This window comes from Serinus canaria, chromosome 2 (genome assembly GCF_022539315.1).
Source record: "Serinus canaria isolate serCan28SL12 chromosome 2, serCan2020, whole genome shotgun sequence".
Classification (NCBI taxonomy): Eukaryota; Metazoa; Chordata; class Aves; order Passeriformes; family Fringillidae; genus Serinus; species Serinus canaria.
In genome coordinates, this window is record NC_066315.1 from 65,551,639 (window position 1) to 65,695,817 (window position 144,179).

At 39.5% G+C, this 144,179-nt stretch overlaps 3 long non-coding RNA genes across 11 annotated transcripts; 2 read left to right on the top strand and 1 right to left on the bottom strand.

The window, feature by feature from the left end:
- Positions 1-25,021: 25,021 nt before the first annotated feature.
- LOC108962082 (uncharacterized) lies at positions 25,022-27,748 on the bottom strand. The gene is made up of 3 exons (XR_001990584.3): positions 27,577-27,748; positions 26,627-26,702; positions 25,022-25,666 (listed from the first exon to the last, which is right to left on the bottom strand). It is a non-coding gene; the product is annotated as an uncharacterized LOC108962082 (long non-coding RNA).
- A 7,605-nt stretch (positions 27,749-35,353) lies between these two features.
- On the top strand, positions 35,354-114,368 carry LOC108963191 (uncharacterized). 9 transcript variants are annotated; one of them, XR_007776913.1, is made up of 11 exons: positions 35,354-35,502; positions 49,281-49,348; positions 54,973-55,138; positions 61,549-61,686; positions 90,439-90,630; positions 97,873-97,927; positions 98,810-99,702; positions 103,516-104,178; positions 107,286-107,472; positions 107,825-107,858; positions 110,713-114,368. It is a non-coding gene; the product is annotated as an uncharacterized LOC108963191 (long non-coding RNA). The 9 variants fall into 9 exon arrangements; XR_007776911.1 differs by lacking the exon at positions 107,286-107,472 and having other exon boundaries at positions 103,516-104,285; XR_007776912.1 differs by lacking the exons at positions 107,286-107,472; positions 107,825-107,858; positions 110,713-114,368 and adding exons at positions 68,653-68,832; positions 69,791-70,004 and having other exon boundaries at positions 103,516-105,177.
- Positions 55,148-59,603, top strand: LOC127059274 (uncharacterized). The gene is made up of 2 exons (XR_007776916.1): positions 55,148-58,601; positions 59,300-59,603. It is a non-coding gene; the product is annotated as an uncharacterized LOC127059274 (long non-coding RNA).
- Positions 114,369-144,179: the final 29,811 nt, after the last annotated feature.

Sequence of the window (144,179 nt, forward strand, 5' to 3'; positions counted from 1 at the left end):
TTTCACCACACTCATTCTGCATCCAGAAACCCAAAATGAGCATTTGCTCAGAGCCAGTAAAAGTTAACTCTTCCTGTCCGTTCCATGGGTAAGTGAATATGAAAGCATTTCACTGTCTAGTTATTTTGAGATCTATTCAGTCACTCTAACACATTCTGATTCTCAGTTGCAACCATTTAAAATCCTCAGTGGTTTTGAACACATTAAAGTGGGGGGTTTTTGTGAACATTTCCTGCTCTAGACCACCAGCCTCTGGATCCACCTGGACCCAGTCACATTTGCAGGGCTTTGCAGTAGATTTGGGGTGCAGCCTGCACGGTGAAATGGCATGGCTGGCCTGCCTGGGTTTGCTTGGAAGGACATTGTTCAGGGCCTGATTGCTGGATTATCCCAGTGTCTGTGGGGGATGTTTGCCATTCCACATCACGGTCTGACATCTTGTTATAATCTACCTTACTTCTGCATGCTTTGTGAAGACTTGGCAGTTTTCTTCTCACTTAAACAGTGTGTGTGTATCAAACCTCTGGCTGTGGATGACAGTGCCTGGGATTAAGAACATTCACACCCCTCATTTTCCTTTTGTGAAGCTCAGTTTTCACGGTTGCTTTCCAAAAAGACAATTTGCATATTTCATCCATTGTTAGTAAACAGATTATAAGGCACTCATTTTGTGTGCTAAATCACAGCAAACTGTGCTTTGTGAATCTGATTCTCATCTCCCCTTCATTCTAACCTGGCTTAACTCCATTGATTTCAGTGGAATTACTGCTGATTTATGTTGTGAAAGTGAGGGGAGAATCCAACAAGCAAATTTCCCTTTTGCACATGAGCGTGCCAAAAGAAGTCCTAATTTACCATTGTGGATCTCTTCCAATACGGTGCTGGCTTAATTTCTTTTGAATTACTTGGCTGGAAGGTTACTGCAGTGAATCAAGCCCAGGATTCATATAATTATCTTTGTGTGCTTCTTTTCCCTCTTTTTTTTTTCCTCTATGTATATTACCTCGCATGAAGACTGAATTTACTATCTGCTTTGCAGGTGACTTGCATATGGCTCTATAAGGAAATGCGTTTTCTAAAATCACAAGATCAGTTCAACAGATAATGGCTACTAAAACTGGGAATTCCAACACAACAAATCTTTGTTTCTGCTTGTGTCATACTATCTAAATAACCTGTAATTTCTCCCCAGCTTTTTACAGTAGTATCTCAGTGTGTACTATAATTACAGAACAATTTTGCTGTAACATGGCTTTGGTAGTGATGTGAAAATGCTGCTCTGCCTGTCCTTTTATCTTGAGAAGGATATACATAACACAAAATAGCTAAATGTGTGATAACTACTTACTCACACGTAGCTTTATCTAGCAATAACTACATAAAACAGTTTTCAGCAGTCTTTTCTGGGTTTTGTATGTTTACATACTTATAAATACAGTCTGGAAATAATATGCCCATGATACATTTAAGAATAAAATACAATACAGATGAGTCCATCTTTTAAATTTTAAGTGAAATATACATACAAACTGATAAATACCATACTAGAATCAATATAAAAACTGGCAAGAGTAAGTAAAAGATTCATATATTATGAATCTTTGGCAGAAAGGAGAATTTTCTGTTTGTATGAACAAATTATACAATTTTGAATCATGCTGTTTGCACTTACTCAAGGCAACTTACAAACAGAGTATTTATGAGGAAAATCTATTCCATGATCCAGGTTTCTTTAGTAGTGAGTTTTGTACACTTGACAAATCAACAGGGTTTACACTCCTAAATTACTGAAGTGCTTGGAAACATTTCTTCCCCACCTCTGTTTGCTGTACACCCTACATACAAAGCATAAGGTTAAAATCAGCTTGATGGCTGTGTTTCTGCAGCTGAATGGAAATGGAAAGCAGACACAATCTCTTGTAAAAGCCTCCCTCAAATTCTTCTCTTCTAAGAGAATCCATGGAGAGGGAGAGGGAGAGGGAGAGGGAGAGGGAGAGGGAGAGGGAGAGGGAGAGATGACTGGCTGAGAAGCAGTAATGATGGGTGTTTTCACTTCACCATGGTTGCAATCACCTGCGCGTGAGGTTAAATTTTGCTTGGTACTGCTCTACTGCTGTCCTGGAGCAGCTCTTGAGGCAGTTACCTGCATCCATGATTTAGGCTTTCACAAACAGTATCTCCTTAGGTCCCTCCTAAGCACAGAAAGACTAAGAGCATATTGACATTCACACAAGAAAAGAGATTACTTGCATCTTTCACAAATAAACCATCAGTTCCACAGAATGCCAATATTAACATTATTAAAATGAAAAATAATTAAACTAGAGTGATTTGAAAATAGCTCTAACTATTTTGCCCAAACACTGCCTAGTGAGTAACTAATGACAATTATTTCCATTTCTTAGTCAAGCTCCACACAACAGAGCTATTGAAAAATAATTTTCCCACAGCCCACTGTAAGAACAAATACTCTAAGTCCCCCACAAACAGGAGATGGCAATGTGAATATCTTTAATTTAAGTTCTGAATCTATAATGTCATACGCTATGTATAGAGAATTAAAGTATATTTGGAATGTTAGATGCTTTTAAGCTTTTCTTAATTTAGCATGTCAGCATGTCAACAGTATTTTAATACTGCATTGCATTTTCAAAGTAGTAATGTGGTTTGTTGAGTTACACCCAACTTTGTACATTAATATTTTCTCTCATGCATTCATAAACACATCTGAATTGTAACATGCAAATGGTGTTTGTGCAGAAATGGGGATGGAGAGATGGATGAATGGATGATCTCTGCTTCCCTCAGTGGTTTGTATAAATAGTGGATTTGTAAAAGGATTGGAGGAACACAACTAAAGAGTCAATTGTTCCTAAAGAAAATAAACACTTTCTGGTAGACTTACAGTATGAGTCGCCGTATCAGTTACCTGTATGTGTCTGTTGTTAACTGTATGTGTCCAGTGTCTGAAAAAAATAAGAGTAATAAAAACAAAATAAGAGAAGTAATATCTTAGTAACAATTGGAAAATTCTAGTCTGTCTTTTGCTTCATTCCTGGAAGGTGCAGGGCAATATTCACTTTCCCTCTGTTTCATGACAGCACCTGCCACATTATAGGATGGGACCATCAGTGCATACCGAGGACAAGTAAGAAGGAGGCCAAGAGAAATGAAATTGGTCTAATGCCAGGGTTGCAATGATTGAAAGGAATGAGTTACAGTGCAAACACAGAAACAAATTCTGGGAGCTGCCATGGGACAACATGGAAAGCTGGAGGGTCAACTTTTTTACTCCCTCTTTACTATCAGAACTAATGGTACAGATACAGAGCAAGCTGCTTGTTTAACATGGCCGCTTTCTGCTAGATGTATTTACTAGCAGGAATATCAAATAACATTGTCCCCTAAATTGTTCAATCTACCCCTTGTGCTCCCTCTGTTCCAAGACCAGTCCTAATCAATCAGGCCATTAAAATGCAGGAATCTTTTCTCACAGCATCCAAGGCTTTACGGAGCATTTCACAAAGGAGAGCAAAGCATGTAACAGTGACTATGAAACAAACGACACACAGAGCAGTAAACGGGCAGTGGCACAGCAGGATATTCATGCCACCAACCTCAGCCACCTGCTAAGTTAGCTTGTGAGGAGTCTCAGGCTCTTTGTGTAGTCAGTGAGGAGGGAGAGCTCTTCTGTGAGGAAATTCAGAGAAGCGAAGAGTATTTTCATCTGCTGCATTGCCTGTGATAGATAATTTGATGTGGGTATTATGAATCCTTACTATAATGTATTAATAGGAAAACAACTGCTGCAATGAGTGGAACAGGCATCAAAACCCCACATACAATTACTTCCTTTCTAAATTGTGGGAGAAATACATTCAAGCTCAGAGTTGTCCTAGCTAGAGGAAAAGCCTCTGGGAAAAGCCTCCTTACCAATGCTATCATGGATTCAAAAATTATGGGCAAGCACAAGGAACCCTCAAAATGTTTGTGAACAGTATTTCTACGTAGAGGAGAAGATATGTCTAAAGGAAGTAATGGTGTTATAACCAGAGCTTTGTGATAGCTCAAAGAGCCTGGATTCCATACTACAAAGCTAAAATATCTTTGCAGTTTGGGTCATTGGTTTATGTTAAATTGAAACAGAAGGAGCCAAGTCTATGTTGGAGCAAAAAGAGAGATGTTCTGATGTGCCTGTTAGTCCTGTCTGGCAGCAACATTCCAGTATGATGCAAGGGAAAGGAAGGAATAAGGTCCTTGGATTTGAGAAGTAAGAAAGGGAAGACTGTAAGAGTACAGGTGCTGCTCATAAAATGTGGCTGAGGGAATTTTCTCCAGCACTCACACTTGGAATCAGCTAAGCGAAGATATCTAAAATGAGTGGATAAACTGCAGATAGTGTTTCAAGGAAGGAGAGTTTAGTTTGAGAATACAGTAAAAATTATCTAAAGAACAGATTCAGTTCTCATTGTTGATAACTAATATGGTAATAATCTAGTGTGAATCTATGTGAGTGCCTATTTCTGCCAACCCTGCTTCCTATCCAGGCCACGATACTGGCCAGTGCTTTAACGGCACAATCTGGCCCAAGATGGGCATTGATTCAAAACAGCCAACTCAGAAATGAAATACATGGAAAGGGAAAAAGCAAAACAAAACTCCATGTGAAAGGAAAAAGATCCAAACAACTGATGGTCTTTCTGATCCCTGAATGGATGCCAGTTGTCCTGAGGCAGTGAAACGGCCAACAGATAATTCCAAACTTTGAAAGGCATCCATATCACCACTCGGTCAGGCAAGGGAAAAAGAAGCAGCATATTAAAAAAATAGAGGAGGGTTAAAAAAAATACCCCAGTTCTCTGTCAACAGCCTTTATAAAAATGTCTCTTAAAAAAAATGGATCTCAGGATGGATTTCCATTCAGTCTGCCAAAGCCACATTTACCCATCAGGTCTGTTCCCTGCTCAAGCCAAGTTTACCATCTCACAGCAATCCTCATGACTCAGGAAGCCAACAGGGATGACTAATGAAACTGCACTTCCATGAACTATGGCAACAAGCGTGTGGGGCACACTCCACAGAGGAACAAGTGGAAAATTCGTACGTGGCCACTTTGTGTTTGCTTGCTTGGGGGGGAAACAGGCCCAATCATCCACATGCACAGAGGGAGCAAGCAAGCTTTCCAGATCCACTGGCTCCTTCATGACGAGAGCAGGACACGAGCCAGACATGTCACTCTCACTTTCTGCCTCTTTTATCTCTCGCCACAACTAGGGACTGCAGAGAGGAGATTGTTCTGGCTGGAAGCGAAGGGACACAGGTGGTACCAGCAGCTGCAAGCTCTTTAGCTCTCGTTGGCTCCACTTATTAGAACATGCATTGTATGTTTAATACATCGCCTCCCGTGGTGTGGGAGCGAGAGTTGGAGGCTGGGGGTGCTGCACCGCGGCCTCCTGTATTGCCGGGGAGGGAAGGCAAGGTGGAGGCTGCTCCTAGTTAGAGATAATTAGAAGCTAGGGCTCCTGAAGAGAATTTGGTAACTCCACAAGAAAACCAGCTGTCCTTGATTACAGTGATATATTAGTCACTCTACGGTTGCTGTGCCAGTCAGCATTTTGCATACAGCAAATAAATGCAGAGATATTTTCTAGGCAGAAATATGTGGGGACAAAGTTCTATGCATGGCTTACCTCTGAGATGGGCTGATTTGTTTGTTTATTTGTTTTTATATTGCTAGCTATAAAGAACAAAGGATTTGGGGAGGTCTGAGCCAGATATCTTCCTTTTATTTACTTTTTAAATCTAAGGATCACCATATTTTTTAGTCTTGCCAAACTCCCTCTGTGCTGTTCACCTATAACACACATGGGGGAGGTTCTACCATGAGCAGTATGATTTGAATCAGTTTAAATTACCACATGCTCTGATAACTGAGTAAAATTTTATGAACCGCTATTGACACACATGGGAAACTATTTTCCACGGTGCTTATTTTCAGAAATACTATCTGAAAAAAATTGTTTACTCATTATAGTCTTAATTGTATAAACTAGTTGGTCATTAGGTGTTAATTTTATTCAAGCTTTTCAAATAAAAATCTGGGTAACTACAGGTCTAGCAATTTGAGTATGAATGTAACTGCAATGTGTTTTCAGAGAAAATAATAAAAAAGTGTAGAAAAAAATGGGTGAAAGGGGAGAAAAATTCAGCACAAGTCATCGATGTTGATTGTTGACACATTCAACTGATGCTACTTCTTGGTAAGATTTTCTTTGACAAATGAAAGTGCAAAAATTTTGCAGACTTGTGTCCTCCATAGGGGTGGAAAATTACCAAGGCATAAAGGGAGGATTTGGACAAGAGCTTTAAGGCAGGGCAGAATAATTTAAAGGGCACATTACAGTATTTTGTGCTGAAAGAGCAGGTATTGAAGTTACAGGTTCCTGCAGGCTCCGTCTTATGACAATTTTTACTCAATACTTGCATGATTGACCACGTCATATAAAGCAAGAGAGTGCTAATGAAATTAGTGGAGGTTTTCCTAACCTTGTGAAACCTTGGCTGCAGAGATATATAGCATACATACCAGACAGGCAGTATGGATGGGAGTCTTAATCAATGGAGGGAGAATACTACACAAGAAGTGAGCAGTAGAATGAAGTGCTTGGTCACCCATGAAGCAGCAACAGTTTCAGGTGCTTTGTGTTAGAGCTTCTTACCTGGAGACAACAGAAGGGAAAGAATTGGGTGTGCAATCAGTCAAGCACATCCGTGGCTGAGCCCCATCAGGCTGATCCCATGGAAGAGTCAAATGCAGGCCTAGGATGTATTGACAATGAATAAAATCCAGTTCTCAGTAGAAAATCCATACCTGTGTCAAATAGCTGAAAATAATTCTGATCTATAAAAACGTTAAGTTTTGATGACCAGATGAAATAGCACCTAAGTTTCTGAAATGTTTGAAAACTGGTATTCAAGTACAAGTAAAAATAATCACAAATTATTTATTTGGCTCATTCTACAGATTGCTAGATTTTACTCATTCTTTTGCTGTTCTGCTCAACCTAAATATAGTCGTGAGCACTTTTCCCCCTATGTTGCAGAATGACTGTGATTTTTCCTCAAACTTCTGTTCCTCTCCCTCCCCAAGCTCTTTGTGCGTCTAACTGGCCACAATGGGAATCAGAACAGTTTTAAGGAGGCAAGACCCTCACAGAAGACAAAAAGAAACTGGTATTTGCCATCAAAGGAAAATAACTTAGCCAAATGCAATCAAACTCCTGATGGGAACTGTGAGGGTTTCTGCTGTACCGCAATATTTACCTGCCACATAAAGAAGACAACACACATCTCCTGAACTCTTTTAGTCTCCCTATGCCTTCCACTGCCAATAAGCTGTATAGTCCTGAAGCAGTTTTATTTTATTTTTGAATGCAATGTGAAATTGTGTAGTTAATTCACTTTGGCATAGTTAACAGTCCTGACATCTAATGTATGTCTTTCTTTAGGAGATGTTGATGAAAAAGTATCTGAAAACTTGCAATTTACCCAAGGTGGTCACCATTGGGATCTAGCCTGCTATCAGAGTATTTTTGCTACATTGTGATATCCTCAGCAAAGTATTTTTCTAGTTCACTAAACTCTGAAGTATATTAAAATATCTAAGTCCAGTGGAAAAAAACAAACCCTCCTGTATAAGATACACCCAGCTTCTGTGACTTACTAATAGTTATTTTTTTGGTGGTGTTTTGTTTGCTATTGTTACAGTCCTGTCCTAGAAGATAAAAATGCCATTTACTAACCAGCTTTTCCATTATCTCTGATAGCAGTCCCCCAACATGAAACTACAATGGAAATAAAGGAAGCATGAAGTACTTTAACTTCTTACCCGATGTCAGTGGATCATACAGTCTTTAGAACTAAGATTTCCATGTGCAGATTAACATTTCCTGAGACATTAAGTCAAGTAATTATGAACACAGCTTGATTACTACATGTAATCAAAGCCAGGGTTGCTGTTTTGGACCAGTTTTTTCCAGCCAGCGTAAGCACTGTTATTACCAACTCTTGCTTTTCCTGGTTTTCATCTTGTTTACAGGCTGGAAAAACAGAAATGTCATAAGCAACTGAGGGAAAACTAGGCTAAGTACAAACTTGTCATGGATTTGGCCTCATTTCACTCACACCCTTTCCCAATACTGCAAATAGACTCCTGAGAGCAAGCATCAATGCCATGCAAATCTAATTGGAAAAGTAATAAACAAAAACCTACTTGGATGCTTTTCTTGCTGCTTATAACCCAGGAAGCTACCTAGAAATTTAATCCATTTCACTGAGTCTGTTGACACGTTGACAAATAAGAAATTAGAGGGAAAAAATGTAAGTAAAATAATGTACTTTCTGATGCCCCTGACATTTATATTTCCTGTCATATGCTGTAGTCATTAGAGAACATTAACTTTTATCTGTCTGCAACTTCTCAACATTTCCTTGTGTCCTATTCCTGTGCTATTTTATTCCTATGAAAGATAAAAAATTAACAGTCTGTAGATCAAGTAATTATAATTGTGAGGCCACAGGTTGATAGGGCCTATGGAGAAATGTCTACCTTTAAAAATGTAAGTATAATTACTACATTATGTCTTGGAATAAATGGGAGAGAGGGGGAGCTGCGGACTTCTGTCAGGGCTATTGAATCAAAACGAGGAGGGAAGGAAACATCAATGGCAAGGGCAGAGACTAGGCAAAAAAGGGAAGGTTTGAAATAAATGTGGGGCAGATCCTTGACAGTTTTCATTCATTACCCACCTCCTTTAATATTCCTGGTGGCATTTCTGTTTTGTGCAGTTCTGTAAGGTGTGCCAGCCTAACCGATTTTGCATCTCCAAGGCACATGATCTGTCTGCTCATGTAATAGTGCAGCATTTTGCTCACAAATACAAATACGTATGCACTGGGAGGAAAACTTGTGTCTCCCACCTACTCCACAGCTGTCTGGAGCCACTCCAAGTCTCCAAAAGAGGCTTACATTTGATCCTGAAAAGTCCAGTCTGTAAAAGAAAAGATGGTTGGTTTTCTTTCCCCTGTAGACATAGCTGTACATCCTAACTTTCTTATTCTTCTGTTTTCTCCAGGAAGGCATTGAGGAAATTTTACATGAAGGTGGTCTTTTGGGGAATCACACTTGTTTTGTTCTCCTCCTGGGGGGTGACTTCCCTGAATGTGGCTTGATGCCAAGAGGTGACTGTGCAGATTGAGCAAGTAAAATGCCTACAGAGGTTTCCTCTCCATAAATGGTGGTGTAGTCAGGAACTTGCTAAAAGGAAGCTGACTGATCTGATCTAAAGCCGTCTTTTCAGGCTTTAAATGAACCCTCTGGAAACCTTCACCTTCGCAAAGGTATCCTTACCTGAAAATGACTCCTCTGACCTCTGCTGCCTTGGATGCCAGCTTGGAAGCAAGGAAGCGAGGAAGACCAAGAAGGGTGGGAAGAAGGGAGTCAGTGAGCAAATGAAGGAAAGGGCAAACCTGGAGTAATAACCACAGAAAAGAGGGCAGCCCCTACACCATGGCAGGAAGATGGCTAACCCATGGGTTAAAAGTATGAAACCAGCATAATTTGGGAAATACAATGGTGCTAGCTGCTGGAAGTAGGGAAGAGAATTTTCATGAAAGAAATATTTTCTGTTGCTCTTAATTTCATTACTCCTCTTCCCTTTTTTCTGACTTGCTGGGCAGCTTTAGACAAGGCTTGTAACATGCAAGGCTTGTAAGAAGGCCTCTGTTTGCTCATTAGTGAAGTGTGTACAGTAATATTACCTACCTCAAAGGTTAAATGATTGAAGCTTAATTAGTGCTTTTTTCTATAATATCTGTTGAAAGATAATACACTACTGCAATACTCCTACTGTATTATTACAGTTTTTAAATTTTATTATGCCTTCCCAACCTTTGTTCTTATAATGCTGTCTCAATATTTATTTCACAAAACCAATTGAGAACTCTTTCAAAATGTTAGGAAGGAAAGGGAAAGTCAGTAGTAATAGGGAGGCAAATAGCACTATGTTAGAAACACTTACCTGTGGTGAAATCCAGCCATATATGGAGCCTTTCCATGTGGGGTCTTAGTGGGACGTGAGCAGTACATAATTGCTAAGGAAAAGAGATAAGGAAAGATTTGTCTCACTGTGCTGCTGTTTTTTTGCAAGCACAAGGCCACAGAGTGGGCCATAAACTAAAATTTCTGCTTGTCTTGGATGTAGATGCTCAAAATAAAGTCTGCCTTTTGATACTCCAATATATCCCAGTCACTATTTTGAGACATGCATTCTTTTTTTTTTTACTACATTACATGGGATAATGAGCTGACCAATACATGGATCTCTGAAATGTGCAAAGGAGAAAACAAAGGATGCTGTAAGTGTCTGGACTTTGTAGCTAGATGAAATTTTGGGCCAGCGTAAGTCTAAGGGACAAATCCTGGGCATTTCTTTTAAAATCTGGAAAAGGGAAAGGGTTTTTGTGCACATGATCATTTTCTTTCCTGGTGGGACTGTAGGCCTGCTAAATCTGCGCTTGACCAGGCATTTCATCGCCCTGCTCCTGGCAGCATCCCAGCCCTTTGCTTCTGCCCCTGGCTGAAAAGGTCCTTGGCTCCAGCAGGAATGGATCCACGGCCTCAGTGTGGTGAGTGCTCATGGATGCCAGAGAGTTGTCTCCTGCAACTGTGTTTGTGGAGAAAAGTGTCCAAAATCTCACTCTTTGCTCACACCTGTGTTTGAGCAGGGCATTTCTGTGGCCTATCAGGACAGCAATTGGCAACTTAATGAAAGTTTCCAACCAGAAGGATTTGCCACAAAAAGAGAAAGTGAAATGGGCAAGTGAAATCCCTCTTGCTCTCTTTGGACTAATAAAATTAAATAATTGCTTGAAATCAAGTGTGAAGGAATATTAGTATTCTATTAACAGTATTAATATTTATGTATTCTAGAAGGTAACTCTGCCTTAGCTTGAATTGGACTGGAAGATTTTTCTCTCTAATTTCAGGGTAAGTTTGAAAGAAATTAGGCCTCCACATTTTGGACAGCATTTTGCCACCAACAGGAGTAAGATAAATTAAACAGGAATCTCTTTTTCTGGACCTTTGACTTCTGGAATATTTTTGAAAACTCTTCCTGAGTTTTTCAGTCCTGAGTTGAGTTTGCATAGTGCAAGCATATTCCTTTAGACTGCAAACCCTGCAAACTTCATATAAATTAAATGAGAAGGAGTAAACAGGGAACCCCACACTGTCATTTTTCCCAAGATCAGAATATAAGTTAATGTAAAAAATGCATTGCTGCCATTTCTCTCTTTATAGACCACAGCAATAAACCCCCCTTCCATTTCCACAGATAACCTAACTATTCAACTTTCTGATGGTTGTTTCATGATTAAGACACTGATTTGAGATATGGGAGATCTATGTCAAATTTCTGGCCTTGCAATAGATTCCTGTGTTACCTGGGGCAAAGCAATTAATATTTCTGTGACTTCACTCCCTGACTGTAAAACAAAGATGGTATTGCTTTTGCCTGTCTACAGGAGTACATACAAGCACCAGCAGTGTAAAATTTTTGAAGGGAAATATTTCTCTTTTTCCTGCTTTTCATCTTCCAACCCTTCAGTGTTAGTACAGGTGCTTGTAGGATAGAGTGGGTAGGGAAAAAGAAGAAGTCATGGGCTCTTAACCTGTATGAGATCAGTTAAACTGGTGGATACTGAACTGAGGAGACAGGGCTGGGGACCTGAGGTGAATCAAGAAAACTTCAGCTGAGCATCTTTACTGAGAAAAAGCTAAATGGAATTGCACCCCATCTTCTAGCTGCACATGAGCCCCACCAGCACAGTTGTTGTTTAAAGCACCATAGCTAGACAGCCAAATTGCTATTGGAATCAAATTGTGATAGACTCTAGAAATGAAAGCATTTGTTAAATGACTATTGTCCTGAACAGCCACTTTAGAATTGGATATGTTGATCAAAGAAAATATCTCTGTTTTCCACTTGGGACAGTGAGCACAGGCTAATGAAGTAATTTGTTGACAGCTGAAACTACATCAACACTAAGAACCAAATTCAGTTCCCTGCAATCCCTGCTTGGTGTTTTTCTCGGGGGGCTCTCTTTCCTCCCCACCAGCTTGAAGATTGTGCCCATAAATTAAATGGATTCAAACTGTACTTTTAGGGGAGTTAGTAAGTATTTCTGCCAGGAAAATATTAATCTCCAGGGAATAAGTTTTGGACAGTGCCTTATAGCACATATGCAAATACTAGATGGAGTATATGAGGTTATAAGGCAGAGGGAATAAATATATCCTGCCCCAGGAAACAGAGGCATTCCCATTCTGCAGGCCAGTCCTGCAACTTCCAAAAACAGAGTAAAAGCCAGAAGTGAATGTTTATGGGTTAGGAAGCTAACAGCATCCCCCACCCAAGGGCTCTGCACTGCAAACCAGGTGCCTCTGCCCCCATCCATTCATCTCCCAGTCCCTCGTTGTCCTGCTTGAGGAAGCCCCAGGGTTCCTACAGCAAAAGAGATGTCACAGCTTCCCATGGGCTTCCCTTGGTGCCTGCAGCTCCACGTTGGTCCAGGCAGTAATTGCATGATCTTGCAGGGCTGAGAGGACCTGCCCTTCTCCCACCTGAGTGTGGCAGGCTGCAGAGCCCTACTGGGAATCTGAGGAGCTGGAACAGGCACCCCATCTCAGACAGGCACACGAAGTGTGTGCCTCTGCCCTTCACCATTTGAGGCTGAAGAAATGGCTTTGTCGGTTGATTCCCAGCATAATTACAGAGCAAGGGCATGGCACCTTGTCCTCTTGTGGAACTCTACAACCTACCTGCAGCATTAGTATCTGTGTATGGTTGATTGCTCTCTGCTGGGGCAATCATCTTGCTTTAATTTAGGACACTAATGATATCATAAGATAGTTTGATGACAGTGTAATTCTTCTGATGTTTGTTGTTACTGGATATAACAGCTGGTTTCGATACAATAAAACACAACATTTCATGTCCTCTCAGGGAGTGGAAAGGGGAAGAAAGAGGGTGGTAGCAGGGAGAGAGGCAGAGGAGGAGGGAGAGAAGAAAAGGGAAGTCATTCAGCCTGATCTGCTATTCGGAGTGAATGATAATTTTTCAGTACAGCAAAGCTGGCAGCAGTGCTTTTGCTATCAGGGTTTTTACCGTGCTTCTCTGCTTATCTCTCAGCATGACCACTGAAATCTGTGAGATCACACTACGAGCCATGGTATCCTGTCAGGTTTGAAATTATTTCCGACAGGCTACAAAAACAATTGGGCCCTCACTTTGGCTGCTTTTACACTAGTTGAAGTCTAATTTATAAGATAGATCATTCGCTCCACTGGTTCTGTCCTTGATACTTTTCAAGCTATGGCTGGTGTTGGTGACTTTTGTTTTGTGATTCTTACATCTTCTGTAGGTTTTTTTATTTGCTTTGGTTTTTGGAAGATTTCTTTTTGTTTTTCCAGCTCATATTCCTATTTGATAGGCACAACTTCTTTATCCAAATGCATTATTTCCCTGCAAGTAGCTACTTCACTGTTCATATCAGCTGTGACCTTCACAATACATCACAGTCTGCCTGAGCTGAGATTTATTTAATACTCTCTAGAAAGCTCTCCAGTTAGATTTTAATAGTATTTGTTCTACCTTTGTGTATGAAATAGGAGAAAGCTTATTTTCCTTTTAGACCACAGGGCAATGCACAATTACTGCTAGGGACTGCTAAAGAATTAAATAATAATCATTTAAAGCTACAGCTTTGCTGAGCTCCATTGGACCTGCCTAGTTATAAGCCCACTCTTTGTTATGTAAAATTGGGTATTAAATTGAAATCACGCTTTATTTATTGAGAAATACACAGTGAGATTTGGCTTAAATAAACTAACTGGGCTACTCAGTTCCCGTCAAAATGCCTTTGAAAATCTCACCTCTGTGGGATTGACTGTAAGAATTAAATATTCCTTTTAATCCTTTTGTCTCTAGCATAGAACACAGTGAAATAAAATCTCAGTAAAATATGAAAAGTTAAAACTTGCACCTCATCTATGCTCCTTTGTGAATTGAAACCAGGTTATATTTGTATGACTACAGAAATATACCTACTTTTAAAAAATATTGTGTGCAATATTGTTTTCCTGGTGACATTATGAACATTTAGCATGTGAGATAGTCATGGGGAATGACACCCATGTAAGTAAAACGACTTTGTTCCTCTTCACAGCTTTACTCTTCTACTTTCTAAAAATCCAAGGTCCTTTGAAAGTCCATGAATTCTTTGTACTTTACATTTTTCAAATATTGTGCATTAATTGCATCATAAGCGGTCCTGATCCTGCAGCACTGAGCCCCATGTTTAAATGAAACACCCCAGCAGACTTCATGCAGCTCTTAGAATGTGAAAAGCTTAGTAAAAAGAACACTGTAGTCAAACTCAGGAGGAGGAGGAGGTTTCATCCTTCTTCCTATATTTGCCTTGTGGTTTTCTGGGACAAAGGACTCAGCTCCACGCAATGCCTTGTTATGTTTGATGGATTACTGCCACAGCCTGACACTGCTCTAGAGTTTCTGTTTCACCATCCACTAAGCAAGGTCTGTGTTTCCTAGCATTTTGGTGAAGTGCATGGACAAGTTTTTGATGAAAAGTATCCCACAGTATGCAGCTATTATTAAATGCTGGCCAGATCATTACGCACTTTGTAAAGCATTTTTAGCCAGGCTCTAAAATCAATGAGAAGACACAGGAACTTTAATTTCTTCTGTGCTAAAGAACTTCCTATAACATGATGATAGTTTTTAGGGCTTCGTGGGAGAAAACCCAAAGCACAGAAGATGCCATGGAGATGGCATTTGTTATTTTTTGCAAACACAATACAGATATGCCATGCTAAGACCATTCCTCTCAACAAACTGTTCAGATAAAGAAATGTGAAATTTCTGTTTCTACACTTCTCTTTCTATGTTCTTTTTGACTGATTCCAAGGTGACAGATGACTGGGTGGCAGAACGTGTGATGGATAGCTTGATTATTTTAACAATTAAATATGTAATGAAGAGCTGGAAAGGTTCCATGTAAGTCTCATTTTCACCCTGGTTAAATATGGTGTGCATAATTAATTTTCAAATAAGAAAGGGCTCCAGCAAGAAAAGAAATGAAAGAAAGTTGAAGAGATGGTGAATATTTTATCAAACGTCACTCATTCAAAACTCATTAATATACATAGTCCAGGAGTAACCATCTCTTATGAAGTTAAATGCAGCAGTGCTTATTTTCTTGGCAGATTATCAAGTTTATTGTTAAACTTAATGGCTTAATATCATCTATGGACCAAACCCAAGCTTGTGTGCCTCTCAGAGAGGCCACCAGAAGGTGAAAAGTCACAGCTTTCTGTGGGGAGGTCAGAGGTAGCACAAATTTAAAAGAAAGGAGACTTTGTCTTTTTGGTCAATACACAAGTTTCTTTAAAAGTAAAGCCAAATGAGCCACTTTTCCTCATCCACAAGGGATTAATCTTGTCTACCTAGAGCCAACTCAGAGCTCTGACCTAAGAAAAAGAACTTCTTCAGTGCTCAGTGAAGTGAAACAGACATGCCTGGGAGGACTGCCTGTGTCAGTCATGCCTCTTGTGCAGAGACCACAGATAAACCTCCTTCTCCCTCTATGACCAAACCTCCTTCTCCCTCTGTGACCAAACCTCCTTCTCCCTCTGTGACCAAACCTTCTTCTCCCTCGTGACCAAACCTCCTTCTCCCTCTGTGACCAAACCTTCTTCTCCCTCTGTGACCACTGGGTGAATAGTCTTGTGGTCCTGTGCTGGCAAGGTATTTTTGTGCATCTGAATTTTGGACACCTGAATCCCATCATTGGCCTTTGACTATTTAGGAACACAATTTTCTCTTTCTATGTGTTCCTTCTTCAACTGGAGACAGTGATTTCCCCCTTTGCTTTCTGAGACCCTGGTTCACACAGCAACTGGTGAGGAAAATGGCACAATGCTCTGTCACTGTACTGGACTTAATGGAGATGATGAAATCTTGGACACTCATACTGAGGGAAAATCCACTACTTCAAAATCTATGTGTTCTAAATTACAATGTTGAAAATGCCTCTCTGTGCTATTCTGGTTGTTTTTCCCTAGATTTTAATTTTTCATAACTGTGAAAGTGCTTTTAAAAATAATCAACTAAATGCTCTATTTCAATTTGTTGGACCAAATCTATCTATCCCTTTTGTGCCCAATTCAGTGCTCCTCTGAGCTGTTTGGATGCCACAGACAGACAGGCTGTGGTCTTTATCTTTTCCCAAAGGAACTAGGCTGCTTTGTCAAACTGAAAGATATTCAGGTTCAAATATGAGCTAATTATACCACTCCACATCATAAAATCAGGACTTTAAAAAACTGTTTTTCTTTCAAAAAATTTGCAGGGAAACCCTAGCTAGTTCTATAACTTTAATTGTGAGCAGTGTGATTCATAGCTAGAGAATGCTTTGAAGATATATAGTGTTATGTAAATCCAAGAAATAATAATTATTTTAATTAGAATATTATTAACTATGGGAGGAGAGAAGATTAAACAATGGGCTTCATTATGAAATGCTTTTGAATGAACTAAGGCTGAGGACATTTATTTAATGCAGTGCCATTCCTCTGCAAAAGAAACAACTTGTTCCTGAATGCTGCTTTCTGATCTTAGTGCACATCCTTAGTCTTTCAGCACAAATCAGATATGGGCAAGAAGCTCAGCATAAGGAGCAAAAATTAGTGTAGTAACAAAGACATTATTATATGCTTGCTGCCAAGAAGAGTTTTTATTCTCAATTACCATTGTGGCCACCAAATTCCTAGATATGTAGTCCAAGAGACTTTGAACTTGTCACTGAATTTGGAGGCAACATCCTGGTCCATCTGAAGAGTTAAAATTTTGTTATGTTGAATTTTCCATGTGTTATTTCTTCTTACCTGACACTGTGGACATAAACTTCAGAATGCCTTCTTTGATTTTCTGAACATTCAATTTTTTAAGAAGAACCACTGATCACTATGATTATTATTTACTAATTTTGTTTGCTGTAGTCCCTAGATGTGACTAACCAAGCTCAGAACACCTCTGTGTTATTTAGCATTTTACCAAAGCCCAGAGTAACTGAAATTTCTAAGAGAAATATAGGTTGGATATTACTAAAAAAACATTTTTTACTGAAAAACTGATAAAGTACTGGAATGGTCTGCCTGGGAAGGTGGTGGAGTCACCATGCCTGGATGTGTTTAAAAAAAGACTGGATGTGGCACTTGTGTCATGGTTTAGCTGAGGTGTTAGGGCATGGGTTAGACTTGATTGTCTTGAAGGTCTCTTCCAACCCAGTGATTCTGTGAAAATTATCTTCCAAACTTCAAGGAAACTGATCTTTGTCACCTTGCTAAAATAAGGATTCAATCTCAAATAAGGAGAAGCAGAAATATCTCATCCCTTTGCAATCACTGTCAGCCTACCAGTTATGGACTCCTTTATTTTGGCTGTCAGCCACAGTGATACAAAGTTTCTGGTTGAAATAGGGTTTCCTCTGCATCTCTGGGCACAGCTGCCAGAAGAAGGCAACTCCACCAAAAAGGGTGTACTGAAAAATATTCCAGTGTCTCCCATCAGTCCCAGTTTACTTCAAAATGCACTGCCGTACGAGACAGGAAGTGGAAGAGAGAAGGGGGCAGCTTCACATTTTGTGCAGACAGCTGTGACAGCATAAAACATGGCCCGTGGCACTCAGGGGCATCCTTGATGCTGACTTGAATGGGCCCAGGCACTCACTGTCTGTGGCTGTTGGATGGAGATCCAGGCTGGGTGCAGCAGGCCAAAGGAGATAAAACTGGAACATGGTGTGTCCATGACGAGCTGGCCTTTGCACAATCTTCTTTCTGGGTGCTTTTAGTTTTGGAGCTACATTGTGTGATAATTTAGGTAGGTCATTTCTCCAGCATTTGTGTGACTGGTCAAGCTCACATTTTGTTTCTTCTCCATTCTCACTGGCTTTATTCTGCTCCTACCAAGTCAAAGGTGAAGCTGGTGTTGACTTCACAGATGGCACAGGCAAACTCTATTCTTCTAGAGGAGTATCATATGCTAAAACTTTTGGTTCATTTCCATCAAATTGTGTTATATAACAAACACTAGTGTCAGTAATTCTTGTTAAGAATCTGGGTTATCACCTTGTACCTCTGCAGATTACTGAGTTGGATCTAATGATCAAAGAACTTGTGGATTCTCCACATGTTTTTGTAGCATTTCTTATGGACTTCTCTGTAAAAGATATTATTTTTGGTATACACTACATTTTATTTAAAATTGTGGGGTTTGTTGTTGGTATGCTTGTCTTCTATAAGGAAAACAAGTGTTTGAAATGTTTTCTCTGCTGTTATTTGCCTTTGATTCCCATTTACTGTTTCTTCAGTTCAGGAAAGTCTTCTGTTCTTTAGAATATTTTAACAAATGCTGAACTCCCAGAGTCAACTGTACAACCCCATTTTTTTATCCTCTCTCACATGATTCTGTCACTGAATCCAGCTTGCTGTCCTAGAGCTATGCAGAATTTATTGTAAAGAAAACCTTAACGTGTCCAGTAGATAAAACAATCTTTAAAAATAAGCAACTTATTGAGAAGTGAGACAGTGCAATTTTTTAAGCAGCACCATGTGCTGTCAATATCAGCCAGAGACTGTGCAGCCACTGGCTGTTGATAAAATGGAGATCAGTGATTCCCTGAGTCAAGGTCACAGATGATAAAGTGACAAAGGCCCAGAAGCAGGGACTGAAGGCCTAAATATCAGATCAGCTTTTGAGTCTTTCAATAGCAAAACAATTTCAATATTCAACTTCCTTTTCTGTCTAAGCCTTCGAGGTCCACATTGGGTAAGAAGTCACTCAAGTTGTCTTCTTTGTCAGTTTTAAATCATTCCAAGAGATGCAAATCACTTCCTAACAGAGACCTCTCCTGAGCTGTGTTTGCATTTTGCAGAATAATAATAAGAGCTTTTTAAAGCTTTCCTCTTCATAAAGGACCTAACATCTTCTATTCTCTTTTTCAAGTGACTCTTGAAAGAATATGTGGTACTCTACATTTCGAACATTAAAATGAGAGATAATCCCTTATTCTGCAGGGAGTTTGAAACCAAGATATTGCAGATTAAAAAGAGCATCTTGAAGAGATCTGCTGATGTGAGACTATTATGAAACATCATTTTTACAGATTTTAGCTCATGTCAGGAACAGTTTATTTATAATAATTGATCTATTCCAACAATGCTTCTGGTTAGTTTGGTGGTTTATTGTCATTGTTTTTAAAATATTTGTATAGTGCCTGGTCCTCACTGGATGCTCTTTCATAATTCAGCTAGCATTTTTGACTAAATACTCATTTTAGGACTGTGCCAAGATAACAAGAGGCAAACACTTGCACCAAGGAAAGAACTATACCTGGAGGTATACCGAATGATGAATCTCTTCCAGCTTGCATTTAAATAATGACATGTTTAATCACAATGAGAAAATCCCAACTGTGTACTGCTTACATTTCTTCTTAACTGAAACTGGCAGTGCAGGGATGGGGTCCAAATAGCAAGAGTGTCCTTGTCTGATGGAATAATAGAAAAATTCCAATAAAGTGTTTATTTTACAGCAACATTTATACTAATCTTAACTGACCTCTTCCTACTGTATGCCAAAGACTAGATGATTTGCCAAGCAGATGGTGGAGAAAAGTTAGGCAGGCCAAATCCCCCAAAAAATTCTATTTGATGAAAGGTTTTGAGATTTCAAGACCTGTTTTCACAACAATGCAGACTGAAACCAAAACCCCCAGTAATTATTTACACACACACAAGCAGTGACTCCACACAAGTCCCTATCTTACCCATTATGACTCTCAGCTGAGATGTGAGAAACAGAAATATGAAATGTTGGGGAAAAAAACAGGATAAAACAGTTCAAAAGTACCACAAAGAAGAAGAAAGTAGTGTCTCTCAATATCCTATTCATCACTCTGAGATTTGTAGCATGTGATGGCTACTGAATGCATTCTGGTCCAGAGCTGTCACAAGCCTGAAAGGTAGTTTCCAATAACTTCATTTAGAATTCAATCTGTATGGATTCTAAGAGCAAACCAAACATGTCTGACTTCAGGATCTGCATCTGTGATGATATTTTACCACTGGTTTGCTTAAATTAAAATTTCTTTAGTTAAAAATTCAATCTGCAGGGCTTGTGGACATATCTGGATGGCACCTTAGAGCACACTTTGTGATCTGTGGTCTGCAGGCTTATTGTAATCAGCGAGTTATATTTTTAAACAATCCTGATGATGTGCATCCTTGGAGATTCAAACAAACTCTGAGAGTTATGAATTACTGACTTTATGTGCCAGTAAATATTTGTGCTTTCTTAATGTTGGGTAAGAAAAGAACTTTCAACATAGTATTACAAAAATGCATCTTCCAACATGAGCAAGAAAAAAAGGTTTAATTTCCTTACCTTATCCAGTTATTTTGCACTATGTAGTTTGGAACTACTTTGCTTAGAGATTGATTTTCCTCTGATCTTTATAAAATGCTCACCACGAGATAATCCTCATTTGAGTCTAATGACATAACTGACATCAACTACGTGCATGCAGATTTCTAGCAGGAAAGGAAATTGCCAAGTGAATGTCCTGGTCCTTAGTTGTACATATATGTATAGGGACATACAGATGTATGATTAAATATGTAATTCTTTGCATCTGCATGCACAGTGGAGATTTTCTGTGTATACTTTGAGAAGCAAATATGCAGAAAGAAATCTTGCTACATGCATTTGTCTCTGGTGGAGAAACACCCCGAGAATTTATAAGAGGGAAAGGCAGGAACTTGGGAATCTTGCCTAGTTTAGAAGAAGAGAGAAAAGTTTCAAATTAAAACATTGGCTCTAGGAGAAAGACCTGCTACAAGTCAGAGGAAAAAAGAGGACTGTAGAACGTCTATATTCACCCAGTCAAAAGGCTCCTTCTGGCTACAGGTAGCGGAGACAGAACTGATCCTGGAGGAGGGTGTCTTTCCATCTCATTGGGGATACCATATGAAAAATACAGTCTCCTTCCTCACCCCCATTGCCCCATAAACTGGGAAAGCAGAGGTGTGGAGGAAGGTGAAGAAGAGTGCTTTGGCTGAGCAGAATCGGGGGGGGCAAATTAATTGAATCAAGTAGTTGACCAGCTGTCTTCACAGCATCTTGGCTTTTGAAGACCCTAGTAGATTTAGGATGCTGCAGTGCCCTACAAAACGCTCCCTCACCTTGGTTTTAAAAAGCTTCATTGCACCTTATCACATCAAAGCAAAGCATCTGCATGTTTCAGTTGTGGGGCATCATGTGTCTGGCTCCCCTCTGGCTCTCACTAATCCCCTGGATTATCACAGCTCTCTAAAGCGGCTCTTTAAAACCCTGTGAAAATAGGACTCCAAGTGGGTGTGTGAGAAGTGGGGACTGCAGAAATAAGGCTGCCTGTGCCTATGGAATTCATATAATCACAGCCTACATTACCCAAAAAAGGTGTTGAAAAGTCTGCTTTTGCCCCAGCTGATCCCAGAAAATACTGGCTCCCAGTGAGACAAAACAAGATTGAGTCTGGTTCATTCATTTGCTGGAGCACATCTGACCTGCTGCTACGCTTTATAGCTCATGCTGAGCACACGAGGCAGTGCTCCTCAGTAATCTTCCATCATTCAGGTTTTTTGCTCTTTTTCAAAGTCACCATCTGTAAATCAGGGAGTTGGACAAGGTGATAATGCCCTCCCAAAGGGGCTGTGGTTTGTGCAGGGTGGTCTTTAGCATGGGCTGCAAAGACAGGAGAGGAGTGGGAAGCCTTTTCTATGGAGGTGGCATCTGACCCTTCTGTAGCTGGTGTCTGTCCCTTCAGAACTGTGGGGAGGAGATGGTCTCATAGGACGGCTAGCCCAGCAGTTCAGGTGTGGAAAAAAGAGGGCTCCAAGCCTATACTGAGAGTCCAGTGCCTTTCCTAATCCTCAAATCCACTTCAGAGAAAAGAAGGCAAGCAATGAACACAAAAGGAAAAGGCTTTACTGTGTAAAGGGGCAAGAAGTTTATGCAGAAAGTATGGCTCTCCCCCTGTCTTAGATCTGTTGGCTGCTCATTCCCAAAGGAAAACATAATAATCCCCATGAAAGTCATGGTATTGAGAACTAAATGATAGTAAACCCTAAAATCTTCAGTAGTTCAGGAGATTTTTTTCCCCTTTTCTCTCATTTAAAAATAAAAAAGATTATGCATGTCTGACATTGACACAAAGTCTGGAGAACTGACCCATAAAGTAATTAGAAGAGGAATTCACCCTCTACTCTGCCCCCCTCCCCAACCTTTCCCATCTCAAAGCCAGATCAGATGAAAGGCAAGCTCTGTTTACTTCCTGATCTGTCTAATTTCAGTAACGAGGACCATCCCGACTTCATCTTCCTGCAGCTGCTAGGAGTGAAACTCAAGAGGCTGCCCCAGGCACTGCAGCACCTTCTCAGAGCTGCTTGACCTTAATGGATTAGCGTTTCCCTGAGCAGGTGGCAATATAACAAGAGGAGACAAACTTTTACACTTAGGAGACCTCTGGTGAATGGCATCAAATTTCAGAAGGTTGAAACGGAGCAAAGAGACTTCTGATGCCTTCCCACCTTAACCCTGCATCACCTTAACCCCCTTGCTATGCACATAAGTTACAGCTTTCCAGTTGGGAACCTAAGTCCGTTTATTAAGGAATCAAAGTAAAAACAGCCTTATATTCTTAACATATACTCTCACAAATCCTCTTGAATTAAAGGAGAGCAATGGGTGCTTTGATTTCAGTCTGCTTATGTCTGAGTGTCTGAATAGGGGGTTAGGAGTATTACTTTAGGCTCTTCATTTTGGAAGTATGTGCTACAGTAAATGCATCATAGTCAAAGCAATAATAGCATCTTTTGCTTTGAGGATCTAATTCTACCAAATAATTCAGGATTTAAACTGGCAATGACAAATGCTTTGTACTGTATGCTTTCAGTAGGTAAAAGAGCAGAAAAAGTTGCTGGTTTATTTTAAAAAAGAAAAAAGTATTTGTCGATTCCTCCTACACATATCAGCTCTAGTAACAGACCAGATTCTACCTTATCCTAGCGTACTTTCCACTGTCTACTATGATCTGTTTGTTTAAGGATTCATCATAATAATTACAAGTCAAAACTGTCAAACAGATGTCCAAGATCTGATAGCCTGGTGTCAGTTACCATATTGAAACCTAAAGACAGAGATACCTCTACTTAGGCTTCTTTACACTAGCTCTTCATTTGCTCAACACCTGCAGCTCCCACTAGGTTGACTTACAAGACCACATTGAATAGGTTTTCAAACAGGTTAGTTGCTAGATTTTCTAATCAGCAGCTAAGAAATAAGAGATTGGTTTTTACCATAATACAAAGGAACATTTCAATGAGACAGACAAGGCATTAAAACAAGAGCAACTAAAATGTAGTGATAAAATGTCTTTTTTTACTATAAGTAAACGTGCTACCTTCTGAATAGTTTGCTCTTGTCAATAATGTGTAGGAATCTTACATATATATGCATATGTTTATGCATTTAGTTTTCTATATACCATTGTGTCTACTATTACATATACACGTGCATATATGTTTGTGTATTTTTAATCCACGTAAGATACTAGCAAATATTTATTTATGAGGTATTTCTTTTTGGGCTCCAGTAGTTAATGAATTTCTTCTTCAGCAGAATTTGTTTTGTGTATTTTAAAGTTGTCATGTCAAAGGATTTCAGTGGAAAGTACTGACATACTATTCACTTAAAACCTGCAGTTATTCAAGATCAAGGACATTGTCCCTATAAGAAAATAATGTCCTGAGAAGCATTGCTTCTGGGATCACATCATGTGTTTGTCCAGTGACATCCAACTGTTCTGAACATATCTGGCTCTGTATTGTCCTGTCCCTAAAGACCTGAATTGTCGTGTACTTGTACCATGAATATTAAAAGCACGATTATACTTTTCATCCCAGCATAGTTCATCTGTCCATCCAGATATGTGTGTCAGCTATTTTAACTGAAACTGTCTCTCTGACAAGTACCTCACATACTAGAACAGTATTTGCATGACTTTATGAATACATCAAAATTGTAAAGCTGCATGTCCTACACGCACATTTTTGAATTTTTTTAGTAAGGGTGAATTCCCCAGGGCCTGTGCAAAGAAGGAGGAGAAGTAACTGTCAGACAGAAAGACCAGTGAAGATGAGATCAGCGGATTTCTCCCCTAGTGTGATGAGGGCCCCTCAGAGAGCACTTGCTGATGCTGTGTCCATGCCAGTTTTGTGGGCAGTGATACACAGCTTTGCAGGTATGTACACCTAAAAAGCCCCCTCCTGTCCTCTAGAAGAAAAAACTAGCCCAGAGCTTAGCAGTAGAGGCCAGCAGGTTTCAGCAAGTGGCTTGACTTCACTCTCTGCACAGTGGATCTCCACGCCCTCAGACCTCTTCTGTGGACAGCCCAATGGGTGCATCTCCTGCCCAGCACAGATGCTTTTTCTACAATAGATTGGAAAGAGGAAGATATGACATGAGTGAAGTACAGACAGAAGCATTCAAATTAATACACAGCACGTGTCTTTCAACTTCATCAGAAACCTCACATATACATGAGAGTCAGGGAAATCCTGGAAATTTCTGGCACTCCCTTACATTTGGGGGTCTATAAACTAATTAATGGATGGCATCATCTTTACAATCCAATAAGTAGATTTTTTATTTGTGGCAGATATAATAATGATAGTTTCTTTCATTAAGTTTTAGTAATAATCTTTATTTAATAATTAATACAAGTATAATTTAATGCAGTATAAATTAAAAGTATTCTTCATTTCTTTGTAATGTTTCAGAAAGCCCTGTCAAAGGACAAGCGATAGTAATTGCTTACAAAATACATGCATTAGTCAGATTATATGTAGACATTTATACTGCAATACCTAAGGCTCTTATCCTGATGAGAGTTTACAACACTGTTACTATACTGAATGGTAAACTTTTGATTTGTCAAAATAAACCAGTCAGATATAGCCTGTATCCTTGTATGTTATAGCTATAAAATATGGGCAATCATTTTTGCTTGAACACTGAATTTCATGGTAATCATTGGTCAGATTTCACCCAGAAATCCTCCGGCTGTCACCATTTAGACGATGGCATTGGTGTCACTGAATAAAACAATATCTCTCTTTTCCATAGTTAGATAAGAAGTAAGACTTTTCCATTAGATAAGAAGTAAGACTTTTTCCATTAAGGCCGACACAGACAATTCCCACCAGCAAAGGCTCTGTTGACTAACGAGTCACATTATTAAGTGGGGCACTTGCAATTCCCCAAGTATCTCCACCATAATATTACACTGACATGCCACAGCCTTCTGGTATTTAAATCTGCAGTACAGATAAGACATTATTCTGCTGTGAGGTTGCTGCATCTTTCAGAAGCTATCCCCAGGGCCAAAGAAGCTTCCACCTTCAACCAAAGCCTTCAGGTATGCCAAAACCCTGGAACAAGAAGCAGTAAAGTTGTTCTGACATGATCAATTAATGAGGCCTATGTATCTTTCCTTAAACTACTGTTTGGTACTTAACTCTTCTTCCAAAATCATATTATGATAGCAGTTATGATTTCCCAGCACTTTATGATTTTGGTAGAGGAAGGTTAAAATCATTTCACACAGCTAAATATTAGCATTAAAAAAGTTAAACGTTTTTTTTACATTCATTCCAGAAGTTAAAAGGAAAAATATGAGTATTTTTCAGTCTTTATTGGAATTTCTCATTGTTCTGCCATATAAAGAACTCTCAAGAATTGGTGTATGACTACATATATAATATGAGGATGGATCTTCCGCTGCAAGTGAGTACTTGCTATTTTTAAAAGAGCTAATAATTAGGCTGCGTGTATACCAAAATATTTGGTTTTCCTCGTAACCATTAGAGACCACGGCATTTTCTGTTCAGATGCTTCCTACCCACAGATAGTATCTTAGCTTTGGCTGACTTTTCAGTCAAAAACAGGAAAGGAGTGGCAAAGAACACTGAATTTTTAATAAAGCCATAATGGCTTTAATCTTCCTTGCTCAACAGTTGCAAAAGACTGAAACATCAAAGAAATAGGATGAAGAATATATAGCAGAGAAAAAAAAAAGAAAAGAAGACACAAGTTTTCTCTTAGCTATTCCCTTAGAGGTGTTCTGTTTTCCAGCTTCAGACCCAACTCCACAAGTGGTCAAAGATAAAGAAAAGACTGTGTCTTTTACAAAGAAGAATCAATTCTGAAATGGAGAATGGATTGGTTATTGGTAGGGATCTTTTTCAGGACAAAATTGTGTAAATTTTGCATTATGCAGACTTCAAAGATTGCAAAACCAGCTGCAAAATGTATCTGTGGGGAAAAGGCCTGACTTGGGGAAAAAAAATCAGAGAGAATTAAAGTTTTGTGAAAGAAACCTCTTTCTGTACCTTAGAAAAGATGATTTTTGCGACATGAGCTGGCATTTGGAGCTCCTGTGTGTTGCACCGTATTCATGAACCTCTCCTGACGGGAAAAAGAGAAAGATATTTGCATGGAGTTACTAAGAAGCTTGGTCCCAGGCCTAATGAAGATAGGCAAATACTTGCTTTGATTACTGTGCATGCAAATGCAGGGTCTTTATGCCCTGTGGATCAAGATAATCAAACTCATGGATGTAATGAGCTTAAAAAGGAAACATCCCTCCTGACACCTTTAATCCAAGAGATCTTTATTGAAGTTGTCAAAAAGCTGTGTATTTTTATAATGGTCAAGGTGTTCAGATGTTTCAAAAAACGTCTTTTTGGTGTATTTTCAGAATTAGACATTTTAGAAAACTTGATTTACATTTCTCCGAAGTAAACATAAAGGACTTGAAACTGGCATGTATGTGAGACCTTAGACTGCTACATGTGAAAATACCATCTTCTATAAATCTCAGGACACTTTTGTTGCTTGGTATGTTTAGAGAGATTTAATACTCACTTTTTGGCTTTCTAATTTTACTTTTATTCTTTTTTTTAATTACCTGCCATTGTTTTAGGATAACATTTAAATAACTTAATAACCACCTACCTCTCAAAATTCTCTCATAATTTCCAATTGGCTGCAAATGCTTTTTTACTGCCTTCCCTAAACTACCACATAACGTCACATCATGGTCTGTCCATCAGCTGCCAAACTTGTCCTTGTCCCTGTCTACTGATAGGAGGCATCAATACTCTGTACCAGATCCTGCAGGGTGCCTGTCACATCCTCACATAAAGGCATAGGAATCAAGTTTCTTGTTGCCAAATGTCAGCTGAGAAATTTATCCTGCCTAAAGATCTGGGTTTATTTATCACATCTGACATTTAATTTGGAAAGCTTTCATGGAAAAAATCGTAAAAGCACCTCTCACCTTGCCAGTGGACTGAAACACCTTCAGGTCTCTTTTTGTCCCCCTGTTTTCAACATCTTCCAGTAGTTTTAAATTTAAATTTTCTATGGCTTCTGAGCACACAGTGAAACTTCTTTTAAAGAGATTTTGCTTGCCTTGTGTTTCTCAAACTCTCTACTCCATCTCTGACTCATTCCACGTGGGAGTATTTGCAAAACTCTCTGGCTCACCCAGTCTTTGATTGACGTCACCATTGTCTCCTTACTATTTTTATCCACCTTGTCAGGGCTAGTAAGCACAGTGCAGCATGTTGATTCCGAGTCAATTTTTCATCAGTGTTATGCAGCTTGAAGGTTTTAGTGATGTCTTTAAAGCTGCTTAGTTGATCTTTATGTGGAAGCTTAAATAAATGCTGTTTGCATTTAGGACTTGTAAATCTGGAGGATTTCTGTTCCTCATTCTTTGCCACCTCAGCAGCAGTAAGGTGCTTTGCAGAATTTCAGCCAGTGCCTACATGTCATTTATACTTAGTTATGTATTGGTATTTTCATGATTCATCACAGAAGGGGGAGGGTGGCAGGGAATTTGTGAGAAAAAAAAAAAAGAGGATGAAATAATATAACTGCACCTTGCCACAGTTTTCACATATAACCTCTGGCAAATCATTCAGTCTTTTCACCCCTATGGCCGATGTCTGCAGCTGGAGATTCAGCACTCATTTCTCTCTGACTTGCAGAACTCAGTTCATGCCTGATGGAGAGGTGCAAGAAGAGCAAAGTTCAAACAAATCCTGAGGGAGAACCTGAAAAGTGGGGTTAACCTCTATTCTGTTGCTGTCATCAAAAAGGGACCTGTAAATATATAGGTTACTATTATGTTTAATTAACTCTTGAAGGCTCCAGGCACTATGGCCCAAATCCAGCTTCCACCTCTGCAGGCTTTGAAGTGCTGGAGGAAGCGTGTCTATGGTAGCGTAATCAATTTCTTCTCACAAGGTGAGAGGACTTTAATGAAGGAAAGAATGATCGATGGATGTTTGCCAGCATGCTTGGCTTTGCTTCACAAATGTTCTCATTGCTGGCATTAAACCAAGCCAGAGGATCCACTTATCCACCCACATGTTACTTACTCGTGGTGGGAGGTAGAAGAACATGGCAGAATGAGCAAGAGGGATCACATTTCCCCAGCTTTCCATCCCACCAAGTAATCCATTTCATTTCCTAGTATACAGGTCTTACCAAAATGTCACCTTTTTTTCTTGCAACATTCTCATTTATTCTACCTCTCAATCTACTTGCATTGTGGTCCTCATATAGCCCTGCAAGTAGCTGCAGGATCTGCCCCCAAGTGTAGAGCTGCTACCAGGGCCAGTGGGATCAGATGCACGGGCTAGTCTAAAACAGGTCAGCAACCACTTGCTGAAATTCCTGCTTGTTCAGCTGGTCTGTGTGCTCATATAGCCTTGATCAGCTGCTGATTGCTACTTCAGCTCTACTCCCTGCTCATGTGTGGAGGACTTCCTATTAGACAGTTTTATATTCTTGGCACAAGAGCCGAATGCTGGAACAAATCTCTTCCAACCGATCATACTATACTTAACAACTTCCGCCCCTTGATTACTGAGGAAATTATTAGAAGAAGAAAGTGTGTAGATCTTTCATTGTGCCTGCCTTAACTTAAGGGAGGTCAGGAATGATAAGGGGAGGAGAGATTTGAGCAATCATTTAACTTTCTTAAAAGCTCTTATTCCTCTGTTTTGTCTATTTTGCATCTTGTCTGCTATCTAATTACTTCCTTATCAAGTTCTTTAACTCAGCATCCCACCTCCTCTGCAGGCTTTTAAAATTTCATACAGATCTGTGTCTGAAAGTGCAGTTGTGAGACCCTCTTTTTTCTTCTCACAAACACAGAGTCCGTAACTTTCAAAAACAGATGCATTACAGCTGAAACTTTCATCCACACTTGATGTGTTCCACTCTTGTCCCCGTGATGTCAGTGAGACTGCACAGCATGCTCAGGTTCACTGCAAACACAAATCTTTTCTGAAGCTGGTTCCTAATGCTTTTGTTTGTGACCCTTAGTAAAATATTTGAAACTAGAATAACTGGAAGGGCTTTAGGTAATTTCAGGTGCTTATTATTGTGACTTGGGCATTTGTGTGGTACGAGGTAAGAGGTTAAAAAAAATTATTTGATGTAGAATGAAGGAAGGTCTCAAAAAAGCAATAAAAGTGTCTTACTCATACCTGCAATACAGCATGGTGCTTCTGTTCTTCAGAGCAGATTTCTGAAGCAGAGAAATAAAAATATAGAAATAAAAATAAAATATAGCCTATTACTATACTTTAAGTCACATAGAAGAATGAATTAGCTGGGAAGTGTAGGTATAGTAGGAGTTTTGTTATCATGGAAATTACAATGATTCCTAAACTGCTTATAATGGGAAGAAAATCTCTTTGATGAGGGTTCGGTCTCATATGTGGTGCTGAATTTAGACACCTTAATGATGAAAGAAGCAGTTAAAAACAGTGTTATCAGATAACAGCACTTACTGGGCCAAATAAATAAGACTAAAGCCCATATTTTAAAATATATTTCTCTTCAACTTCGAGAGTCTTTGACTTCAACTTTAAGTAGGCAAATGTTCAGTTTCCTGAAGGCTATTTGAGGTATCAGAGCCTGATCTTGTATGAGAGGTTTTGTGCTTAGTATTCAATTTGGGCAACACCGGGAGATCCAATGTTTATAGGTTGAAATAATCTTTATACATGCAAATCAAGTAGTTTGATAGCTAAATGCCAACAACTGTATCTGTAACTGATGACACCTACATTCCTTTAGGCTAAGACTGACAAGTCAAGCCTTTGGGCTACATTTTTTCAAAAGCTTAGGGATTTGTATGCATACTTCCCAGTAGGAGAAAAATAAACCGGGCACTCAGGTCCTATAGTCAGCTTCAAAGATGACTTTCCAAATTCACTCAGCCTCTTCCTTTCTCTACCAATACAGAGAATGCTTGGATGCCTTTTGGAAACAATTTCTCTGAGAAAACGACCATTTTAACTAAATTGTGCTTAGATGAATGAACCGGGCTGGACAGCAAAAGAGGCAAAAGTTGCTCTGTGATCTTAAATTGAGGAAAAAGACTGATCCAGAGGAAGAAGAAATGACAGGATAAGCTGATGGAGTTCTTTCCAACTCCCACATATAAGCTAAGTATGATGATCTGCCTCACGGCCCTAGAGGACTTCCAGTAGTTTCAGGGAGAATGGATCTCCTGTTTCTTTTCTCCACAGCAAAGTTTTCCAACAGCATAGATAATGCTCAATAAATGAGGTTTTTTTTTTTTCTTGACTATTGGCTATTGCAATATTCCACTTTATTTCATATTTTCTGTACCATGTAATTTGGGCCTTGTACACAGTGTTAATACATGCAATAATTATAATTCTCCTTGACTGCATCATATTTAAAGGTGTAAGCTTCTCAATTCATCTCCTTGAGGCAGATTACCCAGGAGACAACCCGCACATTACAGATGGAGCTACTCTGATCCCATTAACTGAACAGTGAGGAGAGCATTTGAATCACAGACTCCAGAGCCTAGTGAAACCCTGATCTCATTAAAAGCAAAGCTGGCAAGACTGCACCATTGGGGTGCCACTTTGGGTGTGCCTTTGAACTTAAGGCTGCATCCGAGGGGCAAGTGTTGAGTGGAAATGGGACTGAGACATTGGGATGAGGTCCCTCACACCACATCCACCTGTGCCTGTGAACTTCTGATCCTTTCTACCAGACACCTCTCAGCAATTTCTGCAGGTGCCAGGGGGCTCAAACCACCAAAGTGAGGCACAGAAGGAAAATAAAAGAGCAGACAACTTAAAACCAAGTGGATTAATTAAATAATCTATATATTTACCAGTGATCATTCTACAGTAAAAAGCCTCCGGGGTTAGACATTTTATAGGGATTTCAATTCCTTAATTTGGAAGGTTTAAAGCCCTGAGGATTGTACTCCTTTTGGTTTTTTAAGTGATTTTGTGGAATTGTCATGGTGCAGGCTTTGTCTTTTGGGCTGTTTGCTGTCAACACAAACATCTTTCAAGGACAAGCTGTAAGATACTCCCACTGTCATATTACAACATGTAGTTCATTGATTTTTGTAGTGCTTACCGGTCTATAGGTACACATACTGGTCTGGAAAATTAGGAAATCTGGACTACATTTCCTGTCTCATAAAAAAAAAAAAAATCCCTTTTCTATAACTAGGATAAGAGACTTGTTTGCCAAATTTTGCTTTTTGTTGTCTGATGTTCTGCTATGGTGAAAAATATTCTGTGTAAGAATTAAGCACTGATTGTTACTGTGGTCATGTGTTAATTCTGGATGTGGGTAAATACATTGCATCTATAGACTGAGTTAAACTACTGAAGAAGAACAAAAAAATCCCCAAACCCATATAAATCTCACCCTTACTCTTCTTCCTTCTTTGTCCCAAATGACCTCAAAATCTCACAATTTAACACCTTTATTATTGGGAAACACAAGCCCATATATAATTTTGTTTTCCTCATCTCTTTCTTTTCCCATTCACACCTCTCCTCCCACCCCTTTCAACAGTGCTTGTCAGAAATGAGAATCTAATATCCTGTTTGACTGGTAGGCTTTTCCAAAGCATGGCTCTGGAATTGTAACATGACAGTGGGTACAGAAGCATAAAATCATCTTTTTCCTGCAAGGAACCTGAAAAGTTTTAACATGAAAATGTCACTGAATCAGCTGTTTAAGTAGAAGTGTAAGCTGTATTCAAACTCCAGCTGGACATTTCTGTACAAAAAAAAATGGCAGCAAGTTTCAAAACAGTGGCATTACAAGTGTACCTTGAAGTACTACCTTAGGAAGTTCATATTTCCTTGTTATGATACTCCTGTCAGTGTCCCTGTTAGTTTGAGTCTTCCAGTACAATGGAAAGAAATCACAAATCCTATAAAAATCCCAAAACAAAACCACCCGGTGTTTTATTTCTATTTTTCTTTTTGGATAAAAATGCAGAAATCTTTCCACACCAACAGGGAATAGGGACACAGCATTATGTTTTGCTTTTAGGCACTTTAGGGATGGAACAAAGCAAAGGCAAACTAAATGCCTAAACTAAATGAGAGTTAAACTTACCTTAGGGAAAAAGGGAATCAGAAGCTAGAAACAATATTTGCTTTCAAGCAGTGATGTGCTATAGATAAGGCTTTTTTGTCCCAGCCTCCAATAAGTACTCTGTCCTTGAATGCTCCCACAGGAGGGGAGGAGGAGAAATCAGACAAATAAGTAACATTTAAGTCATAAAAATTTTGCATAGCCAAGGTGAGGTGAAGGCACTGCTTAGAAAGCTGGCAAGATAGCATTGCTGTGAAGGGGATTTATCTGTACTGGGTTATAGATTCCTGGAAGAATAGGTCAGATGAGCTCTGGGTGGGTGGGGGAAATGGCTCCTTCCTGGAGTGAGGTGCTGATGTTGCTCAGAGGAGCAGGAGACCTGTGTGAGAGATGGGAGCAGCTGCCTCAGAGGTGAAGGAAGGCTTTCCCAAAACATCAGGCAGGTTTAGCTTCTGGACAGTGAGTCACAGCAAGCTAAACATAGAAACTGCAAAGACATAGTGGGCAACATTGGAGTTGGATTTAAGCTTTTTCCTTTCTTTTTTGTGGAGGAGTTTAGTGGTGGGGTTTTTTTGTTTGTTTGGTTTGGGTTTGGGGTGTGTGTGTTATTATTTAATTATTGAATCTGTTACCTATTTGGCAAATGTGTTTTTAACACTTCTAGTTTTTATTCAAGCAAATTTATGACTTTTTTTTCCTATCTTCTCCATGAATCTCCTTCAAAAAATGAGCAGAGCAACCTCAGCTGCAGCTTCAGCTGCAGTTGTGTTTCTCTCACAGTAACACTTTCCTGGATATAGGTGGGTACCTTTTCCTTAAAAATGTACTCTCTTTTGGCAGGTATTACTGTATTATTTTGACAGTGTTATTGTACAATGAGTGTTGGAGTTAGCAGACCCAGTGGAACATGTGAGTATACCATAAAAATACCTGCTATCTTAATAAACCAAATTAATTGCAGGGGCAAAAATAATTCCTATGGAGTAATATTGTAGAAAAGGAAGGGATAAGTCATTGCTCAAAGCAATGTTTTAGCCTCTATCCAGAGAGTTGATATGTGTGGAAGAGACCTGAGGCAAGGAAAGCATCTCAAATTTCCCTCTGCTCTGGTTGCAAAATTTTAGAGAGATGCTTCCCGGATCCACCCTTAACATGTGAGGACTCCTGGGGTGGCTCTACCTGCATAATGATTGTTTTATTCTTTTTTCTAAGATAATTGCTACAGAGCTGGAAGAGAACAGCTAACAGCTTATTACACTGCTTCTCCCCATATTCCAGGCAGCATATCAGTTCAGAGACCACCCTAGCATCTTTCCTGAGGTCTTCAGAGGTCACACAGCAGAGGTTCTGTGGAACTGTCACCTTCTCTGCATGGTAGGGTTGAGTTTTGTGGCAAGAGACTGTTTCCCTTTATGCAGCAGAATGGACAATGCAATTCAATAAAAACATGTATCCATTATAGAGCATGAAAGAGGCTTCTATGCAAAGATTGTTGTTTGTTTTCCTTTATGTCCTCTCTGCTGCCAAACATGGACTTCTTCTGCTCCTTCTCTCTCATCATCAGCTCCCACTCGGTGTGCCTCCTTAGCATGCTCTGTGATGGTGACACACACTCCATTGAACCCTGCTGGAGTCTGTAATTCCCCAGCATGAGACAAATAAACAGCTTTTTTTTTTTTTTTTTTTTGTCAAACTTTCCAGACTGACATGCTGTAAAATAAAATAAACAAGGATTTTGAAACCTACGTTGATCAACACTGGTGTGGTATGCAGAAAATATGTTGTGAAACAAATGCTTTGAATTAGGACAAATGCAAGGGCTCAGGGCTGATTAATAGCTACTGCAGTCAAAGACTTCTGAGATTTTTTTCAGTGCTGTGGGCCAGGATAGAATTTCAAACATATTAATTAGCAATAGTGTGCATGTTTGTTGCTGAACCACTAAGCAAAGGAAAGTAAGTGCTAGAACAAGCCAAGAAATACTTTTGGATACTCTGTCACAAAGAAATCAAAGCAAGAGTACCACTGTCAGCCTCTGCATTAATTGGTCTTAGGAGTGGGTGACTTTGTAGATAGGGAGGAATGAAAGATTGATAGACTAAGGATAGATTTCACTTGCTAGTCATGCCCCAATATTTGATTGATGGATTGATTCAGTCTGACTGATGAAAAGCTTTATCAGCCTTCTGCTGCATCAAGACACAAACATGTCCAAACAGGTAAAAGTGTTCATCTGAATAAACTAGTTGTCCTAGTGGTGTATGAAGAGGATCCCTACAACAGCCATAAGAATCCCTCACAGTAAAGATAATATTTTCCTTTTTTATTTGGTGGATTTTTGCATATAGTTTGAAGAAATGTGGATTTTTCTAAAGTCAAACTATCCACTAGGAATGGGTTGATCGGACACCCTTTTTACTCCTCCTCGGACTGGGATTTCACATGATGAAGCCAGAGGTAACAACATAAAGTTGTTGAGCCTCTATTGTCTCTTCACCCAAAGTTAGTCAGAGGTTAGTCAGAGCCAAGCAGAAAAATCACCTGCTCTCATGAGCTGGTAACTGAGTAACTGATCATCTGATGACGAAATCTGGTGATTACAGAAAAAAAGGTCTCAAGGTCTTTTGTTATTTACTGGGAAGCAGAAGTGCTCTGCTACCTCAGTGGCTGCAGGGATAAGATGGGATGCCAGCTGCTTAAGGGAAATCAATGCAAGTCCATATGCAAGGGGAAAGACAAGATCCTGAAATCCTAAAAGCACTCAGATGAATGCTCACCAGTGGGGGAAAAAACTTAGGTAAGTGAAGGCATATACTTATATCACTATTTTTTAATCTCCATTTAGCTTTTCTCGCAAAGCATGGGCTAATGACATAAAAGCACTTGGGGAAGCTGTTATGTCACACATTTCACAGCATCTGGGAAAAGGTGATCCAGAGCCTTTTCACCAAAGTTGGTGAAAAATGACAAGCTCAAGCAACTGTTACAGTGAGGGAGCAGCACAGGTCTCGGTTCCTCACTTTAGCAGCTGCAGCCAAAGTGCCCAAGTTGAAAGGGTACTGAAACATGCTCTGATTAAGTGAAGCAGGAGACCTTTGTCCACTAGGATGGGACCTACCACTGTAGACTTGAAAGTGTTTGCCAAGAGAATTACTAGGCCCCAGGTCTCCATAATATTGACACCACTGAGAAATTTCTCCATCTGATTTCTCTCGAGTCTGGAGCAGAAGCAGATATTTAGAAGTCCTCTGAAATTTGTTGAGCACCCAGGGCAGGAGATCTATACTGGGGAATGAAAAATGTGTCTGTATGACTACTCTGCAAGGCTGGGAAATACTTTCAGTTCTGACCACATGGTGCTGCCTGATCTGGAAAGATGTCTAACTGTTCAGAGTTGTAAAAAAATATATCTTTGGCCTCCCCTGGTATAAGAGAGTCCAGCCACAAAGATACTGCCAGTTTCAAAGCAAGCATACGGACACATCCAGAAATGGTATTGTTAAGGCTCCATCTCCTGGAGTCATGCAATTATGTAAAACATTCATGGTTTCATGGTTTGCTCTTCTAACACCTTATCTTATCATGGCTGAAAAGTCAAGTTGGAAATGGCTGTAGAGCACAAGGCAAGCAGAGGCAACCACAGAGGTCGTTAGCTGGTTGGTTTTCAATTGCATGATTTGGGTAAGGGTTTGGGAGTTCAGGAAAGCCTCTCCTCAGCAGCAGTGAGAGCTTCCTCTAGATGATTCTGTATTAAGCACTAGCAGAAACTCTCATGAAGTCTATATCTGACCCCTTGCTGCTGTGATATTATTTACTTCATACCAGTCCCATGTGAATGATAACACCATCTGGAGGAGTTCCAAGGCCAGCAGAGCCCTCTGGCACAGGACTGTATTGTACCATATGAAACTTTTAAGTGCTGAGTAACCACTGCCTGAGAATCCACCTCTTCCCTTATGGTCACTTTTGGAAACCAAAAGTCAAAATTTGCTTTAAACCACAACTTGCTCCAAAAACCTCAACCATGCAGCACACAAGTCCATCCCCACCAGAACAACATCCCCCACAGGTCAGACCTGGTTCTAAGTCCCAAGTGCCACAGATGCCTTTTGCATCTGTTATCACCACACCTGTCAGGAAAGTGGACAATTACCTGTGAATTCTCCAGTTTAAAATATTATGTTGGGGCTCCATAAGCAAGGACATCAAACTGCTAATGAAATCCATGGTACTCAAGGAAGTTGTAACTTTATCATAACACCAAAAGTTTCTCAAATTCTCTGTTTTAACTGGTGGCTGATGGCTGGTGCTTTCTTAAAGCTTTATTTCATAAACAAATAACATCCTGAATGTTCTATTGTGAAAACTGATTTTGCTAATTGCAATATTTTCTTCCATGAAGCTTTGGGCTGTTGCTGCAGTTATTTAACCAGGCTGATTTTTCCAGTAACAATTTGCATCGAGGTATTAGAATCCTAATCAGTTCCCAGACACATACACACCTATCCACTGTTTTTGAAGTGGGATGGCAAATACACTATTTTGCTTTCTAAGCTATAAAAGCATTTTTTAAAGTTCAGATATACTTAATCCATAAAACTAATTTATGCCTGTGCAAGTAGGAGAACAAAGGTTACCAATTAATGGCCTGAGTTATTTAAAAATTACTGAGGTAGGCACTTTTCCTCCTGATTTTTGATGACTTTTCACATGCAAATGTGGCCTACATTGTACATGTGCTTACTAAAGGTAGACTCATGCAGATATGGAAATTATTGCACAGTATTGAAAAGATAGATTTAATGCACACTCTGACTAAACTATAATGTTGTGGTGGCACAAAGTACATCTGTTATGCTCGAGCATTTCTCTAATCATATGAATGGCTGAGGAAAAGTCCACGGAAAAAAATTCTGGGCCCAGTAACGTAAATGCCAAAACTTCTCATTGATTTGGGATTAGGAAGAGGTTTTCACTGCCTTGCAATATCTCATGGCTGGCACCACCACCACAGGACACAGTAAGAACTGTTTTATTTAATCAATAGTGTTACTTAGTCTCCTGAAGTTTCCTACATTTCTTTTTACACAGTCACTTTCCCCCTGTGATACAGATTAAGTATATTGTTCCTCATGGGACCAAATTTAGTAAAACACCTACATGCATGTTTAATATCAAAGACCTCTGAAGCCTATTTACTGAATAGCAGTGTGCTGAATGTTAGGCAGTTTTTAATTAGACACATATATAAAATTTGTTTGGAGCGTGTCCTTGCCTCCTTAAGAGAAATAAAACACAGCAGTGTGTTTGTTTATGTTTTCTTGATGGTTACTGAAACTAGTTTACATAGTGTGATTCTACTGAGATGTTAAAAAATATCATCTTGGGGAGCACATTGAGACAAAAACACTGCAAGGAAGAGTGTGGTGGGAACTCTGGGTCACCCATGCCCTTCCACAGGATGTTTCAGTCTACCAGGACAGCTAGACTGAAAACTAGTCAACAGCACATTATGAAACAGGAAAATAAATGCCTTCTTAGAGGTTTTCATAGACATACTCAAGAAGAATATCTGTGGATCCAGAGAGTGGATTAATCCCTCCCTAATAATAGAATTTATGTGAAAAATATTGAAGACTTTAGCCTTGATCTGGTAATACAAGCTCGGTTTTATTTATGCAAATACTATTGATTAATTAGATATCCTTAATTCTACATCACAGACAAGGAAAGGGGAAGGAAGGGGTGAAAAACTACTACTTATTCACAGCTTTAAAGGAAGTCTTTAAGGCATTTTGTTCTGGGAGGTGAAATTATCTATTCCCCCAAAGGTTCAATGCAGAGTAGCTGAGCTTTTTTAATTGGTTAAAATTACAATTAAGCTCAGAGCTTTTTCTCTCCTTGTCTCTCTCCTCTCTTATTGATTTCCTTCCTTCCTTCCTTCCTTCCTTCCTTCCTTCCTTCCTTCCTTCCTTCCTTCCTTCCTTCCTTCCTTCCTTCCTTCCTTCCTTCCTTCCTTCCTTCCTTCCTTCCTTCCTTCCTTCCTTCCTTCCTTCCTTCCTTCCTTCCTTCCTTCCTTCCTTCCTTCCTTCCTTCCTCCTTCCTTCCTTCCTTCCTCCTTCCTTCCTTCCTTCCTTCCTTCCTCCTTCCTTCCTTCCTTCCTTCCTTCCTTCCTTCCTTCCTTCCTTCCTTCCTTCCTTCCTTCCTTCCTTCCTTCCTTCCTCCTTCCTTCCTTCCTTCCTTCCTTCCTTCCTTCCTTCCTCCTTCCTTCCTTCCTTCCTTCCTTCCTTCCTTCCTTCCTTCCTTCCTTCCTTCCTTCCTTCCTTCCTTCCTTCCTTCCTTCCTTCCTTCCTTCCTTCCTTCCTTCCTTCCTTCCTTCCTTCCTTCCTTCCTTCCTTCCTTCCTTCCTTCCTTCCTTCCTTCCTTCCTTCCCTTCCTTCCCTTCCTTCCCTTCCTTCTTTTCTTTCTCTCATAGGCTTGTATTTTTTTAACTTCTACATCTACTAAAAAGACTTTAAAAATATTCCTGATAGACTGAGGCTTCACAAGGAGAATAATAGACATAATAACTATCATACAGTTAGAGTGGAAAAGAGGCATGCTGGGTATATCTGTCTCCCTATAGATGCTGTTCCATTTTTATTCAAGTCGAAATTGCAAGAGTTGTGTAGATGGGTCCTCTGAAGATCTCTGAATCAAAGCAGTTTTAATTAATCTTATCAATCATTTCAGAATAATCAAATTAATGAAAAAAATGTGGTTGACTCTTTGATTCCAGCAGCAGCTACATTTTATCATATGAAAAAATGGCTTTTTCCTTTGTATTCTAAATGACTGAAATTTGAAAAATAGATTTGTTAACTTCATAAAGGGCAGTAAATGTTATTACAAAAGTGGTTGGTTAACTTGTCACTGTTCTGTTCTGAGGTTTGGAGTAACACTCACAATGGGATTATTGATATAAATAGCATCTTTTTAGGAGGAGGAAAGCAACATGTTCCTTTGCAGCAGTTCATTTATTAAAACGTCAAGTAATCTTCACCCTTTCAAAAGATGGGAGCTCCCTGAAAATAAAGGGTATATTAATGAGGGGCATATAACTCACCAAGCTTAGAGATATTCTATCACTCTTTAGGATCATAATATGGATTTTGATAGAGTCAGGTGTATAATGAAGAGCCGTGGTTGCTGCGTGGCACTCTGCAAAAGAAACGAGAGTACCTAGCCCATCTGCTAACTGCAATTTAATAGCTTGACTTCTGGCACATTGCTGGCAGAAAAAGCGACAAGCACTGCTTTATACACTGAGCAATGTGCAGTCTACACTAGTTCCATTTTATTTAGACAGTAAACTCCTTGGGGCAAGGTATCTCTCTGTTCTGTGTTTGTCAAATATTTTGCACAATGAGGCTCTAGGTTTGGGACTGGATGTTTTTACACGGTGCAGAGATGCTCAGGCCAGCAGCACCTGAGCTCCTGCTGGGAGCAGAGGCAGCCCAGCTACAGCCCCAGAGTGCTGTGCTTGCCTGGCTGAGAAAGTGCCAGGCTCTCACCTGTCTCTGACAAGGATGGTGCTGTGCCATGCCAGTGCCACCATGCTGCTGTGGGATCCATGGTGATGGAGCTGTGTCCCCCAGATGTGCCTGCATGGATCTCCCCTAGCTAAGGCACTTTTGTGCCATGACTTGTATCCCAGGACAGAATGGCACTTAGTCTCCAAGGTGCAGTGATACTGCTAAAAACCACAGCCCTGCGGACACTGCTCTGTGACCTGTGCTCCAAGCAAATCTGCACAAGCAGCTCCTTTTGCCAGACACATCCAAACCATTCCAAGTTTCCTGCCTGTTTGGGACTCTTGGTTCCACCATGAGCCTGTTCCTGTGAAACTTTCATGCATGGAAGTAGCACCAGGGATTTCAGCAGATCGTATTACCTATCTAATCTATTTAAACTCAATTATGGTGCTTTCATGATTGTATGTCTGAGCATTTTGTGCTTTATAGAGTGTTGCTCAGATTGGTTTTATAGGAATCAAAGGTCTTTTAGAAGATGTTTCTATAGGAGTTTGACCCTTTTTTTTTTTTTGATGCTATGTGATCTACTCTGGCCATAGGAATTTATTGATGTTCTGCAGATGCAGGGTGTATTGGTTCTCTTCTCTGACCTTGTGTTTCAGTGTTGACCTGCATGCTTTCAGTGGCACATTCTGGATTTCTTTTCTCTACTCACCTTTTTTTCTGTACCTTGCAATTCACCCTTGCTTTGGGAAAATCAGTGCAGTTTGGGCAGTAGTGACAGGTGACAATAAATTGTCTTCCTTGATTCTAAGTGCTGATGTCAGTACTATGGCATGGTAATAAAGCAACATTCATAGTATTAGTCTTGAGTCCCCCTCTTTCTGTGCCCGTGATGTTTTCCCATCTCTGGTTCTCACCTTTCACAGTATCTTTCTCTGTGTTCCCTTAGAGCTGGGAGGTTGATACCTGCACTTTTCCCAAAGGAAAGAAGGGAGAGGCAGGAGACCAGCACATGCTCTTCTGTGCACGGCTCTGCAGCTTTGTGCCAATTGTTGAGCTGCAAACAGATTGTTGCAAAAGAGCAGGGGAGGAAAGGAGGCCATGCTAGGGAGGGAAATCCTGTATCAGAAGACATTTGGGTTGAAAAAGGGTCCAGGTACCTCTGGCAATAACTTGTTAATGTCCTGTTGAGTGATGGATGCAAGAACTCAATACCTAAGTTGAACTATTTTTTCTTTTCTAAATAATTTTTTTTTCTAAAGAACTTTTTAAATATAGCTTAGAAATGGAGTGTCCCACAAATATCAAGCAAAAGTAAACTAAATATTTTTACCATTTCAAATCATCATAATTGAATGAGAAGGCTGTGTATGGAATTGTAATTCTGTCCAGAGGCTGCTTGTCAAGTCATGTTTTTATTGTAATTACCTGATTTGTTCAGCTTTAATCGTATTTACTTTCGAAGGTCAGCTGTCCTGCTCTGAAATGGTTAGTGAAGGCTATGAGAATACATAATACCCATGGGGAGAAAAGCAAAGACCACATATGCTCTTTTAATTTTTACTTCACAGCAGAAGAGGTAGTATTTTCCTTCACTTCTTAGCAGTCCATATTTCTTCATCAATGCTATTTATTATTTGGTACATAGTAATTCCTAGAAGTGCTGCTTGTGTCTGGTCTCCAATGAATGCTTTGATATCTATGTCCATCATCAGCATCAACCCATACCTCAGAGACCTTATAATTTTAAGAGGCAGAACAAACCACAAGAGAAACAGTATCATTCTCTTCATAGGGAACAGAAAAAGTGCAAAATGTTGTGCAACACCCTCCCCACTTTGCTTAACATCATAATCACAGAGTTGTCAGCTCTCTCTATGCCACATGAGTGAAAAAATCATGTTCTGTCTTCCTGTCTGGGTGACAGAATAATATTTGGTCTCCCACCCCCAGAATAATTTCTACAAACTGGAAGAAGACCAATAAGTCTTAACAGTGAACATGAAAGCAGTCAAATATGCATTATGAGTTTTCAAAGTTGCTCCAGGATTTTGTTGTTGTTGCTTACCATTTGATAATGTTACAAACTTAGCAGTCTAAAAAAGATTTGGAGAAGAAAATAGACCTGCTCCCTAGAAATATGAGAGGTATTCATATTATTCTTCTACCTCAAAAACAGTTTCAGGCTGAAAGTTAAACTTTGAGCCTCTAATCATTGGTGTTCAGATACCTTGCAAGGCAGACCTTTACAATTTGTTTACAACTTATAACAAAGGTAAAAAGAGCAGGTTTAACCTTTCTTTTTAAATTAAAAGTATTAAAAAAAAATAATGTGAGCTCATTATTTTCTTTGTTCAGCTGTCCTTGTTTTGGTTTATCAGTTCAGTCTTCAGTTTAGTTTCCAAACTCTGGCCATGCAATGGAAGACCACAATTGTAAGGAGGGCTCAGTGGCACCTGACTCGTGGGTTTTTCCGTGGAACAGCCATTTTGTGGGCAGTCTAGTGATTAACTGTGCTACAGCATAAATCCAGCAGAGGAAAATCCCCAAATAATAAAATAACCTAACACGTAAATCCAACAGTAGACTTTTAAATACACTTCATTATTTCTAAAGTCTTTATGTTCCTTACAATTTGAAAGGAACGTTAATATATTCATAAGCACTAACCTTAAGTCAGTGCTGCGTGCTCAAGCATAAATTCTATTATCAGTGGATCTACTGCAATTCCTGGAAGAGGGAAAGTTGCTGAGTACTAACATTGTTGGCAGCTTCTTGTTGAATATAAGAACTTCCCTAGAGCTCACTAAAGAGAAAGAGTTTTGTAACTCCTTTCTCACCTTCATCTCCTCAATTACCCTCTCCCCTATTCCCAACCATATTGAAACTCTACTTTTAAGTAAAATCTTTTTACTTTTAAGCAAAATCTTCTAACAAAGCTAAATTTCTGTATTAAATTCACTTTTAAGGTACGAGCACAATAATTTTCCCAAGTAGATAATCTATACTGTTTCCATTTTGTAGAAGACTGGTTTTTTTTCCTCCAAAGTATGTTCCATTAGAAGAAAATTTCTAGCTGGTTATTCAGCTCAAGTAATTGGACACTGTGTTACTCAGCGGTGTAGTGAAAAAATGGAATGGAAAAACTCACCCACTTGTTCTTCCAAAGTGGGCAACATGGGAGTAATCACTCTTATACCTACCCTAGAAACAGCTGTGTTAATTTCTCCTATGTTTACCTATAACTGCACTCTTCAGGTGAGTGGTCCTAAAAAAATCCCACTGTAGTATCTCCATTTCTGGGCATGCATGAGTATCTTTGGCCCTCTGTTCAAGGAGATACATTTCCAGTTTCTTTTCTAGTGAGATTTTCAGAGGACTGGAATAAGGATTTTGTCAGTTCACATTAGCAAAGCTGGGAAGAGGAAATGACACCACACCTGCTTATGCAAAGCATGTTATGTATCCATAGGCACACCTCAACAGCATTAAACCATAATCTAAAAAACCAGAGGAAGTGTGGGACAGGGAGAATTAGGTCCATCACAGGGTTTATCCTGGTTCCCCCAGGTCCTCACAGTAACTCCCTGTGGCAGTTTGAGGTCTATCAGCACAGTATTCCCTGCAGCACACGCCTCCTCACCTGCTGCTGGCTCAACACATGACTAGACGAGCCCTAAAGGATGCAGAAACAAGGTAAACAGTGTAAATAAGGATACCGTGGTTCATCTCAGCTGTGGTCTCCTCCTGAACATGAAAAATGCACCCTGTTGAAACACTGGACACTCTCACTTTCCATTAAAGAGTTGTACACATCAAAGGACTGTCTACACAAAAAGGAGACCAAGTCTGGGCTATTCTATTTACTGGAATCTCAAGGGATTGCATATAGAACTCCTTTGATTACTGACATTTTAACATCAGCCCAAGAGACACAGGAAGATGCTGATTCCATAATAAAGAGAGATAAAATGTAGGAATAAGGGCTTTCATCACTATAAAATAGGAATTCTGGAGCTACCCTTAGAAAAAACAACAAACAAAAAAAAATGTCTCCTAATTAGAACTGAGGCAAAATTTTTTTTCAGTAAATTATTTTTTTCAGTAAAATCTCTTCCCTAAAATTGACCTGTATCCAGTAATAGTGCAAATAGTGACAGCACTGCCAACACTCCACTTTGACATACGTAATTTCATACCAAAATCAGACACAATTCTTTACTTTTATATGTGAATAAAGATCAGCTTTCTTCATGTAAACTGCTTCAAAGTTTACCCACCTTCCCCTCTGACTGCTTTTTTTAAAGGATATGCTGTAATGATGTGTTCACATATGGGATTATGGGGTTAAACTAGGCAAGCCCTTAATAATAATAATACTGTACACAATTCCATACTTAAGTTACCTTCCTTTCAAACTGTGACCTTATATTTTGTTTTCAAACTTAGGACTCTCACTCTTTGTTTTATTGTATGGTTAACAATTTCAAATTGTACCATGTCTCCTCCCTCACTTAGAAAGCTTTTGTTCACTGCTTCATCACTATCTGCATGCTGAGACAGGTAACCATAGTCTGTAGGCTACAATAGTAATGGCACACTTGATAACATCACCGGATCAGCTTCATGCTACAAACACAGCTGAAATTTTCCATGCTTCAGAACTACTAGGAGACTCGGTAATCTTATGAGCATTAGGAAACATATTTATTACAATGGGATCTAGTTATGCCAAGGAGAAAAAATGTCCTGCATGGAGAACTTGACACCTAAAATATAAAAAAAAGAGGGACTAGAAGTGATAAAAAAAGTAAGAACAGAGATAAAAATGGCAACATGCAATTAGGCCCAAAAAAAAAAAAAAAAAAAAAAAAAGGAACAGAGAGAGAGATTTAGGTATATATTCATACTACTAATTCCTTCAGAATGCAGAATTTCACCAAACCCTAATTTTTCTAGGTTCAGCATGTCTGCCAGAAACTTCTCTGACTTGAATTTGAAGACAGTACTTAGCACTTGTGGGGCACAGGGGATGGAGAAGATGTATTATGTATTTTAAAAGTAAGGTGTGGCCAGTGGGTAATGATACAGTCATTTCCCTTTTTAGCCTATGTTTTTAAGAAGATTTTACCAATCATGACTGGGATTTTTTAAAGGTGTGAGCTAACTGTTTTGCAAAAAATAAGGATACAACAAAAATACAATACAAATTCATAGAAAATTTACAATAACTGAAATTCTGGGGACATTAAGTTGCACATTTATTGAGTGCAAAGTCAGAGAGGCCACTAGAAATTTGAGTCTCATTTCTAAGTCATCCTAGGCCCTTGCAATCCGTATGCATTACTCTCTATGATGATCAATTACTTGCTTTTTGTTAAAATACCACTTCAAAGACATAAGATCTTGATTTGGTGCTTTGTTGTGTCAATTAATCCCTTCCAACAAGTACTGTTAAAAACGTGCATCCTAATTTCTGTCTGAATGGGACTCCTGCCTTGTCATCAACTCTATTTTTCCTCTTAGATAGGACTAATTAGCTGTATTCAAAATAGTTCATTTGTACAACTATTAGCTACAACTGATCCAGATCAGTTTGTGTGCCAGTTTCCACGATGTCTTGGTCACCTAGAATCCTCCACAACTGCAATTCATCATTCCCCAGTTACTGATTCCCAGCACCAAAAATGCTGAACAGTACTGGCCCCGTATTGACCCTCGTGGTAACTTCCCAATGTTGGGATACAACTGTTCAAGAGCAAGTCAGGGCTACACATTGACCACTGATGACTGTGATTTTGAAAGCTGTCAGGTGGCCAATTTTTTAATCCATTTAACATGTTCTTTATTGGTGTTGCGTAGCATTGATTCCATAATCAGAACATTATGCACCACTGATTCAAAGGTCTTTCAAAAGCCCATTACATTTACAGAATATCCCATCAATCAATCCTCAAAACAGAGCAGTGAAATTATACTTTCTTCCCCAAGTGTAAAAGATGCTTATTTTCTAGGTTTTGTTTCTGTTATTTCATTAGAAAAGAAGAAGGCTGGTAATACACCTCATCATCAGATAGAAAGACACTATCCCCCTCATTTCCAAATGCAGGGAACAGAAATATTTATTGAAGTTTTCTGTCCTTTTTGTATCCTGAATAATACTGCCATTTCCCCTCTACTGCGTTTTGCTGCCATCCAAACATTTTAGATCATCCAACATATATTTGTCCTTTATCCTATCATATGTTTGTCTACTAAGAAAAATGTAGATTGATACACTTTTTTCTCCTTCTCTTGCATCAAAATATGATTTATGGCCATGAAGTTTTTTCAGAGAATTACAACTTTTCATTCATATTTTTCTTCCTGGATTTTGTTTAGGATTTTACCAAATTTTTCTTCTTTAAAACACCATGTCATATGCATATATACATCATTATTCTCAATCAATGTCAATATGAGAGTTAGTGGCTTGATAAACCAAATCTCTTCATTTTTTGCCTCTTACTAAACTTGTTACCCAATTGACTGAATATTGGAAAAATTGGTATGACAAGAGACCTTAAAATATGGAGGATGTAGTTAAAATGACAGTCCCACAGTAGACAGTCACTGAAGATTTATGAAAGGGAAAGACTTTATGTGGTTTATGTACATGAACTGGGCAAGGGACACGGAAGAATCAGCAGAACTGAGAGCTATTGTGGTTCCTGCTTGCTGCTGTGAAGAGGGAACTTTGACAGTCTGTAGGTTCTTTCCCAGATCCCGCTCTTACTTTTGTAAATGGCTATTCTTACAATTTCTTCCAGAAAAGCCAATTGCTTTTGTTATTTGCTTTTGAGCTGAGCCTTTAGTTCATAATGAGTCTTGATTCATAATGAAATTTTTAGGTCTTTGTCAGGTCTTTTTCTGAAAATCCCATTCACAGAAATTATCTTGAATAAGACTATAAACAGAAATGACCTCTTCCAATTATTGAAGCTTTAATTCCTGCTAGAACTTTTTGTGTAGCATATGCCCTGCCAGAGATACAGTTTCCTGCCCCAAGCTTTTAATTCCTCTGTGAATAGGGCAATCAGTACTTTTCCTTAAATTATTAATAAATCTAAGACTCACTTAATTTCACTTTCTAGGATCTCTTTGTGGTCATGTGTGTAAGTATACTAAAAGATAAAGCAACAGCAAACCTGCTACTTTATCCTTTTCTGGAGTACAAACTAATAATTCATAAATTTCATAATATTTTTTCACAGTAACACATCAACTAAGCACGTAATGTGTCAAGTAAACATGGTGGACATGCCATCATCAAGTCAAAGCTTACTTTCTCCTAAACAAATCCTTTAAAAGGAGCTAAGCAGACATTCAGTTGCCACTAGTATCCCACCTCGTGATCTCCTGTGCCCCCTTCTAGATGTGACCAGCATGTGTTTGACAGCTGTTTGTAATTCCTATTTCTCTTTGGCCTTTCTTCTGTAACAACTGAGGGAACTCTCACGCATTTCTCCTAGCTGACTTCCTGAGGCCCCAGCATGTGGAATGATCCTACCTAACAATCTCATTTCATCATATATAACGTAGCTGTGCTTTGGACAGAGGCTACCCTATATTCAACATAATCAAATCAGGCTCACTGACCCTTAGACAACACTGTTGTCTAGTTCCAGCATAAAAGGAATTAATTTTTACGCCATAAAGAAGTCTAGTAAGTCTATATATCTGGACTGTAGTTCAAAAGAAAAGCATTTGGAAATATTTGTAATGAGCATCCTTTGATTACAATGGGACCAAGATTTTTTCTTTGACCAACTTTTTTGTTTCCATTTTGAAATGCTGAAGAATGGATAATCCATCAGTACTGTCTACACAGTTCAAGAACTATTGTCAGGACATATAAAAAACGCCTGAAATGTGAAGGCCTGACACAATGCACATTTATGTCAATAACAGTGCATTTTTCTACAGAACTCATGGATTTGCATCAGATTTCATCACAGAGGAAATGATAAAATGCTTGAGAACTCCAATCCTGTTCTGTTAAATTAAATGAAATTGCTATAGATCAAAGGAAAGCCCAAATACTTAGCATGGAGAAACAATAGGATCGTGCATTCTTAAAGAAAATGGAAAATAGTAATCATATTCAAAAGAAAAATGCAATAAAGAAAACAATTTGACATAATATTCTATTGGCAAAAAAGATATCTCATTCTCAATTTAATATTAAAAAATTGCTCACATTAATTCTCTTCAGTTTTCCAATATACATGTATGAGCTGCAGATTGAGCTGTGCAATTCATCTTAAGTGTTATTTGCCAATATAATGTCCAGACTACTGACTCTGACAAGAAGGAACAACTTACTTGATACTTTACATCCTTCATATTCTCAGTTACTTACTCCTGTCAGAGACTGAAATAGTTCATGCCTCAAACATTGACACTAAGTTTTGGTCATTTTAACAAAAACTGTATAAAGAAGCTATAACCAAAGAAGCCTCTCTGAAGATACCTGAGAGGGACTTTGGACTAAAAGTTAAACTGCTAAGATTAGATAAATGCAAAACCCATTTTCAAGTTTGTTTTACTTGAAGGAAAAGAATGTGAGTCAAACCCAGCAGCCATGCTAAGAATCATCTCTGGCTTGCTTTGAGGTGTGTGAGGCCGTAGCCCACAGACCCATTTGCTAGAAGCAGGTTTGCACAGATTTCCCCCCCAGCTGAGGTGGGAGGAGGAAGTTTTGGTGTGTTGCAACCTCTGCTCAGTGACAGTGAACCCATCCTCCCTTACACAAACTGGCTATGGAAAGCTACATCCACAGGACATTCACATGAAGGGCAGCTGAGGGGTGCTTTAATCCATCACTTTAGTCCCGAAGTGCCCCCCAGAGTCATTCCTGAGGCCTTGAACCACAGGACTGCACATGATGCAACAAACTCAGAGTCTGTTGTAAGAGACAATGGCAACCTCCCCACTCCCCCTCCCCCACCAGGGAGATGCCTGGATTTTCCTACATGGCCTGAACATACACTAACCCATCACATTCTAGGCTTTTCAGGGTGACCTTCACCACCAAGAAGACCAGCTGGAGAGGATCAGTGGAGCATCACTGGGATTCATGAAATGGTGATATTTTCCTTACTCTCTTTCTGTCCTCCCTAGATATCAAATAAAACCCCTACTATTGTCACTGGCATTTTCACCTTAATTTGGGCAGGGGCATTTCTAAGAACCTTAGTTGTCAACTCTCTATGTTACAATGCAGTAGTGTTATTAGTTCATTAGAAAAGAAAAGAAAAAGAAAAGAAAAAGAAAGAAAAGAAAGAAAGAAAGAAAAGAAAAGAAAAGAAAAGAAAAGAAAAGAAAGAAAAGAAAAGAAAAGAAAAGAAAAGAAAAGAAAAGAAAAGAAAAGAAAAGAAAAGAAAAGAAAGAAAAGAAAAGAAAAGAAATATATGTAAAATGATTGGTGTTGCCTGACAGTGTCTTTTATAACCAGTAGTGCAAAGAGTATGTGAAGTCCAAAGTGAGGGAATAGCAAAGAGTAGAAATACTGCAAAAATGTTTTACACTGCCTGAACATCAGTCCACAAAACGTGTACACCATTTGGTTTTCATCTAGTAATTTCACTTCTTTACTGAAATATTTCCATTCTCAGTATCATGCAGATAGATAGGTGAGAAAAATGGAAGTATTACTTTAAAAAAATTACACAAACATGCCTACAATGGTTCAGTAGACTTCTGCCCAAATAGAAGAACATGGAAAAAATGATCTGTTCATTTAACTACCAATGACCAGAATGTCTTCTATCTCTGTTTTTTTCAAGCAGTGTTCAGATTCCATAGCCTAGCTTAAGTCCTAACTCTGCTGTCTGTATACTTATAGATTTTGGGGAAAACCTGAATAGAATATATTTATTAAAAATCCAATCTGCAGAGTGCCAAAATCCAGTTTCACTGAGACTCCTGCTTATTCCCATAATGCAAACTTATATTACCTGTCAAAATAGTAATGGGAGAGTCAACATAGACCACCTTGAAATAAAGGACTGTTTTCTTTTTGAGTTTCACAGTGTATTTGCTCTTCCATAGCCTGGCTGCATCATAGGTCCCTTCCCTGTGTGTCCTTTAGGTTAACGTGATCCCACACATTGATGGAAATTTGGCTGTGATACTGTAGATGAACAAAACTGACTTTTTAAAGTCTCTCAAGTAGGAAAGATATTCAAGGTTACAATTTTGGTGTAGATTAATGTACACTGAGATTTCAGGCTTCATAGAATGCCAAGTGTAGGATTGTTTTTGGGGCCATTTTTCTACTCTAGTGCAATTTTGTTTGCAGAACTATGGCTTAAATTTAGCCCTCCCATCACACGCAGTATTGTACCAACACAAATATTGGCCTGTTGCAGTTAATACCACAAATACAGCTCTTAATTGGGCTACAAAAATCTGCTCAGTCAAGAAGGAAGACATGTTCTAGACATAGGTTAAAAAGCAATTTCTCAGGGTAGCAGGCTGCCACAGGCACAGAGAAATGACACAGGCCCCATGCCCACCTGTACCTCTGTGGGTGGCAGGACGGCTGCTGCTGCCACCTGAGAAGCAGCAACGAAATTTATGATCCAATCCTGCTTCTCTCAACCAGGTCCAGGTTTTCCCATCTTACAGACACAGCAACTGTTCTTACCCCTCACTTCTGGATCAATAAAACTAATTTTCTGCCTACTCTACTGAGAAGCCCTGAGTTGGGCCAGCCACAGCTTAGTTCTTACCACTTAAAAACAATTATGAATAAATAGATGGCCATACAACCCAGCCTACAGCCTGAATAGCAATTTGCCTGTCTTTTTTTAGAACTAAATACCAAAGAGATTTTTTTTTCTCTCCCTGTTTGTACCATATTCTGGCTTCTTATACACAAAGCAATTCACTGGAAATAGAACTCATCTCTTTTTTTAAGTACTTTCATTCTTTACGTTAATCAGAAGTTAATCAGAGTAAGTGGGAGTCCCATGTTCCCAGAATAGCCCCAGAAAACATTCAGGAAGCAGGAGCCACGCCGGTACTCTTACGCAAAAGGTTGCCATGACAAGAGAACTGTTCCTTCTTCTTTTTTGATTGTTTCTGAGGTCATCTTGGGCAGCCAGCACTATGTGAGGGAAGAATAAGAAGCTCAAAATCATCATAATAATACCAAAATAGGCTAATTTTCACATTATGTAACTAAATGGGAAAGGAAGGAAATGAAGATAGCATTGGATTAAATTAATGTAGTTGCAGATCACTGTAGTCAGAGTAATCATCTTGCGTATGATTTAAAAAGGAGACGGTGTTTTATTTTTTTTTAATGGATCCAGCTGCAAGCAATTGTGAAGGAACTAAATAGAATCAGTAATGATGGTCTATGAAAGAAGCAAACGTTGTTTGTTTGTTTCTTTCTGTGGGGAAATGTAATAAATAAATTACTCAGAATTTAAGACAGATTCCACAAACAGAGCATTTGACAGGTTGTCACAAAACAGAAGACCAGTTCTCCATGAGATATCAGAAAGGTGGTATACAGAAAGATTAACTTCAGCATCCCCCAAGTCAGTGGGGAATCTTCTTTCAGAACAGAGGTTTTATCTGCCTGCTGGGATTTACCTCCTTGGGCAACCCATGTCTCTCCAATTTCGGCATTTCCTCACTAAGTTATCCCTGGTGACTATCACTGCTTTTTCACCTTCAACTGCTGTAGAAGTTAATCCTGATAATTCTCAGATAAACCTATCAGTTTATTAATAAAATCACTCCTAACTTTTAAAAAGGATCAAACAATAATCAGTTAGAAAATAAAAGTAGCAGTCACCAAAACCTGAAATTTAGGAACTAAAGCAGGTGCTGGTCAAACTTGCAAGTCAGTAAAGGGCTGAAATATACTGCTTGTCTAACAGGCATCCCTGGCTGTTCAGGCAACTGGTCTCCCATATCTCATTTTTTCACACTGAAGTCTCCTTGTAATTCACAAACCAGGGAATTATCTCCCATCTTGCCTCTAGTGTACTCAGCCCTTCACAATGTATTAGCATAGATGGAGGGGGGGAGGTGAGAGAGGAAAGGGGAGGAGTTGATTAATTTTTCCCAAAAGCTACAGAAAATTACTCCTTTTACCCCTCCAACTGAAATAATTTCAACCTGCCTGGTGTGATTTACTGCATCAACCCATCCTTAAGGACTACAGTAATCAAGTTGTCCTTCAGTAACATGTAATTGTCACCTTTACTCCATTGTCTTGCAATACAGGATAGACTACCTGAAGCCATAAATGCTGGAGAGGCTTTCAGGCTATGAAACAAATCCTGGGGCAGCACCAGGTGTCTAACTCTTAGTTAAATAATTAAATGTCTCTTTTCTTCCCTCAACAAACTGGTCACCTCTGAACATTTCTCGATTGCCCCTTGCTGTCCCTGTTGCAAGGCAATGATGTGACTTTCATAGGGAGCAATCCCACCGATGGCAACAGGACCGTTCAACTGCTTGTACAGTCTTTGCAGATATGGGCTTCTTGACTTGGCCAAATTCCCACATGACAGGGCTGTCACACACTGGAGAAGCACAATTTACTTTCTAAAGTGTAAAATGAGACAAAGTAATTCTAATGGCAGATTAATTTCCTATCAGAGAAGACAGATTATAAAGGGCAATGTTTCTTTTCGAATGCACCACTTTGTAGCAGGATAAATGTAAAATTATATGAGGAAATACAAACTATTATAGACAGTGGTGCTGTTTGGCTTGCCTGTTCAACAGGCTCACTTTTTTGTTTTCTTTTTAGTTTAAGGAGAGAAATTTCATTGCTTTCCTTGGAGATTATTAATTTTACTCTGAAATTTGAAAATCATGTATGTCAAAAAATAGTCTGGGATTCGTAAATGTTAGACTGCTTGTATTCAGAGTACTTGTGACTTCTCCAAACTATTCTTCACATATAAGCACTTCTTGGAAGAAGAATAGAAATTTTTTGTTGATTCTTAGCACTGCTAACAGTTTAAATGTGACCCTGCAATAGCACTCAGCAGTAGAGGTATCATTTCTCTTTTCTATTTTAATAATAATTCATCTAAACAAATAAGCCATTGGACATGACCATGCTGAAAGTAAATGTAGAGAAAACCACAAGTTATTTAACTGGAATATGGGTAACACTAGTTTCCACAAACATGTTCAGCCCTGAGGGTAAATCAACTTTTCTCCAAAGGACACTTTGTGGATAACTGTGCATTTTCAACAGATTGTTCTCCTGTGTTGCTCAGATAAACAGCATGAATTTCAGGGTACCAAATTCAGTATCCAAATAAGACAAACAGAATAAAAGACCAGAGAATTTGCAGGTGACTTATTCCATGAATTGCAGGTGACTTATTCCATGAACTGCAGCCGTGAATTGTCAACTACTGGAATGTTGTTTTTCTTTCATTGACTACCTGTTGGGAATATTCAGATGTTTTAAAAATCATTCTTGATCACTCTTAGTTTGCCATTTACTCGGGATTAGTTGGCTGCAAATTAACTAAAGGAGAATGAATTTTATTGGACTATGGCTAATTTTTCATGTTTATGTAACACATAAACTTGAGTTTACTATGGTTTAGAACAGATTTTTATTATGAGAATTTTTTTTTTTTTTGTGAGTTACCTGGACCTTAAAATCTTTCATTTGGGCAAACATGCCCACAAATAAATCATTCACTAGAATGATCAGATAAAGTGTACATTAAATATGCATGAAAATAATTGAAATGAGTTTATTTAAGTGCTCAAATGAGTATTTGTAGACAGCTTTCTAAAGCATTTATCCAGCATTACTGAAAATAGCATAATTACTGAATAAGAAGAAATGACACCTGATAAATGTAGGGCTGACAGCACACTGGAAGAAAACTATAGAAGATATTACTGGAAAGGAAAGGAAAAACCTTTTATGGAAAAAAACAAACCCACCAAACAATTAATTCATTCTATATCCTGTACTGAAAATGTTTTTACTTGTCTGGGCAAACTCAAACTTGTGTGGTTAAAAGGGGAGTTAAAATCAGAAGGAAAAATGCATGGTAGAGTCATCATAAATGCCAGTAATGCAAAATGGGGAGATTGAAGATTGTTTGATAGAATTGTGCATTACCAGGGTGTGTTCCAAAGCAGATTTATTCAGTCATTGCTTCTTTATACTCTACAGCAACACTGATTTCACATTCAACTTGTTTAGTCTTGTTTCTGAAGGGCAGAAAAAAGGAATTTTTCGTATATTTATATTATTTATATATTTTCACCCTGCATTTGTGATATTCCTCACTTAAAAAAAAAAAACAATGTAATTATTTGGTGAGGTTCAAAGCCTTTTTCAGACACGAACTAGTTAAATTTCACAATTTCTCTGAGGCAGAAAACTAAGTTTTAAAGTTCCCAATTGTTGAATAAGGGAACTTAGGGACAAAGGTTAAGTGATTTACTGAGGCCACAGGAAACAGTACAAGTAGTGGAATAAGAACTTGTTCCAGCCTATTCCTGTGGCTGGTAACACACCAGAGCACAGGACAATTATAAAATTTCACACACTTTATCCATAGTCTACCTTTTTGCTCCTTCCTCTTTCTATCCAGATAAAAAACATTTTCAGCCAAGCATTATTCCATATAAAGTACTGGTATTTCTATTTCTGTCATCTTGTTTCTTCAAACTAACTAATTTTTTACTCTTTTGTTTAAAAGGCTTCATTATCTTATAGACAAGTAGGTCTTCCTCTCAGAAATAAAAAGTGCCTGTGGATACTGAAAACGTGACCACCACCAAAGTGTCCAAGAACCACACTCACAGAGACCATAAATGATGGCTCCACACCTTTGTTGGAGCCTTGGGAATAATGCAAATCAAGCTGTAAGTCAAACCAAATGGCTTTTTTCAAAGCTAAAATGTCAGCTCATTGAAAACAGTTACTGAAATAAAATTAATTTAAGAATATCTTTCCAAATATTTTAGACTGGAAATTTTGAAATCAGATTAAATTTTGGGTTTCTGACTTAAATGTTTACTTGTAGATTTAAAAGAACAATATTAATACATTAAATCAAAATTTTCCTCACTCTTCATTCTTATTATCTTTGTTATGGTTGCAATAAACAGGATAAGTTGTGGATTTATTTCTGTTACTCTTTTTTTCACCTGTGTGTGCCCCTCCCCCTTCCTTTTATGTTCAATTTTCAAACCTTCCTTGACTTTGGAAGGCAGAAGGGAAAAGGGCATTAGTGTGAATAGGCTATCACACATCCTGAAGTATTGAGAAAATGGTAAAAAAGTAAAAAGATGAAGAGAAAACAAAAAGCTAATGTTTATAAATTAAAGGCTTTGAGGTAAAGTGACTTAAAACAAAAATTTTTCTAGCAAGTACATTTGAATTGAATATTTTTAAATTGTTGAGGGAGGACTGGGTGGTGTCTATATTTAAAATTTCCCCTGAAACTTTCTTGAATGGAAAAGGTGAAGAGTATTTTGGGAAGACTTTTCCATAAAGAAACCTGAGATTTTAGATGAACGGGGCAAACTACACAACACCTTTTAGGGCATTTTTATTAATAAATAATAAATTTATAGAAATCAGTCTCATTTTTCTGTATTCAGGTAACTTTGTTTATGTAGGGCCCATCAAGAAAAAACAGTTGTCAAGAAGTTAACAGCACTACAGTCTTTATATAAACTTGCTCTAACAGGCCAAGCTTACTTGTAAAGTTTCCCTCCCCTTTCTGAAAGTGTCCTTCAAATGCACAGTTTGTGTTTTGTCAGATGGTTCAGGCTGCCTAGAAACAGCCTTTCCTGAGCAGGAGCTTGGGACAGAGCCTAACTTCTCAACTGGATGCCTGCAGTGAGGCAGTGCTGTGTGATGAGCACAGCAAACACAGGAGTGGAGTGACAGGAGTTTGCAGCAGACATCCCAGGAACCCCTAGAACATCAGCTGAGCTTGCCCACATTTCAGTAGTGGTCAGGGTTGCCCTCATCCAGGCAGAGACTTGTTGGGGCCTGCCTGCTCTGAGAGTCTCTCACAGGATGCATAGCCCCTCAGCTGCTCCTCCCATAGCTTCCAAGAGATAGTGAAAGCCACTCGCAGCATATCTTAAGTTTGTACTGGATACACGAAGATCGATCAACAGCAGAACAGGGAAAAAATATTTTCAAATAAAATTCCTTTTTATTTCAGTTAAATTGCAAATTTAATTTCTTGAATAACTTATCACAGCAATATGACAAGCGGGACATATGCTTTTGGTTCTTGATGGAGCTTCCCATGTGTTTCACAACAAAATATTTAAATAACAGCAATTTCTTTTAAAAAATGATTAATATGGATAATACCACCAACAGAAGAATCACCTGAAGCCCACATGCAGCACTTGCTAATGCATGCATTGGCTAAATCCAAAGATTTAGTTTTAAAAGGTATATGGAACGTGTGCCAGAAAAACGCAGCAGGCTTCCATGTGTATTTTGTTTCGATCTGATAGAATTAAATGGACCTTTGTGTGACCTCCCTGACCTATCCAGAACTCCCACTGGCTTTCAAGATTGACAGTAATGCTGGCGAGAAGCTTATGAAACAGGGCAAATCTGCTAAGGCATGTAAACCCCTTTTTCAATAGTGCCTCAAGCATTTAGGCACAGATCTTGGAAGGGATCTTAGCAGTAATAAACTTCCTAAACACCACAGCCTCAATGCCTAAGTTTTCCAGTCTTTGACATAACCTAACCAGCCAGGGGTCTTAAGAGTCCAAATGATAAACAGGCCTGAGGTGCTTTGAGATCCACAGTGTGTGCCCTACACGTTTAAACAAGTACATCCCTGACAAATCCCAAAAGCATTCCAAAATCCTGACTCAGGACTGTACTGAGTAGAGTTTCTAACACACAGTAAATGGACAATGATTGCAGTAGAAAGGCTCTGTTTTGTTTTGTTTCTCATAGTGCTTCAGATTATGGCCTTCCATTGAGCAGCTTTGTGTCCTTAGAGCAAAAAACCTAAAACCTAAGTCTAACTCAGTATTGAGGAATTATTAATCCCAAGGCACCATGGAGTTAGTGTGGTCAGTCAGGAGCAGTGACTATCCCGTAATTGAAGGTCTCTAAGAAAAGCCTTATATGGTTCTGACCTGCCATGAATGCATCTCAAGGGCAGGGTTATTATGCTTTAACCAAACATTTCACTTACAAATGCCTCTGCTGTTATCTAAGTTGCTGATATCTTGTTGAGGAGTGAACCCAGAGGAGAGAGAACAACGCAAGAATGTGGAAATAATGGTGAGAGATAGAAAGAATATTAAAACAGAACAGAGAAATTGAATGGCAAGAGATGAAGAGGAATAAAATATGCCTTGCAAAGGGCAAGTCACACAAGGCATGAAGAGGGAGGTTATTTTGGAAAATGCATCGAACCCACCTCCATTTCTATTTACAAGCTGATTCAGCAGTGCCTGTCATTCAAATCATGTCTCAACAGCAAAGGAATTGTTGTGAGAAGCAAATCATAAAACCAACAGGTGCAGAGAACATGCTGCTGCTGCTGTGTTTGAAAAAAAATAAATTACAGGTCTCACATTTAACATCAACTACAAAAAGCTGAGGTGGAAGAAACTGCTATAAGAATGTGAGCCAGCAAGCTCCTATCCCTACAGTGGTTTGGTGGTGGTTTTTTTTTTTTAACTCATCACACCTTCCATGCAGGATCTGTGTCTGTGTGTGTGTGTGTGTGTGTGTGTGCGCGCATGCATTTGTCTTTTGGGTTTTTTAATCCAAATTTCTCACTGGTTTCTCTAATGAAAGGTCGACTTCTAGAGGACAAAATCTACTTTCTTCCTCTTATTATTTAAAATTACATTTTGTCAGCTGCCTAGGGACTTAGCGGCCACAACTATCTTATTTACTTTGCTGCCTTCTTCTTCCTTTCTTCTTTATTGTTATTACTCTATATGATTATTATTATTATTATTATTACTATTACTATTATTACTATTACTACTACTACTACTACTACTACTACTACAATCCTGTGAATGCTGTGACTGAAAATGCAGAATGTCTGAGCCCACACAACTGGAGCAGCAGAGGTGTCTGCATATGAGGAAGCACAGCCAACTGCATGAACTAACAAATTTTAGCCTTTTCTACAGCAAACCGGTACAGGTTTCATGTGAACTGCATTTCTTCAGCAGCAATAGCAACATTCACCGGGTGCCAAACTGATAGTGCCCCGCAAGTGCCCGCCCTTTAGCCATGGCAAGCACCCACGCACCCGCACACCGCTCAGGCAGAAGGCAGAGGAGCCTCATCCTAGCCCGCCAGCCAAATCCAGAGGTAACACGGTGAGAGGGAACCTCGCACAAGCTGCAGTTAGCCAACTGCCATATGCCCTGACAAAGCTACTGACAGCAGTGGTGAGCCCAGGGAGGGCTTTTATCATTAGCCCCTCACCCAGCAGAGGAGGAAACTCATTTAGCCCCATGCTGGACTTTCATTAGGAGCGACTTGCATCAGATGGTCGCAGCGTTCTGGCACTGGTGTCACCCGGTCCGTTGCTGGAGACGTGGCCATATCTCACCCCAGCAGGGATCCCCAGATTGGAGCGGCGCTTTGTCGACAGATGCCAAGACAGCAGCGGTAGCAGTGACAAAGGCGGCTTGGTTTGGTGTTATCTTTTATGCTGGCATGTTGCAGCCCTGAACTTTTCAAGAGGTGGCTTTTCACAAACTACTTATTCCCGTTGCAGACAGAAAGGCAGGGAGTTTATATAGATGGGGAGAAATAATCTAAAATAAAATATGCTTGAAATTACCACTTGAAGCTGAAGCAAGCAGCAAAGAAGCTGCCACTGACAATCATTATTTCCAACCTTGGGACTGTAATAAAAAATCAATGAAGCAAGAGATGTCAATATTCTAGTAACAAAGATGTGATACCAACACCCGCTCCTCCCAACATCCTAGCTGTTAATAGCAAAAATACACAAAATTGGAAGCATAGATGTCACAACAGAAACATTTTTCTCTTTCCAGAAATATCCTATCATTTTGGGACAACTACTTGCATTGCTTGCAGGAGAGGATTTTCAAGGAGAAATGAACCAAAACAGTTTTTTTGACACTGAGCTTTGAAGAGCATAGTGACTCTTGTCAAATGTAATTTAAAAAACACCAAAACACCTTGGCTGTTTCACTTCTTTCCTGCTTGCTTCCCAAGCATGGATATTCAGTGTTTAAATCCCTCACACATCTTGAAGCTGACTACCCCACCATGCAGATACACTATAAACTGATACGGGCTAACAAAGAAAGCCATAAATAAATCTCTTGATTTTTATCAGTGCGTTTTAATGAACTTCTGTGTTTAATTAAAACCAAACACACCCAAAGAACAAAATGAGCTTTTAAAAAAATCTATAGCTTCCTTCCCCTTCCTTTTCTCATCACCATGATAGAAGGCTGTCCTACACAATTTGACTTCGGGGTAGACGAAACATCAGAAGCTCCTTTTTATAGTCACAGAACAAAAAACAGAAGGAGAGATGAGATCCTGGCTTCTGGAGTGGAGGCTGCAGCCCTGATTTGCGCTCGGAGGGGCTGACAGAGCCTGTGAGAAGGGCAGGCACTGCGGGGCATGGGACGAGCTGGTCGGGAAGCTGAGCTGGCAGCTGGGGGAGAGGGGGCAAGGGGCTCGCGTTAACTTGACCTGCTGCCTAACTCTCTCCTGTTTCAGGCGGCGACCCACAGCCCAGCACCCTCTCCTGACACAGCAGCTTCTCATTCCCAAAAGGGAGTGCTTCAGCTTTCCATCGAACCAGTTTTGTGCCACCACAGCCCCGCTGCACCCGCCGTGTGATCCCAGGGGGACGAGAAAGCCTCTAATGCCCGGGCACCGACTGCAGCAGTGACCGGTGCTGCAGCCGGGCACGCTCTGTCAGGCCCCGCTGACCCGAGACTAAAGTGGTTTTAATTCGCTTTTTTTTATAGCTCTTCCGTAAGCCAAAAGCCCATTAGGCCGGACACCCGGCCAAGCCGGACCGTGGCGCTGGTGTCGTCACGCCGGCAGCGGGCTGCAGGCCCATCCTGCCGCTTCGCTTTTCAGAAGACATCGCACAGGGGGAGCGGTCGGCAGCTTTGCTCATCCGCTTTATTATTTTAATATTTTATTTTATTCCGTGCTCCCGAGCAGGCCGGGCCGGGCCAGGCCGGGGCTGCGCAGGTGGGCGGTGTCGAGGCGCCACCTACCGGGCGGCGGCGGCAGCGGCCCCCTCAGCGCGGCGGCGGGGCGGGGGTGGGGCTGTTGGTGCACAGCCCTGCCCGCACGCACGAACATTACCCCAAACAAATAAATACATCGCTCCTTTATTGCAGCAGAAAGACCCCCCCGAGCCCTTCTGCCTGGCCGCGGGGCCCGGCAAAGGTCGGAGGCGCCGCCGCGTTAGGGGCTGGGCGGCGGCGAGGGGGGCGGCACACGGACAACGCGGACCCCGGCTTTAATTGCTTCCATTTGGCCTCAGCCAGGGGTGGGCGCGACACGGACGTAAGCGAATGTGTCCCGACCACAGGAAGGAACAGTGTTAAACATTTCAATTATACGGGGAGTGAAACAAAGTCAAAGCAGAACAATGAACATGAGCAAATATAAAGAAAGGGAGGCTGGTTAATGGAACATTAACGTAAGAATTTAATGCAACCAGGCTGAATCTGTTTTGCAGCATGGAAGGAAGGAAAACAGTGCTATTGTCCGGGAAAGAAGTGAGCGCAGCGCAGCTCTCAGCCTGTCGTATGGAGCAGGGCTGCCGTGACCCTGGGCGGGTTGTTTCCACTGAGAGATGCTTTTAACACACAGCATCTTTAGGGATCTGGGAACCAACTATCTAGCCTTGAAATCCACAGAAAGGCCGGGTACACAGCCATTCATTCTGATCATTTAATCTCCATTGGCAAATAGCTCAGAATGTACTCTAAGCTACTCTTGCCGCTTGCCTCAGACCTACCTGTACAATAAGACACCTTTTAAAAAAGGCCATCCTGTTGCCAGGACACCGTTTTTAGCACATACCACACTTGGTTGTTCTTATACCCCAAATGTGGGCATTTAATGAGGGTCAAGTTAACCCTGGTACCCCCTGTGGTCAGAGTGAAAAAGAGGCTGTGCTGATGATACATTGATATATTTCTAATGCCAATATGCTAGGATTGTGCGATGTGCTAATATGATTGTGGTACATAACAATGTGATGCTAATGCCAAAATTTGCCTTCTTCTCTTGCATGGGGAAGAGCCACTCTCTTCCACTGGCCTGCTGACTACAGAGGGAGCCCAGAGTGACCAGCTGGTTGGTTTAACTGCTCAGCACTGGATCACAGGAGCAAGTAACTTTCCTTAAAGAACCCATCTAAAGTCTGTTCAGGTTTCAGGTAAACTCTTTCCTATTCCCAACCTCTTTGGTTTTCTCACAATTTCTCACAAACTTCAACATATATGCATGAGCAGAAGAGATGGGGGTTAAGGATTCTTTGCTTATTTGTCCCAAGTGCTGTCTCAGCTTGTGTGACAGTTGGTGCTGTGATGAAGTTTTCATTACAGTCCCTGAACTTCAGCCAAGTTTTCAGACCTGTTGATGACATGTCAGAAAACGCAAAGGAATCAAAGGGTTTTCCACAGAAAGCATTTATGTGTCATGAGATACATATTTTAACCAGAAACTTGCAGTTCCCAGCAGACTGTGACTGGTTTAGTTAAGCTTCCATAAATCAAAGCACAGTGCACAGACTGTGAACATCAAAAACATCAGAATCCCACAAACAGGTATGTCACTGCCTGGCAGCTTTGGCCAAAATTTGCAATAAGGGATCAAAGAGCTTCTACTCAACATTTAGGACTTACTGTAAATCGTAGTCATCCTAGTGGGGGTTTCGCAATTGTCTTTACTAGGAGGCAAAGTCATCCTTCTGTGGGGATTCAGGAAGCAAGAAGAGTCATCCTTAATATGAAAGGGTATCCTAATATGTTCTGTAGTTACTTGAACAGGTGGTTTTTTGTGTGTTGTTTTTTAAAGCAGCAAACTAGCTAGTATCACACAGTAGGTATACAAGCAAGTCAATAAAGCAAGCCTTATGTTATTTCATAGTTGTTTTTTAATCATCTTAATATGCTTTCAAGTCATGTGTGTTCCTAGTAAATGCACTACAGATTTGAGAAAGTGCTGCTAGTCAGCAGTGAGATGGTAAGGAATAGGAAAGTGTACTTGCTTAAAGTTATAAATACTTTTCCAAATTTCATTGGGATGTTTGGACCTGAATGTTTTCCACTGAATAGTAGGACTTTTTCCAAATGCCACTTCAGGGACAAGTGTTAGGCCGTTTATGCAATGGATACATCAAAGTATAAAGTCTCAAGTCTTCAAGTTTTGAATTTTGTCTGATACTAGATCTAAGCCAGGATCAAAATAACCTTCCCCCAAATCTAAAAACCATGCAATTTTAAAAGCTGACTGTTGCCAAACTTCTTAAAATTTTATATCCAGAAACACATGCAGTTCTGATTCTTTCAACATTATCACTCTAATGCAGTGTGTCTGGATATGGGAGGAATATTTAAGCATTGGAGACCAAATTAATTAACTTTTTTGTGTCTCCCATCTTGTAGTTTATTGCATCATAAATACCTCCATTGTGTAACACTCTATGTAAAACTTCAGTATAATAAGCCATTGATCATGGAAAACAGAGTAAATGTGGATAACCAGATTTTTTTTGTTTCTACTGGAAATCTTAATCCAGCAAAATTAATGTACCACCACAGAAGGCCACAGTTTGCTCTTCTGCTCTGCCTCTTCTAACTATATTTATAGTCCATTTCAGGAAAGAAACTAATTAACACAGCCCTTGACTTTTCCATTCTATCATCAGAGTGAATGAAGAATGGTACATAAAACTATTTGGAATTATGGCCTTTTCAGGAACATATCTTCTGACTTAGTGTTAGAGGATATGCCAGCGAAAACAGCTGTCAAATGAGCAGAGCTTGGAATCCATTCCTCAGAGGTTTACCTGCTTCACCTTCTACTGTCCTAGTATCCACAAATTTTCCCCCCAAGCCACCCAGTGGGAGATTGCTTTGGCCATTCCTCTCTTCCAGGAATACTTGAGAAAGTTGCCGGGGCCAGGCCAGTTATCTTGATGGCAAATGGAGAAAAATCCCTGGGCATTTCAGAGGAGTCTAAATGGGAGTGTATCTGAAATCTACAGTGCATTGCATCAATGGTGCCAGGTCAAAACTTTTGGGCTCAAATGTTCTCTTGCATGTAAATACAGAAGTGCTTGCAAAAGAGGGAACAAACTTTCTTCCTGGAGCTGATCATGAACATAAGCAGTAATTTGAATCACCCCTGGAAGAGTCTGTGGTATCAAAGCCTTCCTTCTGGAGTGGGTCAGACTCGCTTTATTCTTCTCTAAGGATAGTTTTTCATGATATTCAGGTACACATAAAACTGGCAGGGCAGAGGGCTTGGTGTCACACCACTGCAGGCAGCCCAGCTCTAATGAGAGGCTTCTCTAGACCCCACTAGAAGCAAATTGGTTTGCATTTTCCTTGGTATGTGCTCTGTACCATAAAGTTGTCACAACCTCAAGTGCAGCATTGGTGGAAGCTCTGTGGAGGGTAATGAAGTGTCAGCAGTAAGAAGCAGAAGACATTCATGAAAATATTCATCTCTGGCCTCATCTGTTGACACCAAGTAGGATTGATGCATGAACATAGTAGATGAAGGACACAAACAGGCAAGAGACTAGCAAATATCTCATTAATAGCTGATATATGTGACATCTTCTTTTGGAAGACAGATGAACAGAAGGTACTCAGAAATAGTTCCCAGCATTATGGATGCAAGTAACAGCAGGTAAACTATAGCAAACTATACAAATATTGGTGGTTAAGCTTGCTTCAAGTCCAGAGATGGTAGAAAGACTAGAGAGTGTTATGTGCTGGAAAGTGTGTCTGTGGTCTTCATGGTTTTCTCTCAAATGGGCCATTGACTCTTGACCATTAGAAAATATCTGTCTTCAGCCTAGCTTATCTTCTGTAACTGATAATGGGCTCTGAGGCTACAATATTGAGGGGAAATAACAGATTTGCAAATCTATTTTACAATCCATCTCACACCTTTTAATGATGGGGAATATATACAAGGGATGCAGTGAAGGTGAACATATTTTTGATGCTTTTTATTAAAGAGCCATCTCCATTCATATGAATGAAATTTAGCAACAAGACATATGTATGTGTCTCTGTGTCTATGTAGTTAAATGGTAAATGGAAAGGTGTCTTTCAAGAACGATACACTGAATGGGTTTTCCAAGATGATGAAATCATTCAGTATGCTATCAAGACAAAAAACTCTCAAGTGATTATCACAAATAGAGATTCCAACCTTTTTTTTTTTTTTTTTTAATGCACTAGCAGCAATTTTGTACATATGATTTATTTGCAATTTCTTAATGGAATGATGTAATGTGCATATTTTACAGAAAAATTTGGATATAGAAAAGAGCCGCTTTGAATATTATTTTTTTAAAGTTTCTAGAGTCTATTTGTAGAGATTTTGAATACAATACTGTTTTTCATAGTAAATGAAAAGTACCTCTTAAATGCTGGCAACTAACATCACCTGTATATAAGGGAGACTCCATGTGACATCTCCATTGGAATGACCAATAATTTTCAAAATGCAAAAAAGTCTTCTCTGCAAAATACTCAGTATCTTGGCAATTTTTTATACAGAACTGAAAGCCTATTTTTGAAAAAAAAAAAAAAAAACCAAAAACAAATAGAGTCTACAAAATTTGGGGCAACTCTGGAGTTTCTCCTTGGTGTAGAAGTAGAACCAATGGGAAAAATAACCTGGGGAAAAAATATATGTATAGATAGAATGTAAATTCAGGACATAGTGATTAAAGCATCTCTTCATGTTTAGTATGGTTCTAATGAAAGACAATTGCTAATAAGAAGTGACTGGTTAAATTGTGTCAATGACCAATCCTATTCTGCATGTTCTGCTGAAGCCAGGCACCCTCTGAGGACAGCTGGAGCTCAGCCAGAATGTCATGACCGTGGTCAAGGTCATAGGTCCTCATGTGCCCAGCAATAGAGTCTTGTTCCTAATCTTTACAAACTCTTTTTTTTTTTTTTCCGTGGGGAAACAGACTGGAATATACTCAGTTAGACACCATTAGTATTTTTAATCCTTATCTCCTTTTGATATAAAAATAAAGCTACCAGTTATTTTTTGTTTCATTATTAAGCCCTTGGTTTTTATAAGGATTTCAGAACTTGCCCTAGATTAGAAACAAAAATAGTAAGAGCTCCTTTTCACAAGAAATAAGATTTAAAGGTATTAGGGGGCATATGCCCTCCTTTTTAGCAATCAGCACAGGGACTTCTTTTTTTCTGACCCTGAAAAAGTCAACTACAGTAGCTCAAAATATGTTTTTATTGTTTATTTTTGTAAATGCTGTTTGTAATATTCCACTAACACACATACACACGAGTCCTTTCACAGTCTTTTTCTGGCTAAAATTTGACTTGCTATGAATAGTTGGTAGGCAGCCCAGTGCAGGGAGATTGGACTGAATGTTGAGACAGGTGTATTTTTGGCTCAGCCAGTGCCCCAGTATGTAATTGTGGTCTCTGCATCAGTTTTTCCTTCTACCCTAGTTTTTCTGTTCTACTTAAACAAAAGCTTTGAGTTTTAAGGCATGACATCTCACTATGTATTTGTAAGTAACCATACTCAAAACAATGGTTTGTACTTGAATTCTTATGCTCCATTAACATTGAAATAACAGCAGCCTTTCAATGGTTGCCTCTTCAGAGGAGTTGGGCAGTTTTGACATCTTGCTTTAATATTAAATTGGGCTTTGTTTGGAGCTGTAGCAGTCAGGAACAAACTATTATGTGTGGGCATGTGAATGCAGGAACAAATGGAAATGGCTGCATCCAGGACTCTGGAAATCATTATGTTCGTGCCATCACAGACTACCACATTGCACAGTTCTTTCCAGAATCAGAGCATCAGCTTGAAGGGCCATTAGATGCTCCAGATTTTGCAAAAAAACAAAACCTGGCTATTTTTTTCTGAGATTCCTGATGGTTGTGATTCTACATCCTGAATCAGTTCCATTGATGAATATTCAGTGGCCTCATCAGTCTCCAACACTGATGCTAGCCAGTTCCCTTTTGTTCCTTGGTGCTGGCAACAATGTTCTGATGCAAGACTAAATCTCTGTCCTCAGTGAGAGTGTTTTTTGGAAAAGGATGAAGTGCCAGACAAGATCAGACTAGGCCTGTGGCTCAACTGCTGTAACACCTGCTCTCTGGCTCTCTGGCATGGAAGTAGCTCTGATCTTGATCTCTAAGTTAGAAGAATTAAATGTTCACACCCATCTTTGTGTGGTTTAATCTGCCTTTCAGAAGAAAAGTGAAATAGTTTTGCATATTTTTATTACTGTTCAGAGAAATTTCCTCTTCGCATTCCATGTCTTCTGGGCCTCATTGCCTAGGCACATTTCAATCCAAGGCGCATTTTTTATCTTGCAGTTCAACAAGGGCCTTCCTTCTCCTTGCACTGTGAGACACATTTATTCCTTTCTTATGAATATACACTACGTTCCCCAGTCTAATTTTAAAGCGGAAAATTTATTTCCTCATTAGAGGTTTGAATTAACCTGAAGCCTGTTTATCATGATCTTCTTTCTTAAATATTCTTCAATCCTTTTGAAGCATATGACCATATACCACAGCTGAGATCAGGCATTGTTGGTGATTTCTGTAACGATATTCCATTATTTCCCATATTACTGTCCAGTCCATCTCTAATTCACCCTGCTTGGATTTGCCAAACAAAATGGCAATATTGATCATTGCTTTCCTAGCAATATTGATCATTGCTTTCCTAGCAATTGTCTGCCTCTGTTTTGTGTCTCATATAGTCATTATTAAAGGCAGTAAAGAAGTCTAATGAGTTTCGGAAAGCCCAGTTTGGAACTCAAAGTACTTTTTTTTGTGCAGACATGAAGAGTCGGCTTGTCCACAGACTCAGTTTAGATGCAGACTAGATAATTAGCAAAACAATTCTATTCAGACAAGCCGGACAAGTGACCTATAAAAATACTTTTCATGACCAAATTCACTGAATCTAAACCACGTAATACTTTTGCTATGCCCATCTCTTAGAAAATATATCTTTTTTTTGTGAACTTGGCAAATCATAGCAAATAAGTTCTCTTTGCTTCTCTTCCTGCACTCCCATCTTAAAATGTAGCTGATTCACAAGTAAATAAAGTAATCCCAGCTACAATTGCTACTGGTGTCTGTTCATTCATTCCCAGATTTTTATGACTTTAATGGCCATTTTCTTACCTTACCTGGACATGAGGAAAGCTGTGCAAATTGCCTCCAGTTGATGAAATGCAGTGAAAACATGAAAGACCAACAGAAAGACTAGTTTACCACTAGGCTGGAAAAGAAAAGACAGCTACCTTTCTTTTGTATTCAAAAAGTGTATATGTCTATAGTCCACAAAAATGGACTATTTAACCTGCTCTTGAACTTCCCAAAAATGTTCCCACACCAAGCACCCATATGTGAAGGATTCTGGTTGCTTCATATTTAAATTCCTGAGCTTAAGCTTTGGTCTTTTGGGACAAGTGGGCACAAGCCCAAGAGCCTGGCATTTTATCCCTCTTCCCACATCCAGATAAAAAGCAACTGAGGCTCCAGTCTTGCCCTGGAGACTCTTAACTGTTCTGCATACATGAAAAAGTGAGTTCCAAAAAACAAGCTGATAGAAATAAGCTATTTTGCCAACCATGCACAAGAGTTTTGTGCACAGTCAGCTGTGTGGTGTGGGTGCATGCCTACCTACAGAAATGTGACCTTGAGACTTGTGGACCTAGCTGGTAAAAAGGAAGAGTTAAACAAGAAAAGCTTTCCAGACCTCATAGTTTTTTTTCATAATCATAATGTAGTTGGCTTCTCTGGAGAAACAGAACTATTTGCTTCTTTCTCCTCAATGGTTAAAACTACATTTCTTGGGAAAGACTAATAAAATGAACAATAGAACCCTGGAGCCTGCAGAGCTTGGGTCCAGTTCGTACAAAGAGAAGACATAAAAACAACCCAAAAAAAGGCTGTCTTCTTAAATTTTGCCACAACAACCTCATGCCTAGAACCACAGAAGGAGGTCCACACATAGCTTGCCCATTAATTACAATTTTTGCATCCCTTTGGTTGTATTTTTTGATGACAAGAGCAACTAGAGAAAATCAGAACAGAGAGTTTGGGATCATTCTGAGTAACTTCTTGCTTTCCTTGTCTTGTCTCAGGAGGTGGCAGCTCCTGGACTATTTCTGCAGTTTCCTGAACATTTTCCATGAAGTGCTGACTTGCAGTCTGCAGTCTGTATCACTTAGAGCAATATTCAGCATCACAAAGGATCAGATCCCATAGCAGAATCCAGCCAATCTGGACTTACAACTTGTCAGCAGTAATCCACTGAAAGCAAGGTGACAGAGTACCAAAGATCAGCATGGCTGGATGGTTGGCACATGTGTCCCACATTTTTGGGGGCACATGTATGACTGTGTGTTACATTAATATGCTCTGACTTAGTCTTACAGTAAAGAACTATCAGCCTCCTTCAATAAATTCGTTGTGGTTGAGTGCTCAATTATCTGTAGGACTGCAAATACAGCTGTTTGTTAGACATAAGACATTCATTTAGCTTTCTGTATTGTCAAATACATTATTAGCTAATTTATAGCAGGAGAATATTTACCTCCGGTATGTGTGATGAACCTCATTTGAACCTATTTTGCACCTGTTCTTGCTTGCTCTGGGTAATGGGTAGTGATGTGTGTGAGCCAGAAAGAACTGATGGACTTTTATAAATATAATGAGCTTCCGAGAATGGCAATTAAAAAAAAAAGTATGAATAAATTAATTTCTAATTTCTTACTGGTAAATGCAATGTATTTTGTGTTGATTAACAAAGACACAATGCCCATGAAATCCTACAAAACCATTTTTTCCCCTATCATGTTTCAGAAGATAATTTTGTTTTAATACTTAGTTTTAAAAATAGCTCAAAAATGAGATATGACAGTCCTAGAAATCCTAAAGCACCAAATATGAATTTCTCCAAAGGGATTTGATCTCAGTTTCATATTCAGCATTTCTTCTTACTGGTTTATTTGGAGCATATAAAAGTATTAATTTATTGCTGCATTTAATATGAGAGTGGTGAGTAGCTGGATTTTGAACCAATTTGTAATTGCTGAAAATGTCAGGGCCACTTCTTCAATATTTGTTGAAATCTTTAGTTAATCAGTGACAGATATATATATATATAGCAAACAAGCAGTCGAAGAAAAGCAGACTTTATGTCAATAAAACACTGCATAACATCATCTTCCTGTGAGGACAGAAAATATCACTTTTAAAGAAATCACTCTGATTTTTCAGGTTTAAATCAAAGATGTGTGAGAAGCCGTATCTTTCCTTTTCCACTAGAGGCCACAGAATATAGAAACATCTGAATCTTTCCCTCTCAAGTCGGGAAAGATTCAGATCAGATGGAGGGAGGCCAGGAAGAAGCAATGAGAATTGCAAGGAACTCAGAGTCCATGGGATGTCAGGAAAAAGCAACTGTTAAAGAAAACTGAGCAGGAGAAAAATGGTAAGAGTCTGGCTACTTACAAAGAACTGAAAAACATCTTTTCATGTCCACTGAAGAGAAAGGAAAAATTTATTTCATGTAAGAGAGACTTAGGTTTAGATTTCAGGTTAAAAAGTTTCTAGTGATACAAGTAATGAAACACCATAATACATTGCCAAGAGAAGTTGTTGAATTTCAAGTGTCAGTCAAGATTTTTAAAAATGTATTGAGAAGATGCTTTCATGTATGGATAGTTATTCCCATCAGAAAGGTGGAAGGATAGACCAGATGTTCTGAAACACAGGATCCTACAATGAAGTGTATTTTCTTTGTTTCTGTTATGGCTATTTTTTCTATGGTCTGGGAGTAAACTAACCAGCTTTAGACCTGAAGATGTTGGAAGCAAAAGAAAAAAAATCTAACTTTTCTCATATTTTCCTTCTTCCCTTTTTTGTTTGTTCCTTCTGGATCCATTGAAAAGGGAATGATTTTTTTCCTCATTGCTAGACTAACCCTCTGTAATCTTTATTCTGCATCTGTGCAAAAACTACTCTCTTTTTCTTGTGTGTTTCCAGAGTACATCCCTGCAAAGTTATATCCTTGCTTGATTGCACATTGGAATCACCCAGTTTTCAATGACAGAAATAATCCTATTCCTGCAGAAAATATCAAGATTTTTTCCGAGCTTCTGATCCTCAAGTTAGCAGAAGCAAAATTTCTATTATACACAGCTTTGTTCACCATGAACTTAACAGTGAAAGAGGATTCTCAATCACTAAACTGCTGTGAGTTTTTATTAAGAACCAGGCCTATACAAAAGTTACTTGATGTTCTTCCAAAAGGCCCCAGAAGTTTTGTTATACATTTCAGTAGCAGTAGGACTGCCTTATTGTACTGGGAAAAGATTATTTACCCTTCTTTTTTTTTTTTTTTTTTTTTTTACTTTGCATGACAGTTTTCATAGAATACTCAATAATGCCAGCAGGATTTAAAATTGAATTCAGAATTATTTCAATTACCTTAAATGTTTTACGTTTTTTTTCAAACTAAATGCATAAATACGATCTGCTCAAACATGCCTAGCAGGAGGCATTTAAATGCCTCATGCAGATAGGCTGTTCCCTGCTTCCTAGTTTGGTTTGGTTTTCCCTTTCTTGTTTAAAAAAATCCAGTAGTGAATGAATGAAACATAATTATGCAAATATGCTAAATCCAGTTGACAGGCAGGATGCAGGCAATGCTAAAGCAAAACTGGTAAGCTGAGGGCAATGTCTACATTTCATTATTTATTAGGGGCCAGATATGAAAAGGCGTTTGAGCACCCAAAGAGACAGCCAGTCAGTTTTACAAAAAACACCTCAGTGAATGAGGTACATTTTTCCTGTACAGTTTTACTAGTGGCAATGTGGGGAAATTAGTGGGGGAAATTAGTGAGCAGTGGTCCTCCAAATTAATCTACTTTATGAGTCAGCAATCTTATGTGTTTCTCTGAATGCAAATCCCAAATGCAAAACAAGTGTCATGCATACATCAACACTCTCGATTTTTTTAAATTACCATAAGCTGTATGTAAGAAAAGAACATTTTTTGCAGTATATAGAAACACTGCTAGTGACAGTTTTACCTGTTCATATTGAAATGCTGTAGGAAATTCTAGATCATGAGCAATAATTTCAGTGGTAAACCCAAAAGTTATTTCCAAGTCTCTGCAAAGGTGTGTCATAAATCTGGTCAAAGAGAACATGACAAAGAACTTACCTAGTTAGCATTTTTCTCCAGTAAGGAACTGAAGAAAAACTGAAAAAAAAGCAATGGCACTACTGTTTCTATGTGCAATTTATGAAAGACATTGCTTCTGACACAGCTACTTATGGATATTGACCTTTGTAGAGGAATAAGGATGCAAACTTTCATATGTTGAGGTAGATTGGCTGTTATGAATGAATGGAGTGGAGGATTCCAAACAAAATAAACCTTAAAATTTGTCAGTTTTAGCAGTTTCCTATAAAACTCACATAACAAATTTGTTTTGGGTCCAATCTATTGAACAGTCACATTACTGAGTTGGACAATTAATTATGTAGTGCACATAAAACTGGCAGATGGCATCTTTCTAGGAGGGATTCCAAGCACTTGGGAGGACAAGATCAGTACTCCCAGTGATCCTAAACATGTTGCTGAAATATTCCAAAACCAACAATATGAAATGCTAAGGAACGCTATGCTTGGGAAGGAAGAAAACCAAGAGAAAATGTGAAATGGCTGAACAGAAAAATATCTAGCAGGAATGATGAGTTAAAATACCTTAATATGTTTGAACATTATATCAAGTAAAAAGACCAGTGTCATTCTGGATTGTACTAGGTGGCATGCCATAAGTTAGAGACGGAGGTCTTTTTCTGGCCTCTGCAGCAGTAACAGAACTTCAGCTAAAATATGTGGTCAGGTTTTGAGCATGGCATTTTAAGAAAAGATGCAGACTAAGCAGAGTGTGGGCCAAGAGCATAAACTGCTAGGATGTTTAAAAATGTGACAGAAGGTTTGAAGAAATGGGTTTCTTTAGTTCTGAAAAGAGTGAGGAGCAATTCAGTAATCATCAAATATGTAAAAAGGTTCTGTAATGAGCATGGTCATCAGTTACTCTCCATGTTCACCCAATGTAGAAAAGAAATCACAGCCTTAATTTTTCTAAAGGGAGAAAAAGTTTAGATTAGATCAAATTAGACATTAAAAAAAACCTTTCCATCTGCAAAGGCTTTTAAGGACTGAAACAGGCTGCCTATGGAGCTTCTTTACTTCATGATTGAAGACCTCTGTGAACAGATTAGAGAAAAATCAGATGGTTCTGAGAATATTTGACAATCTCTTAAAGCAGGGAGAGCTGAGTTTTAAAGATAATTTTTATTCCTGCATTTCTGGGATGCTACTCCTAAAGCCCTTAGAAAATAATATTCTTAAATTACCCGAAATCCAGATTTACTTTTTTAACTAACTCACATTTATAGAAAAGATTCAAATGCATTCAGAAATTCCTATTGATCATGTCAATTGCAGATAGTCCCTTTGGGATTTACATTCCAGTGTGGAAGGCTTCATAAAAACAAGCAAGCAAAATCTGGATAAACTCTTTTTACTTGTCTCAGAAAATGCAGGGAGAGTTTATATCCCTTTGAAATAAAAGGCATGATTTGTATTGGTTACAAGAGGCATATACTGTGTTCAGGATTGGGATTTGTTATGCTTCTTCCTGGAGAAGTGCACATGGACCAGCAGATTTGCAAAAATTGCAAGTCAAATTTAGTAGGACTGGCTACTTATTAAGCTCATAAAACATGGTGTCTACATCAATTGTATGTTTATTTAAAATATTATGATACACAAGTGTAATGCTACAATTTTTTGGGGTTTTGGGAGTGTAAAATTTTCAGAGGTTTTTCTAAAGGTACTGTGCATAACCTTGTCACTAAAGTGCTATATCCTCTTAAACTCATGCAGTGGAATAGCATCTTTAGCTAATAAGACTCTTAAACTTGTGCTCTTTGTGACTGCCAGTGCCAAATCCTGCTAAGAAAGTAGCCTTATCTGAACCTTAAGTCATGACAGTCAGATTGCAAAGATTAACATGTCTGTAATCTACATGCAAGTCATTTGATTTGAAAACAGTAGGACTTGCAGAAGGAAACTTTTCCCAGGTGCCAATGTACTTTAACTAGACGTTAGTAAGTGATGTTGTAAATATTACAATTGCACACATTTCAAAGGGAGTCAAATAGCCTTTCCCTTTAACCCTCTGCCAAGTTTAATTCTTCCTAAAATTACAGAGTGGCTGTTCTTGAGACATTGAAGCGATCTGCTATACAGATAACCAATATGCAGTTAGTAACAGCAGTACCATGCAGATCCATGGCGAAAAATACAGCAGCCTGCTCAAAATTAGGTTTTATCTTTATAGCTTTCTAAGACCAAGAGCTGCCTCCTCTTCCTCCTGTCTCACTGTCTTTCCCTTCTCATACCTGCTGCATTCAGATCACTTTTGCAATAATGATGTTCTCATTGTGAGCATGTGCTTGAGACCTTACTTATACCTTATAGGCTAATGATTGGCTTTACCCTGCTGAATATGAAGGTGTCAGTAGGTATTAATAATACTGTGAAAGAGATAACAGTATTTCCATAAATTGACCTTCTTGATGATGACTTCACCCCATTTTCTTCAGTTCAGTTTAATGACTTGAAGAGTGTTCGGTGATGAAATCATTCCCAAGCATAAATTATTCACTACAGGAAAAAAGTAGTAGTTCCATTTTGCAATTTTCATCAGTGGCTGAACCTCTGTAGGTGAATTGTCTGCAGAGGCAGAACAATTCTTCTGACCCTCGTAAACTTATTCACACCCTTTTTTAAGACAAGACAGCAATAAAAAAATTGAATAAGGAGAAAAAACATTTTCTCAAAATAAATGTTGACCCATCCATTTGTGCTCTTAAAAATGTGTATGCATATAAGAAAAAAACATCTTTTAGAATACATTTACTCTAGGTTATTAACAAGGAACTTCACTTAAAAGATACAAATCAAAGAGCTGGACTAGAACCAACATGACCATAAATATTTTAAATGCTTGACATTACATACCAGACACAAATAAACAGAGAAGCAAATTATAGCTAGTATTTATAAAGATAAAAATATTTACCATCTGCATGTTAATATCTGAATATTCAGTATGAGCATTGTAGCTATATTTCTGAAATTATGATTTTCCTATTATCTCTCTGTTGCTTATTATATCACACTACCACGTTTACCTGGAATTTGATGCAAAGAAAAAATCTCTGCCTTTTTGCAGTGAGAGTTTTTCCAGGTGGGATTTACAGTATCTGCTGTCCTTCCCTGGCGTTTTTTCTGATCTGTTTCCTTGACATCTTGCATCTGCTGGAGGTGGTGGGGTAGAGGGAGCCTACTGCTGGACCGCAGTGTCTGAAAGAAATGTGCTCAGAAATTAGTTTTAAATTCTCAGCCAGATCATAAGGATGGACACCCTACAGGGAAGCTACTCTGGCTAGAATGCCTGCTTTCTGATTTATATAATTTTAACATACATCACAGCCATAACAGGCTGAAAGTGTGAACTTTTGGGGTACAAGGTCTGTTTAAGCTTATACACTGTCATGAATGGAAACTACTCCTGAATTTATGCTGTGTATAAAGTCAGAGAGCAGAGATTTCATTCCATCAGCACAATTTGGTCATATGATAACAGGCCTGTAGAGGATGGAAATTCTGCAGAGATTTTTGCAAATTACTTTCCCACTTAGGCACATTAAAACACCAAAATATTTCCTTTCATTTTACAATTTATCCTTGCAAAGATATCCCTTTCCCTGATGCTATTGGGACAATAATTTTTAAGCCACAAGTCAGAAGGTAGGATAGGAGGAAATAAAAGGAAAGCTGTTGTATATATGCATCATAATCTTCTGATATTCAAGGGAATATAATCTTATATTAGGAACTACCTGGCTGTTCCAAGGGGTCTCAAATTATGAAGACCTAAATCAAACCTGGTAGACCATCATATTTTAGCAATGTGATGGATTTTCTCATGCCTTTTACCCTTATTACTGTGTAACGGCACAGAAGTTATAATTCCTGAAAAGTCCCAGAATGGTAAATGCTGTTCAGATCTGGGCACTTGCTGGTTTCTCCACTTTGAAAGGTAATTGAATGGGAACAAGTACAAGTGCAATTGAATATGTAGGCTAGAGGCACTAAGTTGCAGCCTCAAAGAGGTCATGCAGAAATGAATTTTTAAAAAGGACTATAAAATTGCATCTAAGATAGATGGGGTGCAAAAGCAATATTTAAATGAAATTGTTATGGATATAAGTCACTTGCCAGGCATTCTAACTATTTCCAACATAAAATATGTTTTCACTTCATATATAAAACATTGTTATTATTCACATCTTGTGTCATGTTAACATATTAAAACTTAAATGTTTAATGCATATATTAAAATTTTGTGTCATCATTAACACCGCTGATGAATACCCTTTAACAAAAATAATGGAAAAGATATGTCAAGGCAGATAATTTTTACAATTAGAATAAAAATATGTAACTTAAAGTGTGATAAGATAGAACCGCTTAATTCAAAGTTTCACAATCTCCTCTCCTTGCTCTTGGGAATCCAACTGCCATTTGTTTTCCTATTAAATGACATTTCAAATACTTTATTATAAACATAAATCACATATCCTTTTGAGAAGGCAAATGACAAACTAAATTTGAGGTCTGACTTGCATTTCTGTGCTCTATCCAGGACTAAATAGATGAGCAGTTGCTATATAGATTGTATTTGATGGATAAACAAAGAGAGGCAGTAGGTTATGGAAAACATGTCACTTGGAACTGACATCTGCCCTCATAATTTGTGAGTGTCTTACCCTGCTGTGTCACCTCTGCAGACATCAGTTCTCTGTCCTGGTTCACAACATCCAGGGGAAAAGATTTACTCTTTTTTAAAGTCAAGCTGCTTCCTGTAAAAGGCATGTCTTTCCTTAATGGGGGATGTTCTCTCCTGTGTGGTCAGGTAGCCAGGGAGAAATGCTCTCAGTACTGGGGATGAGGTGTGCAGAACAACATGCAGTTGCACGGAGCAGGAGAGCGTTGGCAGGGAGATGGGATCAGGGGAAGCGTGCTCAGGCTGCCCTTTGTGGGGATGCTGTTGTGTGGGTGAGACTACTCCAGCCAGCAAGGTGCCACCTCATGGTCCCAGCTTCATGTGACTGGGTGTGTTTAAATGGAACCTTCCAGAGAAATTTTCTTCCATCAGCAATGATTTCCTTCCCTGACATGCAGAGGTGTTGGTGCTGGCAATGCATCAACACTTCTCACTTAGACCCACACAGAGCAAGTGCACGCTCGGGTGCTACTGAGGCAAAACCTCTGTTTGACCAGCAGGGTGATAAATCTAGATATTTTAATATAGAGCGATGGTTAGGTTTGTCTGTACCAAATCTAGACATACCCTTGGACCCCACTGAATTCACCTGAATTAATGAAACAAGGGTTCACTAATTAAGGTTCACACTTTAGAAGTGGAAAAAGGAAATCAATTATCCTAATAAAATTGCTGAAAACTACAAGATACAGCACACTAAAGTGGAAATCTCTAACATTTACATCAGATAATTTCTAGCTCTTACAGTTTTACTACCATTTTTATAAAGATCAGGTGTTTGGTATTTTTTTTTCCTAAAAACACATTCTTACAATTAAGTGGTTAAAAGATTATCTCGACTTTCATTTAATTATCGTGCACTTATTGATCATACAGCTGTAGAGAAAAATTAAAGGATTTGACTTTTCAGGGTCCACAATTGAAAAGATAAGCAAATAAAACTTTAAGTGGTTTTTTTTTTTTTCTTTAGTAAACTTCTGGGGTTGTAATTGATTTCAGTATTCAGTGACTCGACTCAAGATTTCTGAAAGCTGGATATTGGCAGCATTAATGTCCTTGTTCTGCCACACATATTGTCAGCACATATTTGGAATGACCTCTGTAATTCATTTGAGTTACACATTCAACCCAAATGTATACTGAAAAAATCCTTTACTATCTCATTCATTTTTATTTGGGTGATTTGTATTTATAATGTGTAATGAAGCAAAATAAGCCTCTCTCATACTGTAGTATGCTTTTGATTTTCACCTGTTATTGTGGGTGACAAAATTAGTATAGCCTGATTATTAGCCAAATTAATTGTAATGGGGAAGAGAGTGTCCCACAAGAATACCAAGAATAAACTTAATTTCACTCTCTATTTTGTGATGCAAATCAGTAAATGAGTTTAGATATTTGCTTTCTACCTAGTAATTCTCTGTCTTCCACTAGCACAAAATTATTTAGGAATATTTGTTTAATGGGTTGTTTTTTTTTTTCCAGATAGACAGATTAATCACATTTATTTTCAGAGAGAAAGAGCAAGAGGGCTTTGTAGAGCTTTAAAAATTCCTGTGCATAACTCTCACTTTTAAAAACCTATCTCTAAATATATTTTAATCTTTCCTCTGTCACTTAAAGATCTTTTTCACTTAGATATTTCTTAGAAAACTTAAGTCTTTGAATTTTTTGCTTTGTTTGTTTTAGGTTTTAGGAGCATCAAAAATATTAAATTTGTCTTTTTTAGTTTGGCTTAAAAATAGGTTTTTTAAGTCAGCTAATCTGATGCTAATATTCATGATACCTTAAAAAAATCTACAGGGACAACTAATCATGAAATATGTGTGGTTTTCCTCATATTTTCTAGGATCAGTTGACTTAATATTAGTCAACTGAAATTTATAAAAATTTTAAAAAGCATTTTTCAAATGATCAGAGGCTGAAAGAAGTTTTGAAGGAAGGCTGTTTCTGAAATAATTCCATGACATAGAAAAGGTCCACCAGCAGGCAAGAAAAGAGTAATATTCAGTTCTAATAACTAATGATAAAAATTCCAGGAAATTTTTAAAACACCCTGACATGTAGCAGAACACATCAGATTCAGGTGAATGTGATAAACACATAAAATAAGATTTATAAGACTTGTAACCCTATTAACTGTTAAATGTGTCATTTTCTGACACTGAAATCATTAAAGAAAAATAAAAAAGGACTACTTTCTATAAAAAAACTTCTACATCTTTAAATATCCATTTTTAATCAGTTAGGCATAAATCATTAGTCATAAAAAAGAAAATTTTCAGGAAAGATATCCTTTGTCTTTGAAATACAAGGATTACAACTATAACAAATTCTCTGAAATTATGTTAAATTGAAATTATCTTTTACCTTGTAATATGTCTAAAAAGGCTTATCTGAAATATAATGTAAATGTCAAAAAAAGGGAAAGACAATACCTGAGAAGTTATAGCAGACATAATAGTATTCTTATAATGATAAGAAATTTATTGTTATAAAATAAATGCAGAAAATTTGACTATAACTTCCATCTAAGTAATACATATTTTGGAAATAAAAAACTTTCATTAAAATGCTGAATTTAAAAAAAAAAAAAATACAAACCCCAAAACAGGACAGAGCCTATAATTATGATATCATCATCATGAAATTGGGGGGAACATATCAGGAAAAAAAATAACCGTTATACAATTTCCCATGCTCATGCTTATTTAGGGAAAAAACACCCTGTCATTTGAAATATTGTAGGTGTACATCATGGATTACTGAATAAAAATGCATATGCATGAAGGTGTAGTGCAATTTCAACTTCACAGTGTTTTGTCCTGAGATGCTAATAGGGTAGCTTTGAAAGGAAATCAGGCAACATTTGACTAGAAATATTTTTCTGGAGCATGAATATTCTGCAGCAAATAATATTCTCAAAGGCTTTTCAAAGGATCATAAGGGAGATACAATCACCATATTTTATTGAATTCGCTTATGCATTCCCTTATAGATTATCTTGGGAAATCCCGGTGTACATGATAATACCAATCAAAACAGCTGCTGTTTTATCCAGGCACTACAAACAGAGACCTACTGCAGTCAGTGCTGACTACCAGAGTTGTCAGATTAACACACCGGGGCAATTGAGCGAGGGAGGTGATTTCCTCTTCTCAGCGTGCAACTTGATAGTGTTTCACAAATCACTGCTCTGTATCTGTTTTCTGCTGTTGAATCTATAACCTTTCTTCTGTACTCCTCTGTATGTATCTTCATGGAACCAGGTACACATAAATCATCACTTTACAAATCTCAGCTTCTTAAATACAGCCGTGCATACCTGGCCTGATGACAGCAGCCCTGAGCACCTGGCAGCTCCCACTGCTGCCAGCAGCAGCAGCTGAATTATCAACAGAGCTTTGGAGTCAGCTCGGGTACCAACATGGGCACAACACCGGCAATTTGGGCAGACAGGGGACCATGCTCTGGTGATAACACCACTAGCACAAAATGTCCTGGATTACTTGAAATAAGACTGAAGCACTCTTACTTTCTAAAGCAGGACAGTTGCACACAGAGCACTGGAAGTTATCTGTGCCCTTTCAAATCTCCTGAAACATGCCCTAGGAATTGCTCCGGGTGATATTGGCTGGTGGTGCTAGCAAGTCCAAAGCAATGGAAGAGCTCAAACTAACAATTCAGTAGCACAGAGGGTAAGTGTCCAATCCTATGGAATATTCCCTGGCAGGTTTCAGTACAGCAGCATGAGTCTGGCTGCAGAAACCACATTTACTTTCCTATCAATAAAGTATTAGAGAAAAATCTTTTCTTCAGCAGCCACAGGAGAGTAAAACCAGAGAAAAGCATTCAGATAAGATGAAAAACTCTTTCAGTTTAATGGTAATAGACAGCGTATCTTGAATATTTTTTTCAAGACACAGTATATTTCACTCAAATTTTAGACAGTGTTTCTGTGGCAAATCTCAAACCTAACTTCACAGTTTAGTCTCAGAATAAAGGAGTGTTTTATTAAAAGCTGACGCTTCTAGGCAAGTTTGGGTTTATGTCTGTATGAATATTTAGTCACTTAATGTGGTGGAAATTAGCATTTATTGATGGAAGAGTAACACATAGCTCTAAATGCCATCAAAATAGAAAGTAAAAGAGGGAAACACACAGCAGTATTTCTGATTAAATTAAAAACATGATGCTTAGTGATTTCAACTATCCACCAGGTATCAAGCTAACAGGCTGAGTCACTCTAAATAGACATAAACAGGTATGGGGAAAGAGCCTTTTCACACTCCTGAAGCTTTCTTTTACCAGTTTTCTCACATAAGCTTGGTGTTGTTTTGAAAGGCTGAAGTCAAATATTACATTTCAGAGTTCAGGTTGTTTTCCCCCTTTCCTGAAGAGCAGCCACTGTCTGTTATTTCCTGCTGGGCACAGGTCAAGCCCATCTCAGTGGGGCTGGCTCTCCTCTCTAGAAGGCTTTCCCAGGGAAAGGTAGGCTGACCACCCTTGTGATGATAGCTGCCACTTCCACCACTTGCAGTGAGGAAATTCAGATTGACTCAGGGAAGGGGGCCCCCTCCTGATTCCCACAGACAGGGAGTGCAGTAGTAAGCAATAAATGAATGGGGGAAGCAGAAGACATTCTGGACAGCCAAGGGGAAAGTACTTTGAGAGTGGTTGAAGAGGGTTGAAAGGATGGGTCTGAAGGGACTGTGAGAAAAGCGTGCATGAAAATGAAACACGGAGAAAGAGTGTCAGAAAATAGACAGCACCATGTAAATGTAGGCTAAAAGAGAGTGTGGGGTCTCTAGGCAGAATACAGGATGCAATCTCTAAATAGAAAGCTACTGCAGTTTTAAGCCTCTAAAATAATTGTCCTGCAAAACCTCTGATGAACATGAGGTGCTAATGTCAATGAATTGCTAATATGTACACATGTATGCATTCTTGTAAAATATATTTATCAGTGCAAAAATATTGCAATATCAGTATGTAATACTTATACACTATATAATACAGGTCTATTTTTTTTTTTTGTTATTATTATTTTTTTAAATTATTTTCAGGGTTTCAGCAGTACAGGATGTTTCAGCCCAGCAGAGCTGATACATGTTTCCTCCAATGCACCCTGAACAATAAGAAGAGAAACTTCACTCTTTTAAAGGGTCAGAAGAGAAAAACAATTTTTTAAAAAATGGACCAACAGTGAGATTAAGAAAGTATGTCTCTAACACAAATGGAAATTGAAGGCAGTTCTGAGGACCTTGCAGATTAAAAAGAAAAAAGACACCACTAGCTTAAAAAAGTTACCCAGTCTAGGCAGTCATTTCACCCTCCAGTACAATTGGATATGGTATTAGCAGCTTTTTCACATGCAGGAGTGTGAGCTGTCCAGACACCTCAAAATGTAAAATGCAATGCAGTGTTGTAGCCATTTTCCATGTGCCCATGAGCATTTCATCCAGTTGTCTACCTGTGTACAGGGATATAACCACATATAACATACAAAGACATATAATAGCTAGCTTAAGGCCTGCTGAGCTTAAATACACACATATTTAGAAGGTATTTATTGAGGGAGCTACTGCCTCTTAATCTCCTCTTGCATTTTAATAAAATCAGCCTTTCTGAAGAAGCTAATTAGAGCCTCTGTATCTCATAAAACTCACCCATCTTGTACCAATAAAAAACTGGAATACAACTTGCTTCTAGATTGCTCTGACCAGGGAGACATGGAGAATGTTCCCCCACCCAACATCATTTCAATTCATCTTTATTTTACTTTGTTAGAAAGTGCGTCTTTGTAACTCGCGGTGCTGGGTGAAGTGCCCTGCTGTGACATGAGACGTCAGGTTCTGTCAGTCACATCAACTGATGTGATGTGACGGAGCCTAATGTGATGGGACCAATGCCCTGCTGAATGTCTGCGGTGTCACTGCAGTATTCAGGGGCTGGTTTCTCTGAGAAGAAATGCAGTGAAAGAAGCCAGGCTTCCCACAGCTGACGAAGCCAAATGATTTTGCAAATGAAAATGCAAAAAGGTGTTTGCTGCATAGGCAGGCACAAGTAGCATATTTGGTATGTTTTGTTTTTCTATTTGTGTACAATGGCAAACAAATGATATCCAGGTGTGAATTTTGCCTAAGTTTTCTGTCCTTCCTTTAAAGCTCTGACTAGGGTCTATCTGAGGGCAGGACTGGAGTGCCGCCGCTTGGAGTGTTGCTCTGTTTGGGAAAAATGCTGTTTCTGGAAGACCCATCCACTACTCCCTGATGGGTGCCACAATGCAAATTTGAAGGTCTCCTCCTGCAGCCCCTCCATGTCCAGAGCCAACAGCCACCGCTTTTGCTAGAAACTTTTTCACACCAGTCCTACCCTATGCCCCTGATTCTCAGCAACAAAACATCTTGAGGCAGCTTGTCCTAGTGGCAGTTCCTCTCAGAATGCAAACTAGTATCTGAAAAAGCACCATAAAGTTTACTCAGATCTTAAAAATGTTTTCAGAATACTTCCAAGGAAATAAACCCAGTAATCACTCTTTAAGACATCACACTTAGCAGAGATGTTGACTTTTAAGGATATAGCTTTCTCTACTCTTTTGGCAGTGACAACCCTCAGATCTCTGTACCTTGTTCTTATTAGCAGTCCTTCCACGTGAGACAGCCACAGGAGCTGGTGAAGCCCATAAAAGAAAGCAAGTCAGTCCTGTCCTTGTCATCTGCCAGCTCCCAGTGAAACTGGATGGAAAATGAGAGTAAATTATCTCTTTCTTGAGTCAGCTCCAGGTGAGAGTTCTAGCAAGAATTTTTTATATATTTTAGCCAAGTGCTCCACTCAGTGAAATGCTGGCCATCCCAACACTGCACTATCCCTAGTTTCACTGTAGTGATCCTAAACAATTGCTCTGGCACTAAGCAGATATTTCATTTTAAGATCAAGCCAATTTTACAAAAATTTTTCAAAATGGCTTTACATGGGTCACCTCGATCACAGAGAAATTGCTGATTAGCTTTTTACTCTAACCCCCTCAGTTTCCATACATACTGATTACAGTAGAAATGCACTCCTGTTCATTATTCTCATTAGGGAGTACTCCAATAAATAGCATGCAGCAGTGTTGCAGGAACAGGGAAACCCCTTTGGGTTACATATGGATATGGATGAAACATCTTGTGGCAGAATCCACAGAAATTTCCAAGAACTATGGTGTATATCATCTGGCACAATTTCTTAGGGACACGCCAGCCATGTTGCTATTATACAAAAATTTATTTAAAAAGAAACTAGCAAATAAACCCCAACTCAATCAAACCTATCAATTTTTATGTAGCTAAATAATCAATTTATGCTCCTACTCCGTTTAAGAGTCTCCCAAGTTTTGTATGTTCCATCACTGGAACTTCTTTGTTTTTGTTTTACATTGGAAATTACTGGCTTTGAGAAGGTGGACCAAGCACATCAAAAAGGAAAAATAAGTCAAAAATCTTGCATTATTGGGATTATTTGTTACTAATACAAAATATGTTATCTTGGTAGAAAACAGAAAAAGATCTGAGTGGTGGAGCACAGAGAGAGAGACAGAAAGCAAACCTAAGAACTGGAGCTTAAAAGGGACTTGGAAAGTATTGATTTCAATGAGCAGAATTCACAAAGCCAAGGTCTACATACAAAAAAGCAGAGGAAGTTGTGTCTCAACTGTCTCAACACTGAGAGGAGTGGCAGAGGGGTTATCAAAATTAACTCCTACCGAATGCTGCTGTGTGGAGCACACGAACAACACCCTCCTCCAATGCCATACAAAGCTGCCAACCCACAGCATTGAGCCAAGCAGGTTTTTGAAAACTCTTACTTTAAGCCAGGGTATGGTTTCTGGTACTTTAAACCAGTCTCTTGAATGTAGATTACTGTCTCATTCCTCATGATGGGAAGATGAGCTGGCAGAAATATCATTCCTCCTGGGAAGTAAGTTCAAACACTTTCAAACTGGGTGCATGGTTTAGGTTTCCCAGTCCTGTGCAAAAACTCCAACCTACTAATCAACCAACTCCCATTTTCCAAAAGGCAGACTTTCCTTTTTGACTGCACCACACCCCTTCCCCCTCAGGCTTCACACCATGTCTCTGACTGACAGTGACTGTGTGCTGGGGTAATGACTGTGCTGCTGGCTGCACTCCTACCTCCCCAGGCCCATCACATCTGAGGTTCAGATGTAGGAATGGTAAGGCTGCAAAGCCCTACAGGGCTTTGGCTCTGTGGTGCTCTGTCCAACTACAGTAAGATCAACCCGGCATGCATGTGGTAACATCACTTCAAGGCTATAAATAAGCTTTGTGGTGTAAACAGAGGTTCCTGGGTAGGCTCTCCTACCCTTCATAGTTAGGCAATGTAATTGTTATTTGTTTTTTAATCGTTCCCTTTGATTTAGTTGCATTTATGCTCCCTAGGGTGCATTTTAATTACCAGACTACTGCTTTGGATCCTGGCTAAGTACTTCCTCATAGAAGTGAGTCTTGAAATTCAGGAAAAGGTGTTCCTCATGCTGGACAGTGGCCCACAGTTTAAAATCCAGGATTTACAAGGTACAGGTGAAATTCTCTCATTCATGGCATAAGTGGAGAGGGTTGATGGAAAGGAGGTTAAGAGGGTGACATCTACCTATTTTATCCTTACCCATTAACTTGTACAGATGGGTGTGGTGGCCATGTTCCAGCGCAATTCCAGGGGCAATCACGGTGCACTGAGTCCCACCTGCATTTCTACAACAGCTGCTGGAGACATCAAAGCTTGAAGGCAGGAATTTCCAGGAACCAGCTGTTGGCTGCCAGCACTGCTCCTCTGGGATTTGGGGCTGGTAGAACCTGGCATCACAGCTGTGTGCTCTAGTGCTCCACCACTGGATGGGGAGATGGCAATCCTGTATGAAGAATGCTGTCAGAGCATCATCTGTCTGACTCCAGAGGAGAAGGAAATATTTCTGTTGTAGACATGGTCTCTGACAGGGTGCAATGAAATCACTGCTATCTGTGATGGCTAAACAAGCTTTGGGAGTTGTCCAGGAGGGTCACTGGACAGAATGGCTGTGCCTTGGCAAGGAGATGTCTTGCATGATCTAATAGGCATTTTCCACCTCCAGTATTTATATCTCCATGATTATTGGTAAGGAATGAAGTAGAGAAAGACACAGCAGTTGATGGATTAGGATGCTACTTAATTTTCATTATGTGTCTCTTCAGATGGAAAATGAGACCTTATAACCTTCAAGCAAGCTCCCTGCTAGAATCTGCACTGTGGATTCTGTAACAACGAGGCTGTTTAGACACTGCTTATTCACCCTTTGTGAGAGTGGCTGATAAATGGTGCTGTTATATCTAATAGTTAGGCACTTGGATTCTGCTTGTGCAGAGACAGCAGCAGCCCCAATGGGATAGGCAGTGCTGCAGAGAGGAGTAAAGATGCTTCTGTCACGCTACCTTGGCTAGTCTTGGTTCAGAGCAGGATAGCAATTATAAACATAGACTTTGAGCAGTAAATATGAATATTAAAGGGCCAGTTACATTTGCAAAGGAGAAGAAAATTCTGTAGCTAGATTAGTCTTTGGGCCATCTCAGAAAATTTTTTTTTTTATTTCTACAATTACTTCTAGGACACTTGACTCTTCATTACACACAGCATAACAAACTCAGGTCTTGCTATGATATCCATTCATTTTGTGCAGCTTTTCCTCTCCTCTTTCTGCGTCTGCCTTCTCCTTTAGTTTAAGTCTTGAAGGAATATCATGTAATAATAGAATAAAACTTTATTTAATCTTTCTGTGTGCATATAGGTCCCAAATGCTTGGAGGAGCAGCAGAAAATATTATTTTGTCTGGGGCTTTTAACAGGCACAAGAAAAAGGAACAGCAATTGTATTTGAAGTGTGGACATTGTACACAAAATAATTACATCTCATGGCTTTTCCTTTTGGGGAAAAGAAATGCCATTATAAAAGTAGTTTCCATGGGGTGAGATTTTCAAAAGTGCCAAGCATACACAATTGGGACCAGATTTCTAGAAGGTTTTAGCTCTGGCATAGAAATAAGTGGCCAGATGTCCAAAGAGCTCTAAACACTAGATTGTGAGCATTTATAAAAATCTGGCCTGTATTTAAGAGCATAAATGGTAGATGAGCTATTTGGAGAAAAATCTCACCTCCATGCTGGGTGTTGAGCTGCTGGGAAAAAAAGTCTTGGTCTGAGGCTGTTCTGGTGGGGGGGTTGTTTTTTGTTTTGTGGGTTTTTTTGGTCTTGTTTTGTTTAGACATTTTTTCTGTTGTTTGCAAAAGAGGACTGGTCTTGCATGTCATTAAGTTGTTTACTGGTTTTGTGGAGGTTTTTGCTTCTAAGCACATATTTCAGTTCGTCCATCCAAACAGTCCAGTTGCCTTTAAGCAATATTGATGTACTTAAAACTAAGCATGTCCTTTGTTGGGCTGGAGATTACATTTTTTTTTTTTTGGTACTTCCCTGTTTAACTGTGAAATGTACACTGTCTTTACCAACAGGCCACATGCATGGAGGAGGTGAGACTGAATGGGGGCCAGTCACAGTAAAGCAAAGCTTGTCTCAGTGTCCGTGGCTGTGTAACTCTGCAAGTGTCTTGGGAATAAGCTCTAAATATTACAATTGAGCCACAAATAGGCATGAGAAATTTTTTTGGTTGAGTATTGATGACATTTCTTCTGGAGCTGTGCAGCAAGAGTCGAGTAGGCTAGAAATGTGCTGGAGCCTTGAAGATATTGTGATTCTGTGAAAATGCACCTATACCAAAAGAAACAGGATACTTGTATCCCAAAAAAAAAAAAAAAAATAAAATTACTCAGCCTGTAAAGTTTTTTTCAGAGAGTTGTTCTAAAGAGCAGTGAAAATGGGCACCCTCCATTCCCTCTGAAGCCCGAGTGTTGGTTAGAGCACTGAAGGGTAAGGTAATATATCTTCTATTTCTTATAGAGGAATATATATCTACTTCAGATATCAATTCAGCTTTGGAGAATAATTTAGTCATACTTGTAAATGGCATTCCAACAAAAAAGGTCATCAGATTTGACAGCATTGCATTGACTTATGGAAAACTAAGGCTGACTTTCTGATGTTAAAAATTTTAACCCTCTTCCAGCAGCTACTGATGAAAGGAATCTGCTACAAATTTCCATGAAGGTAGGAGGAGATAGGAACACAGAACTGCCTATACAATAAGCAGTTTTATTCAGAATATCCCAGCAAAGCTTACTTTGAATATTGCATCCTATATATAAGCCTAAAACTCTTATCAGATATTGAAAAGCTATGGACAACAGCTCTTGTACAGGTTTGAATGGATTGCAAGTCAGGTTGGCTGATGGATGAGATAAACACCTCTCATCACTATGCTGGATCAATCCTTACTTAAGTGCTAGATTTATGACTGCTTCTCCCATCCATTTTCAGATTCTGTCATTGTTTCTGCTTTGGCTCAGGGCCAAATTAAGTTGTTGTACTATAAGTCAATGTTTAGAGCCCCAGGTCCTGGAGTAGAAAGTGATTTCACAACCTCTGCTCTCAATTAAAGGAAAATACAATTTTTGTGAATCAGTGTTTGTCAGTGTATAGCACATACTGCCTTCATATGTCCACTCCCTCTTTTCAGGGCTTTCAAAAAAATGGGGCACTGCAACATATAACCCTGACTGAAATATTTTCTGGAGGTGACATGACCTGATTCTTAATTCTTAATCCTTCTGATCCCAACTTTTGGGTACAGAAAGAATAAAGGGACAGGATGAGCAGCTCTGTCACAGGCATTCAATTTAGCTTCACAGCTGAAACCACCACATCTCACAGTCCCCATGATTTTTTGGAAGCATTGCAGTGTTTTCCTTCCACAGAAAACCTGAAATTTCATGGGCTGATGAGATTCCATTCCAGCAGGCAGCTGCTGTGTTGAAATGCCACCCAGGCATGGGTGTGGCCAAGCTGTGACAGAGAGGTCAGCACTTTCCAACATCTCCAGGTCTGCCAATCTCAAAGCCAGAGAAACCCACAGGGAACAATTTTTCATCTTCTACATAAACTTCTTTTGGGAACAGTTTTTTTCCAGAAGAAAGATGCTAAGCATTTCCATACGACAGCTTCATTTTCTGTCCATCAGCAGCACTGTGCAGGCAGACTGCTGTGTCAGGCAGCTACCATGAACATGTGTCTTGGAGCTTCACCAAGCCTTTTTCCCATAGAGATTTTGTTCAGTTCTGCTGGAGGTACTGAAGAGCACAGTAGCTCTTGCCAAAACCCTTCCTAGTACATTTATTTAGCATGTATGAAATAGCTATTCCTCTAGCATGGATCCACTCCTATTCACTTGCCTTTTTTTTTTTTTTCTTTTTAAATATAATGTCAGTAGGCAATTAAAAAGGCAAAAAGTGTTGTTTAGGCTATCTGTAGAGAGAACACCATGAAATAGAAAGCATATGCAAAACTAACCCAGCCCAGCACTGACAGCTGGACTAATCATAATCACATATCCAACATGAATGTTCTTTAGTAGATGGGCCCACAAAACATCCATGCACAACTTTTTAAACCTTGTGTGCCATGGAAGTTGTATCCCTGAAGACCTGGTAAGAAAAAGCTCAGATGCAGCAGCACAACTCCTTATTTGTGTATCCACATCCACTGATCTTCCTCTGGTTAGACAGGAAACCGTGACTGCCAGCTCCCAGACAGGAGCAGAACTTTGTAACTCCAGAGCAGGCATGAAGTGGGAGGAGCAGCCTTCTCTGCCTGTCTTACTCAAATTCTTGCACAAAACCTTTACTGAGGAAAACGTGAACCACAATCACAAGTTCTGAATTCAATAGAATTTCTAAATCCAGAGCAAAGGAGTTCTGCTCCCATGCTAAGAGCCTGGTAATCTTCACTGAGCAAAAACCTTGATCCCTGAAAGGGCTGTGAATAGTATCACAGCTGAAAAGTTTCCAGTGATAATAATTTTCCATCTGAAATCAGATTCACTGATGTAAAAATATCTTGAAAGACAACGATACAATATATCAAGGCAATAATGCAAAAAAGCATACTTAGCTCTCATCAACAAGAAGCAATTTGATAAAGTCAGATAATTACCTGGAATTACATTTATTGGATATTTTAAACAACTATTTTAATTTATTTAAGATTTTTCTAGGATTTCAATCAGTGTCCCAATCTAAGCTGAAATAAAATTTCAAAAGATTTGTCTCTTGCATGGAATTTGAAGACTAAATTTTCAATACTAAGAATTACTGATGGAAATAAAGTTTTTTTTTATTCTGATGTGTAGCTCTGCAGCGTTGGGGCCTGCTAGAAACTAACAGAAATGAAGCACTTAAATACTGCCAAAGATAAGGAAACTCACTTCCTTCTTCTGTGATTTAATCTGCCATTACTTGAAGAGTATCTTTAAAGGACTGAATATATAAATAATGATCATGTAATACACTTAATAAGCAGTCACTTGCTGAGGGCTGTCTACACAGTTACTTCAAGCTGGAATGCTGGTCCTTAATATTTGAATTCCCTCTTTTGCCTTTCACCTTCTTCTTCTCTGCCAAGTTGCAATTTCCATACTGGGTTATATCAACAGTGGTGGGAATAATGTTTCTAACTGCATCTCCTCTTCTATTAAAAACAAACGTTTCCACATAAACCTGCTAATGTAGGGCATGGTATTACTAACATTTTTTTTTCCCTGTTAATGATGAAAACAAATGAGTAAGATTTATCTCTTTGACAAGTCATGTGGGTGTGAATCTTTAATTAGCATATAACAGGTTTAGACTTCAAGTCCCTATAGGCGTGGGAATCACTTAAAGAAGAAAATCCCACTTGGTAAATCTTTGGCTTAGGAAGCCAAGAATGTTATTTTAAGAGATACCTGTAAAGATGAAGATTGCAATCTTCGTGCATGTCAAGGTAAAAAAGCAAGCTATTTCATCTCCCAGAAACTCGGTGACCATACTTTGATGACAAGCCAGATGGCAGCTGTTCCCCAAGCCCGGTGCCAAGAAAGATGATTGGAGCTGCAATTTACCTTCCGTGGTGAAGCTCAATGCTGGAGCATACCACAGCTGTGGATTTGGCTGCTGCCAGTAGGTGTGTGCACAGTTGGTTTCCTCCCAATTTGGATTCATCAGGTAAGAGGCTGTATCAGTACCCAGCAATTATGAAATTGGCATGTGTTGGATTGTTTACTCACAGTAATATTCCTACTGGACTTTATTAAAACACCATCTGTTGTCAGTACAGACAAAGAATCAAACCAGAAATATCCACGGAGAGAGAGTGGGCATGTGCACGTGTGTGAGTGTGTGTTAAGCTGGGTTGCAGGATCAGGCCATATTTCATATTCTTTTTTCTTCTTTCCTTTTCCTTTACAGGTAGTTCTTTATAAAATGCCTACATTCCTAATCAATTTTTTCCCCTCTCCTTATTCCACCTAGGAAAAGTAAATTAGAGTGGAAAAAAATAAAAACTGGTCAAAGGGAAGTTATACCTCTGTGAGCAATGCTGGAACGGAAATAAACCAGTCTTTGCATATGGGTAGAACAACATTAGCTTTACTACAAATTAAGGCTGAAATGGCTGAAGAAAAAGACATCTGACTGAATGGTGTTCAGTTAGAACAAACTTCTGAGTTAATGTGTAGTATGTAGGGTGAGTAATAAAGGATATCTGCCAATAATAATATCTTTAGGGCTTGAGAAGAAAAGGGACTAGCTTTTACAGTCAGCTGTTTGCTCTTGATTGCTGTTTTTTTCTTTAATCTTTCAGATGGGGACCAGATATTCTTAACACACAGCTGGTCTCCACAAATGGCCGAGAATAATTTTTCATATACCTACATATAATTCCAGGTGAAATTAATTAGTTGGAATTCTTCATCAGGTAACACGCTAATAAAATATGATGCAAGTAATTAAAAATGCAAATACAGGGAAGAGAGCAGTAAAACTTAGATATGTCATTTCAGTCCTACAAAAAGGCATCTGTCAATTTAGATCTTTAGTGCATGCATTTACACTTACACGTACACAAAAAACCCCTTTAAAAATAAAAATGTAAACAAGTCCCAGTTCACATCGTAAGATTAAAGCTGTAATAAAGGGAGAGAACACAAGCCAAGAACATCCCCTGGGAGAAGGAGGAAAGTGCGTTAAAATGCTTGGGTTGTTTATGAACTAAGTGTTTGGAGATCTCTCAGTGCTGAATGAAGGAGTTGGGGTATTTTAGAGAACCCATAGGAGGTTATTTACTACTATGGGGAGTCACTAAAGCCTGTTTTGCTCACTATACCCAGCCATCAGAAAAAAAAATATTAGTCCTAATATGAGAGCGTACAATCTACCACCTGTGGTGGGATTGTACATAGTCAAGAGGGAGGGAATTTGCCCCAAATATGAGCCCATCCTTGTTGCATTATTCAATTTCATCCTCATGTGGGGTAAAGTTCTTCCCTAAGTTATAACCACAAAGCCATTGCAGAAGTTTGACTCTGGGCAGGGTAGAGCATAATTTCCATGCCGAAGGTAAAATTCTCTCCCTTTGTTTTCATCATCATCATCATCACTGCTTCTCTACCAAATTACTTAAACCCTGAGTGCTGAAGTCTTGTAGCCTACTCTACCAAATCTAAAATGGATACATTGCATTAAAGCGGCAACATCCCTAGCAATAATGCCCCCAAAATCTAGGCCCTTTTTTTTGGAACTCATAGAGAACTAATCTCCTCACGTTTATACCAGCGTTCCTCAAAAATGACTTTGCTTTGCTTCAGTTTTATGTATCTATTTACTCGCCTGATGAGAGGAACGTAACATTTTGCCTTGACTTACATCCTACATAGAAACCTTTTTTTTTTCTCTATCAGTTTTATAGCAATAATCTCAGTAGTTAGACTCTGGAAGAGGTTGCTCAGAAAAGTTGTGGGTGCCCCATTCTTGGAAGTGTTGAAGGCCAGGCTGGATGGGTCTTTTGCTACCTAGTTTGGTGGAAGGTGTCCCTGACCATGGCAGGGGAGATGAGGCTAGATGTTCATAGAATCGGAGATGAGAATCACACAATATGCTGAAAGGACTCAGAATGATCATTGAAGTCCAGCTCCTGATCCTGCACAGGACCCCCCCCCAAAGAATCACATTGTGTGCCTGAGAATGCTACCCAAATATGTTGGTCACCAACAGATCTTGCACTGGTGGAGTTTGCACTCCCAAGGAATATGTGTCAGGTAAAGAGTAAAGTTAGGCCCCTGAATTTTAGGATAGAAGACTTCCAGCTTTTCTGGGAGATAGTCAGCAGAATCCCCTGCAAGTCTACCCTTAGGGACAAGGAAGAGAACAGAGCTGGCAGATCTTTTAGGAAGTTTTTCACAGATTGCAAAAGCTGGCAATCCCCAGGGGCAAGAAATCAGGCAAAGAAGGCAAGAGACCAGCATGGCTGAGTGGGAACTTGCTGGTCAAATTACATGGAAAGAAGTAAATGCATAGACAGTTTAAGCTAGGACAAGTGACCTGGGAAGAGTGTACAGATGAAATACAGTTGTGTGGAGATGGGCCGATATTACAGGGGTTTTCTGAGGTCCCAGGATGAGGGAAGAGACGACAACGTTGACTCCATGTATCAGAAGGCTTTGATTTATTATGATATGATATATAAGATATAGAAACTATACTAAAAGAGTAAAGAGAAAGGTTTCACTACAAGGTTAAGCTAAGAATAGAATAGGAATGTGTAAACTGAAGTCTTCTCAGCCCGAGACGGGCCGAACAGGTGAATTGTGATAGGCTCTTAATTGGAAACAGTCTGATGGGGCCAATCACAGATTTTCCCGTGGCATTCCACAGCAGCAGATAAGAATTGTTTAGTGTTCCAAGGCTTCTCAGCTCTAGGAAAGGAAAAATCCTAAGTAAAGGATTTTTCATAAAATATGTTGGCAACAGGCCGAGGCAAAACTGGAATTGAACTTGGAAAGGGGTGCAAAGAATAATAGGAAGGGCTTTTACAGGTATGTTAACCAGAAAAGGAAGGTCAAAGAATGTGAACCCCACCTGAGAAACAGGGTTTAAAATCTCATAGCAATGGATGAGGAGAAGCCTGAGGTGCTCATCAACTTTCTTCCTCAGTCTTTACTGTCAATGCCTCTTCTCACACCTCTCAATGGACAGACAGCAGGATGGGGACTGGAGGAGCAAAGTGCCTCCCACTGCAAGTGAAGATCAGGTTCATGACCACCTAAGGTCCTAATGTACATAAGTCTATGGGACCTGATGAGATGCATCCCAGAGACCCATGGGAGCTGGCTGACACAGTTCCCAAGCCACCCTCCACAATGTTTGAAAAGTTGTGGCAATTACAGAATCACAGAGTCATTGAAAAGTCATGGCAATCACAGAACCACAGAATCACAGAATCACAGAATCAGTAGATTGGAAGAGACCTTCAAAATCATCGAGTCCAACCCCTGCCCTAACACCTCAACTAAACCATGGCAATGAGTGCCATATCCAGTCTTTTTTTAAACACATCCAGGGATGTGTTTAAAGCTCCACCATCTCCCCAGGCAGACAATTCCAGTACTTTGAGGTGAAGTCCCAGATGACTGGAAAAGGAAAAACATTGTACCCATTTTTAAAAGGGGTAGAAAGGAAGACAGGGAACTGCTGACCTGTCAACCTCACCTCTGTGCCTGGGAAGATCATGGAACAAATCCTCCTAAGAAGCTATGTTAAGGCACATGGAGGACAGGGAAGTGATTCAGGACAGCCAGCATGGCCTCACCAAGGGCAAGTCTGATCTGATCAATCTTTTGGCCTTTTGTTGTGGGGTGACTACATCAGAGGACAAGGGAAAGGCTACATATATCATTTATGTGGGCTTCTCTAAAGCCTGTAACATGGTTCCCTATGACATCCTTCCCTCTAAACTGGACAGAGATGGATTTGATGAGTAGACTGTGAAAAGGTGAAGAAAGTGGTTGGATGGTCATGTCCAGAGGGTAGAGGTCAATGGCTTAGAGTACCAAAGGACTTCTATGACAAGTGGTATTCCCCAGGGGTCCATACTGGGACCAGTGTTATTTCATATTGTCATTAATGATTTAGATGAAAAGATCAAGTGCCCCCTCAGCAGATTTGCAGGTGGCTCCAAGTTGAGCAGTGTGGAAAAGCAGCAGGATTCATATTTATCCCCCCTAGTCCTTCTCAGCCTCAGACCTTCAAGGTTTATGAATGCCATTGCCTAGAAAAAGGAGGTATTTGGGTCAGTACTGCAGCAGTTACACTAGGTAAACTCCCACACTTCACTACATCATGAAAAATGAAATGTCTTTAAGCTACTTAAGTTGACTTTTTTAGAGGAAATACAGTGCTCATAATCTGGCTTTCCAATGTCTTATTTTTCCTGAATGCTAACATTTGAAATGTGGATTTTAATGATGTGATAGTCTTCATGTGCTCTGATAATACTTACAAGCAAAAACAAAACTTATCAATCATGCCAAGCTTCCTGAAGAAGGAGGAAGACAGTTTCCATAGCAAAGTAAATTTTTTTTTCTCTGTATCCATTCAGCCTCCAAGCCTCCTCTTGGTGGGCAGGGAAGAGAGGGAAAAAAAAGCAAACACGTGAAATGGAGCTGCCAACTGTTCCAAAAGAGAAAGGCTTTTGTGGCCCACAGGTCCATTAGAAATTCAACAGAAGCATCTAATTACAAGAACCAAACATTCCTCCTCCCCAAAGTGCAGCATGCTGAAATGACCTGTTAGGAAGATGGATGCCAAATACATTTGCCAGCAGCAGGGCCAGGGTTTGCCCCGCACAGTAGCTGGGAGGGCACCGCTGGCACTCAGGCTGCCTCCTGCCCTACCTGTGCATCCACTCTTCCAGAGCAGTCTGCCACGCTGTGCACTGCAAACATGCTGAGGCTGTGTAACATCTGTGCCAGCAGTTCTGCATCCCTATAAATCATTTCCCAGCTCTTGCTGGGGCAACAAGGAAGAAAATGTTGGCATATAAATGTAAATCTCTGTATGTCCTATGGAATAGAATAATAATTGTGTTGATTTACCAGCCATGCACTCTTCCCAGGGACGGATGAGAAACATTGGCAAAGAAAGGACTGTACTTCCAGCAAAAGAACAGATTTACTGAACTATATAAAAAGGGTTGGAATAATCAGATGCTTCTTTCTAGGAAACTTGTTTCCTGTTAGACTGAGCATGTGGGCTCCACCTCATTGCTGATTGAAATGTAATTACTTCACCTCTAGTCATATTAAAAATAAAAGTGTCCAGAGATGTTATTTAATCAGTTACATGGTGAGCATATATGGGCAAATTTTTCCCCTCCTGTGTGGGGTTGTGGATACTTCTGAAGCCACTGGCTGCATGTATTCCCTGTGCATTCAATCTCAGCTGAGGTCAATCTTAAAATGTCCACTGGGACCAAGGTTTTACCCACCAAATCTAAAGGCATAACTGTGAAGCCTATGACTGACTTTGCAGGGTTTTGTATGGTTTTTCCTCTCAAATTTTTACTTAAGACAAGCTCACTATCATGCTTACTATCTCACCACCTACAAAGGTCTTATGAAAGGAGCATGATAATTCTAGCACACAGTAGCTCTAGCATCGGTGCTAGAGCTACACCAATGGGATGAAATGCCCACTAATCAATTCATACTTTCACTTTGTTTAATTTTCCATACTGTGTGGACCACAGTAGACTATGTAAAGCAATTTTACTAATGTTTCAGGATTTTTGGGAGACTGACAGACTGCTTTACTTGCTTGACAGTAACATAATGCTAACAATTCCTATTAAGATAAACAATGACATTTCATAATACTATTTTTCTCTCAAAATTCCCTTTGTTCACCTGTATTTTTGAACACACAACCAGCCAAACACCCAAAGTCTAGTACAGAGAGTCTAGTACATTTCATCATATTATCTGTTCCAGTTGTACTGCTGAAGCTGAAAAACTTTTTTGTCACACTGTGCTCCAGCGACTGAATTCACACCTCAAAGCACAAGCAGAAATGTAGGAAAAATCGTGTGATACAAAATTTTCTTCTGAGGCATCTTGGACTAAATTTGAAAAATATAGCTATATGTACCACCTGTGAAATAGCACATTGTACTCCCAATCAGTACTATAGCATTAGTCTCAATACCTTAAAAGTATTTTTTTCTGGTTTAACCTATACGTGTATGACAGATATTTCTGTGGATTTTCTTAGGTTCCAGTATTTTTTCCATGTATATAGCTCTGTTGTTGTGAAAGATCTAGACACTTCATAATTTTTGAGTGCGTGTGTGGCTGAAGGTAGTAATGTTCAGATCAAAATTAAAAATTATACAAAAGTCATAAGATTTTTACCAAAACTATGTTAAATAAAAGCTGTTATAGCAGGTATTATGCTTGGTAACAAACTTTCCACAATTATATACACTGAATAGTGTATATTATGTGATACTTTACTCTTATATACTTAATTTTCTACATTATACAGTATTATTATATGCAATTATTAGATAGTATTTCATGATCAATCAGTATCTTACTGTGAAGAAAATCACTAAAGGCCAAACAAAGCAAGGCAAAAAAGGAAACAAAGACAAATATCACAATCTATTTTTACAATTAAAATAGTGCAGAGTAGCTCAAATGTGTAGCACCCTTTATTCTAATGCCTCAACGAAACAATACCACACAGTAAATTGCACAACAATCAGGATGTCCAGAATGATAAAAAGATCATGTAGTATTTCAAGTTAAACCTTAGACTTTCCAACAGATCTCAGACCTAAATATATTCTTCTTACTTGACATATTTCCATCAAATGATCTAAGTAAATTATATAAGATGCATTTCAGGATGGGACGAGTCATTATCTGGCAGTGCTGACTTTCTTTTCAGAGAAACCAAACAGCTTGTTTAGGCTAGAAATTAAGTTCAACCAACTTCAGACAAGCAGGTAGGATGTAGGAAGAATGCATCTGGGGACAGAAAATGAAGAGTTCTGCAGAAGCTACTTTGTTGTTTACTGGAGATGCAGCCAAGCACACAAAAAAGAGCTGGGTTTTGTTTGGGTTTTTGCTTTTTTTTTTTGAGAACCTGCTAAAGGTAGAGAAATTCTATACAGATTGGGGTTTGCAGGCTCATATGCTCGAACTGAACATAATTGATAAAAAAGGAATGTCAGATACACATGTTCATGACCTCAGAGTCCATGCCTAAGAATTAATTAAGCACAGTTGAAGAAATGCAAACTAGTTGTATGGGTCTTCACTCTTGCCACATCAAAGAAACCTGGCTGACTAGTACCAATCTCAACCCACCTTTTCTCAAAGAAAAATGCATTTCCTACTTTTCTTGCAGTTCTCCTACTGTTGATGATGATGAGAATGTCCCAAATCCACCACTGGACAAAGAGGTATTCCGTACTTATAGCACCACAGTTCTAATCCACTCTTCACACTCTGTTTTCTAATAAGAAATAAAACTGAGAAAACAAAACCATCAGTGCCATTTGGCAGATGTTTGAAAGCTCTGACAAGCAAATTTAGAGCCACTAATCAGGCATCTTTAGTTCTCATGTGGTCATACATCTCCTTCGTAGGAAAGACACAACTGCACACATTCTGTGCAACAGATGCTGCCTATCATCTAACATTCTACTTCTACCTCCAAAAGACAACAGAAATTAAATTAAATTAAGATCCTCAGGTTTTCCTACCAAACCAAACTGACCAGCATATCAAAAATAGGTTTCCATTGACAATGCAGCCATCAAGGAATTTCCAGCTCTTTTCTCAATACTTTATGCTTCATACTTAATGCCTGACTTCAAATCAAACTGGTGAGGAAACATGCAGAAGTTAAAGCAAAGCAATGTCTAAATAAGGCCATCTGGTTAAAGTAATTCTCATATCCACACAAATAGACCAGATCTTATAAATGCTCAATAAGATAATTCTCATAAATGCCATTAAATAAAAAGAGACATTGCTATTTATTGTTGTTATTCTACCTATTTTAAAAAATCTTGGGATACACTCATACAAAAAGGTGCCAGGAGACACATAAAAAGAGGGGAGAAGAGAGGGAGAGAGAGAGAAAAAATATTGCATTTTTGGAAATAAGAATCCTTTTATTGAAGAAATAAACATTTCCTACAAAAATGAAAATACTGATCACTGCAGTTTGCATAAAAGCTCTGCCTACACAATCTGAATAAGAGATATTTCTCTAACTCCTGTGTTTAACCTACTTTCTTTTTATTTACAATTTATTTCTTTTTCTGTTCTCCTGATAGAAACAGAGAAAGGAAAATACAACCCAAAAGGTGTGGACTCAGGCAGCTAGGAACTGTAAGCTAAGAAATAAAGCTTTTTGTGTTAAAAAAAAACCACAACCAAACAAAGCAAACAAATCATTCAAAATCCCAGAATAATCCCACCCACTACCTTGTTCACATTCTCTGCCATTTCAAATGGGTTTGCTTTTTTTGCTGGGTGTCGGAACTCAGGACATCCCTTTGGGAGTCCAGAGTTGCCAGGACCCTTGCCAGGGGGCTCAGAGACCCTGGCACAGAGCCCGGAACACCAGTGGGTTCGATTACGAACCATGGAGCAAATTGCCACCTTTACATGAAGAGATAAAAGCCACAGCAGTTTAAATAGTGTAAGAATAAAGTTATCACAGGGTGTAAATGTAGGTTTTGGAATTTTTAGTATAGGCGTTTTTGGGGACAAGATGGAGGGATTTGGGTGTGTCTAGCCTTTCTTCTTCCTCTTCTCTACCACCATCTTCAGTGGTGATGTTGGCACTTTTAGACTGGTTTAGAGTAGAAGCTCACTGTCTAACATAGGTGATAGGTATTGGAAAATAATTGTAAACATGTTACACGTAGTTTGTAGTATGTAAAGATAACACTGCCCTGGGGGCAGGCAGAGTGCCCCTGGCTGTCCTGCTGAGCAGATCTCGGCTGGGCAGGAGGAAAATTTTATAGATAAGATACAATAAACAATTCAGAGACTGAAAACTGAAGAGCTTCGACTCCTCCTTTGAACGCGCGGGCTGGAGCTGAGACTTTTGACACATCTCGGGGTCTCAAAACCCAGTGAACTTCCGAGAGCTGGGATCTTTTAGAAGACCACACTCTGAACTCTGGCATTCAGACTTGCTCCAATCGTCCATGGCATTCAGGTATGTGTGCCTGGTTGTCATGTCTTCCTCCTCTATAGGCATAATGCCAGTAGATGATACTAATAGTATGCAAAAACAGAAATGCTTTTAGATTCATAATTATTTTGGTGTTCAGATTTTTGCATTTAATTAAATACAGAGAAATGACACTAGATTGAGATGGCCTTGGGCTTTAAAAACATTTATCACACCATTTGTACTTCTCTTGATCCTCCCTTCTTGATCCCCTGTTTTGCTAATTTATATTTTGCCTGATGCATTAAGTTCAGCAGTGAAGATGTTTCCAGTTTTTTCTGGAAATATGGGACCCCAGGTTCTGTTCTGCTTTTCTATCTTGTAAATACTTAGACAAATATTGAAAAAAAATAGGAATATATGTAGGTACTGCACATTCATTCACTGATTATCTCCAAAAGCCTAGAAATTATCTCATGAAAATACAATAGAGAAGGGACATTACTTGATGTTTTCTCTTCAGCATCTTCAATTTTAGTGAAAAGTCTTCTGATGCAGAGTAAACCCTTATCAGCAATAGAAAAATTCTGCTTCAGAGGTTATTTATTCTGCTTCTGCTACCCCGACCAACAGTATTTATTCTGAAGTACAGCTGAGTTTGGCAGTGCTGCATACATTTTCTCTGAGGACAAAAAAGCATCCTGAAGAGAAGCAAATAGCAGTGCTATATTGCTGCTTTGCACCAAACAGGCACCTAAGTTCACCACTTCTGGTGTATAAGTAGCATTTATCTGTGTTGTGTGGATGCAGCCTGATTGCCAGGAAGCAGATTTTCCCCAGCAATTATACTGACATGAGTCAATGGTCATTGGTCAGAAATATGGCAAGGCTCCTCACATCCTGGTGTTTAACAATAGGCCCTTTGCCTTGAATAATTACAAATCTTATATGGCTGACACATCTTAATTCATGAGATCCTGGTGTGTATAATTGGGTAGAAGTATGAACTTGATTACACTAGTGAACTTGCTTTCCAGAGGGGGAAAAAAAGTGATAACAGGCTTCATTGTCATCAAAGGGTAAAGAAATGTGACAATCTGGGAACCAGTTTTAGGACCCCATCTGCTAAACCAGAGAGAAATCAAGATTTTACAGTTCTATAAATATTTTAGTGCATGCCATCATTTATGAACTCTGGCAGCTATCATAAAATCTCTCTGACTTTTGTTACAACTGCATATAAGGCCAGAAAATTGCATCTCATGGTAAACCATAAAAACCTAAGTAAAAGCACCATTCCTTTCAGTATATTCTAAAAATATACAACCTCCCTGTCAGTACATGGCAGGGTTGTTACCATCCCAAGATGCCTGTTTCTTTCTCATTTTTTTTTTATCTGATCTTACCCTGGTCTTTTCGAACCCTTTTGTATTTCAGTATCCTTTTATGTTCCATAAATAACAGCCATCACAGAATAACAGCTGAAATAGCTTTTACTTTGTCACAACGTACTGTAAGCAAGAGACACTTGGGTGATGCTAATGCCCTGGATACAGGAAGAATTTATGCGGGCCTTCTCTCTAATTGTTCCTGAAATGATTTTCATTCAGTGCTGAGCTCCTTTAGAGCCCTGAAATAGAGGTGGCCTCAGAGCAGGTTTTGATGCTTTAATCACCCTAGTAGAAAACCTCCGTAAAAGAAAGGATATAAATAAAGAATTATCCTGAGATTAACAATGCTCCTTCTAAACTTAAACTCCCAGTCTGACCCTGTGTTACAAAGTGTCTCTAAAAGACACAGAGATCATGAATCATCAAGTTTTTGATTGCAGAGGCTATTCTGACATTCTAGGTAGCATCTACACAGCTTGAATTATAGGACAATATTGTCTAAAATATCCTGTCAGTCTGAATAATTCTAATTCATATTTTACCTGTGCAAAGTTTCTAGAGTACATTTAGTTGAACAGAGTGGGGGGAAGAGGGGAGCCTATGTGTGTGTGTGTGTGTGTGTGTGTGTAGCCAAACAAGAGAAGATACAATCACTCTATTAAAAATAATGCAGAAGTCAATGGGTTGTCAGAGACCCTTAATTCAGGAAAGATATTTACCAAATTTAAGGCCAAATTTCAGAAGATGTCTAGATAGCACAAGATGTGAAATCTCTGTCATCTCATTTGTGGAGGCAAAGCAGGAAGCTGAACATTGAAGTGACTGCACATGCAAAAATCCAAAAAATCAGATTTCTGACATATTCATTACACAACTGAGCTGGGCATGTGCCTTTGCAAAGGCAACTGGCTAAAACACTGCACATGTTGCTTCTCCTTTTTCATGCAACAAGACTTCCTGCAGCTCCTGGTATTACTATGTCTTAGGATTTGCATTTCTTTTAACCAAACATATGCTTTATTCTTTCATAAAAAATATGGAGGTGTGTATAGATGCATATATATATGTAGATATATGTATTCATACATGCATGTTATGTGGTGTATAAATCAATATCCATAAGGTATTTTTGGACAGTATGGTAGCAATCAAGCTGAATGCTTCTTGTGTCATTGCTCTCACAACAGCCCAAAACTCATCTACTGAAAGAGGTAAAATGTAAATGAAGGGCTAAGTGAAACGACCAAATTGTAAATTTGATATACTTTATCTGTATATCAGGAAGCTCTAATATATTCCATCCTGTGGGATCGTGTCCACTGTCCCTTTAGGAAACTGCCCTAGGCTGCATATTGCTACAGAGTTGTGCTGATGTTGGCAGGGGTAGAATTAATTTTCTTCACTCTGGCCAACATGGGAGTAGGTTCTGGATTTGTGCTGAACACAGGGTTGATAATACAGGGATGTTTTTGTTATTGCTGAGCAGGGCTTGCACAGAGCCAAGGCCTTTCTGCTTTTTGCACTGCCCTGCTGGCAAGGGATCTGGGAGTTCATAGGATGCTGGGAGTAGACACAGCCAGGGCAGGTGACCCCAGGTGACCAAAGGGATATTCCAGACCATATGGCATCATGCTCAGTATATGAAGCTGAGGGGAAGAAGGAAGAAGGAGGGATGTTTGTAGTGAGGACATTTGTCTTCCCAAGTACCTGTTACTTGTGAAGGGGCCCTGCTCTCCAGGAGATGGCTGAACACCTGCCTGCCCATGGGAAGCAGTGAATTAATTCCTTGGTTTGCTTTGTCTGTGTCCATGGCTTTTGCTTTTCCTGTCTTTATGTCAACCCAAAAGCTTTCCTGCTTTTACCCGTCCAATTCTCTCTCTGATCCCACTGGTGTGGAAGTAAATGTGTGCCTGAGAGGGACTTGGTTGTTGGCTGGGTATAAACCATGACAAGAGTGCAGGAGCAACACTGGTAATAAATCCTAATGGTCATCCAAAAATTTACATATAAAAAAATATACATGATCCAAAAATATATATGATCCAAAAATATACATTTGAAATTTATAAACAGCTTCACTTAATACTCTCAAGTTTATGTATATGTTGTTTAAGATACAGCACTCACTTCCTTAAATTAAAAAAAAAATTCTTTCAAAAATTAAAAAAGCAATCAATTAATCTTTCTGTCATTGACAACTCCAACCTTTAAAATTAAGATCCCTCTTCCCCAACTCATACAAGTTCTAACTCAAATGAAGATTCATTCTTCATGTCCCATGGCTGGCTGGTGTTAGGTCGCAAGTCCCTCATCATTACGCTCTACACAGTGTGCTCAGATTGCTCTTGACTTGTGGTTAAGATGGAAAGGTCTCCCTGCTCATCTGGTAATGTACATGGGATTCTGAGGAGGCAGCAAGAAAATTATTCAAGCTTGACCTCACAACATCTTTTCTTTTCCTTTCTAGCTTCCACTGCAACTTCTTTAGCCACCATCAGCTCCTGCACTGCTTTCTAAGCAGCGGCATCATCATTTGCCTGTAAAGCCAACTCTGTACTCGACAGTCAAGAAACAAAGAGCACAAACAAGCTTTCAAATGTACTTCATTTCAGAACAAAAAAAAAAAAAAAAAAAAAAAAGGAAGAGAAAAACACACCCCCACAAAAATCAAGAAGCAAACACCAAGCTTTCAGGTGAAAATGGCGTTTGCTTTGCTTGTTTAATGATGTAGTTAGTCACGTTTTTACCCTTCATCTGAAAAGCAAACAAGAGCATGTTTAGTTGTGGAGAAGCTTGTGCAGTCCTACTTTAACAAGATTCCAACCCCTAAGCCTTTTCCCTGCAGTAATGTCACATCTCTGTGGAAGCTACATGGAAAATCCTTTAAAGAACGTGAGAAACAGGAGCCCATGTAGTAGCTCACACCACCAGAAATCACTTTGAACTGATACACAGTAGTGGGCTGGTGTGAAAATACTAGGTTGGGAAATGATGCTGGGGCCTGGAAATGCCTCCATCAGAGGGACAGCAGCTTCAGGCTGGAAAGCAAGCAGTTACCTCATCATCATGAAACCACCTCGAGTCCTGAGTCCATGAACCTGTTGGAATGAGTCCAGAGGAGGCCACAAAGGTAATCAGAGGGCTGGAGCACCTCTCCTATGAAGACAGGCTGAGAGATTTGGGACTGTTCATCCTGGAGAAGAGAAGGCTCCAGGGAGACCTCAGAGCAACTTTCTGGTATCTAAAGGGGACCTATAAGAAAGATGACAAAAAACATTTTAGCAGAATATGTTGTGATAGAATGAGGACAGTGGTTTAAAACTAAAAAAGAGTTGGTTTAGATTAGATATAAAGAAAAAAAATTTTACAGTGGGAGTGATAAAACACTGGAACATGTTGGCCAGAGAAGTTGTGGATGTCCCATGTCTGGAAACATTCAAGGACTCTGAGCAACCTGGTCTAGTTGAAGATTTCCCTGCCTATTGCAGGGAGGTTGGACTGGATAACCTTTAAAGGTGCCTTCCAGCCCAAACTATTCTTTGATTCTGTAATTCTATTTTATTGTCCTGCTGATAGTACACAGTGATGGGAGTGCTCAAGTTAATGCCATGTGTCATTTCTAAAGGTGATTAAAGTTAACTCAGAAATAAGTCAAAATATGTACGTTTAATGGCTGGGGAGAGATTACATCAAAGAAAACTGTACATGTGAAAAGAGTAGATGCTACACCAAAGCCTATCTAAAAATGGCGAACATAATTTAAAAAGATGGAGACCAAAATCAGAGGTCATTCCATATTTGCATATTTGCACTCTGGGTGCTGTGTTGAGGCACCTGATTCATGAACTTTGATCAGGGAAGGAGATGTGATTTCACTATTTTCCTAGAATGACAATTGCTCAGTGTAACTGCGTGTGAGGATCTTCTTGCTGGAAGAGATGTTTGCATTGAAATCTCAAAAAGGTGTGAATAGCTGCAAACCACATTTTGAACTCACAGGCTTTCAAGAAGTTTGGCCTGTTCAGACCTGTTTAATTAAAATGTCCCTCTTCAGTCATCCTCTCAAAGACTGTTGACACCAATACTTTTTTTTTTAAAGCTTAATAAAATTTTCCAGTTTTGCTTTGCATGGCTTTTGATTTATTATTAGTTTATTTCAACAGTTTCAGGGACAGATGCCCACTGGCTTTAACTTGGTTTTCAGAGAAGCTTCTTATCATAGAAATTAATTCAGTTTTATGTTTTCCAGAATCCAATTGGTTGATGGCAAATTCAGCATAAAACTCAGATGTTTTGATTTCTCCATAGAGAACTAAGTTTATGGTCATGAAGAGCAATCAGCTGATTGCTGTAAAAAGTCCTGTCATGTGAAAATACTGAGATTATGAAACTCAAGCCAGAAGAATCTGACCCTTATTGCAACACCAGTGACAGAACTTTTTTCATAGATTCTGTTTAGCCTTAAATGTTACATATATTTTTATAAAGCTTTCATGTTACCAGGCTTTTTTTAGTAGAAATTGTTCCAGGAAGAAATCTTTTAAACAAAATATTTAGCAAAAGACTACAGTAAGAAAATTACCATTTCAGCCAGTGTAACTAGACTGATCAACCAGGACAAAGAAAATGTTCTTCTAATATTTAGGTAGAGAAATAGCACATCATTCCATTAATTACAGATGTTCATATATTTCCTTATAAACCCATCAAGAATGTCTGCAGTCCAAATTCTGTAATTTCAGAGACCTAAAAGGAAAAGTCTTACCCTAAAGTTCAATAAGACCTTCTAATAAAGCAACAAGAAGTGATGAAAATTAAAGACACGTTACCTTTTAAAGATTTATTGAAAATGGTTTTCCTGAAATCAACAAAAAATTTCCCTACATGACTATTCTTCAAGTCTTGCAAAATTTTCCAAGACTGACCCCTATTGAGTGAATATAATTGGAGCCTTTTCCTTGGTATCTGCGAACAATGAATCAAAACCTCACTTTAATCAAGTGTATTATCCAAAACAGCCCAGGAATCCAACCACAGCACAGATAAAACAGATTTCATTGTAGTTTTCTGCTTGGTACTGGGAATATTTGCTTCACATATTATTTCTTGAAGCTTCCAAATTGTTAAAAAAGATGCTGTAGAAAAGTAGGCAATATGACAATTCCCACAAAAACTCAAACTGCCCATATCAAAACCCGGTTGTCATTCATGCCTACTTTCACTTCAGAAATCTTTAACCACTTTCAGCCCATGTAACAGTGTTCCCATCCCTACCACTTGGCATTGTTTTCCAAAGGCAATTTTGTGAAGCACATATCCTAATGTTTTCTTAACATTCAGAAATGTGGCCTCTGTCCCTTTCATCTGCTCTGCCATACAGCTGAGAATACCCACAGTACACAAGCTGCTGTGACACAGTTTGAAATAGGTACTTTCTACTTATGGAGTATTCTTTGCTACCAGTTTTCAGATTTTCTGTCCTAATAGCTTCATCATTTTACTGGACAGGCCAATCACATTTACTAGATGCTAAATGACCATATTTCTCCTTCCCCATGCTCACTCCCTCTGCACTTTACAATATAAACATACTCTATTTTATTGCAGGGACCAGTGGTCTGGCTTTGAAAATTACCTCTTAGTGATTCAGTACAAAGTTCACAAATTACCTTAAGGTGAAGTAAGTACTGCTGATCTGTGCATTTAATTTTCCCAGGTATTTACTCACCTGCATTTATCAATAACCACACCAGCCATGATCTTCTTTGCTTCTTAATTGCCCATACTCTTTTATTTCCCTTTAAACGATAGATTCAAAAAAAGCAGCTTAGTGGTTCAGTCATATTAAAATCATAATTGATTTTGCCTCACTCCTCATTTATTAATGGACTTAGTCTACCTTCTTGCTAATAAACCTCCCAGTAATGAGTTTAGTCCACAGAGGATACATTTCCACCTCAGCAAACCACCAAGCAATTTAGGACAGTTGGTAGTCTCTGCTTAAGGGAGTCCGAAAACTGGAATAGAAATTTATGCAGGCCATAATTAAAGTACTTTCTGGGAGCTGTGTGGGGAGTTTACTGACATTCTTTGCACCGTGCCCATCTGTGGTCAGTGTAATTAATCCTCCACTTGCAATCCGATGAGAACTGATCCTCACTGACAATTTTTGATAAAGATGAGGCCCCAAATACTTATGCAGCAATCAGACTCTGCTTATTTTCTGTCTTTAAACAGAAAAGGCATGTGAAGGTGATGAGGACAGATCTTTTTGGAGCTGCTCAGCACTGGGGAAGGCACGAAGATAGCAAAAAAAGCCATGCACTGGGATAACAGCAGTTCCAGATGTGTGAAAAGCCCAGCTTGCATAGAAAAATAAGAAGAAGAACTTGGCAAAGTTACAAGAGAAGATTACCTTATGGAAGTAAAATATAAGTGTTTCGACTGGAATTACTTAATTGAAAGCACAGTTATACATTTGAGGGAGGGAAGGTCATTGGGCTGAGAGATAATACACTGTGAAATTCTGATATTTCTCATAATTCTGAATACAAGGTGAAATTCTGAGATTGAAAAGGTTTAGTTATGTCCCTGTCTGTGTTTAATGACCTCCTTCTCTTTTGTGACTTTTAAGATCTTAGGAGCAAGAAACTTATTTGTCCAGCTCCTAAAAAACTGGGCTCATGGTATGGGATAGGGGCTCTCATAAATCTAACTTTGTAGCTGCCTAGCAAGAAACTCCTGTAATAATGCAATTTTCTCCTTTCTTCACACAGGATTACTTAGAGACAAGAGAAAGGGGATAGTGAGGTAAGTCTTCCTCCCTGCTGCTCTGTGGGAGCAATATAGCAGATCTTTTCCAGACTGATAAGAGGCTGAGGGGAAGAAAATGGGCTAAACTGGGGGAGAGGAGAATCCTGCTGGGAGCGATCTTATCAGAGACGGTTGACTGGGAGTGAGACACTCCCTGTTTTCCATCTCACAGGGAGAGTGAGGCTGGGGTCTTGCCTTTTCTGTTTGCTGATACTAAATGATACTTTGCAAAGCAAAATACCCCCTAATACATAAAGGAGGAGCTGGTCTAAAAAGAGTAAGGCTTTCATGGAAATTGCTTACTTTCTTCTGGACCTCTTCTTTTGGGATATTTGGATTTTGGAGGTATAGTTGGTATTTTTTGTGCACTCTGGGAATGACAGGGAATATTTCTCTCCCTGCCATTTTCTTACAGTTTCCCCCATTTTCACAAACATAAATACAAATCCTAAAGGGAGATCAGTTCAAGACTTTAGGTTCCTCTATATGCAAGTAACCCACCTACAGTTTTATCCATTGTATTTTATCTCGAATAATTAACATGGACACACACACTAAAATGCAGATGCTGACCAACCAGAATAACAGCAAACTGAACTGCCTTTGCAACATAAAGATAAAGAATTCTACTAAGAATTAGGGAAAGGTTTCAGGGAGAAAACACAAGAGAGTCTAGTTTTCTAAAGGCATTTTCAGTTGTCATTAAACACAGTCAGGGCTTCCAAAGCTAAAATACATGTTAACACATTCCAAAACACTTCTAATAGAATATTTTTTCAGTACTTCACTACAGCAAATGATGCAAAGCCAAAATTCCCCAGACAATGCACAGAACATTAGAGAATTAGTTTAACATTCTTACAACCCTGCAATTTTATTTAAACAAATTCTTCCCTACCCAATTCCCTGCAGAGAAGTATTGTACCCTTTTGTTGATTGTAGTGGACATATTGCAGATCTCCGATTACCTTCCCAAAGGACCACCCACAACAAGAAGTTTTTTGTGTTGCAAGCACAGCTTAGTTCATTCCCTCCTAGTCACCTTCTTTTTTCTTTTCTTCTTGTTTTTTCTTCTTTTCCCCCCCCTCAGTTTTAATTTTCTTAGCATTCTTATAGGCTCTGGATGAACTGACAGACTAGCCTGCCATCTGTTCTTTCATGACATGGTGCAACCTAATCAATTATCCCCAAACCACTTTGGAGTAAATAACATGTCTACAATAATAATAATTAGTCAGTTAAAAAGAAAACAGCATCATGCAACTCCTGGTGGGAATTAGGTAGATTTCAGAATACAGCATTTTATTAACTGAGATTTTCAGACCAGTAGAAGACAACTTTGGAAGAAAAAAAAAATCACCTTCAGTAATTTATTCTGAAACATGAGTACAAGACACCATCCCTTTGGACATCTTTGACCCTTTGTAACCAATGATGCCAGATTCAAGTAAGCATGCCACTGATGAGTTTCTAAGATTTTGGTATTATTATATGTGTTAGAATAAGCCTAAGCACTTGTATTAGTATAGGAACCATATTAAAATTATAAGTATTTAAAAAATCACCTAATGGCAAGCAAATTACATTATTATAGTGTTATATTCCTCAAACACAAGGAGAAAATTGCATTATTACAGGAGTTTCTGGCTAGGCAACACTACAAGGTTAGATTTATGAAAGCCCCCATCCAGTACCATGAAGCCTGACATCTTCAGGGAGAGATTTGTCTTCAGCAACCATCACAAGTAGAAATCCTGAGTAAGAGGAGTTCATGGCACATGCACCCACTTGAAGAACAGGCAAAATGCAGAAACACAAACTGCTGCAGACAGAAAACGGGTCTGCAATAAATAAAAGGACTTCAGAATTTCAGGAAGATTGCAGTTAATATCAGTGGATGCCAAGATTACACTATTTCCTATGAAGGCCATTTCCTGTGAAGTAATTCTGAACATCATTTTTCACAATCCAACTGTTTGCTATTTTAAATCTATGACATTGATTTAGACATAATACACTGGAAACTATTCTACTTACTCAATTGATGGACATTTGAAATACATCTTAGCACTTGAGTGCTTAGCACATTCTCAGTATTTTCACTTTTGCAACATGATGGAAGCAATAGATAAATCATAAAGATTCAATGTTCCAGTGAGCTAACCGACAAATTGCCAACTAAAATTTCAGTTAAGGAATCAGTTCAATCTCAGGGAATAGATCATATTGATGGATCAGAAGGAAGAATTTCCTCATTGCTGTCTTTGAATATGGAAGCACTGCTATTGGGTATGTTCTATGGGATGTGCCCTGAAAGAAGACAACATGTAGCTGCGGTACCAAATGATATCTCTGCCATGTTTTTAAGTATTAAGGATATGGCAATACGTAAAATAACTCCAAGCTGACAAGAGCTGTCCCAGATCTTTTCTAAATGGTCAAAACTTCTCATCTTTGAACCAGGTGCCTTTAACCTTCCCCCTGGAAAACCAATCCAATTTTACCAGTAAATTAGAAAATATCACAGCAATGTAAATCTGGACAGTTTACCCAAAACTGCCTGATCAGCCTGAGACAATGAGGACTATCTCCTGTGAAATAAGAAACAAGAAGAATTGTAGAAAACATCTTAGAGGCTTTGACATACATAAGTATCAGACCACCTACCACAGCATATCATAATCTCAGTAAATCCAAATGAGAACACCGAACACATTGGATATGTGCGCTTGCTCTCATGCTTCCTCGTCTACCAAGGAAGTTATCCATGAAATGATACATGGCAGCAAAGAATCTGACACTTGATGATGCAGTCTGTCACAGGCATGATTTTGTCTGTTCTTCCACATAGATGGTGAGGTGCGAGGCAGACTCAAGCTCACACACCTGTGGCCTTGTTGCAGCTTCTCAGAAGATAAACAATAAGGTGGGATCATGGATAGAGAGAGTGAAGAGCAGTCTCTGCCATGATGAAGGCCAGTGAAGATAAAGGAATGAACCACAGATGATCTTCATTGGTCCCTCCGTGACTGCTCTGCTGTGATTTCTGTGACACGCATGTACCAACATATTTGCCTGTTTAGGTTCCTGTACCACTCCTCCTCCTGCAGAAGCCAAACGCTTCTGGCATCCTGACAATTATGTTTCTCTTCCAATTTTCTAGGTCTTTCAAAAGAGCAATCACCTTTCTGTTGCAGCTGCTGACCTCTTGCTTCTGCCTGTTTCTCCATGTTTTACCATCCACTTCAGAAAGGGGCTAGCAATTATGTGCCTGATGTTTCCCTAACCCTGACCACCTTGAAATGTGATTTTGTGATTTTTGTTGAAATGTAGGACATGGATCCCTTGCAGGCTTTTACAAACATGAGAGTTCCCATGTGTCATTGACACTGATGAATTGCTAGATCACTACAGAACAACTTGGAAATGGCAACGGAGCTGGCTCCACTGCAGCTAACTTGAGCTCCTGAGAGGGACCAGAGGGGTTTTTTGATTCTCTTTATTACGTGATATCAATTAAGCATTTAACAAGTTACAATAAAAAGCAACTTTCCAATGGAATTTTTAATGCAATGAAAACAAATTACCTTCAAGATGGTTATCATTTGGAATCTTGAAGAGAATGAAAATAAGGCAAATGCCAACACATATTCATCCAGATTGCCCATAACAACTTGCCAGGCATCCCTGTTTCAAATCAAGTAAATCTGTGTAGCTTCTCTTTGACAGCAACACAAAATCCCTTGTGAAATGCATTGAATGGCACAGCTGAGGCAGAATGTTAGCAGAAGATACTGCGCCAAGCAGCTTTTGTTTTGAAGTGGGTACTTCTGTTATGCAATCCTCTTAGAATTTGCTTCTTTCAAAGAATGAAAGACCAAAAAAAAAAGCCTCAGCAAACAAAACCCACAAATCCCATACATTTCTCAACTCGGTTGATATTTCTCCACTTGGACACAGTCTATTCACAGCAGTTCCAAACTTCTGGCATTGGCACAGACTATATTTGTCTGTGGTCCTTTACTCCAGCATTCAGCTGGAGTAAAGGACCAAACAGTGCATGATGGCTGGGATGAAGGTGTTCAGTGGAAGAGAGAGGCTTTAACTCTCTCAACAAGAATGATGCCCATAAACAAAAAATAGAAGCAGAATTCACTAATATCAACAATGTGCTTATTAGGCACATGATAACTTTAACAACTCACTTTAAGCCTGAACCTTTCTGAGACTTTCTGTAGTCACAAGGAAGATGAGACCATGGACAGAACTCTCTTAATATGAAAACGTTAATTTACTAGCTTAAGATCTTGTCCACGTAATTTTGCTTGTATCCAAGAAAAGGAAACCTAAAACTTCTGAGCCCTTCCTCAAAGGCTCACTTGAGCAACAGGTATGAGAGAGAATGCAGCCAGTTGACTCTATGTACCATTCCTCACACAAAAGCCATCCACAAATGCACTCTCAGGCATGAGATGGGGAGAGTAATATACTTGATCCTTTCTCTGCTTTCTTTGCCCTTGGGAGAAGTGGGGAAGGAGGCACGCAGTGGAGAGAAGATGAGGTGTGGGCTGTGTTTCCTGTCCATGAGGCACACCAAGGTGAACAGAGTATGTGTGAGGGCAAAGCACTGCTCATAAAAGTGGTCTGGGCTCTGCAGGCCACGTGTTTTGAGGGGAGAAACTGTCCCTCACTGAGCTCTCCCACATTTGTACAACATATGACGACGTTACACTTTCGCAGCCTCACTCTACATATGTTTTCTCACTAGTGTACACAGTGTTACAGGCACTGTTCCTCCTCCCCCAAACAGAAGATCTTTTCCTTTCACTCCGGCACATTGTCATGGCTGCAGATCCCTGCTGCTCATTTTGGGTGTAATGTCCATATGCAAGCACTTCCAGAGATGTGTTGCTGTCTTTGCAGTACAGGCAGAGAATTATCATCTTTGTCCTCTCCCATGACCAATGCTACCTCCACACTGCACGTTTTTGGAGATTACTTATTTACTTGCTCCCTCTGCTCTCTGCAGAGTGTATCCAACATGTCACAGAGTAAGAATACACTTGGTGCTTCCCCAAGACAATATTAACAGATTTGGTATCTTTCATCTTCTCTGACCTTTTCCATTATGTTCTCAGAAGCTCAAAGTCTCATGACAATATGGGCAAAAAACCCTCCAGTGCTCTGTGCACATAAGTGGGCTTTCTCTTGTGTTGCACTCAAGTTCAGTTAGATGTTCTTCAGCCTTTGATCTCCTTTAATCAGAAGAAGGAAGGAGGCTGAGGAAGGAGAATATGAGCTTTCTTTCATGCTTGTTCTAATTCTTAGGTCCAATAAAGAGGACAGAACAAGGTTGCTCAGGGTATTAAGTGCAAGACAATCAAAGAAATGACTGAAAGGATTCTGCACCCTGCCAGCTATCCTGAGCTTTGCCCTCACTCATGTGGCTAAGCTTTGGGGAAGGAGGGCTTCTCTGTTAACAGGGGTTAGTGTCTTTCCTCTCCCACCCCTTTCTCTACCACCTCATGCTCATCTTTATTAGCTTTTTCACACTACACAGTCCTCTCATCGATTACAAGGGCCAGCACAAAGCAGCCTAATGATGGGTCAGTCTTAATGAGAAAAGCAGCTGCTTTTGAAGTGGTGTGGCTTCGTCCTGCCCCCTGCCGAGTCCTGGCACGCAGAGCTTTGCCTCCTTTTAGAGAGCAGAGCCATGGAAAATCAACAGTGAGCAGCCTGGTGCCTCTGAACAGAAAGGGCCATGTGCATGGCTATTTAGTACTGTAAAAGAGAGAGCATTTGCACAAACGGGAGGGAACATAAGGAGGCCTTCAGAGAAGAATGGGGCCTTGGCAAATTTATAGACTCCCCTGAAAGAAAGTGATTACAGATCATTATCCAATTGAGGCAGATTGATGGGTTAGGGTCAAAGTAATACTGCAGAGCTCACTGGAGGGACAATGCCTGCTTGTCAGTTCTGTCCACGAAAAGAAAGAGAAGGGAAACTACCACACAGAGAGGAAAGGCTTAAGCTTTTCCAGCCCTTATCTTAAAAATCGTTTCTTATCTTGAACGTATCCTTTAAATAAAAAAAAATTTAAAAAAGGGAGAAAAAAAAAAAAAGCAAACAAACAAACAAACAAAAACCACCATGGAAAAAACATAACCCGAAATTGCAGGACCAACATTGCCGTGTTAAAATTGTGCATTTGGAATTGTGAAATAATTGTCTGAATAGTGTGCAAACAGCACACACCCAAAGCCTTGTGATCAGAACTCTCAGAAATCACTAGTACTAGCACTAGTAAAGGATAAATTGCATCTTTTTTTCATTTGTATTAAAAACCCAAAGAGATCTTCTAAAATAAATGTGTATAATTTTTTTCATTTTGGTGAAAGAAGGACATTTTGTTAACAGCTATGGTTGAACTGATTTGAAACTCTGCAACATCTGGTCAGGCAAAACTCAGCAACACTGACATTGAATAAAACAAGAATAAATGTGTTTCTATTGTTTCTTCTGTATTAATTTTTAGAGTGTTTAAAAGTGCTTTGCATTCATGCACTTTTCAAATAGCCATAGAAATGGAAACAGCATGGCCCAAAAAGCAGCTCACAGCATTTATTGTGCATTTGCCTCAAATTTTCCAATACTGTTTTGGAATGTAAAGAATTTGAGAAAAGACAGAAGACAATGCATTCATGAGAGACCTGATTTCTTTAATTGTGTTTATTTATTAACTTCTCTGTTGTTCCCCATGTCTCAGAAGCAGAGCACCACACACACTTTAATGGACGTGTCCCCATGTCCCCGTGGAGAGAGGAGTAACACTGGCCTTGTTTCAAGAAAGGCTCAGTAGGGCAGCTTGGCCTTGGGGCCACTGTCTTGAGAGTTTAGCAAGGGTTCCCTCAAGCTTTGTTACAAAATCTCCACAGACATGAAAGTATGGCCCCAGCACTCTGGGGCTCTGGTGTCTTTCCTGGAAACTCATGTCCTCCTACAGAGGATGTTCAGACACAAAAGGACCTATCCTGACTCAGAGGTCATTGGAGAGGACACACCAATTGACGTCATGCTAGAGTCTCCTGAAAAATCTGTAAGAATACCTGGTACAGGTATTGGTAACCTAGGTCCCATCTGTTGCAGCAATAGAAATTACCTGTCCTGCAGCTTTGCAAATAACTCTGAGTCCATTCCAGCCTGCTAGATCTCACTTAAAGCAGTAAGGGTAACAAAGAAAATAAAAGCATTGTGGTGTCATACTCATTTGCAAGTTGTAAAGGTGTTAAAAGCATCATCAGAGACTCAAAGACTCTCACTTCATGCAGTACTTCTTGCATTCTGGTGTTTTTTAATATTCATTTGGTAGCAACCCAGCTGCAGCATGATCATGTACCTATTACTCTCTATCAAAGAGAGTTCTCTAATATTTTTGCTGAGAGGAAAGAGATAGTTCACCAAATTACTCTTTCCTTTTGTGGGGGTTCCCCCAGACTCTTAGCACCACCATTTTCATCTTCTCTCTTCTGATTCTCAAGACCACTGAATTTTCAATGTTACTGACAGCTCTTCTCCACTCCTCTGAGATGATTTTTCATCTCATATTCTATCTATAAACCAAAAAGGACCCAAATGACATTCATCCCAGAAAAATTCTAGAAAGAGCCATGGGGTGTCTGTGCAATGCCATTCCACATAAGGCATCTCCGCCACCTTGGAGTCAGTAAAACCAAAGTTATATTGCACGGTAAAAAAAGAAAAAAAGAATAAAAGATCTGTGGTTGGTTTCCTACCTTACTCTGTTGGCTAGGCTGGAGCTTTAACTTGTGTGTGTATTCCCTGAACTAAATTTAGCTCTTTGACTCTCTTCCTCATTCATCATTTTGTTACTGGGTATGACATGGGTTCCTCCATGCCCATTTCTTCCACACATTCTGGAATCTCTCAGCAAATGATGGCGTTGTAATTGAAAGCAGATGCCAATGATGCCTTCTCCTGGTCTTAAAAAATTGAGAGCCGGACACAGCCAAAGGATAAAAGGTTTTACCTTGGTATTTACCTTGGAATATGCCTCAATGCACCTTGGCAAATTGGTGCTCCAATAAGGACCCTTATTAAAATACCAAGGTAAAACCCCTTATCCCTTAACTGTGTCTGGCTCTTTATTTTTTAAGACTAGGAAAAGGTATCACCACCTATAAAATGACACACATTGTACTAAGATATCTTTTGTGTTGTCTTTCCTTCCAACTTTTTTCTGTCTTACACTAACAATATTCTTTATTGCTGTTTGTGGTTTAGAAACAACTTGTGTCCACTCTTCCTTAAGTTTGCTTACATTTGTTTCCAGTTGCTTCCTTTGGTTTGGCAGGAGATGTGCATATGTGCAGGACTCCATATGTTTTCAGAGATAATCTGCTTTTTACTACCAGTAAGAATAACCTTGAATACATATTGCACTGTCACAGCACATTTTCTATATGAATCAGAAAGTAGAGCTGGGACATTGGAAAAGCAGACCGTATTTTTTAAGGCAAATTCATAAACCCTGCTTTTATGAACAGAGAAAGCTGAGGGGTGGGGGTGGGGGATATCACAGTAAGAGATGAGTGCTTGTGATCTGAACTCTCTGCCCTACCAACAGTATGTTATGTTGGAGCTGATCCATGGAGAAGTCTCCCTGTAAATGGAGGCTGGGTGCTGAAATGTCCATACCATTTCAGTGAACTCAGCATGAACACATCGAGTGGAACACAGCACAGAGCAAGGTCGAAGGAGTGAAATGGCTGTTCCCTTCCACTCCAATCAAGAAAGCCATCAGCTATTCAGGGGGAAAAAAAAAGCAACAACAAAAAAACCCCACAAATCCTAGAATCACTCAGCTGGGAATAAGGGAGGGGAAAAAAAGCATTTCTCTTAAGGACACTTTCCATTCTATTTATAGCTATAGTTTGTATGGTACTTAACGCTTGACCCACAGTGTTCATAGGTAAGTAAGAAATGAACAGATGTGTGTATTCTAAATTATATTTCATCCATATGTGCAAAATAGTCACAGGAGAGCTACAGAAAACTACACACTTGGGGGAGCAACCTTCCTAGCCCAGGAACAACATCTGATTCATGCTAAGTTTATCCTCTGGCAAATCTTGAGTTTCAATGATGATTCTGTTTGAGTAAAAACTCAGGGCAAAATCCTGAGACATTCAGCATCGATGGAAACTTTGGCACAAACATCATAGGATTCAGGAGTTTAGCACGAGCAAGACTTGCTGTTTAATTGTTTTCATTGTACAATGCTCACAACACTGTAGTGTTATGTACAACTTTTTTGAGGGAAGATTGCAAAGACGCAATCTTCCCTCAAAAAAGTTGTACATACATCCTCTTGGTGTGAAAAGGGTGAGAGGAGAATCAGATCTGATTTTGGTGTTCTGGAAGAATTTCCTTATTTTTAAGTTCTTGAGTCAACGGGAAAAAAAAAAAAGCCTAGCTTTCAGCTAATATAGCTTCCTCTGTTTTCCTTTTATTTTTAAGTAGTTTTTTATTGTTGTTGTCTGAGGTATTGGCTAGGTATTTTTTAGAGAAGGGAGGCGCCTTGTCTGTGTGGGTGAATTGGACTCACTAAAACATGTTTCTGCCTGCGAAGTCTTATTGCAATGGCTTACTGTGTTCTTCCTGTTGATACAGCATCCCCTCCACACAGAACAGGCAGAGTACTGACAACAATTTCAGATACATAAATTTTTTAGGAAAAAATGCCAAAATTGGGCTGTAATATCCATTATTAGTTTCTCAATTGTGCTTATAAACAAATTGAACTACAGAATAACTTTGGGTTTAGTGCCTTTCTTCCCAGGAAAGATTATCTCCCTTGTGCTCTCAGGCAGAGAGACCCTTAGGGATGTTGGCATAGCAGGTGCCTACACTTGTCGTGAAAATGGAGATTCCTACGTAGAGCAAATCTCCCTGAACACCTGCTGACGTCTCCTCTTCACCAACAGAGCAGGCCTACTACCTCAGTTGTACAGGGCTACTGCCTCTGATTTATCAGATGTATCCTGGTGTTTCACTACATATGGGTTGCAACATTTTTGTAGCCCTAAATCCTAAGAACATGAGTAACATATAAACACACACACACACACATACCACACATACATATATATAAATTGATGTATAATTTCTATTTAAAACAGCATAGACAAGTGCAATATTTTACAAAATATTGACCAAATGTATAACACTTCCATAAAACTTTTATTTATGCATAAAGCCATGAGTAAAAGGGTGTTTAATTTTACCAGATAAGTAAAAAGGTCTAAAAAATGCTATCACATTCTCTGTTATTTTTTTCCATCCCTAAAGACATGTTTGGCCACTGAAATCATGACTTTATGCCCAACAAAAGATGAAGAACCTCTCTGTCCCAGGTCATTTCCTTCAATCAAACCCAGGTCTGTAACAGGGTTGAAATTTGTTGCCACATGCCTGCTCTTTACAGGCCTGTGTAAAGGACAAGGTGGATAAACGGTAGCAGCCAGACAGGCTGTAACATCTTAAGAAAAATACCAAAGAAGCAGATTCAGCAAAAGAGGTCTGAACACGAAGGATTAATTATATCCTGTACCCTTCCAAGTGGTCCTGCCCTATTGAGACTGAGAAAAATGAGTGATGAAGATGCTGAAGCCTGTACTTTTGAGCATGTGAAAACTATTCTGTGAGTAGAACAAGGGTCACGCATTTTCAAAGTCAGTTCAATTAAGCAAAACGCCAGTCCCAGTTTCTTGGACCCACCATTTAAACTGCAGCCAAAAATGTTGCCCATTTGCCCCACAGAGGACTGAGTGTATTTATAGTCCCCAAATGCCTATGGTCTAATCAAAACTGTCACATAACAAGAAGCCAGCCAAGAAACTCAGACAGTTTGGTTAATGAGACAAAGAGCAGCTTCGTATTCATTCCCTCCTAAACAAAGATCTGAGGAAAGGGTATGGACTGGTGGGGGAGAGAGACTACAAGCACAGCAGGCCCAAAGAGAAGGGCACAAGCAGACAGTCAATTAGGCAATGCATCCAAGCCTGATCTGAAGGTTCATGGCAAACAGAGCAGCCATTCATGCACTGTGACATGCAGGTCAATAGAAGAAATCACATGCTCGCCTGGAACTTATGGATGTGTCTGTGAAACAGCACGTGGCAACATATGATGGAACTCAACTCCTGATCACAACCTACAGTGACAAAATGAAAAATACCTCTGAATTTTTTCCCATTAAAAAACAACAACTGTATTCTTTTTTAATTCACAATGCATATTTTTCCCCCACTGAATAATTATCAGTAATTTTAAAGAACTCGGCATGTATTGTGCTCCATATCTGAATTATTTGTCTTTCTGATTATCTGAAAATTTTTATCTTCCAAGAAAACATATCAAGATCCTCAACAAAAATCATAGATGTTAACTATTCTTATGCACAGGACAAATGCATTTTCTGTTTCAAGGCACACATTGATCAAAAGAAAAGCTAGAAAATATTTTTTTTTCCTTTTGGGTGCTACTTCCTGTTTGGCCAGATGCACTATCTTGTTTGCATTCTCAGTTTCTGAAGCATCTGTTAGCAGTTACTGTCAGAAATGAGATAATGACCATGGTCAATCCATAGTTTTAGCTGGTGGATTTATCCTGTGTTCTGAGCAAATTGCAGATATGGCTTTCACTAACTTAAGCAACATGGGCCAGCAAGCACAGCAGAAGAGTTTGACCTCTGTTTTCTACAAGGACAAGATCAAGCCTATCTACGACAGATCAGAAAGCCACAATATGGAAGGAATCCAGGCTAAAGGTTTTCCAACAAATAATCATGCTCTGAGCTCCAACAAGGGCTTGTATCTTTTTCTTTGAGAGCTAAGCCATTCAGCTCATTAGCAAGTCTGGGCAAAGAGATTGCTCACAGGCCAAGACCTAAGAGCTTACAAACAGTTCTGCAACCCCAAGCTTGTCTAGAAGCTTCATTAAAATTAAAAGAAAAAAAAATTAAAAAAAAGAAGAAAAGAAAGATAAGTTAGCACTCTCCTGGCAGGGTTTTGGAAGCATTCGTAATGTTGGCAAGGCAAGGAGCTGTTGAGTTGTACCATTGTCTTTAGGAGGTGAGGTAGAAAGGGATTTCTTCACCACACCCTTTTTTCAGGTGTCTAGTCGGAGTTTGATGCCAAAAGACAAAGCAAAGAAAATTAGAAGAAGCACCAGCATGAAGCATCAGTTTTAAGAAAGAATGTTTTTCTCATTTATTTGTTTTTCCTAACAATATCTTTGATGGAAGGCAATCAAAACTCCAATGTATCCCAAGAACTGTATTTTCTGTCAATATGTTATGAAAGCAAGAATAATAAACATGAGGAGAACAAATGAGCAGGTTGGTTAAATGTGGTCACAAAACAGTGTGTTAAGAGGGCAGGGGGTGGGGGGGAGAAGAGCAAAGACACAGTGTCACCTAATTTGTTAAATCTGTGAGAATCTTGCTTATCTTGCTTTGGAAACAGTTCTGGTACATCCGCCTTGTAATCTCCAAAGATTAAAAGGGCAACACAGCCAATTTTAGGATTGCTGGTACAAAAACTTCCTCAAATAAGGAATACAAGTAAGTAACTGTGCCTTTCATTCAAGTCTAGAGGAGCCCTCAAAAGCTATAAATAATTTGTGCAAGCCTCTTATCATCCTGAAATACATGTGATTAGAAATCTGCTAGAACTAAGCTGCCAGAGGCAGCAGTCCCGTTACATACTGTTGGCCTGTATGTCTGATACGTGACATTTTCCTAAATCCTGTCAGGGATAATCTGTCACATAACCATCTTTTAGATTATACTTTGAGACTGTGGTCTTTTAGTACAAATATAAATATGCTTAAATTATTATGCTGCCCGTTCGGAAGATGATCACTGTTCTTGTACAGAGTAAAATATTACCAGATAACCACATACATTCTAAACACCAGAACAATGTATGAGGGAGGAACAAAAGCACAAAGCAGCCCAAAGTCTTAGACACAGTAGTGTCTGCCTATGACCTAAACAGATTTTGTCTCCTCTGCTTGTATTCAGGAAATCCAGGTTTGCTTTTCCACCTATTAACAATCTATAGATCTAATAGAAGGGCAATACCCTTGAGTGTCTGTGCCACAAACTGGTCTCCAGGAAATATCCAGATAACATAGTATTTTTCTACTGAAGTCATGGGATACTCCTGAATGCCGTTATTTCCTTTAATGTAAAACGGCAAGGTGTTTCAATTAGTTTCTTTCCAATACTTTCATCACCTCCTCTTCCAAATCAACTAATTTTCATTCAGTTTTGCATGTTCTGACATGTAGGTGGAATTTGTATTGAATTAATCTGAAGACCAAAATCTTCTGATTCTGATTTTTTTTCTGCATGAATAAAAATAGCACACTGGGTTTTGGCATGGAAGAAACTGGCCACCCAAAATATAGCTAAATAGCTCAACAACAGAATCATTCAAAGTCTAGCAACTTGAAAATTATAGCAATGATGAGGAATTCACATATTCTATAGTGAATTATTTAATTTTGTTTTATTGGGAAACAAAAGGCATTGGATTTCAGTAGTATGAACACATTATGTAGGGCAAGCAGGAGTGGGACACACTGGGATTCCACTGAACCTATTCCACAACATCTGTTGTTCAACCTACTCATGGATGATTTGGAAGACAGGGTCAACAATGAGGTAACTAAGATTGGGGTTGATACAAAGTGATCTGTGGTCATTAAACTGACTGTGAACAGCTGCAGAAGGATACCATGGCATTGAGTGCCTGGGTAGAAAGATGGCAGATGGAATGCTTTGTTGAGAAGTCTAAAATAACGCATATGGGAAAAGCATATGCCACTGTATATAACTGTGCTCTGTCCAATGCTGCATCTGCTTCTGGATAACCAACATCTCAGGAAGCATGTGGGAAAGCTGGAACAGTAGGGACAAAGGCAGTACAGATGATCAGAAATATGAGGTTGCTTCCTTATGAGTAGAGACAGAATAGTCTGGGACATGTGAAAGAGACACCCAAAATGTTAGAGGTCATAAAATCATTAATGTCATGAAGAAAATTAACATAGATTATTTTCCTTTCAAGTTATGTGTGTATATGTGTGTGCATATTATTTTCCACAGCCTAGGGATCACAACTGGTAGCAATAGGAATAAGGTTTAGAACAAATCAAAGTTCTTGTTCACTGAAAACAAAGTTTTATCAATGGGATGCTTGGGATGTCAAACATATAAATGACTTCAAAACATCCTTAGACACATTCATGAAGGAAAGGCCCATTGGGACATCTCAGACATAAAGACACAACACCCAGTTCAGGAAGGTCAGGTTTTCAGGCATGGAAGGCCTTGCCAGAAGCAGCATCTCTGTGTCTGCCCTGCTGACACCCGTGCTCCCCAGGCTCCTCTTACCAACCACAGTCAGAGACCCTTGGGCTTATATTGCAACAGAGGGGAAAGTCTGCATTAACATGCCCCTGAGGAACTTAGAGTCATTCTAAAGTAAAACTAGAATGCTGGATTGTTTTTTTTTTTTAGGAGATCAGCTCGGGATTTCTCATTGTAATGACATATATTTGTTCCATTCACCACTTTTAATAATTATATTTGTAGTTTAATCCTCTGCTTTGGTAAATACCCTCCCAAGCACTCCAGGTCTTCCAATGCAAAACAAGCTATACATAAGTAAGCCAGGAGTGGGCACGCTTGGTTGCCTGCTTGTTTAATTAGAAACTGAAGCAAAAGGCATCCTGCCTCAGGGAGACAACCGGGCTGCAGACTGTGACATTGCCATAGCCTTGCTCTGTCTCTCTTTAGCCTTAAGCAAATCTGATCTTGGGCATCCTGACCCTGACTAATTGCACACTGTTTCCTGTGATGCTGTGAAGCTCCTTCCACCCATTGCTGGACTATTAAGCTTCTCTGCTCTGTCTGGTAATTAAGCAGCAGAATGCCAAACTACTTTTTGTTGCTGTTGTTTTGGGGTGGTTATTTTTGCATCCTTCTTCCCTCCTCCTCCTCCTCCTCCTCCTCCTCCTCCCCAATTCCCTTCACACAAAGGCCAGTTGAATGCTTCGTTTGTCATTTTGTTTCACTGTTGAGGGGAGAAGACGTCGTATCACCTTTCAAAAGAGGAGGAAGATGATAAATGCATTAACTTGAGAGGCAAAGTGTCGGGACGCTAATGCAAATCTCTAGTGACTAGACAGCAAGGAAAACCTCATTTTAAGAGACTCTGTAAAAGAAGAAAACTTTTTCAGCCTATGCAAATGTCAGGTCTAAAGTACACTGGTTTAATGCAGGAGCATATTTTTCTGTCAGGAACAAAAGGCTAGGCGTTATAGGGAGTCATTTGCAAGTATGTAAGCAAGTTTAAGTGTCATCCATAAAATACGTGAGTTACGAGCCTCTTCTAGGTCATATCCTGGCATCTAGATTTACAAAAAAATAATGTGGCCTAGATTAAACAACTTGGTTTTGTGATTTTTTTTTTAATTTAATGGGAACTATGTGTGAGAATGACATGCATTTTTGATTTTTTAATGAAAATGGAGACTAAAATAATTCATCACAATTTTAGCAGCCATAAAGGCTTCACTGGGTCATTATATTAGTTTATTAGTTAAAATTAAACAAAAAGATACTTTAAATGAATTAGAACCAGCTTGCAAAATAACAAGTATATTATATATGGGAAAAGTAGCTCCATCTGATGCGCACCAGTCAGCATGTGTAACATAGTGACTATTTGTCCTGTCCCTTTGAAAATCCTTTATTGGAATGTATCAGTTAAACTAAAACACATGACCCTCCTTCTTGTGACATGAAAGAAACCACTGACGAGAAGTCTCTTTTTTTTTATTTCTTCCCTTCTACTCATGTGAACTTTCTGAGAAAAAAAGTAGCTTCAAGGATTTTTATCAGTGTCTGTTTAATGACTAGTGCATCACATGCATCCTGAACCATTAGCTGCTCACATCTGAAAGAATTTGCTCAACATTTAGGAATTCACTTAATGAAAGGCTGGCCTATTAAGCTCTGCTAGCTTGGAAGTTGATTGAGCCTTTCTTCTCAACTTCCTGCACTGTTGTAAATGATGCTATGCAGTGCCCTCATGTGATCTATTCTAGACAACAAGTTTGCTTTGTAGCACCAAAAGAATCCAAGTACCAGGTGATGCATTTCTGATCGGAGATGCAACTATATGGAACAAGACTCTTCACAAATCCCTGTATGACATCACAAACTTAAAAAGCAGCAGCTCCAAAAAGCATCCATTTATATTCTGGGGAGATAAAGAAACAACACTTCCCTCATATATCCACATGACTTCTGAATCAATAATTTGATAAAAAACCAGAAAATTAGTAAAAGGCCAAGAGTTAGTGGATGATATTTTTTCTCTCACACTACTGAAGCCAACAAAGACCAGAATTAGGTCCCCTAAGTACTGGTCTGTAATTTTTGGCTGAAAGATGAATTTGCTTTTTTAATGGCTCAACACTCCAGACATTTCAAGACCATTGTGAAGGGGGCTGAGAGAGCAGTGTGCTCTGCACCAACTAGGTGCTGCTGCCTCCCAACCCTTGTTGATTAATGTAAATGCCTGCTGTGGGGGAACACATAGCAGGATGGCATTAAAGGAAGAAGTTACCATGGGAGGATGTACCAGAAGGTGAGCCCACTGGCTTGTGGAGCACTCTCCTGCATCCCAAACAAACTGTATTGTCAAATTCATGGGATGAGCAAGACATGTTCTCTCAAAATTGCAGAGAAGCAGGTTTCTTTTCTATGACCTCATTTTCTCTTCATGGTGAGTGTAAGCACCACTAAACAGTGTCAGACGGGCAGCATTGGAGACTGGAATCGCTAACAAAAGGAGCTTAATTTTGTTTTGGGATTTACAGGCAGAGTGTCTATGAATGAGGATGGGACTTGGCTCTGTTTCCATGGGATAGGTAAAGCACAGGGAAAACCAAGAAAGAGTTATTCTCCTTTTGAGGGTTGGGAAGAGAGTTGTGTCACATGAGTTTGGCACAGGGTCCCTCAACAAGACATCTGATGAATAGCTTATGAAATTACATTTGTGAAATTAAATTTAATTTTAGAACAAATCTACAGACAGGATGAATTCCAGTTAATTTTTCTTCAGGCTCCAAGGACTGAGGGTTGGGTTTTTTGGTTTTCTTTTTTGTTTCCTAAACTGATTACCTACTTAACTCCTCAAATAATTATCCCTGATCACTTTGATCTACAGTTTCTAGTGAAATAACACCTTCGTCTAGGGGGGCAGGTTGCCAGCTTCCTCCAAATGAAAGGCCTGGATTTATGAAGTCATTTCTTGATGATCTCACTAATTATCTTCTTGTCTCTGATCTTCCCTTTTGGGTAAGGTTATTGGGAAAGCTGAGTAAGGTAACTGTAGTCTCAGGACAAATTTAACCTCATCTATTGTGTATCTTGCCCTTAAAAGCTGATGCAGCACAGACTTTATTACACCCTATGGGGAAGAGCTCAGCCTAATGACAGACAGGAGATGGGGCAGACATACAAATTTACGTACAGGAAAATCATAGCTCTTATACCAACAACCAGGAGATTTTCTTTCAAATTATGTGTGAGTTTGGTGTGGAATACCATCATACTGGTCCTGAATTGTTCTGCATCTAATCCAAATTAAGTCAATAAAGTACCCATTGGTGCTTGTTCCAAACATCCCCAGAAGGAGGGCTTCTCCAAGAGAAATTCCTTTGAGCAGATAAAAGACCGATGATAATGGAATAATACCTTATAGCATGCTTGTGTTATCAGAGTCTAGCTGACAGCAGAATACAGAAGTTGCTTGTCATAAAATCCATTTTTCACAACTCCCACTCTGGCTAGATGTAAGCAAACACCCAGCCAGGAGAAAAATAAGTGGCTAAAAATAGTGTCAGCAGCCAAAATGGCTGGAATTGGACACTGGAGGGAGACACAGTTGCATAGACTAACCCAAAGACACTCTGGTCCTTTCTTGGCCGAGTATTGAGTGCGTGCCCTAAGAATGATGCATTGAAACCCTAGTTGATCTACCTTGATTTCTCATTCTCCACATCAGCAAGGAAGGAAAGAGAAAAAGAAAGCCTGGGCCAGTTAATGAATCATAAAGCCCTATCCTTTGTTGTTGCTGGAGGAGGAGTGTGAAGCTCCTGTATAAAGCCTGCAGGAATTCATCACCAATGGTGTGGAACTGTTTTTCGAATCAAGCCCTGAGAGCCCATCATGATTTGCATTCATGTAAACACCTACATTTTTTCGTTAACTGAACTGATTTAACTGCTAATTAAAACTAGTCAGTAAGCACAACGCAAAATTAATTAAACCATTTAGTCAGTAGATGCAAATGAGGCAAAGTTATGGCTTGGACACAATGAAAAGAAGTACAAGTACTACTCATCATCTGGCAAAATAGTTCTTGAGGTAAATACTTTCCCCAGAGATGATCTAAAGCAATAAAAAAAAAAAAAATCACACTGCTGACTACATGTGATCTTTTATAGATAAAATGTGCTGGAATCCAGCTTCTTCTCTTTGAAACAGTGATGAAATGGACTCAGTGGATTTTAAAAATGCTCTCCCATACAAGAAATATTTCATAGTAAGGTCTGGATCCCAGCTCAATCTACACAGGCATGCAAAGTTGCTCCTGTCTGACACCGGCAAGTGTTTTGCCTCAACCTGGACCTTATACTTTTGACAGCTATTTTTATAGCTTTACTTTTTCTCATGGGGAAAGTGTCTGCCTGGTGAACTATATTGTGTGATGGTAAGTGGAAGTAGTATCTTCTCAGAGAAAAAGCCAGAAATGTGCGCCTCTGTTTGCAATATCTCAGCATTCTGCCTCCTCTTTTCACAGGACTCAGGTGCCTCACAACTCTAATTGCACTTATTTTACTAAGATCTGTCCTGGGACAGCGACAGACACAGTTACCCACGTTGTATAAACAGTGAACTGAAATAGCTTAAATTTAAAAAAATAGAGCAAAGAAAAAGAACCAAGATGCACAAAGCTGTGGTCTAGCTGCTATTAATGTGTGAAAGACTGAACCCAGGAACAAGTCCAGTCCTCGTGAGTCACTGGGCTGCCTATGAGGCACTTGGCAGTGCTCAGGAGAGTTTCCTTAGGTAGGTTCAGCTGTCTAGCAGGTGTCATTGTGCTGTTCAGACCTAAATGCAATGCCTGCAATTAGAGAGTGCAAACCATCCTTCCACCTTTTCCCTTATTCCAGGTGTGCCCCACAATGGCACCGGAAACCAGAACCCACGGAATGGGAGATGTCTGCACTCAAGAGAATGTCCAGCAAAAGGTGCTGAGAACAGAGGTAGGATTTAAATCTTTCCTCTTCCTCTGGCTCTCCACAGCAGTGTCCCTCTCCTCTGGTTTCCTTCTCCCAGCATGTGGCTCTTCCTGCTGAGCCACACACAGCTCACACTTCACTCTTTCTGAGTGCAGGATCCAAGTTTTCTTTTTGTGGTGTGCAGTTGCCCTCGTGGAGGCCTTTTGCATTCATGTAGTCCTTAAAACACTCATCCAGGATGCAGGAGAGCTTGCTCCATTTCCTCCTGCTGCCTGATGGAATGCAAGCTTGCACACCCTAATCCAAGTCCAAGTCAGCAGCCTGATGGCAATGATGGTAGGCATGGGAGAACAAGGGGACTTGCCTCCCTCCTTCTAAGCACATATTGTTCCACAGAAATATTCTTGAGGACCCTTGGGACAAAGACATTTTCCCAGGGCCCTGGCTGGGGAAGAGCTGCTCTCAGCTGCTGACCCTGCTCACAGGATCACACCCTGTACCTGTTTCACAGACAGCTACGGGGCTGGCCCCTGAGGGGTTTTCACCAGCAAAATGTGTAATTCCTGACTTCCCAGTGGGGTTAGGTAGGAAGGCTTTGCCAGGAAGGCTGAGGCATTTCTATCAATGAATGAAATGTGATCTGTCAGTAACTGGAGACAGGATAATGTAAAGCACCTTTGGAGGCTGGAGGCTGTATGAGCAGGGAGCTCAGACTTTAGCCAGGACTAGGGCAATGTGCTTGAGGCCTCCAGAGAAGCAGACAACAGTTCCCAACTTCCCCCACAGCCCCCAAACCCTCTGCTGTCACTCCAGCCTTCCCCAGTCTCTCCTGAACAGCAAAAGCAGCTGCGCCCTGGAAGAGCTGCACACGCTGGTGAGATACAAGGATACAGCAGCTGGAAAGGTCCCTGCTTGGCTGGATCCTTCCCAGGCTGCCAACCAGGCATCCTGAGCGCCAGCAGTCAAGTGCTGTGCAGAGCATCATCCATCCTGCCAGAACAATGCTTCATGTTCTGATCTGTGCTACCAAACTGTTTGAAAGCAGCTGGAAAACCTAAAAACAACAGCTTGCTTATTTTTCGCTAAGTAAAGAAGTCTGCCAGCCCCACATCTGATTGCTGCTTGGTTTTCACTTAATAATAGTCTTCTGTTTGAGATGTTACCACATCCTTTCTCATTACAGTTATGAGTTATGATAGTCTAAGAAGTCTTTGTTTCATTAACCTTTTTTTCAGCCACCTTTAGATGGATTTCTGCCTTTAGCTGCTTCCATTCTAACACAGAAAACACATGTTAAGGGAAAAAAAAAAAACAAATGAGGACACTTCTTTCCTTAGACGCTTCTCCTTTCCTTGGATGTTCCCCCTTCTGGAGGAGGGTGGAACGGGGCAAGGTCAAGTCTCGTTTTAATATTCCTCTCTTCCCTTGTGAATTCTGCTAATTGTAAGAACACCTCATTCCTCAAGTGTTCAGTCAGGGTGATACTTACCGTGGTTTGTCTTTCCTGCTTTTATGTGGACCATTGTGAGCTGTGGGAGACAGCACACTGAAAAGAGTGTGGAGCTCCAGCGACCACAGCACCCCTCACAGCAGACACCTGCTATGGCTGCTGTGCACAAGGCTGGCTGACTGCTAGCTTTGAGGCAAACCTAATATAGTTACACTGTCAAAGGTATGGTATTTATCTGCATACTGCAAAGATGGAGCTAATGCAAGCCAAAATATTTTTTCTTTTCTTTCCATGAGTACCATTACTAATATATTTCACATGGTTAAAAATGCATTATATCTAGGCTCCTTCTTTAAATGTGCATGCATAAATTTAGCTTGGATACTGTTAAATATAATTTCAAGCAGCAGAAACAAAATACCATTTTGCAAAAAAGCATTTAAGCAGAAACAAATGCATTACAGTTAAAGTTTCATGAACACTGATAAGATTGCAGAGCAAAGCAGCTTAGTAAAAACAAAACAGAAACAAAGGGCCATATACCTCAGTCAGGGCCCTGGGAGGCAACTTCAGTTAACAAAATCCACACTGTAGGAAAAACTCAAGCAAGAGCTGCTCTTTCTGAGTGAAAAGGGCCAAAAGGCATGTTTTTGTGGGCATATCTTTGAGCTGCACAGGTGAAAGGAGTTGGACTAGAGGTGCTGCTATCTCAGCTGTGGCACAATGCACAGCTCTGCCACTTTTAAGAGCCACTTAGAGAGAGAGTGCTGAGGAGCTCACCACAAGTATGAACAACCAGCTCTCTGCTTGGGCTGCCTCCTCCTGGCCCTGCTGCAACAGGAAGCCCTGTCACTGCCTAGGGCAGCAGGCTGCTGTAGCCAGCACAGTAGCTGCCTATTTTGCCTGTTTTCCCAGTCCCTGGAAACTCAAGTGGCTGCAGCTGCCACCACCAGTGAAGACACAGTCAGGGTGCACGGGATGTCCAGGACACCAAAACCAACATCCCAGCAATAACTGTATCTTCTTCACTCTTTTCAACCTATCCCACATCCCATAGGCTGATAGAGAAGCAGCAAGCCTGGTTCACTTGGCTTCTCCATCCTTGCCCTGCTACTTTCCCTTTCCCATCTCTATTGCCTCCTGCTCAGTTTTGCCAACACAGCTGAGCTGGATAAAGGAAGCTGAAGATACTGGCTGAATGTGATTGTTCCAGAGTTCAAGGTAGCCCAAAAGGGCTGCACATCACTGTGCTGCATAGCTATATGCCCTGAGTTAATGATCTCATTGTCTGTGCAGCACAGGCCTGTGTCAGCCCTTTGAGCCTTCCTACCAACTCAGAATAGGTATAATTTAGTTTAAAGATCTTTTGGAGCAGGGATTTTCCTCTGCTAAATACCTGCATTGTGGCCTGTGGAATAGAGACAGGCTTCTGATCAATGCCTCATGGTAATCCTGTAACCCAAATAATTTTCATAAGAAAATTAATATATCTCACATCAAATGCCTAATGTTTAAGACTTCCTGGGGGTGTTTCTAAATTTTTTTTTTTATCATATTAAAAATACAAGGTCTCGGTATAATTTCATTTCCTTCTACAGTATTTTAGATGACCAAAATGCCTTTTTTCTCCCTGTTTCATCCACTTATAAGCTTATGGCTATTGCAGGCGAAACAAAGAGGGACTAGAAATCATACATGTAGTTATAAGAATCTACAGTTTGTCACAAAAATCTCTATCTCCCTCCATCTTCCTGTGCCAGATTAGTATTACTTGGGTTGCAAAATCAGGCATCCGAAAGTTTGGAAGTTCAGATTTTATCTACATATCTAATTCAGCCACACTGTGTGTGTTACAACAGCATGTGAGTAATTAAAGTCTATTATTATCAAGTGAATTTCACCTTATCCAGAGCAGACTGGATGGGGCACATTTAATGAGTGACTTTGCAATAACACTTTTTCTTTCTTCTCAGTGTGAGGTCCCCAGCTCTGCAGCTGGAATTCTATTTAGATTTTAAAATAATTTTTTCACAATCTTTTCTGTGCCTCCACCATTATTGTGTGCTCTATGGGTATCAGTGCTTGGTTTGCCTTTTTTTCTTTTTTTAGCAATATCCTCCTGAGATAACAGATGATTTTCTGTGTTTTTCAAATCAGGAAGTGGGACACAGAAAGGTTGAGATCTTACGTGAAACCCCATTGTGGGTACCCAATCTGAGAAGCCACTGGTTTTATAGATCTTTTCAAGTGCAGACTGCTACCATTTACATACCTAAGCATGATGTATTTCTCTTGACCTTGTTCTAACCTCTCATCTTCGGTAGACAAAAGAATTAAGATAACACAATCAGAAATTTTCCCTGAAAACAACTGTGAGAACCGGGTGGAAATAGAAGAAAAGGAATCCTGCTCATGTGGATAATTCCTAAGTGTCATTACTGTGAAAGAAATCTCTTTCCTATGCAACCCCCTGCCCTGTGCACCTACGTCTTGTCTGGTAGATCTATCAGACAAACAATCAAGAAAGGGTCCCTGAGACAACTGTCTCCTTCATAACAAAACCTTGGTTCAGGTCCAGAATAGCCTGAACAACAAGGAGCCCAGCAGCCACACCTATAATTATGAAGTGAGCTTCCAAACACAATACCAAACACAAAGGTTTAAGGAATGTTAACTGCTGCATGCAGAACAAGCTTAAGTTAAAATACTGACAGATTTATTTGTTCCAGTTGAAAAACCAAACAACAGTCGACAAATTTAGGGTGTGATAGTAGCAAACAGTAAGACTGTACAGAGCACACATCAAGCCTCACTTGATGAGGCTTCCTCATCAGTGTGAGGTTTCCTTGTTGGCCATCTTCTGTGGAGAACAGATCTGCATCAGAGAGAGCAGACACAGAGTGTCACCAGTCTTCTCATTGTATGTACCAGTAAAACATTCATGTCAAAATCATTCAGCATGTAGTTTGCATCAAAACCACAGTGTGTGTTTTGCTATAGCATGTCCCTACATTTGCTGTTCCTTAGACAGCAGAGCATTTCATCTGATAGCTGGTGCAGAGTCCCCATGCTGTCAGAGGCGCCTGGAGCCACAGCAAGGCAAGGGCAAGAAAGATCCCCAGGAGGGTGCTAAATACACCTGGGCTGTGCATCAGCACTGCCAGCAGTGCCACCCAGGTCTGTGGTTGAAGTCTGTCTACACTATCAGTGTGATTAACTACACCAGCAACTTTTAATTACCTGCAGATGGGGTGGGAGCATGTGGGGAAATAGCTCTCTGGTAGAATAAATCATCACCTCCCTTCCTTTTATCCCTTATGCAATAGAGAACACTGAGTCTGCCTACTGACAGCAACAGGACCAGGGTTTCCTAAGCCTACTTTTGGAGATCTAGTTCTGAAAATGATGGAAAATTTTGGCAGTATTTTGAATTGATCTTTTCCAGCTGGAAGCCTTCAATTTTGATAAATGCTCTGGATGTGTTGGCTCGATGGAAAGCATTAAACTGGTGTAGGATCAGACCCATCATTGAGAACAGCAATGGTTTTCTTCTTCTGCCTGCTCAATGACATATTTTTGTCTGATGCCATCAGGCTTTTTGAAAAGAATCTAACCTCCTTCTGGAGCCAGTGCAAGGGAAGAAATGCAAAATGTACTGGGAAGGACTAGGTGAGTTTTTGAAAAAAATTAAGCCTGCACAATATTCTCATTTTTAAATACTTTAAATACAAAGGTCAGTTGTAGGGGTTTATACTGAAGGACTACCTTAGAAGGAACTGAGGTCAATGCCTCAGCTTTCTCATGCAGAGGCTCAGTATTTTATAAAAGTCAGGATTCTTCCAAAATTCATATGTATTCATATGTATTCATATGTATCTCTCACTTCTGAAAGTTTTAGCCTGTAATCATTATAAACATGTTGCTAGCTTGCAAAACAGCAAGGAACTTTGCATTCAGTCTTCTCAACATTGTTCCAGCACAATTAAATTCTGTTCTGTACACTAAGTTTCTCTTTGTCAAGAAAGAGTTTATTCTACAAGCACTGACATTAATTAAACACATTTTCTCAAGGTTATTTCAACTAAAAGCCCAGCTCTGCCTCCTTTAAGTTTTATGACCCCTACCATCAACTTGTGTGCCCATTTCTAGGAAGGAATGGTTTTGTGCCCATCTCAGCATATTTTTCTTTCTTTTCTTCCATATTTTCACTCAATTTTGTCAGCTAGGCAGAGGATGCATGTGGATTGCCCTCTGTGTAAACTGCCCCGCTACAGACCCAGCTGGCCAGCCAGTCCTCAGCTGCTGGGTCAGCCAAATGCTTTGGGAAAGGGCTAAACTTTACGCCCTGGCTCTGTCTGGATAAAGGAGTGGACAAAGCTTTTTTTTGCGACCCAGCCTCAGTTTTTATAAGGAAGGCATCCTCTCCTCTCTGCAATTTGGGTGAGGTCCTGACTCTCTGGTTCAAAAGTTTCTAGAAGAGGAGTGACTGATTGACGTGGAAGACTTGCAGCTCCTCCAGCAACCAAGCCACAAACATACTCTGCCAGGAATACTATGTGTTGATGAAAAAGTTTTATGTGAAAAAGAACTCACACATGTTTGAAGTAGAAGGAAATACATATCAAAAAACACAGCAGAGCCAGTATACAGAAAGAACACATGCAATTACTTGAGCATATACCAAAAGAATTTTGTATACCACTTAGGGCACACCATACTGGTGTTTAAAAAGAAAATCTTTTTAGTTTTCATCACACTAAAAATTTACCATCTGTTATATGGAAGTTTGTTTTTCCCTTTCGTTGTAATTAACTTTTTATTGAATTAATTACTCCAGGTGAGCTGGAAGCTTCTGTTCTACCTCACCTGGTGTGGCTGAGTGTACCCACGCCCAGCCTTGCCATTCACCATTCAGATGCAAATAGTCCTGCTCCCCACAGGAAACCCTTGGCACACACCCAAAAAGCCTGCTAGCGACAAAAAACAATAACATGCAGGCAGCTGCTGCTGCACAGAAGGGGAAAAAAGTTTTAGTAAAAAGGACATATATTTTCCTGCTTGGTCATTTAAAAATGTGTGTTCTACTGAACAAAGCAGGTGAGAAAACACTGGAGATAAAGAGAGGGTGAATTCTAAGTAACCTGCACATGGCACCTACAGGACACTGATCCCTTTTCTGCATGACAATGAATAATTTTTCTACCTTGATACATTATGCATTTGTGTGTGTCTGTATCCATGTATACACATAGGCACAAGCAGTAAAGAAACCTGTCAAGAAATTAGAATAAAGCAGTGAGCTGAACTGGATTATGAAAGAGTTTTGTTAATTGCAGTAGCATTATACTCAAACATATAAAAAAAGGTAGAAGTCCTCATCTGAGGAGCCTGTCTGGAGATGATGAATTAATTCCATGCACATTTATAAATTGAGGTCACAAAAGAAATAGAAGAAAGCTGCTTAAAATAAAATTACATATTACATGCACAATTATCTCTCCATGAGACAGCAACAAAGAATAATCTGTTGCTAAATGTAATTTATTTTAGCTATTTACTAAATGTTCCTTTGGTGAAGATTGGAAGAGAATAGACTAGAGAACGGAGTGGCAGAAGCAAGACCCTTGTGGACTGATGAGCACTATACCATGTGGCAAAATCCCTATATTTTGAGAATGTCTTTAAGACACTGTGGGCAGCTTTTTGCAGTGCCTGTGGCCTCCACCTTGCAATGGTTCTCATGTATGTGCAAAGCCCAATACAGTAATGTGGCTTTTATTGCCCTTGAGACAGCACATGCAGCTCTTTTTTTTACCAAGTCAGTACCTCTTCATGTACTTTTGCTTTTTGTCATTTTGATGTACTTTTTCTCCTCTTCTTTAAAACCTGCTCAAAGCTTAGGTTAAAGCTCCCCTTGCTGAGAGACAGATGCAGGGATGAGGTTCCTATTATCTGAGTTGTTCATAGCCAACAGAAGAAGCAACAAAATAGGATCATGCAGAACAGGCATACATGTCGTCACTGTTAGTGAAGTAATTACACATTTGGCACTGGTACAGGCTTTCTGCTTGCCAAAGCACTGGTTGGAAGTTTAAGAAGAAAATGGTTATCCGTACTCAGGGCAAAGCTGGCCAATCAATCCTTTATCAATTCCCCCAACACAGGAGAACAAGATTGTGGTTGACTTCCCAGAGAGCACATGGGAGGTCTCCAGTTAGCTGAAACCCACTTCTGAGAGTATCTATCCTGAAACCACATGATCCTTGGAGGCAATGAGCTCCAGTGACTTGCTAGAAAGGGTAATTCCATAATAAGATACTTTTCTGGTCTGGTTGCAACATTGCAAAATGAGAAAAGATGCAGTCAGGAGAAACTCTAATCCACACAAAAACCTAATAGTATTAGGTTTGCCAACCACACTAGCTTTTATGCTTTTCTGAGTACTGGTGTGGAGCTCAGGTTTTGACAATGATTGTCTCAGTAACTATTTGCTGGCTTGAGTTTGTCTTTGTCAGATTGTGTCACAATCTAAAATGGAACAATGTGCTGAAATGATCAAAAATGAGAAATGTATGAGTAACAATGATCAAACCTACCCCAGAAAATGTAGGGAAGAGTTCTCAGAGCTGGTGGAACAATGCTATTGCAATACACCGTTGATGGGACTCAAGCCAACATCTCGGCACGATGCTGCAACACACAGCGTGGACATAACAGCTCAGGGCAAGTTTAATCCCAACACCTCTGCATCACATCATTGCACAGCACGGATGTGCCAAAGAAGTCAGCATGGGGCCGGCTGGCATGGCAGCTGGCACAGACACTCTTACCTGGCTGACAAGCCCTCAGAGGCAGTGTAAGGGAAAATGATGACACTGGCCCCCACCATCAGCACAATCAAACTCCATATCAAATCACATGAAAACTCTTACATGCTTCCTATTTATCCTTTTTCTGCTCAAGCTATCTATAGCAGTTATGTGGGACTTCATTTATTTTAGAAAGACTCATCCTCTGAACCAGCTGCTAAAGCAAGGTGACCAAGCAACCGCTCAGGTGGGGAATAGGATCAACAGGATTACAGATCTGGTTAAACTGAGCTAGCAGAAGCTGCAATAATTAGGTTGCCTGGGGACTCAGCTTCATGCCCAGCCCAGCATCATCACTGGAGGAAATGGTAACTGCTGGAAATTTGTTATCTCTTTCTTATAGACCACATCAGGAGATTACTTGTCTCTCAAGCACATGTCCTGTGATCGTAGCCACAGAAATGTCATCTAATGGGTGGAGAAAGTAGGCAACCCTGGACTAAATCCTTCTTTGTTTTCTATGGAAACTGACACATGAACGGTAAATTGTAATTTTTATTATATTTAAAAGCTACTTAAAGATCATATTCACATGCTGTCAAACATGTTATTAATTTGGATAAGAGAAGTGTGAATACAATTTCACCCTTATTACATAAATGTGTGAAAGGACAGCTAAAGCATTCATCACACCAAAAATTAGTCTCATGTATTTCCATGTAAAAGTTATTAAATTGGATGTGTAAACCTATGTGACTATATATGCATTCTGTATCTTGAATATATGTCATAGATAATGTATCATAGATAAATTATATCTATCTCTACAGATAGCCTCCATATTTATTTAAACAGTTATTTCTATATATGACCTGTGTAGTTTTTGCTCAGTCTTTTTAGGCCTTAACATGCTCAAATATGACTTAAATTACTATGACTTGCCATTTGCTTGTAAGAAGAAGTTGTAAATAAATATGAGCCTCTTATCCTAAATAAAAAAAATGTAGTGTGAATTTGACTCTTTGAAGAAAACAACAAAACCTTCAGTGACTCTTTTTAAAAGACAGAATCTTTCCAGCTATTTATGAACATTAATAGATTCCATTTTCACATGCCACAGATAGAATAGAATCATAGAATAGTTTGGGTTGGCAGAGACTTTGGGCAAAAATATCCTGAACGAGATCAGGTTGCCCAAGGCCTCCACCAACCTGGCCTTGAACAGTTCCAGGGATGGGGCATCCACTGCTCCTGTGGCCAACCTGTCCAAGTGCCTCACCACCCTCTAAGTAAAGAATTTCTTCCTAATCTAAACACACCCTCTCTCAGTTTAACACCATTGTCCCTTGTCCTGTCACTACATTCGTATCCTTGTAAAAACTCCCCCAGGGACTTAAGCTAAATTCCATCAATTTCACCAGAAGTAAGGAGGTGTAGTCTTGAAGCTCCTCTTTGTGGAAGAATGTTGGTTACACTAAATAACAATACCTGCATGCATTCATGTCAAAGCACCACCAACCAAAGGCAGATGAATGAGGGGCTAAGCAGAAGCTCTTCAGCTGCACTCAGTGAAGGCTTTGACATGCACTGAGTAAGCTGCTGCAGGAGACCCACACATTCCTGATTGCAGTGAACATTTTGAGATCAATCTGAATCCAGAAAACACTGTCTCGGGCAAGGGACCCTTACTCCATGCTCCAGCTAGATCCCACTACTCACATGACTAAAAATTACTCAGCTGAACTGTCCCTCAGTCTGTTTTCATATGCAAGTTACCAAAGTATCAGGTTGTTTGATAAGGTTTATATCACCCATAAATTATACCAGAATGATAAATTTAAGGCATGTATGCTATGCTGATAACTTTTTGAAGAGAAAATCGCACCAATTATAGACACGTATTGTTCTTTTAAAATCTTGCTTCCCAGAAGTTTATACCGATTTTGGCTACTACCTCTAGCTAAAATGGAGAGAGAAAAGAGGGCCAGGGCTATAACAAGCACAACTTGGCTTCTGAAGGAGCAGTATTTATTTTCAGTTCTTACAAAATTGTATACAGATAGTACAGCTTACAGCCCTCTTCATTCATACAGAGGGCTTTCAATGAAGTGTGTTTACATATTATTTTCCTAGAGAAACATTTCAATAAACCCCAAGACACAGCAATGATCCTATAAGTAAATAAAATTATTTACTCTAACTGCACATGAATGGTATTATTGTGACAAAATCCACTGATCCCTGGAAACCCACTGGAGACAATTTCCCATATGCAGGGTTTATGTGAGTAGATGCAGGCATACCCCAGAAGGTTGCTAAGGAACTAGCAGATATATGCATTTTTTGCAGAACTGACATGTAAAATATATCCCTGTTTCTTGGATTAGGCAAACTGAGAAAGCTGTGTGGAATGAGATACTCACAACAAATTCTCCTTATTTCCTTTAATCAAGAAACCCCTGAGAACCATAATTATGAATAATTCAACCTTTCACTAACATTTGGTGCAATTAATAACAGTACTTTAAAGCTGCTAGCTTTGTTTATCTTTTTATGCATAATTAAAGGGTGTTGATATTTAAGTTTTCAGCCAAGGAGCAAACTAGGTTTGGTTTTGCTGGCAGCAGCTGCTCCTGGCTTAACCAGGATGTGATAACCTGATATTGCCCCATCTCAGCTCACGCAGTGCAGTCAGCTTCTCTGCCACCGCTCCTGTTCATGCTTAATTGTGCTGGAATTCTGTGCTCTGTCTGAATCAGTCGCTGCCTGTCTTCTTCCTCCTCCCCTCTTCTTTGCCACACATGCATTAGCAGCTTGTGGTCAGAAATTGCCTAATTTTCTCAGGGGTACCAGTCACCAAAGGCATGGTTTTTGAAAAGGGATTTTCTGTTTCACGCTTTCCAACAGTTTCAGATGCATATGGAAAATAGAGAAATCTGAAAAACAGACAGCATTAGATTTTCTGCTCCTGTGATTAAATGGATCCCTGGCTTCCAAGGCATAAATGAAGTCCAGAAAAATTCCCTTTTTAAAATTTGTGCTCCAAATTTCTGTGGTGTTACTACATGCTCTGTCATTTCAGTTTCCTTTTGTCTCATCAGAGAATTCCTCTAGCAGATTGCTTTATTACTCTTGCTGAAAGGAAACTCTCCAACAAGGTCTCTAGTAAGAGATTTCACATAATTTTTCACTTTTCCCAATGTTTTTATTAATTAAAAAAAGTGATTTTTAATTTCCAGCACTTTCTGGTAATTGGGAAAGTTTTTAAATTAGGAACCAAAAGCAACAAATGAATTGTATTTCTCCTTTAGGTCAGAACTTGAACTGCTGGACTCCAAATTTAATAGGACTACAAAGGGTTTCCTTTTACATTTTCTATAACTTAGCTGTTTTCTAACCACAGGGCCCTTTACATGTTTTGAAGTGGCACACATGGCTACATTAGCATCACCATTTCAAGTCCCATCTGCATATATGAACGCTATTACCTTTTTGAGTTTTTCAGACTTTTAAATCCATCTGAACAAAGAGAAAAGTCAAAATATGGCCATGTTTTCATCAAATTAAACAGTCAATTGCAGCCACCACCCCACAACCTCAAAACAGCCCCTTCTTCCAGAGCTAGAGGGAGAACAAACTTCCGAGGTGTAGTCTCAGCCAACTTTCTCTTGTGGGATTCAAACCTCCTTCTGGGGTAAGTTGGATAACAGCGCTCAGTAATTTCTCATTTTCTTGTGAGAGCACGCTTTGCAAAAGCAAAGTGATTGCAGGTAGTAGGGGCATCCAGTTGGGAACTACAGCACTTGCTTGCATGTATTCCCACTCACCATTTGGTTCCCAACTTTTCCTCATTTCCTGGTGATCACATAGCTCATGTTCCTGAAGCCTTTTGAAGTGTTTTCAGAGATGTATGGAAGATTGAGTAATCCCTGTCAATCTGAGAAAGATTTTCTCAGCAATGATGCAATAAGGGAGAAGGGAACAAAGTGTTTTCTGTGGACCCAGTCTGGTTTTGTGCTTCAAGACTGTTCACTGGATAGAGAAATACCACATTTTGTTTTCATTCATTATGTTCATAATTTGACCTAGGCTTGGAGAGAGAAGTCAAGTGTTCAACTACTTATATCCATGGTTCCACGCTTTGAGAGGTTGCTAAAGGGTCTGAATACACATGAAACCAACTGATCCCAGCTGGAACTTTGGGAACAGAAAATCAAAGTCAGTATTCTGAAACATTGCAATGTCATACAGAATCCAAAGTCTCAGTTACAAAATGTCACAGGACCATAAAAAAAAACTTTAAAAAAAAACCCCGAACAAACAAAAAAACCCACCAGAAAAAACAAACAAACAAACAAACAAACAAACAAACAAACAAACAAACCTTAACAAACTCACAAACAAAACAACAGAACAAAAAAATTCAAACTTTAGGGAATGACAAAATTCTGAGCCCTTAGAAAGGCTAAAATGATGGGCTTCATAGGGTGCCCTGGTTCCTAAATCTCCGAGTAACATTAGAAATAGGCTTTGGTTCTAGAGGTCACTTAGCTACCTCGGAATATTTTTCTCCCAGATACTAAATATGTGATTAAAGAGTCAGCTGCCTGTAAGGCTATTGGCTTGTTTCCCTAACCCAGGAAGGACTAACATCCTGCCAAAATCTTTTTCAGGCTTTTCCCTCAGGCTGACTTTATTAATTCAGGAAGAAAAAAAAAGAAGAAGAAAAGAAAAAGAAACCATCTCTCACAAAACATGAGCTGCAGGGGCCATTTCCCCATGCTGCAGCTCTCCTTGCTCTAAAGCCAACATCTATCTTTTTATTCCTCATCCTAATGAGCTTTCTCAACTCTTGGTAAGCTCTGTCTGACCTAAATGAGTCAGGGAATGGGCAGAAGTTTCTGCCTCCTGGGGCCCTTGACCCTTAACGTGGCTGCCTCTCCTGCTGTCGTGCCTGACCTCAAACTCCAGGACTGGCATTAAGCTCTTTAGGAAATTAGCACAGTAGACATATAGTTAAGTACCTACTTGGATATCCAATTTCTAGCTTCTGTTTCTCAGAACTTGCCTGCTGTTCCCTCTGCTGTAAGGCAGGATGTGGTTATTGCTGGCATTAAATGTTGTTCTGCATCCTTAACTTCTCATGGAAGGGAAAAAGTGAGCGAGGTACTCCACGGAGTGGAAGCAAGGTGCTCGTATGAAGCTGTCAGCCTTCTCAGCATTAGAGCTGTGTTTGTAGCAACACATGCTTTATAAAGTCATTCCTGCTTCTCTTGTAGCATTTCTGCTATGGCTCCCTAAATAGAATAATTGGCCAGTTTGCTCAAAACATGGCCTCAGTCTCCAGAGGGCAGGTAGAATAGAGAGCACGTTATTACAGTGGGCCACAGCCCAGCACTCTGTCATTTAAATGTCATGAAGCACAAAGACGGATGCTGCATAAATATCAGCGTGGGCAGAACAAAGGCCCCATTCTAGAGGTGGCCAGCAGTGCACAGAGTTTAAGGGGAAGTGCTCTAAGTCACTATGATGTATGGAGGTGAAAAGCATTAAGAAAGCCAACTTTGCCCTCCAAAATGCTGCCAGTGTTTCCCAGGCTCACACAAGCAGGTGCCAAACAGAGCAGTAACAGCCTTCAAAGAGCTACCATTTCCCCATTGCAGAGTCACTGTTCCCCCCTGCCTTGGGATGCTGAAACCTCCTTTGGTAGGCCTGTTCTCCACAGCCAATACCTTCACACATTTATTTACCAAATATTTCTCTCTCAGTGCCTGTCATGCCTATATCACACCTTGATAGCATGACCAGCCACTTGCTTTTTCTCTTTGTAGTGCAAGGTTCTCACCACCTACAGTCCCAAGACCTGAGACCGTCTCTAGGTTGTTATAGTTTATATTAAAAGAGCAGCTAGGCAGCACTAATGATCTCTGTAATTGCAGAAGAAGGATCATGCAATACATTATTTCACGTTAAGTAAACCTCTATGTCTTTTAATGCTAGAGAAAGGAAATTTTTTTCATTTGCTTTTGTTTTAATCTGTTTGTGCTGATGTTGAATTCAATGGGAGGGAAAATTTTAATGCAATTCAAAGCTGGTCTTTTTTGAAGCAGGCACAGGAGATCAAAAAACCTACCCTATGCTAGCAATAACTTTTAGCTCAAACAGCATGGAAGGTTTGATCAGATTCCAGTTCTCCCAATGGGGTGAATAGAGAAGGAGGCCAAAAAGACAAACTAGAGTGGAAAAAAAGGATTTCTTTTTGAAGGTGTAGTTCTAGTTTCTTCCCACCTGCATCTCCATGAGGGCAATAAAAGCAAATGGCTTCCTGCTCCTTGTTCCTACCAGGAGTTTGAGATGTATCGTTTGACAAGGGTTACTGTCACGTAATCATTTCTAGAAGGCATTAGGTGAAAATGGTACTTTGTAAACAATTTGAAAAGATAGACTCCACCTGTCCCAAATGCTCTATAATCTAGGGACAAATCTGTACAAATCCTGTGGCTCTGCAGTTCACGTTTGTGCCACAAGGGCTCAGGAGCTCTCAGGAGTCAGTGCTATTTCAGCTGGATCACTCTCTGAATGAAGTCAGTGGGAATTTTGCCAATAACTTCATTAGTTAAAGGTACAAGCTATAATTCATAGGACCAGGATGTCAGAGCCTGCAGAACAAGCTTAGAAGGGTGAGAGCTACACATGAAAAGAAAAAACTGGCAGAATGCATAACTCTTCTCTTTGAGGTGGACTTCAGCAGCTTGGGAGATAATAACCGGGATGAGGGGTGGAGAGGGAAGACTGCAGGAACAAATCCATCTTGTGCTATATCCTTGACTAATTCCTTTGACTTCAGCAAGAGTTGCTGGCCTGAGTAAGGTGAGGATTTAGAGGTGCATGTTCCTACACAGCACCATGCATGAACTGTAGACATTTACAAGCATTTGAGACTAACACCCAGCCTGTTAAAACCAGGAAACTGGCCACTTGGGATTAACCTTGCAGCATGATATTCATTATACACCAGCATGGCAATCCAGCAGAGGCTGACTATGAAGTCTGATATTCATTAAACTGCAGTACAGCATCTCTGAGGTGGCCCACGGTGCAGCCCTGTGTGTGTGCATTTCTGTGTACGTGCACTATAAAATATGATGGCAAGAGGGAGGACGTCTATTTCAGAAAGGACACAAATTCAGCACACGCAGTGGCTGGCCTTGCAGGGATCTCTGGTAAAGATGCCAAGCAACGTTTGGCTTCCAGGTCAGACCATTTTTTTTTATCCTAAATCTACTCATGCAAAGACACAGCTTATAGCTTGCAGATGGCTCATTCTGCTGATCTGCCAGTATTCACACTCAGAGTGTGGAATTATATCACATGAGCAAGGGGATTGCTGTCTTTTTTCCATGGCTTTGTTATTGCATGCAAAAAAAATACATCCAACCAAAAAATAAGAAAAAAGGGGGCTAGTGAATCATTATTTTTTGGAGAGATTTTAAAATTTAATTTAAAAAGACAAGGCAAACATGAGCTCCCATTCGAACACTATCTCTTACTCATATGTTAACCAAGACAGCCAGAAAATGAGGATGGATTATGTATTTTAAATAAAGGATCCACTAACACTATTAGGCAAAAGTATTTTTTTCTCTCAGTTGGGTGCTTACTTGCATTTTTCATACTTTGAAAAATTCCCTGAACAATTATAATCATTAAGAATAATTGCTAATGTTATAAATACTAACAGTCTCAAATTCATTAACAACACCCAGGAAAACAAATTAGTATGAATGCTTAGATTCAGTTCCTGAAAAGGAGAGACACAATCTATTTCCACAATATTCTAATAAATTTCAAAATCTCAGTAGAGTTGCACTTTTGTAAACCAGAAGTGATTGTATTAATTTATTGAAGTTATCTAGGGATTGTACCAATATAGCACAGAAAGGCTGACCTGTGAAATATGTAGTCTGTAAAAAAACACACAAGAAATCCATTGACTTAAGTTGATCTAAAGAAAAAAGTTTCATATTTTGTCCTTTGGAAAATTATTTGGGTTGATAAAAGCTATTCACACATTTGTGATTAAGTAGCTGGATGTTCTCATCTGAAAACGCATTTTTTAAAAGGGAAGGGCTAAGTGTTTCACAACAGCTGCAAGACAACAGAAATGTGGAGCCACAAGAGATAGTTCAGCACAGGGCCTCTAAGATGATGAAGGGACTAGAGCATCTCTCCCATGAGGAAAGGCTGGGAAGGCTGAGGCAGACAGGACTGTTCTCTCAGAGGACAGACCACTCAGGAAGGTCTTATTAACGTATGTAAATACCTGCAGGGAGGTTTTGTGAAGAAGAAGGACCCAGGTTCTTTCCAGTAGTGCCCAGTGACAAGACAAAAGACAAAAGTATAAACTGAAACACAGAAGGTTCTCTCTGAACATGAAGAAACACTTTTTCACTGAGGAAAAGTGAGGATGACTGAGCACTGGCACATGTCGCCCAGAGAGGTGGAGGGTTTTCCACCCTTGAAAACATTCAAAAGCTGTCTAGAAATGGTCCTGGGCGGCTTGTTCTAAAGGACCTTTTTTAAGCAGAGGGGCCAGACCAGATGACCTTCAGAGGTCCTTTCCAACAACAACCAGCCTGTGATTCTGTGAC